Source organism: Lagenorhynchus albirostris, chromosome 15 (genome assembly GCF_949774975.1).
Source record: "Lagenorhynchus albirostris chromosome 15, mLagAlb1.1, whole genome shotgun sequence".
Lineage (NCBI taxonomy): Eukaryota > Metazoa > Chordata > Mammalia > Artiodactyla > Delphinidae > Lagenorhynchus > Lagenorhynchus albirostris.
Genome location: NC_083109.1, coordinates 28,011,499 through 28,130,043, shown reverse-complemented (window position 1 = coordinate 28,130,043; position 118,545 = coordinate 28,011,499). Strand labels below are relative to the sequence as shown.

Here is a 118,545-nt window from a genome sequence, read left to right as displayed (position 1 = left end):
GAGTGGAGTCTCTGTTTCCCCCAGTCCTGTCGAAGTCCTGCAATCAATTCCCACTAGCCTTCAAAGTCTGATTCTCTAGGAATTCATCCTCCTGTTGCTGGACCTCCAGGTTGGGAAGCCTGACGTGGGGCTCAGAACCTTCACTCCAGTGGGTGAACTTCTGTGGTATAAGTGTTCTCCAGTCTGTGAGTCACCAACCCAGCAGTTATGGGACTTGATTTTACTGTGGTTGTGCCCCTCCTACTGTCTCACTGTGGTTTCTCCTTTGTCCTTGGACGTGGGGTATCGTTTTTGGTGAGTTCCAGTGTCTTCCTGTTGATGATTGTCCAGCATCTAGTTGTGATCCTGGTGCTCTTGCAAGAGGGAGCGAGAACACATCCTTCTACTCCACCATCTTGGTTCCAATCACGTTTTGCATGTATTAACTCATTGTTCTTCACATCATCCTCAGGAGGTAGGTACATTATTATTCCCATTCTATAGATGGTGAAACTGAGGCACAGAGAGTTTAATGACTTGCCCAAGCCCACACAATGAGTAAATGGTAGAGCTAGGATTCAAAGACTGGCAGTGAGGCTACAGGCTGTACTTACAGTGACTACACTATCCTGAGCTTTAAAATGGTAGCTGTTATTATTAATTATAATAGCTAAGATTGATGTGCCAGGACCATGTTGACTCACTGCATTTGCTCAATAGCTGTATGAGGTAATTTCTGTTGTATCCCTGCTTTATGGAGGAGCAAAGAGAGGCAAGAAAATTTATGTTATTTGCTTAACGTCACAGAGCTAATAAGTAGCAGAACTGGGATTCAAACCCAGACAGCCTGGTGTCAAGGCCCTCACTCTTAATCATTGCATTGTATTACCTGTGTATTGACGATGATGATGAAGGAGAAGAGGTAGAAGAAGAGGAGGGGGAGGAGAAAACAAACCTACCTTATACCAACCACCTATGATGTGTTCAGATGTCAAAGGCTGAGCTGATCCATCAGATTCCCTCTCTCTAAACTTTTTTTTTGAATTTTATTTTATTTATTTTTTATACAGCAGGTTCTTATTAGTCATCAATTTTATACACATCAGTGTTTACATGTCAATCCCAATTGCCCAATTCATCACACCACCACAACCACCACCCCGCCGCTTACCCCTCTTGGTGTCCATACATTTGTTCTCTACATCTGTGTCTCTATTTCTGCCCTGCAAACCAGTTCATCTGTACCATTTTTCTAGGTTCCACATATATGTGTTCCATATATATATATATATATATATATATGGAACATATATCTAGGTTCCACATATATATGATATTTGTTTTTCTCTTTCTAACTTACTTCACTCTGTATGAGTCTATAGATTCATCCACATCTCTACAAATGACCCATTTTCATTCCTTTTTATGGCTGAGTAATATTCCATTGTATTTACGTACCACATCTTCCTTATCCATTCATCTGTCAATGGGCATTTAGGTTGCTTCCATAACCTAGCTATTGTAAATAGTGCTGCAGTGAAATTTGGGGTTCATGTGTCTTTTTGAATTATGGTTTTCTCTGGGTATATGCCCAGTAGTGGGATTGCTGGATCATATGGTAATTCTATTTTTAGTTTTGTAAGGAACCTCCATACTGTTCTCCATAGTGGCTGTATCAATTTACATTCCCACCAACAGTGCAAGAGGGTTCCCTTTCCTCCACACCCTCTCCAGCATTTGTTGTTTTTAGACCTCTCTCTAGACTTTGACAGAGAGAAATTACAGGAGAGTGCTATCTTTAGCAGTGGGAGTGGACAATGAAAATATGCAGAAAGAAGACAAAGTAAAGCCCAGACATAGTTAAAGGAAACTGAAGCTAGGAGCTAGGACAGATGGCAGAACAGCCCCCAGCCCCGGTTCTCAGACTTCCCTTGGGGGAGTGGGGGCTGTGGAAACTCAATCTCCCGACCCCAATTCAGAGGCTCTGGTTCAGCAGGCATGGGTGGGCCTGGGGGTCCGCACTCTTAGTGTGCACAGTGGTGGAGACTGATGAGGACCCACTCTGACACGCTGAGGAAGCTGGTCTGTTGAGAGAGAATGGAGGATGTGTCTGACATGGGGGTGTTCACCAGACTCTCCATCCACTCCTCACATTTCCCAGCCCCCACGCTGGGACAGACCACGTGACTAACTCTAGCCAATGGGCTGTGGGCAGAAGGGACACATTTCACTGCCTGGCTAAAGTGTGGAAGAGACAGTGTGTGACTCTCCTTATGTATCTTCCCTGCTGTAGCATCTGGTGACAGCACAGATCGTGGCTGGGTCCCTGAGCAGGAGCCCCCCCCCCCCCATAATAGAGCCATAGGACATGTAGTGTGAGCCAGGAATGGACCTTGGTCGTGTTGAGGCCTTGAGTTCGTTTGTCACAGCAGCAGAGCTGAGCCCACCTCTCAGTAGCACACTGAAACACAGTGATGCTGGAGTGATGGAGTGAACTCTTGTAGATCTAGACCTACCCTTCACCTCCTGGAGTTCCTGCCCGTGGATTTTGATGAGATTCTGTCTTATCACTCTGCCTGAGGTTACAAAGTGTCGATGCCTATTCCTTGCAGCTGATGTGCCACACTGGAAACCCATCCAGTCTTACATGGTGTGGTGGCTTTAAAACATGTCTACAAGTTCTTTGATGCTCCTCCCATCAAGAGGTGGTCTAATTCTCTTCCCCTTGAATGTGAGCTGGCCTTGGTGCCTGGCTTCTGCTGCATAAGATGCAATGGATGTGACACTGTGTGACCTCCAAGACTGAGTCATAAAGGCTATACAGCTTCCTCTTGGCTCTCTTCAGATGCTTGTTCTTGGCACCAGCCACTATGCTATGAGGTAGCCTAGGTCACAGGGAGGAGTCATGGGTAGGTGTTTCAGGTGACATCATCAGCTAAGGTCCCAGGTAACAGCCCGCGTCCACTGCCAGACATGTGAATAAGCCTTTGAGATGAATCAAGCTGGACACCATCTGACTGCAGCCACTTGAGAGACCAAAAGCAAGAACCACCCAGCTGAACCCAGTCAATCCCCAGAACTGTGGGAAGTGTGATTTTACTGCAATGATGAATGGTTGTTGCAATAATGAAGTGACTGTTTTTGTTTTAAGTTTGGGAGCATTTTGTTACACACCTGCCAGAACACTTGGGCACTCACTGTAAGGCATCAAGCCTGGCCCAGGGCTGGACGCTGGCCCCAGGTAAAAGTGAGCCTCTGATCCTTTCTGGTTAGTCACAGGGTGAGTCCTGAACTGCCGGCCCTGACAATAGGTATCACATCTTGAACTGTTCTTCTTCTGCTCCTAATTTTTTAGCTTCTGACCCCCATCCGTCCTTTCCCCACCTGTGTCCCCTTCTCTCCTCACCCTTGGATGGGAGGCTTGGGTGTACAGTCCTGTTTTTGCTGCCTCAGCAGAGAAAACCCCAGATTTTCCTTTGTGACCATGATCCACAGGCTCCCTCTAGTGCTCACTTGCTCTCGTGGATGAACATGATCTATAACCCAGCCCTCGAGGAACCGACACTGAGGATGTCATTGCCACTCCAACCCCCTTGTCCCCCAGCATCTGGGCTCAGACTGAGCTTGTTCTGACCTGGGATCAGGAACTGAACATTGGTTCCAGAGGTGGGGTCTGGGGAACAACACATACCCAAGCAGAGGGTCAGGTTTATCTTTGCAGATTGGTAGAGGGGGGACTGGCAGATGTTTTTGGTCTGGGGGCCCAGCTGTGGGAAGCTGGGAGAGGCAGAGGGTGCAGGTTGTTGGCATTGGGCATGGAAAACCAATGTCATTGTTACTTTGCATGGCCAGGCAGATATCTCTCCTAATGATGGTTGCTAGCAAGCTTGTCTACTTGTAATAGTCATAGTTTCAGAAATCATTATATTTGTGATTACACAGCAATAATAACAAGCTGTCATTTATTAGCCTTTACAATGCTCAGTGCTGTGTAAAGTGAGTTATATGCATTCTCCTATACAATATAAATAATAATCCTATGAGGTAGATATTATTATCCCTTCTTTTACAGACGAGGCTCAGAGAGGTTGAGTAATTCATCTAAGATCAAAAAGTAAGTAAATGGTGGAGGTGGAATTAAAACTCAGGCTAACCACCACATTTGTAGGAATATGCAAGTTAAGATCACAGTGTAATACCATTTTGCACTCATTATATTGGCAAAAATTAAGAAGACTGATAATACCAAGTGTTGGCGAGAATGTTGAGCAACAGGAACTCTTGGACACGGCTTGTGGGAGTTTAAGTGAATACCCCACTTTGGAAAACACGCTTCTTGTAAACTTGAGTATTCACACACATACTTCCAGTTCAACTCTTTGCTCTACAGGTATCCGTTGTTTTTCGAAAGCTCACTTTATGCCACTTTGCTTTCATGAAAGAGCTACATTAGTACCTGTTTTCATGAACTGAAAGAAAGCCAAAGATGATTTTCACTTTTACAAAAACAGGTGAAAAGTGAAAATGGTGTTCAGCGTTTGATCTGGGGTGAGCCGTTACAGAGGCAGCAAACACCCTGGGGGGGAGTGGCACCGCCAAGCTACTTCCCCAGGAACGGCACTCAGCATTTCTGCACGAAGCCACCATAGCTTTGACCTGGCTTTGACCTGTGTCTATGAGCATCTGTACTTTATCTCAATTTATTTTGGGCGTCTTTTAGCAAGCTGTGTCCTAAGGTAATTGCTTCTTCACTATACCCAATTTTGGCTTGTGAAAGGTTCCATAGGAATGCTTTACTTTCAGTTAGTGGGAGAAAACCTGTATATCCTAGGGGCACTGGGCTTGTGTACCGGGGCACATGAACAAAAGTGATCACAGCAGCATTGGTAATTATAGCCAAAAACTGATTATTTTAACAGAGAGAATTTAATATAAAGAATTGCTAACTAGGTATAAAGTTGTTAACTGGATGACCGAAAGGTTATAAAAAGAACTCTTAGAATGAAGGTAGCACTTGCAGGAAGCATCTACCACTCCCAGGGCTGAGGGAGCAAAGAGAGGAGACTGAAATTATTAAAGCTTTCAGCCTTGCAGAGCTCCACTTCAGGCATCTGAGAAGGGAGCTCTGCTCAGCTGGGCTCAAGTCTCAGAGAGCAGAGAGGAGCCAGGGAGGACAGGAACTGAGACTTCAGGGGAGGGGATGCTGGCCATCTGGAGCTGGTGTCTCTGAGGTTGCGGGAAGGGCCCCCCAGGGCTGGCGCCTACAGCCTTGAGAAGGGGGTTCTTGCTGGTGCCACAGGGAGGAATTGCTGCTTTGAGGTGAAGGAGCATTGCTGGGTGATGTTCATGAGAGTAGGAAGGCCACAGGAAGCTACAAAGAACAAAGATGAAGAAGCAAGTCTTTTCTTGCTCCTCCAGCCCTGTGGTGTCCCTCTAGCCCCACCCTGCTTATTGGCAAAGTCTAACCTGGAGCAGCTAGTAATGCAGAAATAGGGTTTGTGGGACTCCAGCCCTAGCATCACAGAGCAGGTAATTTAAAATTTTAAAGTATTTATTTTTAATTGTGGTAAAATATAACATATGATAAATATTACCATTTTAACCATTTTAAAGTATATAGTGCATCAAGTACATTCACGTTACTATACTACCATCACCACCATCCATCCACAGAACTTTTGCCATCTTGCAACACTGAAACTCTGCACCCCTTAAATGACCCCCCAACCCCCTGCCCCCAAACTCCTGACAACCAGAACTACTTTCTGTCTCCATGAATTTGACTCCTCTAAGTATCTCGTATGAGTGGAATCATATTTGTCCTTTTGTGACTGGCTTACTCCACTTAGCACAATGTGTTCAAAGTCCACCCATCTTGTGGCATGTGCCGGGATTAACTTCCTTTTCAAGGCTGAATGATATTCCATTTCATGTATATATCACATTTTGTTTATCCATTCAGCCATTGATGGAGAACTATTTTTTTGTATTATCAAATATTATATAGAAACCCCAGATTAGTCTGACCATAACCATAGTACATATAATGCAGCCCTCCCACCCTTTGCCTCTGTATGCAATGGATTTACTTTTTCAAGGCCATTAAAAGCAATATCCTAGCAACATGCAAGAAGATTTTCAAAAATAAAAAGGCCTGACGATAATCGGACCATGTTAACACCAGGACTTTATTTTTACCTGTTCCATTTATATCTTTCTTATAGGCAGATATAATTTTTCAAAGTTATGACTCCTGCACCCCAAAGAATTGAGGGTTCTGCCACAACATACACCTTGTTGCCTGCCTGCCAAACTCGGTTGTCAGAAATGCCATTTTTTTTCATGATTTCTCTTCTTTGCTTCTTTGACCATCCGGACTATTTTGGTTGCAAATAAGGGAAACCTTATTCAAATCAGCTTAAGCAAAAACAAACTGGTGTGTGCCTTTGTGGGTGGTGGTGGTAGAATCTACTGGCTTCTGCTCTGGAAAGACAGCAGGAGTAACTCACAGAATTAGGGTCTGAAACCAGGGACTAAAAGAGCCAGCACCCTTCCTCTCTGCCCATCTCTTGTGTGGTCCTCTCTCTGCTTCTCTTTGAAGATTAGCCTCTTTCTTTCCTACTGCCAGCAGGTCTCCCTCACCTGACAGGAGTCATGGCCACTGGCAGCCCCAGGTTTGCAACCGCAGTAGAACAAGAATCAAGAGGGCAATCCCAGAGAAGGGCTGTGATTGGCTCTGTTGAGCCACATGCCCACTCATTGGGCCAATCATGTTGTTAGGATGACCATGAATTGTAATTGGCCAGGCCTGGTTACATGCCCATCCTTATGGACAGGCTGGTTGTAGGGCCTGTTTCTTTCAGATAAAGGGGAATAAGAAGGCCTGCCGGGAAGACAGAAAACAACCATCAAGTCACTGCACGGGGTTCTGTATTTTTGCCATGGCAACACTAGATAAACATCCGGGCATATTGAGCTCTTTCTTTGTTTTAACAATCACCTTGTGGGAAATTCCTAAGAATAGGATTACCACCGTGGTGCTTGCCAGAAGCCATGTAACATGTTTGCGTTTTCCAAATGTGTTCACATCTGATACTTCATTTGTGCAAAAACCCTGAGAAGTGACAGGAGAGGAAAGAGTGACACAGAGAAGCTGAGTGACAGGTCCAGGGACACACAGTGAATGAGGGCAGGGGTGAACCCAGAGACCAGCCTTCCTGACTCCCATTCCAGTGCTCTCTCTCATCACAATCAACGTTTAGACTAGTGGGGGGAGGGTTTAAAGTCAGGGTCATCTCTGGCCTGTTAAGGGAGGGAGCTTCGTCTGCTGTCTGCCCCTTGGAGGAGCTGGGCCAGGCCCCTGGAGGAAAAGGGCTGGTGGCCCCTGCCTTCAGAGCCCGCCCGAGGTCTGATGGGGGAGGCTCCGCCACTGGATCTGGCATCCTCCCAGTGGGCACTCTCCGCACGCAGCTCCTGCAGGACACTGTGAAGATGCTTCAGCGTGAGCAGAAGTCTCTGGTCTTGGACCTGCATCTCAGCCTAGGAGAAAGAAGGAGTCTGTGAGGGGGCGGCCAGAGTGCTGGATGTTCCCCCAGAAAGCCTGCTCCTATCATTGTCTCATTGGAGACAAGCCCACAGCCTCATAGAAGCCATGTCCACCGAAGCCTCAGTTTCTTCATTTGCAAACTAGAAAGCAAATTACTTGCCTTTCAAGGCTCTCTCCCTGTTTTAGATCCCACCAGGACTTTGGGGGCTTATATAATCCCAGGAAAGGAGGGAGAGCACCAGACTTTCATCAGTGCTCATCAGTGGTAGCTGCTGGTGTTACTGACTTGTTCCTTCTGCTGCATAAAGTGACTGACATACTTCACTGATGGTCAAGCGGGGCTTCTTGGCTGGGCTGCACAGGGGAGCCCTTGTGATGTCATGTAAATTCCCTGTGATGGAGGTTAAAAACACACTTGACTGAGAAATTTGCAAGTCAGGGACCAGCAAGTGGAGACTCAAGGCGCATCTCTTGTCATATGTGGAGGCAGAGGCCATTTGGCCCCAGGAGGCTGTGCCCTGGGTAGGCTTCCCCCCACCCCTACCTGTTCTCCCTCCTCATGGGTAGGAGAGAAGAGAGGTAATTTATCAAGTGGAAGCTGGTACTTTGGGTTCAGGTACTAAGCAGTCTCAGCGTATGCCTAGTGTTTAGGGGGAGCATGGGGTGGGATTGCCACCCAGCCTCTAGATCCCTGAGGACTGTAGGTGGCTGCAGTTCCTGCTGCTGGAGTCCCCTGGGCCCATGAGAAGCCCTACTGGGTCAGCCCCTCCCACCGAGGTGAGGACAGGGTTGGTTCCCAGCTAGTCCGTTGCCTGGCAACCCAGACAGGTCATTTTTGGACAATCCTCTCTGTCCCTCCCCAGAAGAAGAAGCTGGCGTTATTGGAATACAAACTTTGGGTGCCTTCTGTGGTTCCCCAGACCACCTCCTTCTCTCTCTGGGCTGGTGTCCCCACATACTTTGGGGCTCCCTTCTGTTTTTGGACTTGGAGAAAACATCACAAGGAGAGACATAAGGCCTGGCTTCCTGAGCGGCCACTGAGGGGCCAAGTGACACAGCTCACAAGTTCAGGTGAGTTAGTGCCCCATGGGGTGGAGCCTTACAGACAGGAAATGGGAGACAGGAGTGAGCTGGGCAGATAAACTTCCTCTTCTTCTCTCCCCCAGGGTGCAGCTCCTCCTTCAACCCCTGCAGAGAATCCCGCAGCCAGGTAAACCGGCTGCTGAGAGGGCCTCTGGGCCTCCTTAGGGCTCCTTTCTAAGTGGCAGCCAGCTTGGTAACGCAAGGCATCTCCTCAAATAGCATTGGCCTTTGCCTCCACTCCCTATTTCCCTCACTCTCACCACTCTGGGCTTGTACCTCCAAATAAACGGTTAATACCCCAATCCTTGCAAGCCTCTGCTTTCTAGAAGACCCAGGCTAAGACAGCTGATGTACTCCATATCCAGCTGGGTCAGGATTGTAACAGCCAACGCAGGCACTAAGCGAATTACACCATCTCCTCACCAAATTCTTACCATAACCCTTGTGGTGCTGGTACTATGGTTATCCGCATTTTACAATAAGGAGACTGAAGTTCAAAGAGGTAAAGCCACTTGCTAGAGGTCACACAGCTGCAGAGCTGGGCACATACCAGGACTCAGTGTTATTCTAAAACCAGTCAGGCAAGTACCGTACCCAGAGCCTCCTATGTAGGCCACGACCTACTTATCCCAGCACCTGAGGTGGTGATTGTGCACTGTGTGGCTGGTCCCAGAGGGGTGCCTGCAGGGCCTATACCCCAGCCTGAAGCTCTGCCCCAGCCTAGGGGGCACCTGGGAGTGGGGAACCAGGGAGCCTTGGAATATATGGTGTGAAAGCACCAGGTAAAAAGAAATGTAAAGACTTACCAGCTCCTTTCTCAGCCACTCCAGGGTCTGCCCAAGACTTGAGGTTGGCTCTTCTGCTGTTTTCATCTCAGCGTCCTTGGGAGAGACCTTGATGCTGACCTGGTCACGGGCCTGAGGGACCTTTGATTTGGACAGTCTGCTCTCTGCTTCAGGCCAGGAGCAGAGTCTGGCTAAGTCACTGAGGATGGAGTTAATGAGAGCAGGAAGTAGCTGACATTGGAAAATGTAGTGTGTGTTTTTTTTTAAAGGGCTTCAGTACTCTGAATAGAACAAGGGGCGGGGGGAGGGAGATCACTGGGGTATGGGTGCCTCAGAGCCTGTGGGCTCCAGAATCCAAATCGGATGCCAACAGGATCACAGAGACTATCAAGCTTTAAATGATAAAATTAATAATTATTATGGAAATAGGTGTCCGCTTTCTGAGGGCTTGTTCTGCTCTCAGTGCTTTGTTATACACACACACACACACACAGATAAAAGCTCATCTGGGGCAGATGGCACACCTGTGTCCCCAGTCCTCTCCCTCCCTCCCTCACCTACCTATGGAGTCTATAGATAAGGGAAATGCTCACTTTCCAAGTCCCCTTTCTTCTGGATGCCCATGCGCCCCATTTCTAGCAATGAGACCAAAGCAGAAATTTGCTGTTAGACTTCTAGGAAAATGTTACCTACACGATAAGGAAAAATGTCAGGGATGTTCCCCCTTTACTCTTACTTTCTTCTACTTCCTTCTGCCTTGAATGTGGATGTGATGCCTGGAGCTACAGTAACCATCTTGCAACCCTAAGACAAAGGCCAAGAAAATTGCAGAGTCATTGAAATCACTCAGTCACAGAACCCCCAACATCATCTGCCTGTTATATGAGACAAGAAACCCACTTTTTAATTGGGCAAACACAGTTCTAACTGAAACCCCATTTATTCTTCACAACACACTGTGAAGTGGGCATCCTTTAATTCTCTCTTTCAACAAATACTTTCTGAGTGACTACTGTGTTTAAAATTCTGCTGTAGGCAGATAGAGGAGTAGAGCCCAAAATCAGAGAGACAAAGGCTGGAGCTGACATCCTAGTGGGTGGAAACAAACTATAATCAAGTTAATATTATGACGCCAATAAATAGGATCTAGTCTCATGCGGGCTTTAAAAAAATGTATTCTATCCACTTGAACTAGGAACCCCAAACTAAGAATTAACATAGTGATCCTAGGTAAGGAGCTGAGGTGACCGGCAAAGCAAACGTAACCTGTTTTGGAGGTACTTGCCCTCAACTGGGCTACACAAGCTGTCCACAGATAAAGGTCCACTGAAGGTGAACGCTTAGCCCCAAATTACAAACTGTACAAGGAAACCATCCACTATAAGTGAGAGTCAGCAGACACCAGCAATAGCAGGATTAGACCCACTTCCCCTAAGAACTTCAGATGAGATTAAAAAAAAAAAAGTATTTTGAAAAGAATTAAAGTCATACAAAAGAATTCAAAAACATAAGAAAAAAGACACTATTTAAAAAGGCAGATATGAAAAATAACTAAATAGAACTTATAGAAGTAAAATTTATAGTAAATGTTTATAAATCAAAGAAAAAAGAGTGTACATTTAAGTGTAGTGCCAGAAGACAGAGTTAGGGCAGGTGATACAGGACGTAGGGAGGCAGATTACGACTCAGTAGGAGGAAAGTGTTGCTTAGAATTCTTCCAGGCAGTGGGCACTCAGCCAGTGGAGTGGGGAAGCACAGCCCAGACGATCAGGGAGGCTGGAGAAGGGGCTCCACTGGCTCAGAGATGGCACCTGCAGCATCCTTCCAAGTGTGAGACTGACTGCGCAGGGAAGGGGGCCAGGACACTGTACAGGAAGCCAGGACAACTGGGTTCTGACCCGGTTGTACCAAATTTTCTATGTGAGCTTGAGCCTCATCCTTTCCATCTTAAGCATAATGAGGCTCAAAATAGTTACAGAAATGAGTTGTAAGAAAAATCACATTTCTTATATCCTGGATTTTACAGCTTAAGTTGCATCCTGACTGCCACATGCAGAGAAAATTTTATGTGCAATTTCTCCTAGTTTAGCTGTTACTCTTTAGAACCAAAGAGGATCCAAGAATCTCCTGCTTACCACACTCACACCCCTTCTGAACACAGCGGCCAGAAATGATTGCTTCCAGGCAGGTCACCAGGCTTTGTGTCACTTGACCATGTAATTATGGGACAACTGCTTGGGTCAGAAATGGGTGTCCCAGCCCAAGGCAGCCACCTGCAGGCTGGACAGGAGGCAGACCCTCGGCTCGTGGGTGATGGTGTGAAAGCAGCTATGTTCTGGGTGGTGAGCAAATGATCCAATCAGACCTTCTCTCAGAGAATTTGAATTTGCCACAGTCAGAGGAGTTGGATTGTCCCAAGACTACTGTGTAATGAAACTCTCCAAAATTCCATACCTTCAAACAACAACTGTTTATTTTTGCTCTTGAGTTTGTGGTTTGGCTAAGGTGGTCTGCATCGGTCTTCAGGTCTGCAGATTTGTGCCTTCGCCATGGGTCTCTTGTCCTCCTCCTAGAATCACTGGGCTACTGGGGCAAGTTCTTCTCTTGGCAATGGCAGAGGATAGAGAGCAAGTGGAACCATGTGAGGCCTCTTTTTTTTGCGGTACGCGGGCCTCTCACTGCTGTGGCCTCTCCCATTGCGGAGCACAGGCTCCGGATGCGCAGGCTCAGGGGCCATGGCTCACCGGCTCAGCCCCTCGGCGGCATGTGGGATCTTCCAGGACCGGGGCACGAACCCGTGTCCCCTGCATCAGCAGGCGGACTCTCAACCACTGCGCCACCAGGGAAGCCCCAAGCTGTCACTTTTGCCATGTAAGCAAAGTGAGTCACACAGCCAAGCCCCAAATTAAGAGGCCAGAATGTATACTCCACCTATGAAGAGACTGTGCCACGTGTGGAGTTAGGGAGGAATGAAGAAGGGGGGCTGGCGATTCTATACTAGAAGGAAGTTAGTTCAGAAGCAGGGCCACAGACCCCGAGGGGTCCAGACGGAAGGCGGCAAGCAGAAACCATGAGATGGCAGGAGCTGGAGTCAGGAAGAGTTGCTGGGTGGCAGCGGCAGGAGACACAGAAAGGACTAGAGAGACTGGAGGATGATTTAGGACAATTAACATTTACTGCTCTCTGACTCCAGACCAGGCATCGTGATAAGCCCTTGACAACACAACCTCATCTCATCCTCAAAACCTTGTGACTGCAGTTCCCAAACTGAGCGCCAAGGCACCCAGAGGCACTTCAGAAAACTCACAGGGGCACTGCAAAATATTTTTAAAATTTGAGGGAAATACAATAATATCTGTTGAATACTGTACAAACTACCATTAAGTTGTTTGAACCTAATTTAACAAACAACTGTTAGACATTTCTTCGGGCCTGGTGCACTGTGAAAAAATTACAGAGATGATAAGGATGCCATGAACTGAGAACATTTGGGAACGTCTGCCTACGAGGTAGGCACCATTGTTATCTGCATGTTATAGCTGATGAAGAGCCTATTATTAACCCTTTTTTACAGGTGAGGAAACTGAGGCTCAAAGAGGCATAGATTTTCCTAGGATCACCCCAGCAGGTAAGCAACAGGGTTGGAATTAGAACCTGTTCTCCCTGACCTGTGTGGGAGGGTCTTGCCTGTTGTCTTGCAGGGGTGGAGGGTCAAGCGGGGGCTCAGGCTAGGCCATCTGCTGCCATCCTGGGCAGCCCAGCAGGTTCTCTGCCCAACAGAGGAGTGGTGTTGATAGGAGTGCTTGGCTATTAGAGTCTGATGCTCTGTCCTTGGCCTCCAGTGCCAACACTGAATTATCCTGGGAAGACATTTCTTGTGGTTAACTTGTTTTGACACACTTTCATTTATTTTTAATCCTACTCTCACGATCCTGGCTCAGAGAACGTTTTATTTCATAGGCTTGGAAAGCCTTGGCACATGGGGAGAAGGGGAGGTGGAACCAGGAGGCCTAGGAAAGGAAAGAACTTGAACTCCTCAGCGAGGAAAAATGTCCTCACCAATTATCAAAGCCAGAATGGCCATCCATGCCTCATCCATGGGCAGCTGGCCTCCATGTGCCAGACGAGACTCTGCCCTGGATGCCAGAGGTATGGCGCTGAGTAAAAAGACCTCACACCTGACCTCACAGGGCTTATGGTCCAGCTAGTAGGAGAATTCATTAGCCATCAAGTGGTTCAAAAATCATACTTTATATCACAAACCCGGAATATATATATGAATGCATGAATATATGAATGAATGGATGAATGAATAAATGTGCAAATGAAGAAACCATGGCTCAGATGGTGATGTGAGTTGCCCAAACAAGTCAGCAGCTGTGGCAAAAATTGCAGGTTGTTCCTCAATATCCCTTCTCCCATTCACACATGGCAAAAGACTGTCCCTAGACTCCCCAGCAGGGAAGTGTGGTCAGATGATTAAATCCTGGTCAGTGGGATATGAATGGATGTGATGTGCGCAATTTCTGGGCTGTGCCTTTAAAAGGAGGGAGGAGGATTCCTGCCCCTCCCCCTGCTTCTCTTCTGCTGACTGGAATATACTCACAAGGGCTGGAGGTGGAGCAGCCATCTTGGGCCACCAGGTGGAGGATGGCAGAGCAACAAGATAGAAAGAACTGAGGTCTCCTGCGACTTGTGAAGCCACCGTATCAGCCTTAACTGCTGTGTATGCTTTTACATGAAAGAGATATGAATTCTGTTTTATTACAGGCACTATCATTTTGGGCCTCTTTATTACAGGAGTCAAACCAATATCCTAAAACTATAGCAGCAGAGCTAGAGGGAGAAGCCAGGTTCCTTGACTGCCCCCACTCAGGCCCTTCCATAATCCCCCCACCTATACATTTTATTCTCTTCCAAGTGTCTTCTTGTTTGTGACCTGATCTGCTCCTCACAACAGCGCTGTGAAGTCCATAGCAGGGAGAGGACTTCCGTGATGCTCACTGGACAGACAGGGAACCCAAGGTGTAAGAGTCGTAGGTGACCTGCCCTGAGACACATGGGCAGAGTTATTTCCATCTCTTGGATGCAGCAGGTGGGCTCAGTGATCTCACTGAGCTCTGCCTCTGTGTCTGACTCCTAATCTAGGGCCCTACCCAGCCTTGAGGGCGGTCCCTCTTTTATCCTGGGCATCTTCGCCCTCATCCCCACTTTGTAAAATACAAATAAGGTGGAAGTTTAGCAGAGAGAAGCTTCCACATTGTGAGAGCCCTTAAGCCCACCTTTCTTACCACGCAAGCTCGTGCCATCACAGCACGAGCTGGATGCACACGGATGGAGCACACGGATGGAGGACCAGTTGACTTGGGGGTCCCAACACTGTCTCTTCTTCTGTGCTATTTCCCCCCTCCCAGCAGGCCCTCGCTTCACCCCAGACAGCAAGGCTGGTAATCTGATCATTTGTCTTCTGCCTGTGCTCTTTATCTGTGTACTCATGGGTCCTGAACATGCCCTGCACCTCTGTGTCCTGTAGCAAATGCTTCCAGAGCTCCACCCACATCCCCCTGACATTCCCCTTCCCCATATGTGCCCAGGGCTTCCTACTGCAAAGTACATCTGACTCTCTGCTTAAGGAACGTGCTTGACCTGTGCAGAGGACAGGCTGGACGTGCTGGCAAAAAGGAGTTGGTAGATAAATACCTCCCTTCCCTCAGCTCTCTGGTGGGACAATACTCAGTCCAGCAGGACTGAGTCCCAGTTGCCTGCAGCAGCCATGGGCTTGCCCACTGGTACATCGGAAGCCTTCCCTTCCGTTCCGTGTCGAACTTCCCCACTCCTCTGCAGTGCTTCCTGGAACCACCTCCCAGATAAACCACTTGCCCTCAAATTCTTGTCTCGGGTTTGCTTCTGGGGGAACTCAACCTATGACACATCCTATCCCTGTGTGCCCTGTACACATGAGTCCCTTGCACCTCTTCTGTGCATGAGTGTCCTGTATACGGGTATTCTAGCCCTTCTGCTCTGTACACAGGCACCCTGTGTACGTGTATCCTATACACACCTGTCCCATGCCCAGGCACCCAGTACACAACCCTATGTCCTTATGTCAGGGAAGCACAGCCTCTGACCCTGACGAGGTGGTGGAGACTCTGGAAGCAGAGTCTGTGGGAAAAGTGTTTCTTGGCCGCAACTAGCCTTGGGTGTGACTCTGAGGCAAGCTGCCCAGTTGATGTGAGTCCCAATTCCCTCGCCAGGTGAATGAGTGGGAGATAAAACTGAATGGGGTAGGGAGAGTAGGCATGCGGCCAATCAGCCCTGGGGCCTTAGGTCTATCTGAGGTTCCCCAATCCATCTGGAAGTCCAGGCCCTTGGTCCTGGTTGTGCTTCTACTACCCCTCAGTGCGGCTACAGAGCTATCCCCTCTCTTTGGCATTCAATTTTCCTAAATGTAAGAAAGGGGATTAGGAATTCCCTGGCAGTCCAGTGGTTAAGACTCGGCGCTTTCACTGCGGTGGCCTGGGTTCAATCCCTGGTTGGGGAACTAAGATCCTGCAAGCCTTGTGGCTCGGCCAAAAAAAAAAAAGTGGGGGGGAGTGGGGAGAATAACATTAACAGCTCAGGAAGTTTGCACATGCTTTGAAAATTATGATGGAACTCAGCATAGTGGCTATCAGCACTTAGTTGGGGTCTGGATTTGAATCCCAGAAATGTCGTAAACCGGCTGTGTGACCTTGGGCAAGTTATTAACCACTCTTGCCTCCACTTCCTCATCTTAAAATGGAGATAATCATAGCACCTGCATGACAGGTGGTTACGATAATTAAGTGAGTTAATGTTTGTACAGCACTTAGAATATTGCCTGGCATTTGGAGAGGGCTACATAAGTGTTTGTCAATTAAAATAAACACACAAGTAATTCATTACTATTACTTCATCCTTGAGCCTGTTAAGAGTTATTCCCTCCTCCAGTAATACTTTTCCTTTCTTCTCCTTTCTTCCCCTAGTGAAACTTTAAGTTTGCCTGGGTTATTCTTTCATATGACCCTTTTGAACACACTGAAGGCTGTATTCAGAGTTTTCTCACCTGGAACACAGGAGGTCAGATTGGATCTGTATTTTTCAAACTTCAGCTACTCACATACCTCCTTCTCGGTTTTGCCTACCACCTCTACTTTGACTTACTTGTATTTGTCTTTAAACTGATCATATTAGATAGGAAAACTCTTCTGAGTGACAGAAAATTCCAGGTAATAGTAGCTTATACAAGAGTTTATTTCTCTAACAAATAAAAGTGTGGGAAGGGCTTCCCTGGTGGCGCAGTGGTTGGGGGTCCACCTGCCGATGCAGGGGACATGGGTTCGTGCCCCGGTCCGGGAGGATCCCACATGCCGTGGAGGGGCTGGGCCCGTGAGCCATGGCCACTGAGCCTGCGTGTCCAGAGCCTGTGCTCCGCAACGGGAGAGGCCGCAGCAGTGAGAGGCCCGCGTACCGCAAAAAAAAAAAAAAAAGTGTGGGAAACTATCCCAGGCTGGTGTTTCCATGGTCATCTGGGATCTAGATTCCTTCAATTTTTTTGCTCCCCCATCCTAACATGCTTCCAGCTCATGGTCCAAGACTACTGCTCCAGCTCCAGCCATCAGGTCTGCATCCTGGCAGCAGGAATGACAAAAGGGGAGAAGGAGGGCATATCCCCTTCCTTTAAGAAAACTTAATACATTTTGCCCACACCTTCTCCTCTGATGATGAATAATGGCTCATTGCCTACTTGTTCATACATAACTGCAAGGGAGGCTGGGAAATGGAATCCTTATTCTGATTGCACTGTGCTAGCTATCGGTCAACAAGTCTATCCCAGTGGAAGAAAAGGAGAGTGTATAGTGGGGGAAACCAGCAGAATATGTTGCTCCAACTTCATATAGACGCATATATTTTTCTGTCCTCATTCTAAGCAATATTATCCATGATATCTTTAGTTTCCTGAGCTAGTTATCTATTTTTCTAAAACACATTAGAATAAAATAAATACCTAGCCATTAAAATGAATACATATACATATGGGGGTGTGTGTATACAGATACAGGATAGATGGTGGGAGACTGTTACTGCCTCCAGTGATCCATGCCTCTCAGTATTCATACACATATGTAGACCCCTCCCCTTGACTCTGGGCTGGCCTGTGACATTCACTAAAGCAATAGAATGCAGCAGAAGTGACATTGTGACTGTTCCCTCAGCTTTAGGAAGCTCCAACAGCTTCTGCTTTTGTACTCTGGGAAAGTTGAGTGCCATAAAAACTCTGACTACCTTGAGACCACCATTGTATAAGGAAGCCCACGCTAGCCACCTGGAGAGTGTGGTAGATAATGGAAGAACCCACAGCCAGTTCCCAGCTGTTTGTATCACCCTAGCTGACACCATGTAGAGAGGAATTGAGCTGTCCCCACCAAATCCAGCCCAAACTGCAAAACTGAGCAAATAAATAATTTTCTTTTAAGCTGATAAATTTTGGGGTGCAGCCATAGATAACCAAACACATTTATCTATATAACACCAAGAAATCATGTCATGTACCATACCCTTCGGAAAATTCTGGATTAAGTGATATTCTAATGTTCTACAAGAACATTCTCTCACAGACCCACACGTCTCATAGATACATAACTGCAGTGAATTGATTGAGGACTTATCACATGCCAACATGACCACAATAACCTCCTGATGGTCTCTGCTTTCTCTCTTGTCCCCTTGCACCTGGGAGCAGCCAGAGGGAGAAGGTTTGCAAAATGCAAATCTGATCACGTCATTCTCCTGCTTATCACCCACTGCAATGTCCACAAGGAGTCTTCTTAGGTTCAACTACACACTCAGACTCAACAGATGACCACAAGCCATACTTGGCATTGACATACTCTGATGGATGGAAGACAGGAACCTCAGCTTGCTAGAATGGCACTCAATGTCAGCACCAGCACTCAACTCTCCCTCTCAGCGGGGGAGTCCTTGCTGCACGTGTACCAGAGCAGTACAGCACAGGTTCAAGGAGATGAATCCCCATCTGGTGGGTGCAGGAGTCATCGTGGCTTAAAAGCTTCATGTCCCCTGGGAGCCGATACCTTTGTACCTGCCCAGTTACAGGAGTCACCATGCTCATGAAGCCCAAAATATGATTTCCCACCAGGTATTTATAGTTCCTCTCATCCCAGATGCAATTTACCAATCAGGGGTCTTTAAGAAAAAAAAAAAACCTTTAGTTTTTAGAACAGTTTTAGATTTACAGAAAAATTGGGAAGATAGCACAAAGAGTTCCCATACCCAATTTCTTCTATTATTAACACCTTATATTAGAATGATAAATTTGTTATAATTAATGAACCAATATTGATCCATTATTATTAGCTAAAGTCCACACTTTGTTCAGATTTCCTTAGTATTTACCTAATGTCCTTTTTTCCTATTCCAGGATCTCATCCAGGACACCACACTACATTTAGCTGTCATGCATCTTTAAGGCTCCTCTTGGCTGTGACAGTTTCTCAGACTTTCCTTGTTTCGACAGTTCTGAGGTCAGGTATTCTGTAAAATGTCCCTCAGCTGGGATTTGTGTGATGTTTATCTCCTGGTTAGACTGGGGTTATGGGTTTTGTGAGAGAGATCACAGGGGTAAAGTGCCAGTCCCATCACACCATATCAAGGATACATACTATTAACATAATTTGACTGTTGATGTTGACTTTGATCCCCTGGCTGAGGTAATCAGGTTTGTCAGTTTCTCCACTATAAAATTATCTCCACCCCTACTCCCATACTGTACTCTCTGAAAGGCACTATGCTCCGCCCACACTTAAGAATTGGGGAGTTATGCACAAATAATAGAGAATAAACTAGTGGTTACCAGTGGGGAGAGGGGAGGGACGATACAGAGGTGGAGGGGTGGGAGGTACAAACTATTGTGTGTAAGATAGGCTACAAGAATGTATTGTACAACCCGGGGGAATATAGCCAATATTTTGTAATAACTGTAAATGGAATGTAACATTTAAAAATTGTATAAAAAATCTCTACACAGGAGTCTAAAAAAAAAAAGAATTGGGGCGTTATGTTGCTTCCTTGAGGATGGAATATTTGGAATTCAGCATCAGAGATTTCTCTTTTCCCCCCATTTTTTCATTTATCATATTTTAGGTTACAATCCAATATTTATTTTTTTGATCAAATTTTTCTAACTTTGGCTCTTAGGAGCTCTTTTAGTCAGCCCCTATGTCCTTTGACATACCCCCATCATTGTGTGTGTGTGCGTGTGTGTGTGTGTGTGTGTGTGTGTGTGTGTGCGTGTGGTTTGTTCCTTCCTTACTTTCTGGCACTATCAGATGCTCCAGGCTTGTCTTGTACATTTCCTGCTCCAGTCCTAGCATCAGCCATTTCTCCCTGGTTCCTTTTATTGGAGAGTGGTATTAGAAACCAAGATATGGGAACCAGGTGCGCTTGTTGCTATGCAGTGTCATGCAGCTAGGTTCTCTCAGCTGACAGAGAAAGGAAATATAGTGTATACTGACTTGTGTATATATACATTTATAGTTATCTATCACATGTATCATAAATACGTACTCTTCTGCATCAATATTATGTTAAACATGAGTTCATACTGATATCTCCAATTCTAATCCATTACCACATGGATCATTCTAGGCTCCTCCTTGGGGTCATTTTTATCACAGCAATGTTGCCTAGTAACAGAGTGATATATGTTTATCTGTTTCCAAGGAAACAGAGCTAGACAGTTAACCAAAGGTCAAATTCTCATGCAGAAGAGGAAAAGTTTGTTAACTCTTTACTCACACTGGTCGATGACTCCCCACTGCTCTGGGGATAAAGAACCAACTGCTCGGCTTACAAGGATTCTCAGTGACCTGGCTCACTGACAGTCCAGCCTCATCTCCAACGTTCCTTATTGAGCCCTTCAGGGCAACCACCTTGGTCTCCGTCAAGCCTCACACTCACCATACTCTCTTCTACCCCAGGGCCCTTGCCCATGCCTGTCCCTCTGCTGGGCCTCTCTTCCTGCTGTCTTTACCTAGTTGCCTCCTATTCATCCTTTCAATCTCGGCTCAGTCCTCACTTCTGCAGTGGAGCCAGGAGCCATCCCCATCTCCCAGACTAGGTCAGCACCTTGCTGAAAGCTTGAACAGCACTATGTACCTTTGCTCTGTGGCAGTGTTACATTTACTTATCCTTTTCTCCCACTGGAATACAAACTTCTAGAGGGTAGGGATGAAGTCTACCTAATTAATCAGTATATAATAGGAGCTCAATAAATATTTGCTCATTTTCTCCATTCTTTATTCAATAAATATTTATCAAGGGCCTCCTATGTGTTGGCTCCTTTTCTAGTGTCTGGGGATACAGGAGGGAGGGAAACAGGCAAAGCTTCTGCCTCTTGACACGTATTTTAGTGGTCGTGACAATAAAGAAAGAAATAAGCAACTGTCAGGAGTTGATAAATGCTATGGAGAAAAATTCAGAGTTAAGGAGTAAAGGGTGCTGGGGCACTGCTAGTTTTAAAAGGATGATGTAGGAAGGTGTCTCTGAGAAGGTGACATTTGAGCAAAGACGTGAAGGAAGTGAGGGCGAGCTCTGGGGGTCTCAGGAAGAAGGAACAGCAAAGGCAAAGGCTCTGAGGCAGGGCTGAGGGAGGCAACTGTGCACGCTTTACAGGGAGTATCTCATCTAATCCCTATAACCCTTGCTAAGTCCATTAAACAGATGAGGAAACTGAGCTCTGAGAGGGGACGAGGCCACACAGCCATGAATGGTGGAGCTGGGATTCTCTCGGGAGTCTGGTGCCACAGCCAGCTCCTTTTGAGGTCCCTGACAATAGGCTTCTGGAAGGCAGGAGGAGACTGAAGCCCTCCCATCCCCGGAGGTCCTGCCCAGGTCTCTGTCACACTGGCCTCAAAGGCCTGGGCACCTGGCCTCCAGGGTGGCCTCCACTGTCCTGCTTGTCAAGGATGGCACAGGCCTTTGGAGCAGGACATGTCAGGTTTTCACATGAGGTGGCTGAGGAGCCAGGACAGGGCATCCCCATCTGCCTGTCCTTCCAGATGGCTGACCTCTGCTGACCCTTCCAAAGCTCCTGGAGTCTGCATTTTCATGATTCCATTGGCAGAGGCGAACACTGAGGCTCAGAGAGGCGGGAGGACTTACCAGAGGCCACGAGAGTGAGCTGGCCACGGAGACTTCCGGAAACCCCGTGATCTTCACACGGACCTCCTCTCTGGGCTTCACCTGGGCCCCCAAAGAGGGAGAGTCTCCTTAACTTTTGTGCTCTAGGCATCTCACTGATTCACCTTAATCTGAGCCTTTTAAGGGAGAGAAATAGTGGAATCTGCCCTATTCACCACCTGCTCACCCAAACCCACCGCTGGGCTCTGGGGGGATCAGACAGGGGCCCTGTTCTCCAGGAGGTGCCAGTCTGATGAGGGATGCTGGCACTCGCTGAAAATCACAACTCTCAGAAATAAGGACAATAACGCAGGCAAAGAGCACAGCTGTAGGGGCCCCTGGGGCGAGGGAGTGTGTGGGGCAGCGAGCTAGGCTTCCCAGGGGAGGGGGCACTACAGCTGGGCCTTGGAGGAAGAAGGTGTGTGTGGCCATTGGTAATCCTCCAAGATAACACCCGTCTTGGGCTGTGTACCTCAGTGTCCCACAAAAAAAGAAGAGCAGGGGAAAAGGAGGAGTGCGCGCGCGCGCGCGCGCGCGTGTGTGTTTGGGGGTGAGGGGTGGTCTTCAGAGGCTTCTTTTCAGCCTTCAGGTGGCGCCCTTGAGCCACGGAGCCACAAACGCCAGAGAAGACTATCCCGACCTAAGGACCTCGGAGAGGACTCTGGGTCCTACCTGAGGGCTGTGTGTGTGTGAGGGGGTGAGGAGCGGAGGAAGAGTGGGGGCTTGGCGCAGTACGGGCTCCCCAGCCGAGGGGCGAGGCCGGCGGCCGAGGGAGGGGTCTCTTTCAGCACTCACCCCCGCGCCTCGCCGCTGCGCCCAGGCACCACGAGATGAAGGTTCCAGTTCCCTAAGCCCAGGTGCTGGCGAAACAGATCTGCCCCAAGGGGTGGGGAGGGCAGGAGGATGGATACGTGTCCCCCCACTCTCACCCTAGTCCGTTACCCTCCTCCCAGTGCCTCCCCGCGATAACTCTCCCGGCGCCCTCGCCGGCCGCGGGCGGAGCCCGATCCGCTGCGCTCGGCGATCCCCGGCTCCCGCCCCTTCCCCGTCCTCCCTCCCCGGAGCCCTCAGAGGCCGTGGCCGCCTCGGTACAGCCCCGCGCGGAGCGAGCAGGTAAGTGCGCCGCGGCAGCGTCTCCGGGCCGGGCCCGGCCGTGAAGGGGGCGGGAGCCGGGGAGGGCGAGGAGGAGGCGGCGGCCGGGCCCGCTTTCTCCTGGGCTGCGCCGCAGCACAGACACCGGCGGGCGGGCACCGGCTGCGGGGAGGCGCACTGGGAGGACGCGCCCTCGCCGTTGCCCGGCGCCCTCGCCTCCCGCGTGGGGAGGCAGTGAGGGAGGCCCGGCACAGGTACGCACGCGAAAAGGGGACTGCGAGGGGCGGCGGGAGACCGAGGGCCCGAGGCGGGGAGGGGCGGCCAAGGAGAGCTAGCCTGACCTCGCGGCCCGGCCGAAGGACACGAGGCGAGGGGACCCGGGCGCACGCCTGTCCTCGCAGATCCTGGCCTTCGTGGGTCGCCTGGCCGCCTGGCTACCGGCGCCGCTCTTCCCGGTCCGGCCTGGCCCGGCCCAGTGGCGTTTGTGGTCAAGGGCAGGAGCAGGGGGTGTGAGCTGCGGGCTGGCGGGCGCGCGGGTGCGGCGGGCAGTCGGGGTGCTGGGGCTTTCTGCGTGGAACTTTGGGTATAACAGCGTGGACATATCTGAGAGCCCGAGGCTTTGTGTACAACTCGTGCGTGTGTCTATCGATTGGGTTTTGTGAAGCTTACCCACTCCTGCTGTGCGTCTGTCTCCCCGCGTGTTAGTGCACACCAGTGGGTGGGGTGCTGGGCCTGGGGGGATCTTGGTGGGTCTTAGCAGTCCTGAGGGTAGTAAACTCTGTGTGTGTGTGTGTGTGTGTGTGTGTGTGTGTGTGTGTGTGTGTGTAACCAGCTCTGTCCCTTGCTGGGGTGTGGGTACCAATGTGGTCTACGGATCTGTGGCTCACACTGCGTGGCTTCCCATGTCTGTGAATGTTGCATGTGGAAAAGGCCCCTGGGGGTATGAGTGTGGAACTGGGGTGTGCTTTTCAGGTCCTGTTGGACTGCATATGAAACTGGAGTGTTACTGGTACAGTTGTGGGGTGTGAGCAGTGGACACCAGCATCATTGTCAGCTTGTCTGTTTCTGCTTATGTTTTGGATAATTTACTGGGCATGTCCTTGTAAGTGGTGGGCATCTCTGAACCTGTGTGTCAGATACATAGCAACTCTAGGTAAGAGGGAACCTCCTTTTCCTCCACCCTCTTCCTAACTCTGCTGGCATCCTAAGGAAAAAGTTTTGGGTTCCTGCCAAGTGAAAGAGCCCTGCTCCAAGAATTTGGGTGTCCTGGGTTTTTTCTGGGATATGGAAGCATCAATGTGTTGGTCTGGGAAGGGGGTTCCTGGGCCACTCCAGGGGCTGAGTTCTGTGGAGGATGCTTAAGACATGGGTGGGGGACCACATCTGGACACCAACTGGGCAGGAGTGGTCACTGCCAGTCCCTGTTACTGGCTGGGCACTCAGGAAAATGCTTTTGGTGCCAAAAGTAAAAAAAGCCAATGAACACACCTCTCCTCTTGGTTTACTGGAAAGTGGGAGCAGTCTGGGCAGAGCCTGGCCCTGAGTAGGCACTCCCCACCCTGTGTGTGGGAAGGATTGTCTGCCTGGGCAGGTTGCCAAACCATTCCTGAGGGCTGGCTGTGTTCCAAGCCCTGTGCAGGGGGCTGCGGACCCAGACATATCCCTGCCCTCAAGCTGCTCGTGGTTGATGTTAAACAGTGGGATAAAGTAGAGAATCTACAGATGAGGCCTGGAAGACCAGGGAAGGAGGGCGGAATGATGCCACTGGTACAAGAGCGTGTGGGTTTGCAGGCTTTTAAGTGATAACAATTCTTGGGGAACCTGCTTTCAACTCCTGGCCCCCACATGCATGCCATGGGATCTTGGCCACATTTTGTAAAATGGAGATAGTAATAACTGCTCGTGGGGCTCGTGGGGCTCGTGGGGGTTCTACACAATACTCCTGAGCGAAGTGCCCGCAGTAGGGCCCAGCAGGGAGTGTAGGTGCTCAGTAAACATTTATTAAATTGGAACTCAGGAAAAAGGGACATGGTCATAGAGATGGGTTGTAAGTGGAAACAGGCTTTGTACTCACATGAAAGGCCCTGTGTGTGCTAAGAGGAGGTGTCTGATGCAGGCCCATGTTGGAAGGAAGATCAGAAAGATCGAGCCTTCCTGCCCTGAGGCTCTTTAAATTTCATTCATTCCATTCATTTTCACTTCATTCATTTGCTTATATCCTCTCTCTCTCTCTCTCTCTGTCTCTCTCTCTCTCTCTCACACACACACACACACACACACACACACACACACACACACACACACACACACTGAAGCACAGAGAACTGGAGAATAAATTCAGGCCCACGAATGCAGAGAAAGGTCTAGAATCCTGTGTACATGTGTGTAGACACACTAGGGCATATGAGCCACTCTGCACCTGGGGGTCTCTGTGCAGTGTGGGGACTTGGGTCTGTGGTGTATGTACCCACAGTACATCAGTGTGCAGGGGGAATGGGGTAGTTCTGCTGTGGGATCAGGAGTTCTACGTGCCAGTTGGGGCGTGTCGGGGGAGCACCAGATCTGCCTGAGGGAGGACTCCATCATCAGCTCCAGCTGAGTGTGGCTGTGAGGGAATGGGGGCTAGGGTGGTGAGATTCTTTCCTTTTGCAAGAGAAGCCAGGCATCCAAGGTGTGAAGTGTAAAATGTTCACTGCAGCACTATTTACAATAGCCAGGATATGGGACCAACCTAAATGTCCATTGACAGATGAATGGATAAAGATGTGGCACATATATACAATGGAATATTACTCAGCCATAAAAAGAAATGAAATTGAGTTATTTGTAGTGAGGTGCATGGACCTAGAGTCTGTCATACAGAGTGAAGTAAGTCAGAAAGAGAAAAACAAATACCGTATGCTGACGCATATATATGGAATCTAAAAAAAGAAAAAGGGTGGTGGGCTTTCCTGGTGGTGCAGTGGTTAAGAATCCGCCTGCCAATGCAGGGGACATGGGGTTCGAGCCCTGGTCCAGGAAGATCCCACATGCCACGGAGCAACTAAGCCCATGCGCCATAACTACTGAGCCTGTACTCTAGAGCCCGTGCTCTGCAACGAGACGCCACTGCAATGAGCAGCCTGCGCACCACAACAAAGAGTAGCCCCTGCTCACTGCAACTAGAGAAAGCCCACACACAGCAGTGAAGTCTCAACGCAGCCAAAAATAAATAAATTTATAAAAAAAAAAGGGGGGGTACTGATGAACCTAGTTGCGGGGCAGGAATAAAGAGGTAGACATAGAGAATGGACTTGAGGACATGGGGTAGGAGGGCGAAGCTGGGGCGAAGTGAGAGTAGCATCGACATACATACACTAAATGTAAAATAGTTGGCTGGTGGGAAGCAGCAGCATAGCACAGGGAGATCAGGTCGGTGCTTTGCGATGACCTACAGAGGTAGCATAGGGAGGATGGGAGGGAGGCTCAAGACGGAGGGGATATGGGGCATGGGTAGGCATATGGCTGATTCGCTTTGTGGTGCAACAGAAACTAACACAGTATAGTAAAGCAATTATACTCCAATAAAGATCTATTTAAAAAAATAAATTAAAAAATAAAGTGTAAAATCTTTTGCTTTTTATATATTGGCAACTGCTTCACCAAAAACCAGATGAACAGACCAGAAACAAAAGAAAGCAAAACTTCTATGAGCCAAATATGGCCCATGGGCTGTAAGCTGGTATCCTTTGGCACATGTGCTGTCTGTCTGTGTGGGTGTGTATTCAGGTACTTGGGTAGGGTGTCTCCTCTTTGAGCAAAGAGTACCCCCTTACCCGCTCCTCTCCCAGCTCCCCTTCTGTGGTCTGCATCCAGGTCCTCCCATCTTCCATTTACATAAAGGCATTTGGCCTTGACCTCAGTCATGGCTCTCAGATATGCTCCTTTCTCTTTGCCCTCTCAGCTTCCATGTCTCCCCTGACCACAATGGGTTCCTCCCTGGACCCCTGGCCTCCACTCTCCTCCTTCCCCATCCTGTCTGTCCTCCATGCAGCAGCCAGAGAGAGCTTTCCAAAACCTAGGCGATGTTAGCCCTCCCATCCCCAACGCCTCGCCTCCCTGGCTCCTTGGCCTGGTTTTCAGAGTCCCTAGCGAGCTGGTCCCAGCTGACCTCAAGGCACCCCTTCTCCCTCTCCAGAATGCCCTTGTCCCCTCTCAGTGCTGGGGGGTTTCCCACTCATACTCCGAGGTTTGGCTCAAATGCCACCAACTCCTAGAAGCTTCCCTAACTTTCTCCTTTTGTTCTTACGACCACCTTCATCTCTACCCCTTCCTCTGCCCCCAGTCATTCTCACTTCATCACAACAGTGTCCATTAATTGAACTGGCAGGGGCCTTAAATGCCTTATTTTATGAAATCCTCACATCATCCCTATGAGGGAGACATTTGGCTTATTCACATTTAACAGATGAGAAAATTGAGTCTGGAAAGGTCACCTCACTTGCCAAAGCTCAAGTGGTGACGCTGGGATTAGAACCTATCTACTGTATTTAAATTCCCTCCACCATAATAGCTCATTGCTGATACTTACTGAGTCCTTACTGTTCTGAGCACTTTATATGGATTAACTCAATCCCTATATCAGCCCTGTTAAATACGGAGTGGTAGTATTACTGTCATTTAATATAGAGGGAAACAGGCCCAGAGACGATACGGGAATTGCCCAAAGCCACATGCCCGCCAGTGGTGAAGCAGGATCCTAGCACGGATTGGGTCTCACTGCTCTGTCATTATCTTATCCCCTGCCTCCCCCTCTGGCTGGCGGGCTCCCCCTCCTCCCCGGTGGAGACTCGGCCGGACTCACCTTCACATCTCTCGGGGCCTTCTGTGATGTCTGGCACCAGCAGGCTCTCAGTAGAGGTTCGCTAAATTCCACTGACTTTCTGTTTTCTCTTCTAGCTGCCCAGCGGCCAAGGGATGAGCTGGGGCCCGCCTTCCCAATGGCATCTCCCCCTGGTCTGGAACTGAAGACACTGAGCAATGGTCCCCAGGCCCCAAGGAGACCAGCTCCTCTGGGTCCAGCGGCCCCACGCAGGGAGGGTGTGGAGAATGCCTGCTTCTTTTCGGAGGAGCACGAGACTCATTTCCAGAACCCTAGGGATGCCAGACTGGGCAGCTCCCCCAGCCCCCCTGAGGGCGTCCCCTCATGGCCCCGATCCCAGAGGGACGACCTGTCCCTGCGTTCAGAAGAGGGGCCAGGCCTGGAGCCTGTGAGCCGCCCGGTGGATTACGGCTTCGTTTCCGCTCTGGTTTTCCTGGTGAGCGGGATCCTCCTGGTGGTGACTGCGTACACCATCCCCCGAGAGGCCCGTGTCAACCCGGACACAGTGTCAGCACGGGAGATGGAACGACTAGAAATGTACTATGCGCGCCTGGGCTCACACCTGGACAAGTGCATCATTGCAGGCCTGGGGCTGCTCACAGTGGGCGGCATGCTCTTGTCCGTGCTGCTGATGGTCTCCCTGTGCAAGGGAGAGCTGTACCGCCGGCCGAACTTCGTCCCTGGCAGGGGCTCCAGGAAGACCTACGGCTCCATTAACCTGCGCATGAGACAGCTCAGTGGGGATGGGAGCCAGGCCCTGGTGGAGAACGAAGTCGTCCAGGTCTCGGAGACCAGCCGCACCCTCCAGGGGTCTTAAGTAAGAGCCCACCCTATCTGGCTGCTTCAGCTTCAGGGCTACAAGGCCTCCGAGTCTGGGGTTTCGGACTGAGCTCCACATAGGGCCCCGTGGAAGGAGTCCTGGGTGCTGGAGGGGGAGCTTGGGGCCTGGCCCAGGCTTCGCTTGGGAGAGCTGCCCCCGATCTGTTTTGTAGCTTGAGGTTTTGCATAAGGTTTTGTTTGAAGGATGGCTTCTGCTGCTAAAAATACAGAAGTTTGGAAACTGCTGCCCTTGGAGGATGAGTTTCTTGGCCTGCCCGAGGGTCGAGAGCTGTCTGAAAGGCTGCCCATCCTGTTCCCCATGCCTTGGGGAATTCCGGGTTCTCTGCTGTCCTCATCAGCCATGGATGGGTGTTGGGCAAACTTGGCTTTGAGCCCTGACTGTCTAAGGTGGGAGGTGGCTTCACGATGAGGGGAGAAGTCAGCCCTGGGACGACCTCCCCACTCCAGGCCTCAGTCCCCCTGACTGTGAGGTGAGAGGGATGGCCCCTCCAGTTCTGCCCTAGGAATTCCTATACGGAATGGGAGCCCAGTTTCTGCATCTGGCCGTTCCTTCAGGGGACGAGAGTGTCTGGCAGGTGCTGACCATTCCTGTGCCATTTTCTGACCCAGTGTTGGTGGCCACCACTGTCACACAGCCAGCATCTCACTCGGTCCTGTTAAAGGACCCCCTAAGTCCTCAGGTTAGACTGGGCTAAATCCAGAGTTTGCTACAGCCTGGTCTTGGTCTTGGGATTGAATTACCTGCTGTGACTAGATCTTAGCACACATTTTACAAAGTCACGTGCACAGTTTTCACTAACTCCCTGGACAAGGGCGGGGGGATCTTTTAAACAGGAAAGGGTAGGGGCTTTGTTGTATTTCTGTGGACACAGTGTGGGCCTTCATTACCTCCCCTTCCTCAATAATATGTCTCTTAGGCCTGACCTTATTCTGGTAACAGAAAAAACATTTTTTTTTAATGCTGAATTTGTAACTTCCTTCCCCAACTCCCGTAGCTGTAAAGTGCAGCCCCAATTTATTGGGGGAGAAATCAGGCACATTCTGGTGGCCTGAAAGTTCTAGCCACATTGATCACATTTGTTCTGTTTCTCTTGTCGAGTGTTTCCAGGCTCTGTCCCGATTCTCTTTAAACTACTGACAAAGAGGGCTTCCCTGGTGGCGCAGTGGTTGAGAGTCCGCCTGCCGATGCAGGGGACACGGGTTCGTGCCCCGGTCCGGGAAGATCCCACATGCCGCGGAGCGGCTGGGCCCGTGAGCCATGGTCGCTGAGCCTGCGCGTCCGGAGCCTGTGCTCCGCAACGGGAGAGGCCACAACAGTGAGAGGCCCGTGTACCGTAAAAAAAGAAAACAACTACTGACAAAGAAAGGAAGTGGGCCCTAGCGGGCAAGGAGATAAAGGTGTTTGAGGACTGGGGGAGGGCATCGTCCATTCTGAAAGGCCCTAGAGGGCTTTGAGAGTATGTGCCTTCTAGGCCACTAGTGTGAAGACTCTAAAGGGGTCAATTCTGTGAGCCTCCGACCCATGCAGGTCCTACATACTCCATCTCAGTTGACCATGTGGGACATTGATCCTAACTGACTCTTCAGGGTGGGAGGATAGGGTGGGCATGGGGTCTGTAGGCTAGAGCAGCCCTGATTATCCGTAACCTGAGCCTTCAGTCCGGTGAGTTGAACATCTGGGCAGTGTAACATCATAGCTTCTATGACGGATCAAATATCTGCCCCTGCTGGCAGGTTTTGCCTGGAGTAGGGGGCTGGGGGAAGGCTGGAGGGGACAAAGCCTATTCAGCTTGGCCTGTCAGGTTCTGTTCCTGGTGTTTAAGAGGTGTGGTTTGAAAAGGACAAAGCCTCAAGATGGTGAAAGACTCACAAGTCAAGGCTCCAAGCGAGGAGTGGAGGCAGAAAGTGGCATGAGCCATTCTAGGTAGTAGAATTGAACATCCCAAATGATGGGCCTTTCATATCCATAATGATAATAATAAAAATATCAATCCAAGCCATTGGATTATTGTGAGATATTGTCAGTTTAAATGCCATGGATTGTTTTTAGGGGCTAAATCTGTTAGAAGATTAAATCTAGATGAAACCAGGAATCCCAGGTTTTCTCTAAGTCAGAGAAACCAGCTTTGCATCCTAATACAGAAACTCCTTTAGGAAATGTATAAAATGGAGGGAGGCAGTCATTACTTGGTCAATGTGTTAAGAAAACTTGAGCGATGCCGAAAACACTTCCCCAAGATTGCAGCTGAGACCTCCCAGCCAGTGGATCAGAAACAGGGTCAGGAGGGAGCACGGCGTAGGGTGCCGAGAGCTTTCTTTGCAGGTTTTTTGGGGGTAGGTGTGAAGTGGTCCGAGGGACCCTGTGGTAGCTGAATTGTGCCTCATCTGCAGGAACTCCCTCTCCCACCCGACAGTCTACTAGGGTCGCCGAACCTTGCTTTTCCTGGTGTATGAGAACAGATAACTGGTTTTGGAGCTGGTAGAACCTGGGTTTGAGTCCAGGGTCTGCCATTTATTGGCTGTGTGGCCTTGGGCAAGGTGCTCTGTCTCTCTGAGTATTGTTTTCTTTGTGAAGTGGGAGGAATGAAACTTCGGCCTCAGCCTCCTTGCGGGGAGAGGGGCGTTGGTGAAAATCATAGAGAAGTTAGAGGCCTGAGTGTATGAGGTCCAGTTACCATGATGACGCTTCTTCCCCGCCCCAGTTGGAGATAACTGGATTAGGCCTAAAACCTCAGGGTCAACCCTTCTGACTTCTCTCGAGCCTCCCATTCTACCCATCAGAAGATCTTGTTGGTTCCACATTTGGAATCTGACCCCTGCCCGCCCCTCAGCCATAACCACCTGGTTCAGGTTGCTCATTAGTGTCCTAATTCCTCTACTCTGCCCCAGTTCATGTTCCACTTGGCAGCCAGGCAGATCCTATTCAAAGGTTAATTCGGTCAGGCAGCTCCTCTGCTCGAAACTGTCCTATGGCTCCCTCTCATTCCAGGCAAAAGCCACCTTTCTCACCAGTCAAGGGTAGATTTACCATCCAGGCCCCTCACTTGCCCAGGCTCCTTCCAAGGCCCTGAGTCAAACTTTTATTTGTAATTTTGATATTTTAAAAAAGGACAGCACCTTAAATTGCATAAGCTTCAGGTCCGTCCCTCACAGTGGCCTATAAAAGGCCTACACAATCTGGGCCCTGTGCCTCTCTGAACTTATCCCCCACCCTAGCCTCTGCTCACTCCATGGCAGCCATGCTTGCCTCCTTGCAGGCACACTCAACATGCCAGGCACACTCCCACCTCAGGGCCTTTGCACTTGCTGCTCCTGGAAGGCACCCCTTCGCTGTGGGCCTTTGGGCAAACTATTCTACCTCTCTGGTCTTCCAGAGTGAGACTAGAAACCTTCCCACTCTGCCTTCTCTAGGGACTGAGGGGATCAGGAAACACAAGAAGAGGGCTTTCCTAAGTTAAGACCATGGTACCATGTCTGGAGAGCTTTGGAAGGGCAAGAGGAGAGGGAGGAAATAAGGCATTATGAAGAAGCCACAGGAGGCAGAGTTCTAAGGGTTCTGTCTGGAAGGAAAGGGGAGGATCAGTGGCACTGACAAGAGTCAGGGAGGTGCCCTCCAGTTGGGTCCGTTGGTTTCTCCCGAGAGAGTGGGCTCCTCTTGATGTCCCCAAGGAGGTGAGTTTCAGCTAAGGGAAGGAGAAGCTTGCTGAGGTCTTGCCTGGGTTGGGGTGATAGGGAGGTCCTGTCAGTGGAGGTACGTTAGCATTTACTGGTCAGATGTTGGGTGTCTTCAGGGAGAAGGCATAGTGGAGTTGGGTAGGATTTAGTCACGAGGTTCCCCAGGGTCCCAACCTCCCTCCTTAGAGGAGAGCCTGTGCCCCAATGGCCAGAGCCTGGCTAAAGACAGTAGCAACCCTGGCCCTCGGTATCTTCTTTTCTTTGGCCCCAACACCCTCTTCCCAAGATCAAGCCTCTTCCTGGGTCGGGTTGTCCTTGAGCAAATGGGCAGGCCCAGGGGATCTGAATGGTGCAGAGGGCGGCAGGATTACTGCCTTCCTCCTCCAAGGGGACCAAGCGCTTCTGAGCTTTCTCCCTACTCCAGTCTCAGAGGGGTGGGGGCAGAGCCCCTTACGGAGAGAGTCCAGTGAGGAGCGCCCACACGTAATAGTATAAGGGTACTGGCTCTGGGGTCAGATTGCCTGGATGCTTGGTGGATGTCCAATTCCTCTGAGCTGCTGTTTCTTCATCTGGTGAATGATAGCACCTTCCCCATAAGGCATAGTGAGCAGTAAATGAAATACCTGTAAAGCACTTAGCATAGTGCCTGGCACTTCATAATTCACTCAATAATGTTAACTATTCATTTGTTCGTTCATTCACACCTATCTGTATTCTTCCCTGGGTGGGGCACTACAGGGACACATGGGCCCTGCCCCTGGGGAAACAGGACAGTGCCCAGAGGACTGTGTATGTGTGGCCAGGTTGGGGGGTGTTGGCACAGAGGGGTATCTGATTAAGTTGGGGTCCGAAAAGGCTTTCCTGGAAGGGGTGATGTCTAATAGGATTCTTAAACAATGAGGCAGTATCCAATGTGGGTTGAGAATGGGGAGCAGGAAAGGTATTCCGGGCAGAGAGGAAGAGCATGAGCAGAGGCTCAGAGGCATAAAACAGCCTGGTGTGTACTGGGGAGGGGCAGGGGTGGGCGGGAGGTCTGCAGGTTCTGGGCTGGAGTGTTGGGATGAGGCCTGCTAAAGAGCAGGGGCGTCATAGTGGGGGCTTGCCTTTCATCATCTACAGACTGGCGGCAACCACAGCCCTTAAGTCACAGGGTTGTTATGAGGACTCGGAGTTCACACTGGTATAGCGCATACCTAGGGGCCTGGTACATGGGGAGAACTCACTGTCAGCCATATGATTGCTTACAGGTGTGTGTGGCAGGAAGACTCTTCTTTTTTTTTAAATTTATTTATTTTATTTATTTTTGGCTGCGTTGGGTCTTCGTTGCTGCGTGCGGGCTTCCTCTAGTTGCGGTGAGCAGGGGCTACTCTTTGTTGCGGTGAGAGGGCTTCTCACTGCGGTGGCTTCTCTTGTTGCGGAGCACGGGCTCTAGGCGCCTGGGCTTCAGTAGTTGTGGCACATGGGCTCAGTAGTTGTGGCTCGCGGGCTCTAGAGTGCAGGCTCAGTAGTTGCAGCGCATGGGCTTAGTTACTCCACGGCATGTGGGATCTTCCTGGACCAGGGCTCGAATCTGTGTCCCCTGCATTGGCAGGCGGATTCTTAACTACTGCACCACCAGGGAAGCCCCAGGAAGACTCTTCTGAGGGCAGGTGCATTGTAGGGGTGATGCTGGCATTGGGGAGGCCAGTCCATGGGACTGTCCAACTGCAGCCAGAGGACATAACCTTGAACTCCAGGCCTCCATCTCTGCAGCCTGTCCCTTCTCAGCCTCTGAGCTGCCAAGGTCGAGGTGGAGGCTGCTGTTCTCCTGGGCCTGGGGGAAGGTTAGTGAGTGGAAGGATCTTCTGGCAGGAAAGCTGGCCCCAGGGGAGCAGGGAGGACAGCGGAACAAGGCGGCTGCCATGCCAACCTTTTCCCGGGTGGCAGGGCATCGGAGCCAACAATGACTTAGGGTAAAGGGCATTCAGAAAAGGCCATCTCTCTCCCTCTCCTAATTCTTCCCTTCAACCAGTCCCTCCCTAACCTCTTTTTTATTTCTCTGTGTCTGCATCTCCTTTCACTAAAGCCACTCCTGGGGGTTAGGCACCCACAGGTGAGTTGCTACTATTGCTGACTCACCTGCCAGCCATCTGGTTCTCCTCCTGGGAGTCTCCACCCTCCCCCGCCAAAGGTGAAAGAAGGGGCCCAAATGCAAATGCCTGTACAGCTTGGCAGGTGACATTCCTGAGTGAAGCAGGTGGAGGTGAACAGCAGTGGCAGGATTAAAGGGGTGCTGCTTCAGCTGGCTGGCTGTTGCCCTGGTGGACAGGCTCAGGGTTGCCAGAGCTCCTGATTTTTCAAGAGCAGCTGGACATCTGGACCTTTGTGTGGGTAAAAGGATGCTGAAAGGGATTGTCCCACTGCCTGAGAGTTGCGACAGGCCAGAACTGAGGACAAGGGAGTGTCCAATGAGATGCCACCTGCTGGGGCCAGACATCCACCCCCTCCCTGGCCCAGGGCTTACTGAGTCACTCATAGAGATGGGGGCATCCTCAAGAAGTGGACTAGAGTGCCTCCCAGCTGGAGGCTCACTGAGCTACAAGTGTCACTTGAGTGTTTCCCATCCAAGATCCTTCATTCTTTCAACAAAGACTTAAGCACCATTCTGTGCTAGGTTTTGAGGTATAGCACCAAACAGATGAAAAAGGTTAGGGAAGTATTCTTTTTTGTTTGTTTGGTTTGTTTCTTCTTTTTTTTTTTGATCGGAAGCTAAGTTTGCCATCAGCTTTATTTTCTTTTCCCCATCTTTGGCTTGATTGTGTCTTTTGGCTGGATACCCACCAAGAGGCAAACCCAGTTTACAGGTGACAAAATTAATTTCATATATATTTTTTTACTGTTATAATGTGGCTACTAGAAAAAATTTAATTATATATGTGGTTGTCATTGTATGCCTATTGGACAGCACTGCTGTATATGTTTCAGCCAAGTATTATATGTATATACATGTATGTGCACATAATATATCTATAATATGGCTTATAATATATCATCGTTCCATAGCATCTATCACCCTCTTATTACCAAACACTTAGAGAGAACTGTTCAATGTCAAAATGAGTGCCAGCCTTTCAGCGTCAGCTGAAAGGGCTGCCTCCATCATCTGAAGTATCCACTTCCAAAGCAGAGAGTACCTGTTGACTCAGTCTGACTCATCTGCCTGACTGACCTTAGTCTGATGTTGCAGAGCCTTGGCAGAGACGACAAACCTCTTGGGAATGTTTTTATTTTTTTCTCTTAACCTTATTAGTTCAGAAAGGATTATAACCATCCTGCCGACGGGTATGCACTCCCAATGGCCACACATCCTGGATTAGGCAGGAAATGACTAGGAAAGTATTCTTGAGAGGCCTTGACAGGTATCTTCTGGAGCTCGTGAATTAGTGTGAACATGGAGATGAGGTCTATTTCTGACCTGGAGAATTTCTGACGTGGGAGGCCCGTGCAAACAGCCCACACTGGCTTGAAGGGATGACGGTGCTGGGAATCAGGGAGGAATAAGGGCAGTCCTGCATCCCCTCCCAGTGTTCTGAGGCCCTTGAAGGTAGGTGGAGGACCCCGGTGTTCCAGGGCTCCGAGTGTTGATGTAGGCAGGTGAGGGGAGGCTGGAGCTGTGGGGTGGCACAGGTGGCTATGCAGCCCAGCATACTACTTCAAGAAGCAGAGGGGCTAAGAACCTCTTATGGACTGACACAGACCCTCACTACTCTCTGAGAGTCCAGGATAAAGCTCTCAACACCCCCCCCCCAATTTGGCATGTTGTCTACTGAAGACTCCAGCATCAAAAGTAAACAAAACCCCAGCATGAGTTAGAGTAAGAGCACCTCCCCCGGCCCATCATCACGGCTAGTGAAGAGACACTTCATTTTTCTCCCTTCTTCCTCCCCATCCCACCACAGTGGAGGAGCAAGGGTTCAAAAGGGGTCAGAGGAGACCTCTTGGAACTGGATATAAGTTGGAAAGTTTTAAACTGGACTGGACTGAATTTGAAAATCAAAGTGACCAGTTAGTTATTGGTTGGGCCCTAGATGCTGAGATGAGAAAGGGGGATTTGATAGAGGTTAGTTGGATAAAAGAAAACACTTCATGTTTCTACATTTCAATGAACCCGTTATGCATTATACACATTAGACCAAATATAGTGCTCTTTCTGTGCCAGGCAATCTTCTAAGTCTTTACATCTACTAGCTCAGTTAAACCTCACAACCATCTCGGAGAGTGGGTGCTCTCATTACTTCCATTTTACAGATGAGGAAGCTGAGGCACAGTCAGGCTACGTGACTTTCCCAAGGTCACACAGCTGGTAAATAGCAGAGTCAAGACTCAAATTTCATAGCATGCAGGCCAGTCAGAGCATGTTTGTGGATCTGGGCTGTGGGCTGCCACTTTGAGGCTCGTGGTTTAGACATGAATTGGGAAGCTCTGTAGGGGGGAGGAGAGGACAGTTGGGGGAGCACTGAACTCGAGCAGGCCCATGGCCTACTTAAATCATGGAAGCAGGAGCAGGATCTTGGAGGCAGTCAAGCCCACCTTTATCCCCATTTTACTACTGGGGAAAACCAAAAAGGGGGGTGGAACTTGCCCAGGGGCCCCATGGCTCAGGCCGCCTCTCTTCTTCCTAGGCTTCTCATGTGAATTTATATCCTAGGAATCAAGAAGCCTACAGGATGAAACTGTGCTCCTGTGGCTCTAATTTGAAGGAGAGAGGGAAGGCGGGGCTCTGTCTTGGAGGCAGAATACCTAGGTTCAGGTCTCCTTCTCTTAGGGATGCCTGCCTGTCCCCAGGGGAGGGCCATCCTGGATTGGGGAGCAGCAGACACAAGCTTATCCTGGCCCAAAGGCCACCTCTTGCGGCTGTGCATAGTTGGGTGCTGACCAGGGTGCTGAACCTGTATGGCCCCTTCCTCTTACAGCCTCGCTGAGGGGAGAAAAGGGAGAGAGAGGGAAGGGGATTCTCACATTTTTGTCCCTCAGAGACCAACATGACTGTTTTGGGTAGTGTTTAGTAGGAAAGCCTTGGGCTAGGATTTCTGTGGTCTTTGTGGCATAGGGAAGGTCACTCAACTGCTCTGGACCTGCTTTTTAATATGTTCAATGGGGAGAGTAGCTCCCATCCTACCAAACTCAGAAGGCTGGGGCGAGCATCACTTGCGGTCAGAGCACAGAGTCCGAGGCCATTTCTGGGGCCCAGTGAAGCCTCTCAGGAGGTCACCCTTCCAGAGAGGCTTTGTGGGCCTGTTTCTTCCTCTGTGGGATAGGGGTTGGGCTGGGTGTTTTCAGATGCCCCTAACCTGGGTGCTTGGGTGCTGTGGCTGTAGGTGGAAGTGCTCAGAAACATGAGATACACTTTGCAAACAGGACTGACTTAGGACTCTTAGACCATCTTGGGAATTATGCAGCATCGTTCCTTTTTCATATAAGACCTGACTTGTTTTCCAGCTTCAGGAGTGGGTTTTGCCCATACTCCTCGTCTGGACAAGATGTGAGGTCTAGGTACAGCAGTTTTACTAAAAAGAGCACTGGTTTTAGAACCAGCTGACTCAGGTCCCCATCATGGTTCTGCCACCCCTAAAAGAGCAAACCCAGCACCACTTCAACTAATGCTGCTAACAGTGTTTACTTTGGGAGTAGCCAGGTGTACTACATGAGACAAGGAAAGGCCTAGCACACTGGGGGCACCAGATACAAGCTTGTTTTCTTTGTTGGATAGCAGCCTAAGACAGTCTTATCTACCCATGTGGCTTCAGTAATGATAGCTGCTGGCCACTGAGCTCCTGCTATCTATTTATAAGACACATTATTTGGCTGGACCCTGCAACAATCCTGAAGGTAGACGTGACGCTCATTTTGCAGATAAAGCCACATACCAGCAAAGGGAGCGCTGGAAGTCGCACCCACTCCTGCTTGATTCTGAGAGCCCTGCTTGGCTTTGAGCAAATTACTAGACCTTTCCAAACCCTCTTTTTCTGGCCTAGAAAATGGGGATAGTATTTCATTACAGTTGTTATGATTTGAAGATATAATGTATGCTATTTTACAAGGGTACATGCATATTTTAAAACATATATGAAACACATCTGAGTGATATGGGAGAAAAGAATAGAGAGGTTACAGGGGGTAAAACGGAAAAGACTTAAAATGAGGAGGTTCTTGCAAGCGTCAGTCATAGTATGCCATGAATCGAGAAGACTGACTTGATTCTTTTCACCTGATATCCAGGTAAAGGAAAAAGATACAAGGTTTGTACACTAGAGAGTTTCAAACTTTAAAGTGCACACGAATCATCTGGGCAACTTGTTAAAATGCAGATTCTCATTTAATAAGCCTGGGTGGGGCCTGAGATGCCACATTTCTAGCAAGTTTGTAGGTGATACTGTTGGTGCTGCTGGTTTGAGTAGCAAGGATGTAGCCTTCCCTTCTCAGGAATTCTCAAACTGGTCTCGTCACATGAATCACCTGAGGAACTTGTAAAAAATGGACTTAAAGGCCCTTGCCTAGTGATTTGGATCCAGGTCTGGGTTGGGGTCCAGGATGTACTGTGTCCTTCAAGCATCTTAGGAGACTGGTAGGCCTGGGCAAGCTGGAGAAGCATGGCTGTGGTGCTCATCTCTATCAAGGCCCATGTTGTAGACAGAAATGAGAGACTGGCTCATCAGACCTCTGTTCCAAATGTGCCTTCCTGAAGGGACAGGGAGGAAAAGGAAACAAGAACATTTTCCCAGGCTCCCTTGCAGCTATGGTTTGAGAGGTGATGTCGGTTCCAACTATCAGATGCATGCAGTTGAGCCTTGCACTTGGAACTGAGCTGAGAGTGAGGGCGGTCAAGGTGGCAGTATGAGGGGATTTACTTTCGGGCACAGATCTAGGCAGCTGCTGTGAGGCTCTGGAGTTTCCTGATCCCCAGATCAAGGCAATGATGATGTGATCTTGCTGATGTCTGCATCCGAATCTTCTTGTTTAAAAAAGCTAAAGTAGTTTGTCTCCTGCAGCCCTCCCACTGTCTCCTCTCTCAGAACCCGTCATACTCACAACACTCACCTTATGTGGCTAATAGGGAACACGGCCTATCCAATCTCCTCTATTAGACTGCACTATCAGCCTAAGCAGAGACAGGCCCTGCCACGAGTGAGGTGTTCCAACCTCGTGTCATTGCTGCTCTCTGCACTCTAGGCTCTATCTTTAGTCACCTGGGTCTTGCCACTCCTCTCTGGCCACCACACTCACCGCCTGCCACTTCTACTTGTGACACACCCTCTGGGTCAGGTTCAGGGTCCAGCACAGCTGGAGTGACTTAGTGTGTGCCTTGTGGTATCCCAAGGACAAACAAGAGCTGGGGGCTTGGATGCCTGCCTTTGCATCTCTCTTTTGGTGCAAAACGTCAATAGTGGTCCATAAGCATGTTAAGTTTTATAAAAGACAAAGCTGAGGATACGCATGTGAGGGGTCTTTCCTCTCCTTGGTGGTGGGACCTGTCTCATTGGAACTGCCCAAAGTAGACAAGATTAGAAGGTGACAGATATTCACTGCTCCACAGATTCTAATTTTTCTTCTGTGAAGAGGCATGGATCAGTAACAGAATGTCATTAATGAGAGTAGAGGGAGGCCATGAAGGAAGCTGGATTCCAAAGAATGAGGTTGTTACGGGGCTTGCTACCCACTTTCTAACTACATGTCAACAGGTACTGACCATCCAGCACAGGAATATAAAATCTGTTTTGAACATAACACATTCTTAGTCAGGGTCTTGAGACCAATGATTTCACCATGGAGGCTGACAGAAGCTCATGACTAAGTAGATAAATGCAATGCAATGAAAAACACAGCCAGCTCTAACAATCAGGAAAGAGACAAGGCAAGGAAGAGAAGGTGGGAAGGTAGGGGCTGCCAGAGATGGTACACGTGGTCTATGGCACTTCACTGAAAGACAAAGATTTAGAACCAGACCTTTATTTTACTTGTAAGCCACTGGATCAACAAAGAAATTTCAAACCAAGCAAAAGTGATGCCATGAATCACGCTAGACCCAGAAAGGTCATGGCAACTTCCCTACAGACAGGACCTTTTCTATATCACATCCAGCCCTGAAACTTCCCCAAAAGTCAAACCCAAACTCCTCTGTGGCTCACCAGCCGTGGTCATCCCAAGGTGGCTATTACCAAAGCCATAGTCTGCTCCCCAGGGGTGACTGCCTCTGGTCTCTGTTTTGCGTGATCTAGGTCAAAATTCTTTGTTTAAAAAAGCTGAAGTAGTTTCTGTGGAGAAACCAGAACCCTCACACTCTGCTGGTGGGAATGTAAAATGGTGCAGTCACTTTGGGAAACAGTCTGGCAGTTCCTCAAAACAATTAGTTATCATATGATCCGGCAACTCCACTCCTAGGTGATATACCCAAGAGAACCAAAAACATATGACCACACAAAAACTTGTACATAAATGTTCATAGAAGCCTTATTCATAATAGCCAAAAAGCAGGAACCACCTTAACTGTCCATCAGCTGATAAATGGATAAAGAAAATGTGGAATATTATTTAGCCATTAAAAGGAATGAATTACTGATACATGCTACAACATGGATGAACCCTGAAAACATTAAGTGAAAGAAGCCAGACATGAAAGACCACACATTGTGTGATTTCCACGTGTAAGAACTGTCCAAAATAGGCACATGTTTAGAGACAGAATATAGACTAGTGGTTACGTGGGGCTGGGAGGAGGGAATGGGGAGTGACTGTTAATGGATGGGTTTTCTTTCTGGGGTGATGAAAATGTTCAGGAATCAGATATGGTGATGGATGCACAACACTGTGAATATACTAAAAACACTGAATTGCACACTTTAAAAAACGTGAACTTTATGGGTATGTGAATTATTCTCTCAATAAAGCTGTATTTTTAAAAAAGAGGAACAGGTTATTAAGTGCTGATAATTATTGCTAAGGCTCCAACCTTTTGGGTTCCACAAAACATATACCTGAACCATTCCCTTTGGCTGCTTGGCTGGAAGGAGGGAAGTGGCCCAGACATACAACACATACCGACAGCCTGACTTGGAAGTTCCTGAAGGCCCTATTCACCTTCCCCCACATAACTAAGACATAGTCTGTGTTCCTCACTGTCCCTGATGCAAGGAGACCCACTCAAAAAACCTGCTGATTCTGCAGGTGGATCACTAGTGTTTCTATTTTCAGAAAACAGAATTATATTTATGGCTATCCTTTCCACTTTTGCTATTAGAAAATCTAAGTGGCAAATTTATTGTTTCAATCTTGTCCTTTCCTTGAATCAGGGTCCTAAAAGTTATCTACCTCTCCCACTTGTCTGATGTTCCTTTAAATGCTTCGTTTTATAATAAAAGATGCTTTTATGAGCAAATTGCCCCAAGTCCTTCTGGTTGAAGGTATGATCCAGTTTCAAAACAAAAACGTTCCACCCATTAGCTGGCTCTTGAGGAAGACGACTATTAATGACTGCATTTGTAGCTCTGCCTGACCTCTGGGTCTTTCTCCAGAGCAGAGCTGTTCTAAAAGCTTCAAGGTGGTCTTTTACTAAATCAGTGCTTGAAATGGGGTCTGCCAGAAATGCTCAGGAAGCCAGCTCATGCGAGCCTCCCCTAGTCCCAGCCTCCATCTTGGATTGCCCCTGGGCACATATGCCTGTTTAGTTTACTCCTAACCCACTCTCAGACACAACAGACAGGCAATTCAGGCTACAGCATATTAGCAGATGCCTCAGGAAGGCTCTGGTGGCCCTCTGCCCACAGATAAATAATACATCCTAATTTAGGGGAAGGAATCCAAGGACCTGAAAAGTTTAAGGACCCACCCGTGGCTGAAATGCTAGTTAGGGAGTGAAAGTGACTAGTGCCTTGATCTCTTGCCTCTGAGTCTGGTGCTCTAGAGTGCTCTTTCCACTCCAGCACAGGGGTTCATCCCTGACCGCATCTGTCAGGCCTCAGGCTGAAAAGACTTCCTGGGTTGTTTCTTGCATCACTAGCTCCTTCATTCACCCCTATCACACACTCCTCCCAACCCACCCCCTGCCACTGGCTTTCAGAGACCAGGCTCCCTGCTTGTCCTGAAGTTCAGCACCACGCTGCTATGCTTGTGTCTGAGCCGCAAGAGGGGTGAGAGGCACACAGTTGCGGACTCTGTAGGTAAGTACCACACAAAGCCTTGAACCTTTATTCTTTCCCTTTTGCCCCAGTTCCCAGGGGTCATCAGACATAGAAGCAGACACCAGAATGCTTTAGAGCAAGAAAGGCACACCTCAGATTTCGTAGGTAGACACGATGGCCCTGGGAGGAAGGGACCTGCTTAGGGTCACTCAGTAAGTTAGTGGCAAAAAGAGATTAGCCTTCAGGTCTGTTCTGTTTATTCCTCTGTTCATAGGCTGCCATTGCCCAGGCACAGAGGGACCCAGAGGACTGGCTCAGACAAGCAGAACTGGAAGATTTTGCCCTTTTCAGAATGATGCAATCTTTCCACAATCTGCCTGTCCTTGAGAAAGTCATCCTTGTGGCCTATGGGGTTTCCAGTCACTCATTTTCATCCATGAAGCCAGACTGGGACCCATTCTTAGTGGTGTCAGGAGCAAGAGCGATTTATGAAAGGAAGGTGCCTGAGAAGCAAGAACAGGCCCTGGGTAGGAAAAAAGAGTCATTTAGCCCCTCAAACATTCAAACTCTCAAGTCTCATAAATGGAAGGAACTGAGCAGCAAAGAAGAGTGGGATACTGGCAACATGATTTTTGTATTGACATTTGGTTCTTAATAATAACATCCAAAATGTGTTCTGTTCTTACAGTGCTGCAACTGGGACTGCATCGGGTCGAGGGTATATGTTGCCGGAGTCTTCCCTGGGAAGTGGGGAGGAGCTGGTGGTGAGAGACACTGATTTCTCTTTGGGACCTATATGCAGCCAGGTGGACAGCTACAGCAGGTACCTTGGCCCTGGCAGCGGGTGGGGAGGCAATCCCAGCTGGCCTGCAAACACATGGGCAGAGTCCCTTGCCCCCAGCCCACAAGAAAACGGTTGCTGATGGGGCTAGCAGTGGCAGCTCCAGGAGAGTAGAGGGAAGGATGGTATGTTACATTCTTGAGGCCTTCACAGGTACATGTCATCGTAGCCCGGCGGGCGGAGATGGTCTGGGTTCGGTCTGGAATGGAAAGAGGGGCTGGTGAGTTGGGGCGATGGAGAGCCAGCGGCACACGGGCACACAGGGTCCTGAATGGAGAGAGCCTGCCTCAGAATGATGTGGTGGTTTGTGCAGTTCAAGAGCATGCACTCTAGAGTTGGGTCTGAATTCTTATTCTCCCACCTTGGATAAGTTACTCCACCTTTCAGGGCCTTGATTTCTGCATCTGTGAAATGTGGACAGTAATATCTACCCACAAGTGTTGACATAAGGATCCAGTGAGTTCCTGACACATACAAAAAGTCCATTAAGTGTGAGTAGCAACCCCTCCTCTGAGTCCTCCGTGACGGGAGCTGGGGAAGGGAGGCACTGAGGAATGGGAAGCTCCTGGAAGGCTCCAGGGAGGCATCAGGCAGGTGCCTGGAGGAGGCTCCACTCTCTTGGCAGCAGGGGACAGAGGTAGTGGTGACTCTGCGCCTGGCGGCAGACGCCTTCATCCCTGCAATGCTGAGCTGAGCTGCCATCACGTCCTACTTCTCAGCATACCTGAGTGAATACCTACCCAGGTGGGCTGGTCCCAATGGGTCCAAAGGGGTCAAAGCGTGCTCCTGGAGGCACAGCGCCTGGAGGAAGCCGGTTTGGGAGGCCCGATGATGGGTCAATAAGTGCTCTTGGGAAGCCGGATCTCAGGGGATCCACGATCATGCCACCTCTCCGACACCTGAGGCAAGAAGGAACGATGGGTAAGCAAATGTGGCAAGCAGCTGTTGGAGAAGGAGTGAAGGTGGTGAGAATGGACTAAAAATGACTGGGACATCAACGCTGGACGGTTCAAGCAGACACACACGGATGGCTGCCTGAGTGCCAGCAGGAAGTGGGCAAGAGCAACAACACAAAGAGCACACCTTCTCTGGCCACCAGGGCCTGTACTTTCAGCTCTACAGGCTCCCTGAACCCACAAAATTGAGGTCCCTGCCATCTCCTGCACCCAAGGGGGACAATTCGATAAAGAACGTGCCAGAACTTGTCAAGGTCAATGCAGAACCATCACAAGGCTCTGCAGGCTACTACTTTAGGTCTAAGGACTAATGAATTGAGATAATTCATGATGCTAGCTTTTTGGCTGTTTCCCTAAAGGTCTCAGTGCAATCCATAATTTGGTTGTCCAAGTCTGGCTCTTGACAGCATCTGTCCCTCATTGAATTCCATGGATCCGACCTCATGGCTCAAACTAGGATGAATAAGCTGATGTTCCCCAAACTTTGAAGTCACTGTTCAAGCTTAACTGCAGACTTATATGATTTCCCCATGGTCTAAAGGTGAGACACTCAAGCTGGGGACACTTTGCAGCAGAGGTTAAAATCTAAAAGCATTCAGAGAAGACAGTGCCTAGCTGAGGCTGAAATAACTTTGTTGGGGACTTGACAAGAACCACACCAGAGTCTAATGGGGATCAGAGACTCCCCTTACCAAGTGAGGTGACCTCTGAATAGCCCTGAACTGCCCTCAGGTCTGTAGCCCACTGTGTGCTCTTCAGTCTGCACCTGATAGATCCCCATGGTATCCTTCCATCCAAGGGACAGCTGCTGTCTTCCACCAAAACAAGCAGGGCCAGAAAACAACAGAGGAGCTGCCCACTGGGCTTGCTCAGCCACTCCCCAACACTCAGAGCCCTCCTGCACTGCTCCAGGTACGGCAGAGCAGAGCAGCGGCAATGCTTTCTCAGCCACTCAGCAACAACTGCTTCCTTCACCCCAAAGGAAGACTGATGAAAAGCTCTAAAATTAGAAGATGAGCTTCGGCTGAAAGGCCATAAGAGCAAGTCGTGTTGCTGTCACCTCCCCAGCAGTACTCACCCAAAGGGGTCTAGGTCCTCTCCCCCGACAGCAAATGGGCCCAGGGGATCACACCTGAAACAAACAAGGGACAATTACTGAAAGTCCCAGAGCAGCCTGGGCTCCCAGAGGTCCAAACCTGATGCCTTTGGGGACACAAATGTACTCCCAGGCATGGGGGACAGGGGAAGCCCCTGCGTGAGACCAGAACACAAGGGATATTTCAAAGTGATCCTCGGCACAGACTAACACTGAAATTATTACAATGGCAATTACGCGAAAAGAGCTGGACATAAAACTAGAAACATGGAGGATCCCAATAATGTAGAAAGATAAAAATATGAACAGTGGCAACCAGATAAATTTTATTTTATTCATACCTTTCCCAGGCTCCTAAAGTTTGTACAAAGAACCAAGAACATTTAGATCAGAAAAATACTATTCTAAAACCCCAAACCAAAAGCTCAGATTTAACAGCTTCGAAGGGTGGAGTGAGACGGGTGCTCATATACAACTAGAACTGTGCTTCTCAACCTTTTTCTCATTATGGCCCCTGCATGAAATGCTAATATCACAGATACTGCACTGGATAGCCACAAACCATTGTAATTTCTAAGATTATTTTCACCCCCCAACCAAGAACCAATTTTTGCCCACACTGAGACTGCAGGAGCCAGGAGAATAAATCAGTGTGTGCTTTGTGGAGACCAAGTCTATACTAATATATATATATATACACGCAAAATATATCTCTCTCAAAAGCCTTCTGTATCTTTACATTCTGTGATCTGATACTTTTATGCCTAGGTATCCATCTTAAAAAAATAATACATAATTCAAATGAAAATATCATCATAAAAACTTTAACCAAGGGAACAGGATTGGCTGTAAATGGGGACCAGTTAGGCAGATCATGGTAATGCAGCCATGGAAACAATGTTCTTAGAATGTTTTAAAATGATGTGGAAAAATGTTTATGCTCCAGTGTTAACTGTGGGAGAAAAGGGGATTATCAATAGCCTAGGAAATCAACTATGAAAAATGTGTGTGTGTGTGTATAAATAAAACTAGAAAGAAGCATAACTGAAAATATAAACAGTGACAGTTAAACCTGGGAGAAGTTTCTTCTTTATACTTTCCTATTTTTTCTATATAGGATATGGCTATGGATATAATAAAACAAAGAAGATTTGGTATTTGAAAAAGTGTGCTTTGGAATCTGCTTAGAGCCCCAGTGAGCAATACAAACCTGACAGTTCTGGGGCATGGGAGACCTCAGAAAAGCCTGGTAAATAGCAGCTAATCAAAGCTTACAGGTAAGAAGCCATTAATTAAGCAACTAGGAAAATAATCCCAAAGTAGGTGCTTCTCCAGGTAGTTCTACCTTATGAGCTGGAAAGGACACCATGATTTAGATGGACATGGCTTCCAAGGGAAGCAATTTTTCCCGACCTAGGTTATTGTTTCCAAGCCATGGTTCATGGAGCTGGCAGTTCAAACTTTCTGGTGGCCTCCCAACAACCTGCCTCACTGGACAGACCAAGTGGTGCAGAGGGCAGCAAGCATTTTACACTTGTCTCCACAAACTGCCCCCTACAGAGCAGCAAGCAGGAGGAGCTTCTAGTGGCTATAAAAATGACTTGGAAAACAGAGCCCTGATGGCTCCTGAAACATGGAGCCATCTCTGTTTTTCTCTCCTAGGCCACAGAGCGTGGGGAGGAAAGAAGAGATAAAGAACAATGGAGGCTAGAAAGGCAGCTGCCAGGCCCACCCCAACAATCTGCTTTCTTGCAATTGTCACGGCATATCCTTTACGCTCACACTCAACACAGTCTAACTGCAACACATGCACGCTTCTGTGAGCTCATTATATACACGCCCAGATCTATTATAAAACAGTCTCAGTACTGGATATGATAATTGAGGCTCTCGGGATTAAAAAAAAAAAAGAAGCTAATTTTTGTAAATGGTCTCTAGAATCAAGCCCCTAAAACTTCATCTAGTAATCAGCTGAAAGAGAGTGCTGTACACTAAATGCTGTAGGCGCAACTGCCTAGCTGGGCCCACTGGACAGTAAGGCCTAGCTTCAAAACGGGCCCTTTGGGATTGGGGCCCTTTGAAGGCCCTTTGGGATTTGGGGGTGATCCTGACCGCACACAATTCCTCCTTATGTGCTCTCCTCTCCTCTTAGATTAAGAATAACACGCCTCTCTTGGGCACACAAATCCTGTTGACGCCATTCTTATGGCTGAGGTGGTCTGGTGAACAGGAAAAACCTCAGGACTCTGGGTGGGGGACTATCTGGCTGGTTGGCAGGGGTCTGGCTGGTTTGCACCTCAGTCTTCTACGATGGAAAATCTAAGTAGTAACACTCAGAGTCTGCTGTCATGGTGAAACATAGTATTGGACATGAACAGATTTGTTGACAGGAAAGGCCTGGAAGAATGGAATAATAGCAGCTGCCGATACTTACTGACAGCTTGCTTTGTGTCAGGCACCATGCTAAATTTAGTTTTTAAAATTTAATTTTCTGAATAGGTAATGCCTTCACCAGTTTCAAAATTCAAAACAATACACAGATTGAATTCAAAATTCAAAGGATACACAGATCCATAATCTTAGGCTGGATGTGTTTTGGAATTCACAATTTTTCATGTTTCAGAAAGGTCAGATGAATATACCTAACATATTATTGTGTAGTACCCTATAACCAATACCTTAATATTTCTGCAAAATGAATGAGAATTCACACAAAATGAACATATAAGGAGCTTAATGCCACTTCAGTTCAGGTTCTGCTACCAAACAAGGTGTGGCATCAATCTTATGAAAAAAACAAAACAAAACAAAACAAAAAAATCAACAACACCGGGTTTTCAGAGCTCTTCTGATTTCAGAGTTGTAAGATAAGAGATTGTGGACCCCTACAAGTAAAAAAAATCTCCCTCTTAGCCCTGTCCTCCAGGCTACCCACAGACAACTAATGACATCAGTTTCATGTATGTTCTTCCAAAGATACTCTGCATATATGAGCAAATATGCATTTCCCCTACTTTTTAAACAGACGGATATGCTGAGCTCCTTATAAATATTACCTTATTTTATATTTGCAGTAGCCCTCTAAGGAAGTACAATTTTTTTCCTATTTTACAAGTGAGGAAACTGAGGCTCAGAGAAGCAAGTGTTCTTACACAAGGCCAGATGGGTAGTAAGTGGCCAAGAATGAATTCACACTAGGTTTACCCAACTTCAAAAGCCATGACCTTTTAGTTGGTGTGTTGAGACCATTTACATTTAATGTGATATGTTTAGATTTAGATCTGCCATTTTACTATTGCTTTTCCAATTGTTCTTTTTCTTTCCTCTATTTTCTCTCTTTTTAATTCAACTTCAGAGTTTTTGACTAGATCTCTTTGTAGTTTTTTCAGTGGTTGATTGAGGGATTACAATAAACAGATGTAACTTTTCACAGTCTACTGAGAAATAGTATATTACCCTTTCAAGTAGAAGGTAAAAACCTTATCAGCATAAGTAAGTCCTTTCATTCACCTTCCTTGTCTTATATAACATACAATATTGTCATATTATATGACATATATATTATAACTACAATGAATTTGTTCTAATTTTTGCTTTCAATTATAAAACATGTTTTAGAGAATTCAAGAGAACAGTCTATTATGTTTATCTAGATATTTACCATTCTTATTGCTCTTCCTTTATTCCTGATGTTCCAAGTGTCTATCTGGTATCCCTTCCCTTCTGTCTGAAGAACTTTCATTAGCAATTCCTTCTAAGAAGATCTGTTGACTATGAATTCTCTTCGTATTCTTTTACTAAGAATATCTTAAAATCCTTCAGAAATAAAGATGATGTATTTGCTGGACACAGAATTCTGGGTCTGACAATCTTTTTTTCTCCATACTTTGAGAATGGTGGTCTACTTATTTCTGGTTTCCATGTATTCTGATGAGAAATCCATAATCATTCAAATTCTTATTCCTCTATAAGCAATGTGTTTTTTTCTCTAGTTGCTTTCATGACTTTCATTTTTAGCAATTTGATTATATTTGAGCATGGACTTCTTTGGGTTTATCCTACTTAGGATTTGCTGAACTTTTTAAATCTGTAGGTTTATGTCTTTTGCCAAATCTGAGAAGTTTTTAGCCATTATTTTCTTCAAATAATTTTTCTGTACTTCACTCTTTCTCCTCTCCTCCTAAGACTTTCATGACCGCAGTGTCAGCTCTTTTATAATTGTCCCACAGGTTCCTGAAACTTTATTTTAAAGTATTTTTTCTCTCTATTGTTCAGATGATTTCTACTGATTTATTTCAAGTATTTAATCTCTCCTCTGTTATCTCTATTCTGCTACTGATTCATCCAGTGAAATTATTTTGACTACTGCATTATTATTTTTCAGTTCTAAAATTTCCATTGGGTTCTTTTTTGTACCTTGTTTCTTTGCTGAGATTTTCTATCATTCCATTTGTTTCTAGACTGCCCTCACTTCTCTAAGCATTTTTATAATAGCTGCTTTATATCTCTGTCACATAATTATTCCAACATTTGCATCACATTGGAATATTGGCATCTGTTGATTGTCTTTTTGTGAGCTGAAATTTTCTTGATTCTTTGTATGCCCAATAATTTTGAACATTTTGTCATGAGGTTTGGGGAGAATCCTGGTATTTTTGTCTTAGCAGGCAATCGACCCAGCTGGGTTTGGGATCCAAGTTCAGGTTTCAATGTCAGTTCTGTTTGGAAAGCCTTTGCAGTGCTATCCAGTTGTGTACCATGTATGTGCTAACCAGTGGTCAGTCTGAGACCTGGCAGTGGGCTATCCTGTAGTTCTGTTCTCAAAGTCTTTGGTGTGCTATTTACAATCAGATCCACTTATGTACAGTTTGCAGGTAAGGCCTGGAGTCCATAAGTTTATGGAGTTGCTTTCTGAACTCTTCCGTTTCTGTGATCTATCTCCTTGATACCTTCCAGTTCCCTGGGGCTCCTCTTTTGGTCCTCTGGCCAGAAAGCTGGGACATTGCTTACCTTGCTCTGCCATGTACTTCCCCTGACAGTGCCTGTGTCCACATGCCTGTATCAAATGGAGGGAGAACAAAGAAAGAAAAAAAAGCAACAGTGGTTCACTCCATACTCTTGACACAAGTCTTATTGGAAAGGAAGGGTCTTCTCCCTCAGTTTTAAGTTTGTGGACTGTCACATGCTGGGGTATAAAACAATGGAGAAAAGGAAGAAGAAACACGGGAGATTTTCCTCATTCTCTCTTGAGCACTAGACCCCATTCCCACTCCTTTAGCCAGAATGGAGGGCTGTCCTGGAGTGCTCTCTTTCCATGCCAATATCTAATTCCTTGTTTTGGGCTTCCTTGAGTTCATACTGGAGGCCAGTATGGTGGTATTTCAACCTCTGGTCTTCTTTCCCAATCTATCTGCTACTACTTTTCAGCATCCTCAAATAATTGCTCCGTGCATTCTATATAGCTGCAGTCAATGGGAAAGTCAGGAAGGAGTGTGCTTATTCCAGAACCAGAGTCTTCCAAACCTAGGCTCTTAACCAGTACAGAACATCAATATGGCTGCTTTCAACACAGCTGCTGGTCTGCACCCACTGGTGATCACCAGGCATGAACGCAAAGCTCTCCATATGCACATCAGAATTCTTTAGGAGTGCCAGCTGTGCTTTCACAGTGCATCCAGCAGCAATTACCTGAAGATTTCTAGACCCTGATCCCTGAGTCAGTTTTCATGGCATTGTTTGAACCACCTAGGCCAGTTCTGTTCAAGTTGTAATGTGCACATGAATCAGTGGGAGAATCTTGCTAAAATGTAGGTTTTAATTCAGAAGATCAGGGATGGGACCTGAGATCCTTCATTTTCTGAAAGCTCCCACATGATCTGGCATTGCTGGTCTGGAGACCACCAATGGCTAGGCTGCATCCCAGCGAGGGTACAAGCTGGGGAATTTTTGTGGTCTGGGTTTATTTGCTTTGTCCTGCCAAGTGTGGAAACTTAGGACTGGGAAAATGGAAATGCTGATAGCTATAGACAACAGTGTGTGCACATAAACAAGGAGAGCACCAGTTATGTGCTCTGAGCAAGCAGGGCACTACACCTTTCCTTTTCCCCACCCCTCGATGAACTCATAGGATAGGATATCCTATGAGTTCAAAGGTGAACTGGGGACTGAGAATGGTTGGAAAATAAATACTACATTTAGGCTAACTGAACAAAGATTTTCAAAAGAGAAAGAAAATATATGCATATACTAAAAAATTATAAGAAAAATGTCACCCATCATCTGACTCTAACACCATGACTATTTTTGCTATTCTTTCCTAGTCTTTTTAGAAGCATATTTTTAGACAATTATAATAAATATAATTTTAGATCTCACTGTTTTCCTCCACTTGTGTCCTATATTTCTCATGTTGTTTGTCTTTGCTATTAACATTTTTAATGGCCAAATAATAGTCACTCAAGTGAAGCAAATTTTTTAAATTTACTTAATTTTCTACTGTAGGTATTGGGGTATTGCTTCTGGTGTGTGTTAACTATAAATAATGCTGTAATGAATAACTTTCATGCTCATATTTTTCTCCAGGTTAGAAATCGATAACTGTTATTCTTTGCCCATCCAACCACTGTATGATGGGAACAGACAACCTATTTCTCTGGTCAAGAGACAGAAAGCAGTTGTACTCAGGAGCTTCAACTGCACCTGATTTAGATGATTTACAAGGTTAGATTTAGGTCCTTTAAGCTGATGAGATTTAGATAAGATTTTAGGCTGAGCTGATACAGTAACGGCAAAAGCCTCCTCAGAACGCTGGGGGAGGGGAAATGTATTTTGCCTTTGGTAGAAATGTCCCCCTCTCAAGATTCCACACCCTTTAATCCCCAGAATCTGTGAGTGTGATGAGAAATCACTCCTGCATTTATGTTTTATGGCACAGTTGACCTCAGGAAGGGGGGATTGGGTTTCCCTGGTGGTGCAGTGGTTGAGAGTCCGCCTGCCGATGCAGGGGACATGGGTTCGTGCCCCGGTCCGGGAAGATCCCACATGCTGCGGAGCGGCTAGGCCCGTGAGCCATGGCTGCTGAGCCTGCACGTCCGGAGCCTGTGCTCCACAACGGGAGAGGCCACAACAGTGACAGGCCCGCGTACCGGAAAAAAAAAAAAAAAAAGGTGGGGGGGCTATCTGGGTGAGCTAATCTAATCATATGGACCTTTAAAAGCAGAGAACTTTCTCTAGCTGGTGGCAGAAGTAAAGGTGGAAGGGAAGATTTGAAGCATGAGAAGAACCTGACACACTGCTGTTGGCTTTAAATATGGAGGCAGCCACGTGAGAAGAAATGCAAGAGGTTTAAGGAGGTAAGAGAGAGGCCTCCAGCCAATAGCCAGTGAGGAAACTGAATTTGGGTTCAGTTAGCTTACAAATGTTATGTGGATGATGCCTTTCTAAATAATTTGAAAGAAAAAGACTAACTCCAGCAGTGAAAAGAATGTGGAAATGACACCAAAATATAGGGGGAATGCGAATTAATACTACTGTTTAGGGAGGCAACTGGGCAATACGTATCAAAATCTTTAAAAAGAGGCTTAGTCCTTAATATATTAATTCTACTGTCAGGAATGCATGCTAAGGAAATATTCAGATGTGTTCTAAGTTGCACGAAAAGTATGTTCCCTGAAGCATTACCTATGGTAGCCCCAAATTAGAAATGACTTGGGCTAAAAAAAAAAAAAAAACTCCTTGCATCATCCTTGCTTTTTCTTCCCATCATCAGGCCAACCCATAAGCAAGTCCCGTATAGTATACTTCCAAATATATCCCAGATCATCTACATATCTGCCACCACCTACCACCTACCACCTACCATCATTATTTCTTGCCTGGATGCCTGTGTCAGCCCCTTATCTGGTCTTTCTGTTTCTACTCTTGTCCCTCTCTAATCCATTCTCTACAAAGGAGCCAGAAGAATTTAAAAAAAAAAAAAAAAGGTAAATAATATCAAGTCCCTCTCTTGCTAAATACACCTAGTGGCTTCCCTGCTCCTGACAATGACCCAGGCTCTACACAAACTGTCCTTTGCTTACCCCTACAGTGTCATCTCCCATCACTCTTCTGCACCATGCTCCAACCATACTAGCTTTCTCTTTGTTCTTGGAATAATCCAAGCCAAGACAGTTTCTTTTGAAGCAACTGCTGATACAGGTGCCAAAAGGAAAAAATATCCCTTTGAATCCCACACCAATGTTTATGAGCTGTGTTTCTCTGGGCAAGCTGATTAACCTCTCTGTGTCTCAGTTTTCTTTTCTATAAAATGGGGATAACACTAGCACCTATCTCTCATTCTCTTGTTAATGAAGGTTAAAAGAGATTATACTTTATACTTAACGTAATAGCTCAGCACACAGTAAAGGCTCAATAAATATTACCTATGTTAGTTGCCAGAATCTAAGTGGGATCCCTTAAAAAAAAAAAAAAAGTCAATGGTTAAAGGGGTCCCAAATGGATCACTTGCTAACCAAAACATTTTGATGGCTTCCATTACCCCAGGATCAAACCCAGCTCCTTAGCACATAAGGCCCCTTGTGATGTGGCCCCCATGTTCACCTATTCTCCCTTCACATGCCAGCACAAGTAATATATAACCCTCTGATCCCTCCCCTGCCTACAAACACACACAAACAAACACACACACACACACACACACACACACACACACGATGATAAGATGATTTCATAGCCCCATTTGTACCCACTGTTCCCTTGGCCACAAATGCCAATTACTCCCAATACTACAGATTTTTTATTAGTCCTTTAAAATTTAGTTCATCATGCATTATCTCAGTGAAGCCCTTCCTTCTATATCCTATCTCAACTCAGTCCTTCATAATAATCAACCTTTTCTGAGCAGAAGACCTCAGACATACTTCTTTCACAATTTTAAAAAGAGTTAACGGTCTGGAATAAAAGGGGCAATCAGCCCTAATCGACTGTGAACTCCTTGAAAGTTAGGTCCATACCTCATCATGTATTCCCAGTGCCTAGCACAGTATCTGACACATAATTGACACTTAGACCCACTTGGGGCTCAGAAATTGTGTAAAGGATAAAAGCAAAGGTTTCAGAGTTTGACCCAAGTTCAAATTCTGGCTTCACCATTTAACAGCTGTCTGACCTAGGGCAAATCATGAAATCTCTAAGCCTTAGTTTTCTCCCCTGTAAAATACAGACAATAGTATCTATTTCTCAGGGTTGTTATAAGGATTAAATGAGAATGTTTATAAAAGCTTAGCACCTGGTATACAATAAAGAGTTTAATAAGTACTATCCAATATTCTATTATTATAACACAACTTCTGCTCCTTAATGGTTGTGGTCAAATTACTTACACATGAACCTCAGTTTCATGTAAACTGTAAAAGGGGGATAGCCCTTACTGATCTCATGGGGTTGAGAGGATTAAATAAAAGCATGAGGATGAAATAACTAGTATGTTGTCTGCAATAGTTGGCATTCAATAAAAAGTAGCCATATTAAATATTACTGAACTAGCTTTGCCATCCATGGGAAAAAGATCAAAGGGATAAAGATTTCGTCCATTCTAAGGAAAAGAATGAGGGCAACTATTATTGTTTCACAAGTAATGAAAAATGAAAATTATTAAGGTGGCACAGGTAGAGGATAATTCTTTTCAAAATTTGGTGCTAGATCAAAGCTAAAATATGAATCTATCTCACAACACATAAAAATTAATTTCAAACGGATTATCTTAATATAAAAGGTGAAACAACAAAGCTTCTAGAAAATATGAGAAATTCTACATGACCTTGGGGTAGGGCAAAAATTTCTCAAACAGATCAAAAAAGCATCACATATAAAGGGAAAGTATTGATAAGCCAAACTACATAAAATATTAAGAATGTTTTAATTTAAAAAACACCATTAACAGAGTGAAAAGACAAACTATAAGAGGGAAAAAAAAAAGATTCAAAATGTGGTCCATGGACCCCTGGGGGGTTCCTGAGACTCTCATTTCAGGGGGGGTCCATGAGGTCAAAACTATTTCATCTTAGAAGCTATCTGCTTTTTCACCGTGTTGATATTTGCACTGATGGTGCAAAAGCAATGGTGGGTAAAACAGTTGATGACTTAGCATGAATCAAAGCAGAAGCATTCAACTAGCAGTCACTGTAACCTCCCTCACCAGCCACTCCCACTCCCACCCCCATCCAGTTTTCCTTCAGAATGTCCTTAAAGAATCGTTAAAAATTACCAAGTATTCTAAACTCTCAATCTTTGAGTACACCTCTTTTTAATAGTCTGTGTGATGAAATGGGAAATATGCATAAAGTACTTCTGTGCATGTAGAAATACAACGGTTGTCTCAAAGAGAAGTACTCGTGCAGTTGTTTAAGTTGCTAGCTGAAGTAGCCGTTTTTTTCATGGAAAACCATTTTTATACAAAACAATGACAGACAAACAAAACATGGTTATTCAGACTGGGCTACACAGTTGATACTTTCTTGAAAACCATGTGAACCTGTTACTGCAAGGAAAATAACTGACAGTATATGTTGCCAATGATAAAATTCAAGCTTTCAAGTGAAAATTAGCAATTTGGAAATTTGTATTCACCACTAGCTTGACGGCTCTCCCATACTGATGCTGATGAGATCAGTAATATTGATGAATGTGATTTTTAAAATATTGTGTAATAAATGTGTCAACGTTTAGCAAATCTGCACATCTCAGTGGACCAACAGTTTCCAAATAACCAATTCATGATCTCCCAATAGCATGCACTGGTAAAAGATCCATTAAAAGGGCATGATAGAGCAATGGATTTTAATGTAATAATGTACAAAAAGTTCACTGATATAGATTCAGATTCTACATTGCAACTAACCCTTTGTGAAAATTAATAAAGGGAAACTAACTAAAATGGAATCAAGAGGCCAGAAGGGAGAGCAGAGCCTTCATGCACGAATCACTTGACCTCAACACAGACCCCAGAAGGAAGAGAGTACCTTACATCTCCCACAGGAAGCGATACTACTTTACTACTGCCAGGAAGAGGAAGAAAGGTTTTCTCCTTGTCCGGCAACAGCTCAGCCAATGAAAGAATCTCACAACTCAGCCAATGAAAAGCCATTATACTGCAAACTCCCAGTTTTCTCCAATGGACTTTAGGTTTATAACAGCCCCTCCCAACTTCCCCTTATTCTCTATAAAAGAACTTCTTCTTTGCTTTACCAGACTTGCATGTGGTGAACCACAGCTGCATGCCCCAAACTGCAATTCTTTGCTGCTCCTGGATAAACCTGTTTTGTTGGTAATAACTGGCTATTTTATTGTTTTACCTTAACACCTTAAAGAAACTATCACTTATAAAGTTTTGGTGTAATGCAAAGAATATCCACAATTACTACTACTCTCTTTTCCAACAACCTATGTTAAGGCTTAAACAAAAACATTATCACCTACAGACTAAATGCAGAAGCAGAAATGAAAATCTAGCTGTCTTCTATGCCAGTATTAAAGATATCTGCAACAATGAAAACAATGTCACTCTTCTCATTAAGTTTTTGATTTGGAAAATAGTTATTTTCATAAAATTTGTTATTTAGGTTAACACACAACAGGTTTATTATTATGTTTAAATGAATGAATAAATGTATATTTAAATTTAAAATTTAATTTTTTAATTCAAAATTTCAGCTATAATTTATAATATGGTAAATATTGATAGATGCAACTCAAACAAACAAGAGCTCTTTTGGGGTCCTAAATAATTTGGGGGAATGCAAAAGAGTTCCTGAGACAAAAAAGCTTGAGATCTGCCAGCACAGAAAATATAACTCCAGGAAACAAAAGAAAAAATTTATATACAGATGTTCACAGTGTACTGTTTAAAATGAAAAATTGGACATTCTTGAAATTCCCTGTGGAGGTTAGGCAAACTACAGCATATATTAGTAGAATAAAATATCAGATAGTAAAAAATATATGTTAAAGGAACATATGTATATGTACAACTGATTCACTTTGTTATAAAGCAGAAACTAACCCACCATTGTAAAGCAATTATACTCCAATAAAGATGTAAAAAAAAAATTATCAGGCGGACAAAGAAGCAGACAATATGACATGATTATAATAATAATAATAAAATATATATATATGTTTACCACCTTAGTAAACAAAATACAAAATTTTAAAAAGAAAATGTGGAGGACTTCCGGGAAGATGGCGGAAGAGTAAGATGCGGGCATCACCTTCCTCCCCACACATACACCAGAAATACATCTACACGTGGAACAACTCCTACAGAACACCTACTGAACTCTGGCAGAAGACCTCAGACCTCCCAAAAGGCAAGAAACCCCCCACGTACCTGGTTAGGGCAAAAGAAAAAAAAAAACAGAGACAAAAGGATAGGGACGGGTCCTGCACCAGCGGGAGGGAGCTGTGAAGGAGGAAAAGTGTCCACACACTAGGAAGCCCCTTCGCGGGCGGAGACTGCGGGTGGCGTAGTGGGGGAGCTTCGGAGCCGCGGAGGAGAGCACAGCAACAGGGGTGCGGGGGGCAAAGCACAGAGATTCCCGCACAGAGGATCAGGACCGAACGGCACTCCTCCGGGGCGGGCGGGGCTGGGAGCTGAGGCTCCGGCCTCAGTCGGAGCGCTGGGAGAGGACTGGGGTTGGCGGTGTGAACACAGCCTGCAGGGCGTTAGTGCACCGCGGCTAGCCGGGAGGGAGTCCGGGGAAAAGTCTGGACCTGCCGAAGAGGCAAGAGACTTTTTCTTCCCTCTTTATTTCCTGGTGCGCGAGGAGAGGGGATTAAGAACGCTGCTTAAAGGAGCTCCAGAGACGGGCGCGAGCCACGGCTAAAAGTGCGGACCCCAGAGACAGACATGAGACACTAAGGCCGCTGCTGCCGCCACCAAGAAGCCTGTGTGCGAACACAGGTCACTATCCACACCCCCCTTCCGTGGAGCCTGTGCAGCCCGCCACTGCCAGGGTCCCGGGATCCAGGGACAACTCCCCCGGGAGAACGCACGGCGCACCTCAGGCTGGCAACGTCACGCCGGCCTCTGCCGCCGCAGGCACGCCCCGCACTCCGTGACCCTCCCTACCCCCCCGGCCTGAGTGAGCCAGAGCCTCCGAATCAGTGGCTCCTTTAACCCCGTCCTGTCTGAGCAAAGAACAGACGCCCTCCGGGGACCTACACGCACAGGCGGGGCCAAATCCAAAGCTGAGCCCCTGGGAGCTGTGAGAACAAAGAAGAGAAAGGGAAATCTCTCCCAGCAGCCTCAGAAGCAGCGGATTAAAGCTCCACAATCAACTTGATGTACCCTGCATCTGTGGAATACCTGAATAGACAACGAATCATCCCAAATTAAGGAGCCGTGTGGATGAAAGGCTCTTGGTGCTGCAGCCAGGAGTTAGTGCTGTGCCTCTGAGGTGGGAGAGCCAACTTCAGGACACTGGTCCACAAGAGGCCTCCCAGCTGCACGTTTGATAATATCAAACGGCGAAAATCTCCCAGAGATCTCCATCTCAACGCCAGCACCTAGCTTCACTCAACGACCAGCAAGCTACAGTGCTGGACACCCTATGCCAAACAACTAGCAAGACAGGAACACAACCCCACCCATTAGCAGAGAGGCTGCCCCAAATCATAATAAGTCTACAGACACCCCAAAACACACCACCAGACGTGGACCTGCCCACCAGAAAGACAAGATCCAGCCTCATCCACCAGAACACAGGCACTAGTACCCTCCACCAGGAGGCCTACACAACCCACTGAACTAACCTTAGCCACTGGGGACAGACACTAAAAACAACAGGAACTACAAACCTTCAGCCTGCAAAAAGGAGACCCCAAACACAGTAAGATAAGCAAAATGAAAAGACAGAAAAACACACAGCAGATGAAGGAGCAAGATAAAAACCCACCAGACCTAACAAATGAAGAGGAAATAGGCAGTCTACCTGAAAAAGAATTCAGAATAATGATAGTAAAGATGATGCAAAATCTTGGAAATAGAATAAACAAAATGCAAGAAACATTTAACAAGGACCTAGAAGAACTAAAGATGAAACAAACAATGATGAACAACACAATAAATGAAATGAAAAATACTCTAGATGGGATCAATAGCAGAATAACTGAGGCAGAAGAACGGATAAGTGACCTGGAAGATAAAATAGTGGAAATAACTACTGCAGAGCAGAATAAAGAAAAAAGAATGAAAAGAACTGAGGACAGTCTCAGAGACCTCTGGGACAACATTAAATGCACCAACATTCGAATTATAGGGGTTCCAGAAGAAGAAGAGAAAAAGAAAGGGACTGAGAAAATATCTGAAGAGATTATAGTTGAAAACTTCCCTAATATGGGAAAGGAAATAGTTAATCAAGTCCAGGAAGCACAGAGAGTCCCATACAGGATAAATCCAAGGAGAAATACGCCAAGACACATATTAATCAAACTGTCAAAAATTAAATACAAATAAAGCATATTAAAAGCAGCAAGGGAAAAACAACAAATAACACACAAGGGAATCCCCATAAGGTTAACAGCCGATCTTTCAGCAGAAACTCTGCAAGCCAGAAGGGAGTGGCAGGACATATTGAAAGTGATGAAGGAGAAAAACCTGCAACCAAGATTACTCTACCCAGCAAGGATCTCATTCAGATTTGATGGAGAAATTAAAACCTGTACAGACAAGCAAAAGCTGAGAGAGTTCAGCACCACCAAACCAGCTCTACAACAACTGCTAAAGGAACTTCTCTAGGCAAGAAACACAAAAGAAGGAAAAGACCTACAATAACGAACCCAAAACAATTAAGAAAATGGGAATGGGAACATACATATTGATAATTACCTTAAATGTAAATGGACTAAATACTCCCACCAAAAGACACAGATTGGCTGAATGGATACAAAAACAAGACGCATATATTTGCTGTCTACAAGAGACCCACTTCAGACCTAGAGACACATACAGACTGAAAGTAAGGGGATGGAAAAAGGTATTTCATGCAAATGGAAACCAAAAGAAAGCTGGAGTAGCAATTCTCATATCAGACAAAATAGACTTTAAAATAAAGACTATTACAAGAGACAAAGAAGGCCACTACATAATGATCAAGGGATCGATCCAAGAAGAAGATATAACAATTGTAAATATTTATGCACCCAACATAGGAGCACCTCAATACATAAGGCAAATACTAACAGCCATAAAAGGGGAAATCGACAGTAACACATTCATAGTAGGGGACTTTAACATCCCACTTTCACCAATGGACAGATCATCCAAAATGAAAATAAATAAGGAAACACAAGCTTTAAATGATACATTAAACAAGATGGACTTAATTGATATTTATAGGACATTCCACCCAAAAACAACAGAATACACATTTTTCTCAAGTGCTCATGGAACATTCTCCAGGATAGATCATATCTTGAGTCACAAATCAAGCCTTGGTAAATTTAAGAAAACTGAAATTGTATCAAGTATCTTTTCCGACCACAATGCTATGAGACTAGATATCAATTACAGGAAAAGATCTGTAAAAAATACAAACACATGGAGGCTAAACAATACACTACTTAATAATGAAGTGATCACTGAAGAAATCAAAGAGGAAATCAAAAACTACCTAGAAACAAATGACAATGAAGACACGACGACTCAAAATCTATGGGATGCAGCAAAAGTAGTTCTAAGAGGGAAGTTTATAGCAATACAATCCTACCTTAAGAAACAGGAAACATCTCGAATAAACAACCTAACCTTGCACCTAAAGCAATTAGAGAAAGAAGAACAAAAAAACCCCAAAGTTAGCAGAAGGAAAGAAATCATAAAAATCAGATCAGAAATAAATGAAAAAGAAATGAAGGAAACAATAGCAAAGATCAATAAAACTAAAAGCTGGTTCTTTGAAAGGATAAACAAAATTTATAAACCATTAGCCAGACTCATCAAGAAAAAAAGGGAGAAGACTGAAATCAATAGAATTAGAAATGAAAAAGGAGAAGTAACAACTGACACGGCAGAAATACAAAAGATCATGAGAGATTACTACAAGCAACTCTATGCCAATAAAATGGACAGCCTGTATGAAATTCTTAGAAAGGTATAACCTCCCAAGACTGAGCCAGGAAGAAATAGAAAATATGAACAGACCAATCACAAGCACTGAAATTGAAACTGTGATTAAAAATCTTCCAACAAGCAAAAGCCCAGGACCAGATGGCTTCACAGGCGAATTCTATCAAACATTTAGAGAAGAGGTAACACCTATCCTTCTCAAACTCTTCCAAAATATAGCAGAGGGAGGAACACTCCCCAACTCATTCTACAAAGCCACCATCACCCTGATACCAAAACCAGACAAGGATGTCACAAAGAAAGAAAACTACAGGCCAATATCACTGATGAACATAGATGCAAAAATCCTCAACAAAATACTAGCAAACAGAATCCAACAGCACATTAAACGGATCATACACCATGATCAAGTGGGGTTTATTCCAGGAATGCAAGGATTCTTCAATATACGCAAATCAATCAACGTGATAAACCATATTAACAAATTGAAGGAGAAAAACCATATGATCATCTCAATAGATGCAGAGAAAGCTTTTGACAAAATTCAACACCCATTTATGATTAAAAAAAACCCTGCAGAAAGTAGGCATAGAGGGAACTTTCCTCAACATAATAAAGGCCATATATGACAAACCCACAGCCAACATCGTCCTCAATGGTGAAAAACTGAAAGCATTTCCACTAAGATCAGGAACAAGACAAGGTTGCCCACTGTCACCACTCTTATTCAACATAGTTTTGGAAGTTTTAGCCACAGCAATCAGAGAAGAAAAGGAAATAAAAGGAATCCAAATCAGAAAAGAAGTAGTAAAGCTGTCACTCTTTGCAGATGACATGATACTATACATAGAGAATCCTAAAGATGCTACCAGAAAACTACTAGAGCTAATCAATGAATTTGGTAAAGTAGCAGGATACAAAATTAATGCACAGAAATCTCTGGCATTCCTATACACTAAGGATGAAAAATCTTAAAGTGAAATCAAGAAAACACTCCCATTTACCACTGCAACAAAAAGAATAAAATATCTAGGAAGAAACCTACCTAAGGAGACAAAAGACCTGTATGCAGAAAATTATAAGACGCTGATGAAAGAAATTAAAGATGATACAAATAGATGGAAAGATATACCATGTTCTTGGATTGGAAGAATCAACATTGTGAAAATAACTCTACTACCCAAAGCAATCTACAGATTCAATGCAACCCCTATCAAACTACCACTGGCATTTTTCACAGAACTAGAACAAAAAATTTCACAATTTGTATGGAAACACAAAAGACCCCGAATAGCCAAAGCAATCTTGAGAATAAAAAATGGAGCTGGAGGAATCAGGCTTCCTGACTTCAGACTATACTACAAAGCTACAGTAATCAAGACAGTATGGTACTGGCACAAAAACAGAAAGATGGATCAATGGAACAGGATAGAAAGCCCAGAGATAAACCCACGTACATATGGTCACCTTATCTTTGATAAAGGAGGCAAGAATGTACAGTGGAGAAAGGACAGCCTCTTCAATAAGTGGTGCTGGGAAAACTGGACAGCTATATGTAAAAGTATGAGATTAGATCACTCCCTAACACCATACACAAAAATAAGCTCAAAATGGATTAAAGACCTAAATGTAAGGCCAGACACTATAATACTCTTAGAGGAAATATAGGCAGAACACTCTATGACATAAATCACAGCAAGGTCCTTTTTGACCCACCTCCTAGAGAAATGGAAATAAAAACAAAAATGAACAAATGGGACCTAATGAAACTTAAAGGCTTTTGCGCGGCAAAGGAAACCATAAACAAGACCAAAAGACAACCCTCAGAATGGGAGAAAATATTTGCAAATGAAGCAACTGACAAAGGATTAATCTCCAAAATTTATAAGCAGCTCATGCAGCTTAATAACAAAAAAACAAACAACCCAATCCAAAAATGGGCAGAAGACCTAAATAGACATTTCTCCAAAGAAGATATACAGACTGCCAACAAACACATGAAAGAATGCTCACCATCATTAATCATTAGAGAAATGCAAATCAAAACTACAATGAGATATCATCTCACACCAGTCAGAATGGCCATCATCAAAAAATCTAGAAACAATAAATGCTGGAGAGGGTGTGGAGAAGAGGGAACCCTCTTAACACTGTTGGTGGCAATGTAAATTGATACAGCCACTGTGGAGAACAGTATGGAGGTTCCTTAAAAAACTACAAATATAACTACCATATGACCCAGCAATCCCACTACTGGGCATATACCCTGAGAAAACCATAATTCAAAAAGAGTCATGTACCAAAATGTTCATTGCAGCTCTATTTACAATAGCCCGGAGATGGAAACAACCTAAGTGTCCATCATCGGATGAATGGATAAAGAAGATGTGGCACATATATACAATGGAATATTACTCAGCCATAAAAAGAAACGAAATTGAGCTATTTGTAATGAGGTGGATAGACCTAGAGTCTGTCATACAGAGTGAAGTCAGAAAGAGAGAGACAAATACCGTATGCTAACACATATATATGGAATTTAAGAAAAAAAATGTCATGAAAAACCTAGGGGTGAAACAGGAATAAAGACACAGACTTACTACAGAATGGACTTGAGGCTATGGGGAGGGGGAAGGGTAAACTGTGATAAAGCGAGAGAGAGGCATGGACATATATACACTACCAAACGTAAGGTAGATAGCTAGTGGGAAGCAGCCGCATAGCATGGGGAGATCAGCTCGGTGCTTTGTGACCGCCTGGAGGGGTGGGATAGGGAGGGTGGGAGGGAGGGAGACACAAGCGGGAAGAGATATGGGAACATATGTATATATATAACTGATTCATTTTGTTGTGAAGCTGAAACTAGCATACCATTGTAAAGCAATTATACTCCAATAAAGATGTTAAAATGAAAAAAAACAAAAACAAAAAAGAAAATGTGGAACACAAATATTGGGAACATTTAGAAAATATGTAAAGATAAAGAGTGAATGGGATTAAAAATGAATTCTGAATGACATAAATAAGAGCTTTATATTTAAGGATTAGTTTTAGCAAAGCTGGTTAAGCATAGGAAATTTTGATTTTTCAAAACAAAGAACAAGATTTGGGGCATACAGTCTCCTGACTGAGGACAGATGGAGCAAAGGGAAATGGGTTAGAATTGTAATGACAACAACAACAAAAAGTTAGGCTTAGATGAAAAAAACTTCCCTTAGAGATGGCTTGTTTTCAGTATTTCTTCCCTAGAGATCTCAGGAGTAGAACAGACCTAATTTTCACCCTCAATTCTCTATCACAATGGAATATCCTCTCCATCTATACCAGCATCACACCAGTAGCCTCTGACAAGGTCTGGACACACATCACCACACACTTAGTGAAGCAAGACATCCCAACTTCAGTTAGCATCTGGAGGTTTCCAGGTGTGGGATAGGCAATATGGTGTGGAAAGTGAGGGGTGAGACACAGAACTGTATCCTATGGGAAGGGGCAGAGGCTGTTGTTTCCTACTCAGAATATAAACTAAGGCTGTTCAGTGATAGGGTAATTAACAACCTGCAGCAGCCAGATGGGCCCTCTGCTCTCCTTTCCCTTCTTCCTGCCCTAAGGCCCCACCCTTAAATCTGGCATTTGTGGGAAAAACAAAAAGGTGAAAGTATGAGTGGCTGGTTGCCCAGCAACATGGTAGTGATGGGGCTCTCACAAAGAAGTCGTCATTATAGGCATCTGTGCTGACAGAGGAAGGGGGCTGGCAATGGGTGGGGGTGGCGAGTGAAGGGGACTACAGAGGCAAGACCTGTCAATTCGCTAGTGGCTGACAAAAAGCCTCCTAAACATTCCGCCTCATCTTCTAGTTCAGTGTTCCAGTCCCGGGAGATAAGCTTGCCTAAGAAAGATCAAACTGAGGGGGGTTAGGGGATGGATTTTTCTCCATCATCAGTGTGCACTCACTACACTGAACTTGTATACAAATTGATTACATGAACTAACACTGAAGGGTGCAATGGGGAAAGCATAAGCTTCTGAGTCCCATGTAGGGGCAAACCCCAGTCTTCACCCCCTCAGTTAGATAATTCTGGGAAGTTATGCTACCTCCCTTATCCACTGTATACCCCTCTGTAAAAGTAGGGATGCTGCTGATTTCCGTGTAGGACCGCCTGGAAGATGAGCAACCATAAATGGAAACACTTGGTATGGCGGTCAACACATGGTGGACAGCCAAGAAATGGCAGTTTCTCCTATCCTCGATAAGTGGTGGCCAACGTGATGACAGAGGAAACAATGTCCATAAAGGTCCTGGGCCTAAATGTAGTTGCCCAGCACACCCTCTGGGTCGATACTCTCACATCTAAGTGGTTCCACAGCATCAAATCCTTTTCTAGGAGGAACAGACTATGTATTTTAAAAAAATAAAAGAGGTTCTCTCTTTCGGGAAACCCTCTAGTCATTATACCTTCAGTCTTGTTCTCATCTCTGCTTGCTACCTGAATAGGATCCATGGAGTATTTCTTAAGCATCTACTATATTTTGAGCCATGAGCTCAATACGTGACATCATCATATTCCATGCGAAGAAACCTGAGACAGGTATAATAATTCCCAAGGTGCAGATGAGAAAACCAAGGCTAACTGTGCTCACTGAGAGACAGGCAAAGCTACAAGGCCAGGGTTTGAACCCAGCTGATCAACCTCCAAAGCCTGTGCTGCTAACTGCCATATAATACTCTCTTCTTGACATGGGAGGTGAGTGAGGTAGCAGAAAGAAAGGAACAAGTCCCATCTGCTAAGAGTGGTATACAGGAGTGATGAGGCTTGGCCCTCTGCCTCACTCCCTCCAATCCACCAGGATCCTGAGCCAAAGACACTAACACCCTCTCTCATCAGCATCCTTCAATGGTTTCCAACTGCCCATGGGGGAAGATTCATGTACCTGGCATCAGGGTCCTTTCCTTCACAGCTGTTATATCCTAGGATTCTGACATGAATTCTTTCTCTAGACAAAATTCAGGGACAGTCCCACGCTTTCAGACCTTGATGCCTCTGGCCTGCTGGTCTCAACCTGGAACAACCTCCCCACGAAAGGAATCTTAGGAAATAATTCAGACACATGAAAAAGAAAAAAGAAAAGGAGCTTAAGGAATAGTTCTCCTCTTCCCCGTGAAGACACAGCTCAGGCAGCACCTCCCCCAAGAAGCCTTTCCTAGGTTACCTATGAAGGATCTCTGTGCTAACCTCTGCAATGGCACTCTTATTTACTCACCTGTCTCCCACGTCAGAAGGAGAGCACATGCCTCAAGAGTAGAAGCCCAGGCCCAGGGATCGCTGAACCCAGAGGGGAACAGTTGCTGAACACAGAATTCACCAAAAATGTGCAAGGCATAGGTCTGGGTGATGCAGATAACAAAGAGGTGAAAAAGTAGAGCAAAGGGGATATGCACTTGGAAAAAGCCAATAATCTTGCAATTAGACAAAAAATAACTGAGTGGTAGTATTGTCAAAGATGGGGTGAATGCCAGGGCTAGGGGGCCAGGAGTTTTAGCCAACCAAAGGAACACCACCACTGTACCCCTGCCCGGCTCTAACCACACCACCTGTCCTTCCAGGGCTCTGCACAGGACAGGCTTTCAGGCTGGAGCACCCATTCTACCCTACTCTTTGCCTGGCTAACATCTCCTCCTGCTTGGAGGTGAGTCCCTTCTTAGGGAAGCCTTCCCTGAACACCAAGTGTCGTTCAGGTTCCTCTTCCTACGCGCTCCCAAGTATCCTGTTCATCCCCATGAGATGAGGTAAGAGCAGGAGCATGAATGGCATCATTGGCCTTTGTGAAGCACCCAGCGGGAGATCTAGTGCCCCGCATATAGTGAGCTCAGTAAATACGGTGGACTTAAGAACCTACGTGACTCCTCAGCATCTAAACTTTAAAATAAACGTTTTTACCTTGAAATAGAAGTTGGAAAAGTAGTACAGAGAAATCCTGTGTACCCTCACCCAGTTTTCCCCAATAGTTACAACACCACAAAGATCTCCCTAATGCTATCCCCTCTTATTAACACACCCACAGCCCTGTCCCATCCATAACCTCTGGTAACACTAGTCTGTTTAGTACCTCTATAATTTTGTTATTGCAAAAAATATTATATAAATGGAATCATACAGTGCGTGACCTTTTGGAATTGGCTTTTTTCACTCAGCCTGATGACCTTGAGATCCATGTAACTGTTTTGTGTATCAACAATTCATCCCTTTATATTGCTGAGTAGTATTCCGTGGAATGGATGTGTGTTTAATCATTCACCAATTGAAGGACATCCAGGTTGTTTCCAGTTTTTGGCTATTACAAATAAAGCTATTTATGAACATTTGTGGATAGGTTTTTGTGTGGCATAATTTTCATATCTGATAAATGCCCAGGAGTGTGATTCCTGGGTCTTACCATTAAGTGTATGTTTAGTTTAAAAAACTGCCAAACAGTTTTCCAGGGTAGCTGTACCATTTTATGTTCCACCAGCAATGTATGAGAGATCCCAGTTCTCTGCACCCTCTCCAGCATTTGGTATCATTACTTTCATTTCAGCTTTTCTAACAGGTGTGAAGTATCTCACTGTGGTTTAATTTGCATTTCCCCAATGGCCAGTAATGCTGAACACATTTTCCTGTGCTTATTTGCCATCTGTATATCCTTTTCAGTGTAACATCTCTTCATATCCTTTGCTCATTTTCTAATTGGATTGTTCATTTTTTTAACCTGTTGAGTTCTAAGATTATCTTTCTAGATACAATTCCTTTGCCAGATATGTGGTTTGCAAACATTCTTTCCCAATCTGTAGGTTATGTTTTTATTCTAACAGGGTCTTTCACAGAACAAAAGTTTTTAATTTTGATAAAGTCCAATTTATCGATTTGTTTTTCTGTTATAGATTGTGCTTTTATAGTCATATCTAAGAACTCTTCACCAAGCCTTGGATCCTTAAGATTTTCTCCTTTGAGTTCTTCTAAAAGTGTTGTAATATTAAGTTTTACATTTAAATCTATGATCCAATTTGAGTTAACCTGGATTTAAGGTGTGAGGTTTAGGTCAAGGCTCTTATTTTTGCTTGTGACTATCCAATTGCTCCATTGATTTGCTTGTGCACCCCAGTCAAAAGTCAACTGGCTGTATGTCTGTGGGCCTATTTCTGGGTTCTCTATTCTGTTCTATTGATCTATGAGTCCATCCATCTAATGTAGCTATATAATAAGCCTGAACATTGGGTAGAGTGATTTCTCCCTCTTTATTCATTTTCAAAATTGTTTTAGCTACTCCAAATCCCTTTGCCTTTCCAGATAACTTCTGGAATAATCTTGCTCTATCTACAGAAATTTTTGTTGGGTTTTTTTATAGGAATTCAATTAAACTAGTAAGCTAATTTGTGGAGTATTTGACATCTTTACTATGTTGAGTCTTCCGTCCTTGAACATGTTATGTCTCTCCACTTATTTAGGTCTTCTTTGATTACAGTTTTCAGCATAAAAGTCTTAAACATGTTTTGTTAGATTTATACCCAAGTATTTTTTTCAGTGATTGTAAATGGTATTGTATCTTAAATGTCTGTTTCCACGTGTTTACTGAAATATAGTGAAATATAATTGACTTCTGAATGTTGAACTGGCATCCTGCAACTTTGCTATTATTTTTTGGGGTAGATTCCTTGAGATTTTCCATATAGAGCATTATGTCATCTGTGAATATAAACTTTTACTTGTTCCTTTCTTACCTATATGCCTTTTCATTTTCTTGCCTTAAGAAAGACAAATGCAAAACTTTCAGTACTATGCTTAATAAGACTGGTGAGAGTGGATATCCTTGCCTTGTTTTTTTAGGGGGCAAGAATCCTTTTGCTAGTATAATGTTGGTCCCATAAAATATTTTTTAGGTATTACCAAACCACCCTCTAGTTGAAGGAAAAATACAAAAGTCTCAATCATGGGCGATTATTATCAGTTCTCTTATAGTTTGATCCTGAGAGCCTCATTTCTATTGTTATATAGTCACATTTCCAATTAAGCCAAGATTAGGACCTTTTAATTTTTTTTTACATCTTTATTGGGATATTTCATGTATCATAAAATTCAGCCACTTAACAATGGTTTTTAGATGTTCACAGTGTTCTAATGTTCTAACTTTAGAACATTTTCTGCACCCTAAAAAGACACCTTGTACCCATTAGGCATTCCCCATTCATGCTCGCTAATCCTTCCACCTCAGCTCCTGGCAACCACTAATCTACTTTCTGTTTCTATGGATCTGCCTATTCTGGACATTTCACATAAATGGCTTTTTTCACTTAGCATAATGTTTCCAAGGTTCACACATGTTGTGACGTGTATCAGTATCAGTACTTCATCCTTTTTTATTGCTGAAATATTCCATCGTATGCATATATCACATTTCTTTATCCATTCATCAGTTGATGGACATTTAGGTTGTTTCCACTTTTTGGCTATTATGAATAATGCTGCTATGAACATTCATGCACAAAAGTTGTACATGAATATGTGCACAAACAAGTAGTATATCATTGTAGTCTGGATTTCCACTTCCTTAATGATTAATGATGAACATCTTTTCACATGTTTATGGGCCACCTGTACATATTAGTTGGAGAAATGTCTATTCAAATCCTTTAACCTTTTTAAAATTGGGTTGTCTTTTCATTACTGAGATGCAAGAGTTCTCTATGTATTCTGGATACAAGTCTCTTGTCAGATATATGATTTGTAAATGCTTTCTCCTATTCTGTGGGCCGTCTTTTCACTTTCTTGATACTGTTCTTTGATGCAACAAAAGGTTTTATTTTTGTTGAAGTCCAATTCATCTATATTTTCTTTTGTAGCTTGTGCTTTTGGTGTTGTATCTAAGAAACCACCTCTAATACAAGGTCATGAAGATTTATTCTTAAGTTTTCTTCTAGGAGTTTTATAGTTCTATCTAGCTCTTACACTTAGGTCTATGATCCATTTTGAGTCAATTTTTGTGTATAGTTTGAAGAATGGGTCCAACTTCATTCTTTTTCATGTGGATATCCAGTGTCCCAGCACCATTTGAAAAGACTACTGTTTCCCCTATGAACTGTCTTGGCACCCTTGTTGAAATCAATTGCCCATGAATGTACGGGTTATTTCTGGACTCTCAATTCTACTCCCTTGCTTTACATATCCTTAGGCCAATAGCACACTGTCTTAATTACTGTAGCTTTGTAATAAGTTTTGAAGTTGGGAACTGTGAGTCCTCCAACTTTGTTTTTTTAAGATTGTTTTAGTTATTTTGGTTCCCTTGCATTTCCATATGAATTTTGGGATCAGCCTGCCAATTTCTACCAGAAAAACCCACACGCACAAGCCTCCCCCAACCCCCTACCCCATACCAAACAAAAAAACTCTGGGATTTTGATGGGGATTGCACTGAGTATGCAGATCAATTTGGGGAGTATTGCCAAATACTGTTTCCCTATCTATGAAACACTGGATATCTTTTTCTTTAAATCTTCCTACTTCTTTCAGCAACATTTTGTAGTTTTCAGTATATAAGTCTTGTACTTCTTTTGTTAAGTTTATTCTTAAGTGTTTTATACCTTTGGGGGTTATTACAAATGAGATTATTTCCTTAATTTCATTTTCAGATTGTTCACTACTGGTGTATAGAAAATGCAATTGATTTTTGTTTACTGATCTTATATCATGTCACACTGCTGAACTCATTCATTAGCTCTAGAAGGTTTTTAAAAAGGATTCCTTAGGATTTTCTATATACAGGATCCCATGTCATTGGCAAATAAAGATTGCTTTCCTTCTAACTTTCTAATCAGGATACCTTTAATTTCTTTTTCTTGAGTGATTATGCTGGCTAGAATTTCAAGTACCATGTTGTAGAAAAGTAGCAATAGCAGATATCCTTATCTTGTTCCTGACCTTACGGGGAAAGCATTCCATCTTTCTCCATTAAGTAGGATGTTAGCTGTGTGCTTTGGGAGTTGAGAAAGTCTCCTTCTATTGTTGAATGCTTTTATTATGAAAGGGTGTTGGATTTTGTCAAATGCTTTTTCTCTATTGAGATGAACATGTATTTTTTGTCTACTGTTATATTAATACGGTATATTACACGCATGTATTTTAAGATGTTAAACCAAACATTCCTGGAATAAGTTTCATTTGGTCATGGTGTATAACCCTTTTTATATGTTGCTGGATTTCTTTTGCTAGTATTTTGTTGAGGATTTTTACATTTATATTCATAAGGGCTACTTGTTTGTACTTTTCTTGTGATGTCTTTGGTTTTGGTATCAGGGTAATACTGGCCTCACAGAATGAGTTGGGAAGTGTTCTTCCCTCTTCTATTTTTTTTTTTTTTTTTTTTTCGGTACGCGGGCCTCTCACTGTTGGGGCCTCTCCCGTTGTGGAGCATAGGCTCCGGACGCGCAGGCTCAGCGGCCATGGCTCACGGGCCTAGCTGCTCCACGGCATGTGGGATCTTCCCGGACCGGGGCATGAACCCGTGTCCCCTGCATCAGCAGGCGGACTCTCAACCACCGCGCCACCAGAGAAGCCCCCTCTTCTATTTTTTGGAAGAATTTTTGAAGGATTGGTATCAATAAAAGACTCATTATTAAGGAAATTTTCAAAGGGACCAAAAAATAGTACAAAGTCTAATTTATGAACACCAATGTACCTTTCCAATCAGTTTCAATAATTATCAGTATTCTACCATTCTGGGCTTCCCTGGTGGCACTGCACAGTGGTTAAGAATCCACCTGCCAATGCAGGGGACACAGGTTCGAGCCCTGGCCCAGGAAGATCCCACGTGCTGTGAAGCAACTAAGCCCGTGCACCACAACTACTGAGCCTGTGCTCCAGAGCCCGCGAGCCACAACTACTGAGCCCACGAGCCACAATTATTGAGCCTGTGTGCCAGAACTACTGAAGCCCACGTGCCTAGAGACTGTACTCCGCAACAACAGAAGCCACCATGATGAGAAGCCCATGCACCGCACCAAAGAGTAGCCCCCGCTTGCTGCAACTAGAGAAAGCTACGCACAGCAAAGAAGAACCAAAGCAGCCAAAAATAAATAAATAAAATAAATAAATTAAAAAACAAAATATTCTACCATTCTTATTTCCCCTACACTCATTTCCCAATGTCTCACCCTTTTAGGGGGTGAAATTATTTTAAAGCAAATCCCAGACACATCATTTCACTCTTAAATATTTCACTTAATAAAATTATATATATACAATAGACAAAGACTTCTTTTTTTTTAACATAACCAGAATTTAATTATGTCACCTAAGAAAATTAGCAGTAACATTATCAAATACCTGGTCCCTGTTCAAATTTCCCCAAATATCTCAAAAATAATTTTAGAATTAGTTTATTTGAAAAAAGATCAATACAAAGTCCAACACTGGATTTAGTTGATAAGACTCTAATTAACAAGCCCCCTCTCCCTTTTCTCCCCATGCCATTATTTGATGGAAAAAAACAAGATCAATTAATCCTGTAAAAATTTTTCATGTTCCATACATTGGCTGGAACCCATGTATCCTCATGTGTCTTTTTAACTCATTCTTCTACCTCTCATGCTTCTTTTAAACTGGGAGTTCAATCTAGATTCATGTTGTTGTGAACCTACTATTGCATTATATTAGAATTCACAAAGTCTGGCTGTCCCACTTTTAGTGTTAAGATTGACCTTTGGGTTCAGGTGCTGTCAGTCTGATTCATCCATTATAAAGTTGCTCATCAACCTTTTACCTAATGGTTTTAGCAACCATTGACAATTTGTGCCTAGTCACTACATTATTTCAGTAGAAGCTGCAATATGGTGATTTTCTCATTCTTTCTGTTCTTCCAAGGCTAGGATTTCTTACCTTCATAATTCCAGATTCAGGTCTATGATTCCCAATTAGGATGGCAGAGTCTCCAGGTGCCCTGGAGGTGTTTTTGTGTAAGCCCCGGGGGTGTTTTTGTTTGTCACAGTGATTGGAGAGTGCTTATAGCATTTATAGGCAAAGACCAAAGATGCTTCATGCTCTATAATCCACAGTAGAGCTCCACATAATGAATAATCTACATCCTACACAACTTGCCAAAGTCTTGTTAGACATTCATAGAGATGTAAAGCCTACATAAAATTACCTACCATAAGTTAGTCTAAGGCCATTTTATATGTGAACACCAAGTATTTTTATACTGTTTCAATAAAAATTTTTCCAGAAATGTAACTATAACATAGCACGTGCCTGCTTTTGTTACTGTCGAATTCAAAATAATTCCATATACGAGTGCAAATGCCTATCTTTTCCAGTGTAATCATGCTCAGGCATCTACACAATGAAACACACATTATCTTATTAATTACTCACTTTTTATTTCTCATTTATATTATAGTCAGAACTTTCTACTGATCCTTTTTGAAACTGTCCATTTGGTACAGTTTCATAGATCATCTATGAATTCCATTTTGAGACAGTGAAGGAGACTTCAGAGAATATTTGTTTTGAAATAGGAAGTGAATCTGAGAGACCTGAGAATTACTATCTACTTAAGGTCTAAAAGTCTCCCCCAATTTGATTGCTGTCCAGGGCTTACCCTTAAATCTTCCCACCATATTCTGGTTGCATCACAACAGAGCACTGTGCTGGAGTGAGGACACCTGGACCCCCAGCCCTGGCTCTGTCTCTTTATTAGTGGCTAGTGACCTTAGGCAGGTCATCTTAAATAAAGAGGTTAAATCAGACAAGCTGTTCCCAACCTTTCAACCACTTTTTATTATCCTCCACTCTCCCCACAGAACCCAATATTTCCAAAGGTTGCCAGAGACTTGCCAATTATTACTTATTATGGTAATTAAACAAATTTCCTATTTATTTAATTAACCAAAGGTATATAATTGCAAAACAGAGTCATTTTTAACAATGGCAGCTAACCCTTATTGAGTGCTTACTATGGCCGCACAGTGAGCCCTCCCCCACAACCCCACCATTACTACCACACTGTGGACTCCAAACTGGAACATGCCATCTCAACCAGAGACTAAGGTGTCCCTGGTCCTTGTCTTCTCCCTCAGAGCAGAAGTCTCCAGTCCTAAGTGCTGCCATCCTAATCTGCAAAGACCTTGTATGTGACCTGCTCATACCTCATGCTGTTTTGGCAAAGTTTTCAAGTTGTAGAAGAGATCAGGGGACTATAATGAAGTGAAAGGCAAAGAAAGGGAACATTGGGAACATATTCCCTCCAGGAACTTCCAGTATTTCTACATTTTCCCCAAAAGCCTGGTCCAGGGTCCTGCACATACAAAGAGCTCTGGAATAAAAAACTGAACTACCTGGGCAGCAACTCTGGAGGACTGCACACACGCCTCAGAGGCGCTGACCCTTGGGCAGACTCAGAGGCTGTGTGTGGCCTCTAGAAAGGAGGCAGGCAGTCTTAGGATGCTGGGTTATTGGGGTGACTAGTAGCAGTACAAGAACTCACTGCTCCACTTACATCTCCACTTTCTATCTCCATATACCAAGACTCTGACAATTCTGTTGAAGACACATGGGGGCCAGAGGGGGGTCAAGTGGCAAGATGGTCATGGCTGGACTCCTTCTTCAGAGGCATGGGCTGCCACTGTGGGCTCTGTACTCACCAGGGAGGCTGCCGGCTGGTATGTGGGTGGTGTGGGTGAATCCGGAGTGGGTCAATCTCTCTGGCAGTGGCAGGGGGAAACTCCTGTTGGGGACTTTCGCTAGCCTTGACCCAATGTTCATGGATAGGTGTGATGATCCCAGACACAAGACGAGACCGAAGTTCCTCACTCTTCTTGTAGACCCTGCAGGAAGGACACGAGGTGTCAACTGCTTGCAGCTGGTTGGCAACCCTGCGTATAGTATTTCGGCGGCGGCGGCGGCGGCGGCGCTGATAGCTCTTGGCGTCACGCTTGGACTGTTTGCAAGGGTGGGAACGGGCTGCCCGGCGGACCTGGGTGAGGGGAGTAACAGCCTGGCGTTGTCTCCGAGATTTGGGCCTAAGCTTCTTAGGCATCTGAGTTGCCCCTTCTTGTTTACCACCCCATTAGAAAGCAGTGAGGGTGTAGGGGCACAGGGCCTAGACTGGCTACTCCTCTGTATCCTGCCCACCCCACCCCACCCCACCCTCAGCCTCATTGTGTGTTCATCACATGTCATGGGAGGGGTCATGGAAGGCAAGTCTCCATGGGGATGATGAACCAGGTTCCTAGTCCAAGTAGGCAGGGCTCTCAGGGCTTAATGTCCAATTCTGTCACTAACTCAGGGGCCCTTGGAAGGCTGCTCTAGGCCTTTTTTCTCTGCTGGTGAGAGACAAGCAATGTGAGCTATAGCTGAAGTGTTGAGGCAGACTGAGGTAACAGGGAGTGGGCAGGACTCCACAGAGTTCCTAAAAATCTGGTGTTTTAAAATGAGCCATATCCGGGGTCAAAAAGCAAACCATATAAATCAGGGACATAGATTGGTGGTTGCCAAGGGGGAGGGGGGGTGGGAGAGGGTTGGATTGGGAGTTTGGATTAACAGATGCAAACTAGTATATATAAAATGAATAAACAAGGTCCTACTGTATAGCACAGGGAACTACATTCAATATCCTGTGATAAACCATAATGGAAAAGAATATGACAAAGAATGTATATACATGTATAACTGAATCACTTTACTGTACAGCAGTAATTAACACAACATTGTAATTCAACTATATTTCAATAAAAAATAAGTTAAAAAAAGCAAACCTCATAAATGTCAAAAAAAAAACTGAAATCATACAGAGTATGTTCCTCGACCACATGGAATCATACTAAGCATCAAAACTGGAAGGAAGTCTCTAAATACATGGTGTTAAGCAATACAATTCTAGATAATCCATGGATCAGAGAGGAAGTCTTGAAAAAAATACAAAGTACTGAATAATAATAAAAGTACAACATATTAAATTATGTGAGATTATAGCTAAATGAGATTATAGCTAAACAGTGTTGAGAGGAAACTTTATAGCTCTAAATGTTTACATTGGAAAAGAGGAAAGAAATCAACAATTTAAATTCTAACGTCAAGAACCTAGAAAAAGAAGAGCAAATTAAACCAAAAGCAAGCAGAAATAAGGAAATAATAAAGAATAAAAATAAATAAATTAGAAAACAGAAAAACAAGAGAAAATTAAAAAGACAAAAAACTGGTTCTTCCAAAAAATGAACAAAACTGATAAACTTCCAGCAAGAGCAGCAAACATAAAAAGAGAGAAGACACAAATCACCAATATCAAGAATGCAATGGGATATTATAACAAATTTGTTGCCACTGATAGGATAAGAGAATACTAATAACAACATAATTGAACAACTTAGAATAGACTAATTCTTCAAAAACCACGAACTGTAACAACTTAGGCAAAATGAAATAGATAATCTGAATAGTTCTATTAAAGTAACACAATTCCTACTTAAGCACCCCCCAAAAGAAATATCCAGGTCCACATGATTTCAGTGGAGAAGCCTACCAAACATTTAAAGAATTAACACCAATTTACAGTCACTTTCAGAAAATACAAGAGAAGGGAACATTTCCCAATTCATTTTTATGAGGCCAGTATTATGCTGATATCAAATCCAGACAAAGACAGTACCAAAAAAAGAAAACTACAGGGCTTCCCTGGTAGCGCAGTGGTTGAGAATCTGCCTGCCAATGCAGGGGACACGGGTTCGAGCCCTGGTCTGGGAAGATCCCACATGCCGCGGAGCAACTAGGCCCGTGAGCCACAACTACTGAGCCTGCGCGCCTGGAGCTTGTGCTCCGCAACAAGAGAGGCCACGACAGTGAGAGGCCTGTGCACCGCAAAGAAGAGTGGCCCCCGCTTGCCCCAACTAGAGAAAGCCCACACACAGAAATGAAGACCCAACACAGCCAAAAATAAATAAATTAATAAAATTTTTAAAAAAACAAACAAAAAACTACAGACCACTATTTCTCATGAACTTGGATGCAAAAATGCTCAATAAAATATTAACAAATTAAATTCAAAAATATATAAAAGACTTAATACCATAGGATTTATTGTATGTACGCAAGGCTAGTTCAATAGTTACAAATCCCTACATATCAATAAGCTAAGAAAAATGATATGGTTATATCAATTGATACAGAAAAGGTATTTGACAAAATCCAACACGATAAATCCATTCATGATAAAAACTGTCAACAAACCAGGAATAGAAGAGAACTTCCTCAACATGATACAGAGCATCTACAAAAAAACTACAGCTAAAAATATACTTAGTAATGAAAGACTGAGTACTTTGTCTTTAAGACTGGGAACAAGGTAAGGATGTTCTCTCTAACCACTCTTATTTAACATAATACTGGAAGTTCCAGCCACTTCAGTAAGGCAAGACAAAGAAAATGCACACAGATTAGAAAACAAGGAATGAAACTGCTCCTATTTGCAGATGACATGCCAGTCTACCTTGAAATTCCCAAGGAATTTACCAAAAAAACCCCTCCAAGAACACTACGAATTCAGCAAGGTGACAGGATAAAAGATCAACACACAAAAATAAACTGCATTTCTATATACTAACAGTGGACATTTGAAAATCAAAACCAAGGACAGAACACCGTTTATAATCACCTCTCACACCCGAAAAGAACAAAACACATGTCCAGGACCTATATGCTAAAAATTATAAAATGATGATGAAAGAAACAGAGCAAGACCTAAATAAATGGAGAGACATACCACATTCATAGTAAAAATGTCAACTTTTTCCATTTTAGGTTTAATGATCTGTAAGTTTAATGCAAATCCTATCAAAATCCCAGCAAGGTTTTTTATGGACAAAGAGAAGTTTACTCTAAAGTTTATACAGAAAGGCACAGACTCAAGAATAGTGAAAACTATCTTGACAAAGAAGAATTGGGCGATCTTGAATGGCTCTACTCAATATTCAGGTATACTACTGATACATAGTTAAAATAATAGATACTGTGTGACACTGGCAGAAGAACAGACACAAAGATCAATGGAAAAAAAAAGAGAACCCAGAAATAAACCAACACAAGTACAGACAACTGATTTTTGACACAGTTGCAAAAGCAATTCAATGACAAATGGTGTTGGAGCAACTGGATATCCACAGGCAAGAAAATGAACCTCTCCCTAAAGCACACAACTTATACAAAAATTACTTTAAAATAGACCACAGGCTTAAATGTAAAACATAAAACTATAAAATGTTTAGAAAAAGAAAACAGGAGAATAGCTTTGAGATCTAGAACAAGGCAAAGAGTTCTTACACTTGACGCCAAAAGCTTGATCCATAAAAGCAAAAATTTATCAAATAGCTATTATCAATTAAAAACTTATGCTTTGCAAAAGACCTTGTTAAGTGAATGAAAAAACAAACTACAGGCTGGGAGAAAACATTTATAAACCAACATCCAACAAAGGAATTGCATCTGAAATATACAAGGGACTGTCATTAGCCATCAGGGAAATGCAAATTTGAAACCACAATGCAATACTACTATACATCAGAATAACTAAAATGAAAAATAGCGATAACACCAGAAACTGGTGAAGATACAGAGAAACTAGCACTCATACACTGGTGGTGGATATGTAAAATGGTACAGACACTATGGAAAACTGTTTGGCAGTTTCTTAAAAAACTAAACATGCAATTACCTTTGAACTCTTGGCATTTATTGTAGAGAAATAAATATGTCCACACAAAAGCCTGTACATGTATGTTCATAGCACTTTTATTCGTAATAGCAAAAAATGAAACAACTCAGATGTCCTTCAACTAGTGAATGGTTAAACAAACTGTGAAATGCCATGCCTACCATACCATGAAATACTACTCATCAAGACAAAGGGACAAACTATTGATGCATGCAACAACTCAGATGGATCACAAGGGTATTATGCTGAGTGAGAAAGGCCAATCCCGAAAGTTACATACTGTATGATTCCATTTATATAACATTTTTGAACACTCCCTAACACCATACACGAAAACAAACTCAAAATGGAATAAAGACCTAAATGTAAGGCCAGATACTATAAAACGCTTAGAGGAAAACACAGGCAGAACACATTCTGACATAAATTGCAGCAAGATCTTTTTTGATCCGTCTCCTAGTGTAATAAAAATAAAAACAAAAATAAACAAGTAGGACCTAATTAAACTTAAAAGCTTTTCCACAGCAAAGGAATCATAAACAAAACAAAAAGACAACCCTCAGAATGGGAGAAAATATTTGCAAATGACTAGACGACCAAGGGTTTAATCTCCAAAGTATACAAACAGCTCATGCAGTTCAATATCAAAAAAAAACCTCAATCAAAAAACGGGTGGAAGATCTAAACAGACATTTCTCCAAAGAAGACATACAGATGGCTAAAAAGCACATGAAGAGATGCTCAGCATCACTAATCATTACAGAAACAAAAATCAAAAGTACAATGAGGTTATCACCTCACACGGGTCAGAATGGCCATTATCAAAAAATCTACAAACAATAAATGCTGGAAAGGGTGTGGAGAAAAGGGAACCCTCCTACGCTGTTGGTGGGAATGTAAATTGGTTTAGCCACTATGGAGAACAGTATGGAACTTCCTTAAAAAACTAAAAATAGAGCTACCATATGATCCAGCAATCCCTCTGTGGGTATCTATCCAGAGAAAACCATAACTCAAAAAGATACATGCTCCCCTATGTTCACTGCAGCCCTATTTACAATAGCCAGGACATGGCAGCAACCTAAATGTCCATCGACAGAGGAATGGATAAAGAAGATGTGGCACACATATACAATAGAATATTACTCAGCTGTAAAAAAGAACGAAATAATGCCATTTGCAGCAACATGGATGGACCCAGAGATTGTCATACTGAGTGAAGTAAGTCAGACAAAGACAAATATCATATGATATCACTTAGATGTGGAATCTAAAAAAATGGTACAAATGAACTTATCTACAAAACAGAAGTAGAGTCACACATGTAGAAAACAAACATGGTTATCGGCGGGGTGAGGGATAAATTGGGAGACTGGGATTGACATACACACACTACTACATATAAAATAGATAACTAATAAGGACCTAATATATATAGCACAGGGAACTCTACTCAATACTCTGTAATGACCTATATGGAAAAGAATCTAAAAAAGAGTGGTATATATATATATATGTATAACTGATTCACTTTGCTGTACACTTAAAACTAAAACAACATTGTAAATCAACTATACTCCAATAAAAATTTAAAAAAACAGACAAAATTTTAGAAATGGAGAATAAATGATGGTTGCCAGGGGGTGAGGGGTGGGGAGGGGGAGTGGGTGTGGCTATAAAAAAGCATCAGGAAGGATACTTGTGGTGATAGAAATACTTACTGTCAGTGTATCAATGTCAATATCCTTACTATTAATATTTAAGGTAGTTTTATACAATGTTATAATTGAGGTGAAATGTATAAAGGTAAAATGTATAAAGGATACAAATCTCTCTGTATTATACCTTACAACTTACAACTGCATGTAAGTCTACAGTTATCTCAAAATAAAAAGTTTAATTAAAAAAATCACTTATTACATAACCATAAAATCACTGAGGTTAGACTAGATCAGTGGTTTCAGGGCTTCTCTGGCATGGAAGGGGGCCCAGGAAGGGCAATGGAGAAAGCCAAGTGGATAGGGCACAAGGACCTCCATTTGCTGTCCCTACTCTTTCCTCCAGAATCCTAAAGAACATGAAGAGATAATTGTACACCCATGTTCAAAGAAGCATTATTCAAAGTAGCCAAAAGGTGGAAGCAATGTAAGTGGCCATGAATACCTAGGACAGATGAACGGATAAACAAAATATGGTCAATACAGACAATGGAATATTATGCGTGCTTGAATAAAGAGTTCCATGACTAAAAAGTGTAATACCTGCAATGGTTTAGAAGTTCTAAGGGCCTGTGGTCCATACATCCCTACAAAGATCGGGTTCCTACTTAGAACACAGAACTTTGTACACCATGCTGCTTCCCTGACCAAGTTGGGTAGCGGGGATATATCTAACTCCTCTTTCCTTTCAGTCAGATGAACTGTGTGTGATACAGGTGGAAGCCCTCTGATCTCCCTATGCAAAAGGTTTACCTGTAGAACTCAGGTCTGATTAAAAAACTACTAAGTCCTGAAGGAGAAGTTCTCGCATGATTTCTAAGCCTTAGGAGAACTGCCATTTTGGTAGTAGCAAAAGACAGCCTGTCATCCTAACATAGTAGAGGCATGACAGAAAGGAACAGGTTTATACTCCTTAGCAAATCAGTTTGCTCAACTAGGGGCACAGATTTCTACCTAGAACAGACACGACATGCCATGACGACCTAACAAGGAGGGCCAGATGGTGGAAGGGGGCCAGAAGCAGGCAGCTCAGTGCTGCTGCCAGGAAGGCAGAGGAGAGGGAGGGCCTTATGATCAGGAGAGAGATCCATACGCCAGCTCTCTGAGCCTCAGTTTCCACGGAGATGATTCCTTGTGATCAGATTTCTTTCCGTTTGCATATTCATGAAGGGCGGGGCCCAGCACTAAGCACTCTGCTGACATCTCATCTCATTCTCAGAACACTCTGAGGTAGTCCTACTATGTCATTTTACAGCAATCAAAACACACCCCCCCCAAGCACACACAAAACAACAACAAATGTTAATTAAAAAAAAAAATGGAGATATTATCACCGTTTCTCTCTCAGTATTGCTGAGGGGACTAAATGCTCTCAGGAGCATGACCAGCCTGGTGTACAGGCCTGGGTTTTTCCAGAGGTTTTGTCAATTGCTCTCCCAATGGAATTCCAGAATGAAAAAGTCAAGAGAGAGACCACACTCTCAGTGTCCTTCCCTTTACCCTCTTAAGGGGTGAGGTAGGGTCATGGTGTGGACAGCACCCAGAAAAGCAGCTCTGCCAAGGCCAGGCCTGGCCTCACTTCACTCCTTCATTCCTTTGTCTACTGTGTGAAAAAGACCCAGATCCTGCCCTCAAGGAGATCACAGGCTAGTAGGCAGTTAATCATAAAATACCCACTTATTAAATGCTTAAAAGGTTCAAACATGGGGGGAGCAGGGGAGGCTTCTCTGAGGAGCTGATGTTTAAATGGAAACTGAAGGAAGAAGAGTAGTTGGCTGTGGGAAGAGGCTGGGGAGAGCACTCTCGGCCAAGGGGAGAGCGCTGAAGAGGGAGGAGGCACACGGCACCACAGCTGAGACACCGGAACTAAGTGGGAAGTGGCAAACGATGAGGTTAGAGGGGCTGGGCCCTAGGCTTTAGGCCTCATCAAGGATTTTGTTCTTCATCCCTGGAGAAATGAACACTCACTGAAGGGTTTGGGGTTTCTTTTTTAGATTTAATTTGTAAGAAATTTACCAACTCTGTAACCAGTTTAAGTGTACGGTTCAGTAGTATTAAGTATATTCACGTTGTTGTGCTATCACCACCACCACCTATCTTCAAAACGCTTCCTCTTACAAAACTGAAACTCTGTACCCATTCAACAATAATTCCCTATTCTCCCCTCTTCCAGTCCCTGGCAACCACTATTTTACTTCCTGTCTCTATGAGTCTGACTATTCTAGGTACTTCATATACGTATTACCATATAGAATTTGTCTTGTGATTGGCTTATTTTGTTTAGCACAATGTCCTCAAGGTTTATCCATGCTGAAGCATTTGTTAGCATTTCCTTCCTTTTTAAAGCTGAGTAATATTCCATTGTCTGTATATACCACATTTTGTTTATCCGTTCATCTGTCCTAGGTATTCATGGGCACTTACACTGCTTCCACCTTTTGGCTACTATGAAAAATGCTTCTATGAACGTGGGTGCACAATTATCTCTTTGAGACCCTGCTTTCAGTTCTACTGGGTTTATGTCTAGAAGTGGAATTGCTGGATCATATGGTAATTAATTTTCTGAGAAACCACCACACCATTTTTCATAGTTGCTGTACCATTTTACATTTTCACCAACAGTGTACAAGGGTTCCAATTTCTCCACATCCTTACTAATTGTTATTTTGTTTTTTTGATAGTAGCCTTCCTAACATGTGTGAGGTGGTATCACTGAGGGATTTCAAGCAAGACTTTTGTTTTGTTTTGTTTTGTTTTTTTGCGGTACGCGGGCCTCTCACTGTTGTGGTCTCTCCCGTTGCGGAGCACAGGCTCCGGACGCGCAGGCTCAGTGGCCATGGCTCACAGGCCCAGCCGCTCCACAGCATGTGGGATCCTCCCGGACCGGGGCACAAACCTGCGTCCCCTGCATCGGCAGGCGGACTCTCAACCACTGCGCCACCAGGGAAGCCCCCAAGCAAGACTTTTAATCATAACCTGATCAGTGTTTTAAAAACGCTGGTCCAACTGCTGTGTGGGAAACTGACTGGAGGGTGATGACCAGGAGTGGAAGTTGGGGTCTCCTCACACAGAGGATGCATGAAAGAAGGATGGAGACAAAGAGGGGTGGCCAGAATGATGCGGGCAGGTTGTCCGAAGTCTGAGAGAAGTGGAGAGGGTTAAAGATGGTTATCGCTGATTAGATGCAATTAAATCCAACAGGGTTTCCAGGCAGTTCTCACGACTGAATTTATAGTGATGCCAGGCTTCAAATGGGCCCAACTATCTATCAAACAGATAATTTCATTACACTGATGAACCAACAAGCATTAAATCTAAGTACATTTTGAACACAATACTCTGACAATATATATGCTCAGTGGGACACAGTCAAAGGACAAAAAGAACTGGAAAGAAATTGTATTTGTGACTTTACTTAGTAGATCTGTTCTTGGTCGGCACTGATGTAGCAGTTCAAAAACTATCTGTGTGTATTTTAGAATCAAACAAATGAGTAAGTATTTTGAGGCTGTTGGGCATCAGGGTTCTCAACACAGAAGGGAGTTACAAGTACAGAATAAGAGAATACAAATTCTGCAGTGTTAGATTAAAAATAAAAGTATCAGTTTGAAATGTTAAGAAAAAAAAAAAACTCCAGGAAAGTTTCCTAGCTCTGTTCTCTGAAAAAGCCTGAAAGCAATGACATCCTTCATATTAATGAGCACACTCAGGGCCCAGATTTTGGAAACTATTACCCACCAACAGAAATCATGTTTCCTTAGAAAAATCCCTGGTTTCAAGGCAGGGGCAAGTAAAGTACAAGGTGAGGGCAGAACACCTTATTGTGCCAGGAAGTGTGAAAACGCTCTGACATGGTGACATGTCAAAAAGACAGGTGAGGTAGCCTGAGAGAATTCCTACTGGTCAACTCTGGAACAAGCTGAGCATTCAAAGAATGACAGAAATGGAATGTAACTTTGAATAAAAAATAACCCAGGAGTCTATTTTGATATTTTAAAAATTAAAAATAGGGACTTCCCTGGTGGCGCAGTGGTTAAGAATCCACCTGCCAATGCAAGTGACGTGGGTTCGAGCTTGGTCCGGGAAGATCCCACATGCCGCGGAGCAGCTAAGCCCGTGCGCCACAACTACAGAAGCCCACGTGCCTAGAGCCTGTGCTCTGCAACAAGAGAAGCCACCACAGTGAGAAGCCCGCACACCGCAACGAAGAGTAGCCCCTGCTCGCCTCAACTAGAGAAAGCTCACGTGCAGCAGTGAAGACCCAACGCAGCCAAAAATCAATTTAAAAATTTAAAAAATTAAAAATAAGGGGGACAGAGAATAGAAAGCTTTTAATTAAAAACTCTAACTAATAAATGTAGAAAGAATTATAAACATAGAAAATTACTGTTTTATAATCATCACAGTAATAGCTGATTCATGCAAGAATCATCAACAGATGCTAAAACCACTGGGTAAAAGACTGTTGGGAGGCAGAAAATTCAGTCTGCTAATATAATACCACAGATCACTTATTAAACACAAAGGAAAACAGATGCCTTTAATGGAGAGAAAGGTGGCAGATACTGTCATAACCAAATGATCAAACTGAACAAAATCAACAATAAGACAGATGTCACGTGCCTGATGTAAAACACTTAGGAGAACACAGCCTCCCTTACATAGTGTTCTTGTTGAAAATGTTCAACCTGAATCAAATGATGAGGAAACAATGTGAATGTTCTACACAACAACTGACCTCAAGTCTTCAAAAATACCAATGCTAAGAACAACAAAAGTCTAGGAAACTGTTCTAGATGAAAGGTAATTGAAAAGACGTGAAAATAAATGCAATGTGTGGTATTTGGTTGGATAAGAAAAAAAATACCTCAAACCTAAAACCAAAAGACTAGCTAAAAAGGACATTGCTGGGATGACTACAGAAATCTGAACATGGACTGTGTATTAAATGACATTAATGCATCAATCCTACATTTCCTAATTGTGGTAACAGGAGGATGTCTGTGTAAGAACAAGGAGATACATGATGAAATATTTAGGGGTTAAGATTTATAAAGTCTGGAAATAATTCTCAGATGGTTCAAGAACAAAAAAGCATACAGAAAAACTAAGCAAAAGAGGCAAAATGTTAAAAATTGGTGAACCTAGGTGATGGGTATATGGGTGTTCATTGTAATATTTTTGCCAACCCTCTTTTCTGTGGGGTTGCAAATTTCAAAATAAAAAGTCAAGACAAGTCAGACTCGAAGAAAATACTTACAAAACACATATATGATTAATGACTGTTACCCAAAATATACAAAGAACTCCTAAAACTCAACCATAAGAAAACTCGATTAAAAAATGGGCCAAACACCTGGACACCTCACCAAAGAAGATACACAGATGGCAAATAAGCATATGAAAAGATGCTCAACATCATATGTCATCAGGGAACTGCAAATTAAAACAAAAATGAGATACCACTACACACCTATTAGAATGGCCAAAATCTGAAACACTGACAAGGATGTGGAGCAACAGGGAATTCTCATTCACTGCCGGTGGGAAGGCAAAATGGTACAGCCACTTTGGAAGACAGTTTGGCAGTTTCTTACAAAAGTAAACACATTCCAACACCACCAAGAATGGAATCTGGTGATAATGTGTGCCAGCGTAGGTTCATCAACTGTAACAAATGCACTGTTCTGGGCAGGACTGTGAGAGTGCGGGGCAGGGGGGAGGTTCAAGGAAACTCTCTGCACTTACCACTCAATTTTGCTGTGAACCTAACTGCTGTAAAAAATGAAGTCTATTTTAAAAATTGGGGGATGGAGTGTACCAGATTAGGTACACTTTTTCCTCCTAGGAACTCACTCCGACTGACTCCACTGGCTAGGCCCCATCTCTACCCTGTAGACTTGTGGACTCTTGACTGCATCATTTTATTTCAAGTGGCATTTCCCACGTGAATATTCTCTTCAAATAAACAGAAAAGAGAAATGAGAAGTGACCGTGCCCAAGAGAGAAAGATCCTTCTGTTAACCCTCCTCCATTCTCTGACACCTCAAGTCCATTCCTTATATCTGACCACTGGTTCTCTCTTCTTTTTCCCAGGGAAAGGCCAACCCTTAGAAATACCTGTGGAAGTCAACCAGGTGATCTGAATCGATATAATCATTCAAGTTCAGGGTCAAGTCTGACACTTGCTGTGAGCCATGTTCCTAGAAAAATGAAAATAGAAAATGAGAGACTGGGGTATTTCTGGTCTAATGAGTAAGTGGCGGGGCGGTGGGGGGAGAGGAACAATTTAATACTCAACCTAAAGAAATACAAAGAGACATATATAAGGACTGTTCGTAATAGATGAAGTGCATGTCTCATGCTTGGGGACTTCTCTGATCTAGGAATAATGCCTTTCTGAGGCAGAGCCCAGAAAAACCTACTTCCCAGGCTCTTTTGCAGCTTGGACACAGGCATGTAACTGAGGTGCCAAATGGATGCACAACTTCAACTTGGAGGTGAGCACCATGGATAAACAGGCTGAGTAAGGGGCAAACGTCTTGCTATCAAGCAGCAGAGGCAGCAGGGGTCACAACATCAGTGGCTCCTGAGAAGGGGCACCTGGGTTGGCAGTCAGCCAGTACCTAATGCCCTGGGGTGGTGGCAGCAGCAGTGGTTTCCATGGCATGGTTTGGAGCAATGCCCTGGAAGCCCAGCCTTGAAACTGTTTCTCCAGCCCTCCCAACAATTCAGTGAGTTATCCCAGTTCTTTTAATAAACCTGACTGTTTAAACAAACCTGAGGGGATTCTGTCGTTTATAACTACGAACCCTGTGTGATACAAAATCTAAACATTCATCAAAAGGGAGACGGATAAACAAATTATGGTATTATGGAATACTACATAGTGGCTAAAATGAATAAGATATAGCTATATGCATTCCCATGTAAAGACCTCCAAAACATACTGAGGGAAAAAAAGCAAAGTGCAGCACAATACAGACTGCATGATACTTTTGTACAAATACAGACAACCAGGCCAAACTTAAAAAAAAAGTCACTGCCCTCAGGGTGCTTATAGTCTATATTACATAGACTACAGAATATTCTGCTATAGTGGTAGAATACAAATATTACACCAAAGCATAAATAAGCACACTAATTACAAACTGTGTTAAGTACCAAGCAGGAGAATAAAATGATGAAGCAGAGGCATAATTTAGATTTTTCTGGCAGATGAGAGTAAGTAGTCAGGACTGAACTTTTTGAGTAAGTGAAAAACAAGAGGGAGTCAGTCAGGCTAAAGGAAGGGTGGAGGGTGTGTATCTGTGTGAGGCGGCAATGGTACAGAGGAAGAGCTTTCCAGCATAGGAAACATGAAGTATACAGGCTCCAAGGTGGCAGAAAGCTAAGCTTATCTAAAGAACTAAAAGTAGCCCCCGAGGCTACAATAAGCTTTTTTCTCCCAAGCTGTCCCTGAATGGATTTACCTTAATTTACTTAACTATTCCTCTGTGAAGGAAAGTCCCTCCTCTTACAGTAACAGGCAGGGAACATCTCTGAACACAAAGCATTTCTACATTTAGGGTCCTGGCCTCAGAATAAAGTTCTGGAAGTAGGATCACTGAGTAAAGTCTTCACAAACATTGAGGGTTCTTAAATGGGTTTCAAAAAGGCAATCCCAAGGTCTACTCCCATCAGCAGAGCCCTCTGTGTCCTAGGGACTCACCAGCACATTGATGATCATGCTGTTCTCCACAGTGACAGCCTTCACAAGGAGCTTTCTGGACCCATCCTTTGACTCATACCGGAGGACATACAGGTCTTTATTGTTGTTCCATTCCGCTGGCAGCAGTTCTGATTTCTTATCATTGGGACCCGGCTGAGAAGACACCAGAGATGAGAGGTGAAAGATCATGACCTCAGATCTAAAAAGGACCTTACAGATAATCTAATCCCACTCCCGCACTTCACTGATGAACACATGGAGGTCAGGAGAAGTAAAATGTCCAAGGTCCTACAGCAAGTCAGAGGTCTGGGGTCTCTGGACTCCTGCTCTAGTGATCCTCCCTCATATCTGACTGCCTTTGTGACAGAGCACTGGAACCTGTCAAGAATCTGTAGCCTTAGTTTAAAAATCTCTTCTCTATCCCCCTGTCAAGAATAAGGCCAGTCACCTAAAGGGATACTGTGAAATTCTAAGACAGTGTTTCTCGAAGTTTGGAATTGAGACCATCTGCAAAGGGATCACAAAAGTGTTGAGTAAAACTACAGATTCTAATGTACACCTCTCCAGACTACTGTAGTGCCTTAATAAAAATTATGAACAACTTTCATACAAACAAAATATAGCACACGTACAAGATAAAAAAAGAATTATAAAATGGACACCTATGTACGTACCTACAGCCAGCTTAAGAAACAGAATGTGGCCAATCCTGTTCAAGCCTTGAGTAGCCTATCCCCAATGAATCTCCCTCCTCCTTCCTCATGGGTAATCACTAAGCTGTTTTAAAAATTTCTTTACTGTTACTTATAGTTGTGTTACTATACACAAACCCTAAAAATACACTGTTTCAAATGTTTTTGAATTTTATATAAACAGCATCACTTTTATCTGCTGTTTTCAATCAATATTGTTTTGAGATTCATCCATGTCAATGCACTTAACTATAGCTGACTCACTGTACAGTTTTTGCTATATAGTTCACAGCCATATAGCCCATCATTGCATGAATATGCTGCAAGTTACAAACTCACTTGTTGATGGATATTTGGAGTGCTTCCAGTTTATTTGTTTTGCTATTATAAACAATGCTGCTATGAACATTCTTGTACACATCTCCTAGTACACATATGGATGAACTCCTACAGAGTATCTCTAGGAGAAGAACTTTTAATTTATAAGATAAAGTCAAATTGTTTTCAAAAGAAGTATGGATTTACACTCCCATGAGCAATGTATGTATGAGAGTTCTTGTTCCACGAGGTCAGCAACATTGCTATTGTCCAATTTAAAAATTTTTGCCAACCTAATGGGAGTAAAAATGCATCACTGTGAGTTGTGATGGCCTCATCTCTTTAAAAAAAAAAACCTAGGACTTTCTTTTTACATACTAACGTTTGAGAAATAGTTCTGAAACTACCTCGATAGTAAAAACTAATACAGTGTTTCCAGGTGGGGAAAGATTTCTTAAATGAGTCCACAAAAAAAAAAGTGCTGTCTTTGACACTGCTCGTAATTTAAAGCTCCAGATCAACAACAGATACTACAGACAAAGTTAACAGGCAGTCACGGGCTAGGATGAGCTATGTCCCAGCCTAGCTGGCACAACACAAATTAATAACTAGTACAAAAAGGGAATGCCTGGAAAACGAACAATAAAAATTGGGAGCCCACTTGAAAAAGGTATGAACAAGCAAAAGATAAGAGCAGCTAACAGTGTATAAAGGATCATTCAACTTTACTAGCACTCAGACACACACAGGCTAAAATATGAGATACCAGGATCCACCCATCAGACTGCTGTTATCTATTTTTCTATTTTTTTGCCAGTGTTTGTGTGGGTGTGGGGAGAATGGTAACCTCCAGGCGCTGCTGGTGGCCGTTCACACTCTTACAACCCTTTTGGAGAGCAATCTGGTAGTATTCAGTGCAATTAGGTAAGCTGACACCCCATGACCCAAAACCTTCACTCCTGGAAGAAATTCTGTGCACAGAGGCACAGGGAATATGACAAGGGATCTTCATCACAACCCTGTTGGAGGAACCAAATGGGAGTTAAAATGCAAAATATGTTCACAGTGGAATACTGTATAGCAGTTAGAAGGAACAAACTAGATCTAACTGCAGTATTATAGATAAAAGTAAACAATGTGACAAAGAAAAATTTTTTAAAAATGAGATTTATAGCCAGGTACCATTTATGTAAAAAATTTTAAAACACACAAAAAATCTATATATTGTTTTCATAGAAGCATAGTTCTACAGCTAAACACGCACCAAGTGGACTGGGAAGATCTGTATTCATGAGACTACGGCGGGAGGGAGTGCGACCAAAGATGAAAAACAACAACAAAAGACAAAGATCCAGCAACACAGACCTCACACCTCACCAAGGACAACGGAAGGCCAAGAACGGAGATCGTGGGCCGCTTTGGTCACCTCTGGGGCTCAGGAATCAAACTGGGAAAGTGGTCCCAAATAAAATTCAAGACATTGCAACTGGCATGGTTTCAAACCTGGCTAAATGACAAGGAAACTCAGGCCTGAAGCAGAGAAATGAGAGTGACAGAAAACAAAAGTGAAACTAATCAGCCCACTCTGCTAAAAGAAAGAGAAACTATCCCCTCACCCTCAACTGGGTAAATTTCCTATAACCATGTTTAGTGTCCTGGATTTAAGGTTTACTTTGGAAGCCAAGAATTTGATGACATGCCTTGTCTTTGTTCTATCAAGGGCCTTTGAATTTATATTTATACCCTCCATTACAGCATTCAACCCACCAGAATTTCTTCTTGGAGTATAAATAATTCAGCCTGCTCACTCTCCCATAACCTCAGGCTTCCAGAGCAAGAGAGAATCCTAGGGCCTAGTGAGACTGATACCTCTCACTGCAGTGGAACCAATGTTCCCCAGCTCAAGGGCTGCCCTGATATGGGAAAACAGGTGGGACTGAAAGAGACTGGCCTTGGTGATATCAAGCCAAACATGGCATTCAACTGCCCTCTAGAGCGGGACATCAAATATCAGACCTCCCAAAGAGCTACGATTGGAAAGCAGCCAAAGTACATGGTTGTGCTGTTTAACTCGTTCGGATGAAAAAAAATCTAAGGGGGGCTGAAAACTGCCTAAGGTCATGGTAAGTCAAGTGCAGAGCTCAGTTTGGCATTCAGAGCTCCTGATTGCCCACGCTATGGCTGGAGATTTTCCCAGCCAAGTCCCCCAGATGGGCCCCCCAAAAGTAAAGATAGTTGTCCCCTTAGGCAAAATCCTGGGGCTGGAAGCATTCTTTAATGGCCATGAGTTCATTCCAGTGTCCCTGGGCTAAAATGCACCCAAAGAAGATCATTTGGGGCATCTTCTCTCTTTTGTCATAATCTTTAGATTCCTACAACAGAAAACAATATTCTCAAAATTAAGTCTACGGCCATCTCTATTCCCTTGCTACTTAAACCACCTGACACAGCTGTAAAGCTCTTATGAGGAGTGGTGCTGACTTCAAGAAAGAAATCGAAATTCAAATATTGAATTTTTTATTGAAGCTGTATTGCTCTTCTAATCAAGTTTTATGTACACAATTCCCCTGTACCAGAGGACACAAAACCAAAGAGAAAAGCAGACAATTTAGCTTTCTATTTAACTGTCAACATATTAAATGATCAAGTACACAATTTAAGGACCTTCCTCTCTCTCTTATCACCCCCAGAAGGGTGGGAAGCAGGAGACGGCTGGAGAGGCAACATAAACATCCTCTGAACTTGGCAAATACTACTGGTCTCAGCTGAGACTGCTGGCCCCACACTGGAAAACTAAAACCTCTCTTAAATAAACTAATAGGAAAGATGCGCCTCCAAAAGGTTTCTACTCTGAATGAAAGTAAACTCAGCAGAAGTGAGAGGAGGACAAGTGCAACCTGAAGTCCAGTGGCACTTAAGGGGCAGAGAGAAGCAAAAACACACCATGCTCTGGTGCGCAGAACAAATGCCCATCCCCCACCATGGGGGAACATGCTTGATTCAGCACTGGGGTGGACAGATGGACAGTGGGCAATGCCTTCTAAACCACCATCCGCACTCCCCCGGGCCTCCCCTAGGATGTCTGGAGCCAGAATCTTTTTCTGGCTTGCATGAACTCGACATGTGGCATCATAAACAGAGTGGAATTAGATGGACCTTTGGGATTCAGTTAAGGATCTCTTATTCATTTTTTTAGACCAGTATTGAAATGAGATTGTGTTCTTTCTGAAAATTTGGAAGCCTGGAGTACATGGCAAGGGGATGGTGCCAGTTAGGAGGAGGCAATGACCTACATGAACTGATGTCCCTAAGCTGTCGAAGTGACTCAGACAGAGTTGCTGACAGGATTTGTGAGGGGACGAGTGGTGGGAGCAGATCTGCAGTGCTGAAGGGGAAGAAGAGAAGGGAGTCACACAGGCTCTCTGTAACAAGTTCCTGTTGCTGGGGGGAGAGATTCTAACAGTGTGTCAGGAAAGCAGTAGCTAGCTGAGAGTAAAATACAGAGAGTGAGGTATATGAGGAGGGGAGAAAGCAGGGCAAACCTGTTAGATCTGAAGGACAGGGCAAGGGGCAGGGAGGGGTGGGGGGGCAGCGCTGAGAGTCGAAAGGGGAGCCCGAAGGTCAGGAACAAGTCTTACCCCCTCTCCAATTCCACTGTCCCCTGCACCATCCTACACATCAGCTTTCTGGGAGAATGTCCCAGGAAAAGGTGAAATGAAATGCCTGGGGCAAGTGAAAGAGCTGATAAAGATTAGAAAGCTGGAATGAGGCAAGCGAGGAGACATAAGGTTTCTTTTGGGGTGATTACATACTGAAAGTGGAAACCTGACACTCAGGATTCTGGGCCCTGCCTCTACCTGATCCCAAGGTCTGAAATGTTGAAAGGCAAGGTAAGTGGAAGGAAGCAAAAGGTGAACAGAAAGGCCAGGAACAAAGGCATCTGGGAGGGAGAATGGTTCCTGCTTCCAGGGTGTGTGGGTGGGTGAGTGTGTGTGTCTGTGTGTCTGTGTGTAAGGCTGGTCCTTCTTTTCCCGTAAGCCTGGAGGTGGTGGTGGAGAAGTTTACTGTGTGTATCTGGGGTCCCACTGAGACACTTGAGGTCTGAGGGGGGGGAAAAAAAGAGCCAGAAATCCATGACAGTTCTTGTGTTTCTTATTCCTGTTGGTGAGGGTAAAGCATGAGGGGGTGTGATAGTCTTGGTCACGAGTTTTAAGGGACAGAGAAATGGAGCAGTGGGGGTGGGGGGGCGAACCTGGCTCTAGGAGCCCAGGATGTGTAAACTCTGTCTGAGGAGGGATCCCTAAAGCCCTGTGTCAGAAGAGGAAAGATTAAGACGCTGGATGTATATCTGAGAAACTAAAAAAAGGATTAGGGTATTTGAGAACTAAAGCAGTTAGAAATGAGAGTGAGGTTAAAATCTCACTGTAAGACGAAAGGAGTGAAGCGCCCTGCTCCCCAGAGCTGGTCTCGGTTCTGAGAGTGAGAAGAGAGTGACAGTGAGGGGCAGGCAGTGAGTCCTGAGCGTGTGTATGGGAGGATATTTCCTCGGATGGAGCAGAAGGGAAATGAAGGGGCAGTAAGGGGCCCAGGCCCCGTTCTCACAGGAAGCTGGTGTGTACAATGACGTATAGGGGGAGAGTCACAGGGAAGCGGCAGGGAAGATGGGAGAATGCTACGGCAAAGAATCAGTGAGGTCGGCCGGGCGCGCCAGTCCTGGGGCTCTGTGGGGATGACCACAGGGGCCCCTGCTCTAAGAGGCAGAGCCTGAGGATGGGACAGCTGTTGGGGAGGAAACTTAGTTGGCCCTACACCGAGGGTGCATGTCTGTACGTGTGTGGGAGGTGGTGTTCCCCCGGAGCCTGAGTGAAGACCATAACGGTGAGTGGGCTGCACCAGGCCCTTCAGTAAAGCGTGAAGGGTTGTCTGAGCTCTAAGGGCCCTTGACTGGAGCTGAGTCGGCCCAACCTCCCCCCATACCTGTGCCTGGATCCAGATGTCTGGTGGGCGCTCGACTACAGTATGAGGAGGGTAGTACTGGGCACAGCCCCACCCCACCCAGCAGCGTGGGAAGGAGCTTGGAGTTCGGGTAGGTGAGGAGTACTCAGGAGAGGAACCCGTCTCGCTGCCAGACCCGCACAATCCCGGCCTCGGAGGCTGCCAGCCTGCGCTGCAGCGAGTTTTGTCCTTGGGTTTTCAAATCGTGTTGTGCCAGCTAGGCTAGGACAACAGAGCGCCTCCCCGACCCGTAGACTACAGGCACCCACGGTGTCATGACTCCTAGGACCCAGACCTGGGAGGAGGGAAGGTCAGGCACTTTGGACCGAGCCTCCGGTCCTCTGGGTTTGGGCAGAAGACACCTTACCCCCTCCACACTGGCCCCGGGGCGGCTCCGTGGCGTACCTGGTCGCCGGCACCCAAGCCGTAGTAGCCATGCGTGACCACCTCCCAGTGCAGGAAGCAGATGAGCGCGTCCTGCGCGCAGGTGATGGCCGGCGCCGCCGACGCGAACAGTACCTCCAAGCCCGCCATGAGAGCCCCCGGCTTCTGCGGGCGGAGGAAGAAAGGGAGAAAGTGCGGTGAGCCGATTCGGCCCTCACAGTTCTGCTGACTCCACTCCGCTACTCCGCTGGTTCTCGTCGAGTCTCCACCTGCGCGGCCAAAATGGAGACGCTCTGCGTTGGGGTGTGGCCGCCGGAAGTAGCTTCCCGCTCCGGCGCTGCTGCGCCAGCGCGCCCGGCTGCAAACAGAAGGGAGACGCTAAAGGGTTCCGACAGGCAGCGCGTGGGCGGGACAGGACCCCTGGGGACAAGGTCCCTCAAAGCTGGAATCTCCTTCTTCCCCGCAGCGGGCAGATCCGCTACACGTAGGTTGTGGCATCGTTTGAAGAGAGGTTACCTTGTTCTGAGCCACAGACCTCCCATCTGCAGAATGGGGTGGACGTATGCTGGTGGGAGAAGAGGTAATGAAATAGGGCTATAATATATTCAGAATAATAATTGACACATGCGGTGCTTGCTCCATGGAACATTATTCTAAATGCTTTACTTGTATTCATTTATTTAATCCTCACCACCCAACCCCATAAAGTTGGTATTTGATAGCTCCATTTTACTGATGGGTAAACAGACACACAGAGGGGTAAATGTCACAAAGATGAGTGAGTGGCAGAGATGGTACTGCAATCTAGCAGTCTGGCTCCTTGGACAACATTTATTAAATGTTTCCTGTGTGCTAGATCCTGTGTCAAAACATTCACATCACCCTATCAAAAACTCCACGAGGTATGTTCCATTATCATTCCCATTTTGCAGATTTGTCACCAGCTTGGAGAATGGAAGCCGCTTCCCCCAAGAAGACGCAGCTGCTGACTGGAGAGCTGGCGCTCCTGATCCACTACCAAATGTCAGTCATTTATTTGTCTGTCTCCTTCATGATTTTTACCACTTACTGTTTTTACTCAAATAAATTTAGTTTTCCCATCCCAGTCAGCACCCTGCAAGCCATCATCATCTCTCGCTTGGATGTCTGCACCAGCCTCTAAACTGCCATACTCCATCTCTGTCTCCCTAAAGTCTGTTCTACACTCTGCAACTAGAGATACTGTTAGAACACATGCCAGATCACATCGCTTCTCTACTCAAAACCCTCCCAGGGCTTCCATCACACTCAAAAGAAAAGTAAGTCCTTCCCATGGTCTGCAGGAACCTTCCTGTGGTCTGTGCTCCCCACCCCAATGTCTCTCTCTAACATTACTCCCTCCAATTTCCCTGCACTCTTGACTGCAATAACTCTGACTCCCCTCTTCTTTCACACCCACATCTGATCCAACAGCAAAGCTAGTCAACTTAACCCTCAAAATATATTCTGAATCAGACCACTTCCACCCACCTCCACTGCCTCCACCCTGGTCTGAGCCTCTGGCATCTCATACTTGGACTATTGCAGAAGCTTCCTAACCAGTCTCCCTCTTCCACATGTTCTATTCTCTAGGCCTTTGCATATACTCCCTCTGCCTGGATTGCTCTTTCCCCAAACATCTGCATGGTTTGCTCTTTCATTTTAAATGACTCCTTCCCTCACCTCCTATCAGTCTCAGCAGAGGGCTTCCCTGACATCCCATCTAAAATAACCTTCTATTCTTAACCCCTTACCTTGCTTTCTTTCTTGCAAAGCATTACTCATAAGCTGACACTATATTAGATATTTATTTGCTTAATTATTTAATGACTGTCTTCCCACTAAACTGTGACAAGGGAGAAGGGACCATGTCTGTCTTGTGCACAGGTATATACCTGAATGCCTTCCTGGCTCAATGTATACTTATTGAATGAATGAATGATGAATGAATGAATTATTGGCCTGGGCTCAGGCCAACTGGGCCAGTCTCACCGCTTTGCAGTCCACCACTCACTTTGTTAGCTGGCCCTGTACTTTTCCAAATTTTGTGTTCTTGGGGTTCCCCTGGGATGCCCAAATTCTTGAACCCCATCTGCAGAGATTCTGGCTGAGCATTTCTGAGGTGGAGTGCAGGTATGTTGACGACACTCTGGGTGATGCTAGAGCTGGTGGCTATGGAACTCCTGAGATGTACTGCCTGTGACATAAAGCTATTTGCCCTTTCCACTAAGAAGCTTTGCACTTACAAGCTTCCTACTTTTGCTTGCTCTGTCTCTTCCGCTTGCAATGTCTTTCCCCACTTATTGGAAGTTCTCACCAATTCATTCATTCATTCATTCACTAATTCACTAAACCTCCATAGGCCGGGTTGCCATGGATAGTGATGCAGGCTGTGCACTGCACAAAAGTACCCACCCAGTAGCAGCCCCATTCCTAAGTGTCTACTATGAGCAAGTCCCAGATGACCAAGCCGTAGTTCCTGCCTCTATGGAGCTCACTGTCTAGTGGTTAAAAAAAATTACAGATAGAGGTAACCTAGTGAAAACTGCCATGGCAGAGGGGCACTTGGAGGACTGTACCAAGCAGCTGGTACTGGGTGTTTAGAAGGTCACTGCTACAAACTGAGGCCTTCCCCCATCTCCTCTGCCCACAGTGACTCTCTCCTCAGTGCAGCTGGCCTCAGTGGAGTGCCAAGGAGCAGGCATGGGACAGTGAGATCTATCAGCTTCAGTGGGGAGGGGAATTTTATCACTGAAGTTGGTTAGAATGACTGGTTCATGGTGATAATAAAAAGTAGACTGGCTGTTGGTCCATGTTATTACTGCTTTTAAGTTTTTAAAGACAATGTCCCCCCTACCACTATTGCCTGCCCTGGGCAGACAGCTCCCTTTGGTTCAGCCACTGCTTTGCGTGCAATCGGTTAGAGCTCGCATCTCACAGAACTTTGGTTCCTTGTTATACATCATCCCTGTTAGCTTGGGTTCCCTCAGAAGCTAATTTGAGATGAGGATTTGAGTGGTTTATTGGGGAGCTGATTCCAGGAGATAGCAATAAGGGAGTAGAGAAGTGACACGGGATGAAAGGCAGCCAATGTATGTTATGTGCTCAAGCCAGGAGCTCTGGGCACCTGGAGCTCAGTCCTGCCAGGCAACTCTGGCAAACAGTGTAGGACATGTCTCAGAGTTGTTTCAATTGAAGGCAAGGGAACTGGTGTGTTTTGTTCACTGACTCCCATCTGCCACAGGTCAAGGGCTGCTTCTGGGGGCATGAAAAGCCCTCAGGCAGAGAATTGCAAAGTTTAAAGAAAGAAGCCTGTGGTTCTTAGAGGTGCCTGCTGAGGAGTGAGTGGGGCACCATGGAGTCTGCTTTGTGCCTCATCCCCCGCACCCTAGTCTGTGGGTCAGCAGCCAGCATGGAGTAGGCACTAGCATCTGGGTACTGAAAGAATGAAGTGAGCTCTGTCTCTTGCACTAGGCTGTGAGTCCCTTGAGATCAGGACTGTGTTCCATCCACACTGGACCCCAGGGTCCTCCATGGATGGAAGCAAATGGGAGAATCCTGTGGGGCTGGAGGTTGTCTGTGTCCTGACCCCAGTCCATCTAGCATTTTCTGTGGACTTACAAGAGTCTCAGTTGTCCCTGTGAGGCCTGTGAGTGGCTGAGAGGAAAGCAGGTGGAAGGTGCCTCCCTAGCTGGGCCCCCAGTGCCTGGGCTGTACAGAGCCCATGCCAGAGATGAGGGCCCAGGATGATGGAAAGAACGTGGCAGGTTGCTGCAGCTACCAGTTCTTGGTTGCCAAGTGACAGCAACATGGGTATTCCAAGTTCTCTGGAAACTGTCTCCATGGAAACTGTGAAGCAGTGAGCTGAGAAGCAGGATCCAGATGAACACTGAGGTGGAATCATTCACCACTGGAATCCTGCCCCTTTGGCCTAGCATCAGCCCAACCACTACACCTCCTCCGAGAAGCCCTCCGTGATTAATACTGTTCAATAGTATCTGAACTTCCCATTCCCCTTGTCGATGGGGTGCCCAGCATATTTGACACCTGGAGGAGATAACTCTTTAAAAAAATTATATATATGTATATATATAATTTTAATATAACTTAGTTTTTTGAAAGTCTTTTATTGTGGTAAAATACACATGACAAAATTTAACTATCTTAATTATTTAGAAGTGTACAGTTCAGTGATATTAAGTACATACATATTGTTGTGCAGTCTCCAACATTCATCTTCAGAACTCATTTTATCTTGCAAAACTGAAACTTTGTATCCATTAAACCTTAACTCCCCATTCCTGTCTCTTCCCAATCCCTGACGATCATCATTCTGCTTTCTGTAGAATCATGTCTCTAAAGATCTGACTACTCTAGATCCCTCATTTAAGTGGAATCATACCGTATTGTCTTTTTGTAACTGGCTTATTTCACAGCTTAATGTCTTCAAGTTTCATCCATGTTGTAGCATGTCTCAGAATTTCTTTCCTTTTTAAGGCTGAATAATATTCCATGTATATATCTGTATCATAGATATATATTTATATATATATTTATATATCTATCTATCTAATGGAATATCTATACCTATCACATTTTGCTTATCCACTCATCGGTTGGTGGACACTTAGGTTGCTTCCATCTTTTGGCTATTATGAATAATGCTTCTGTGAACATGTGTGTACAAATATTTCTTTAAGACTTTGATTTCAGTCGTTTTGAATATATACCTAGGAGTAGAATTGCTGAACCAATGGTAATTCTATTTGTAATTTTATGAGGAATTGCCATACTGTTTTCCACTGAGGCTATAACATTTTACATTCCCAACAGTGCACAACGGTTCACATTTCTCTACATCATTGCCAGCGCTTGTTGTTTTTGGTTTTATTTTTTGATAGTGGCCATCCTAATGGGTATGAGGTGGTATCTCATTGTGGTTTTGATTTGCATTTCCCTAATGATTAGTGACGTTGAGCATCTATCCACGTGCTTATGGGCCATTTGTATATCTTCTTTGAAGAACTGTCTGTGCAAGTCCTTTGCCCATTTTTGAATTAGGTTGTTTTCAAATAGGCATTATTTTTAGAGCAGTTTCATATTCACAGCAAAAACTGGGAGGAAGGACAGAGATTTCCCACATACCCTCTCCCCCAACACATGCGCAGCCTCTCCCTTTATCAATATCCCCCACAGAGTACTACATTTTTTATAATTGGTGAACTTACATTGACACATCATTATTACCACAGTTCATAGTTTACATTAGGGTTCACTCTAGGTGTTGTACATTCTATGGGTTTGGACAAATGTATAATGACATGTTTCCACCATTATACTTTCATACAGAGAAATTTAATTTCACTGCCCTAAAAATCCTCTGCTCTCCACCTATTCATCTCTTCCTTCCTCTTAATCCTTGGTAAGCACCGTTCTTTTTAATCTTCATAGTTTTGCCTTTTCCAAATTATCATAGAGCTGGAATCATACAGTATGTAGTCTTTTCAGACTGGCTTCTTTCACTTAGTAATACGCATTTACGATTCTTCCATATGTTTCATGGCTTGATAGCTTTTTTTTTTTGGTCTGTTTTTTTGTTTTTAAGCATTGCATAACATTCCACTATCTGGATGTACCACAGTTTACCCATTCACCTACTGAAGGACATCTTGGTTGTTTCCAAGTTTTAGCAATTATAAGTAAAGCTGTTATAAACATACATGGGCAGGCGTTCGTGTGAATATAAGTTTTCAGTTCCTTTGGGTAAATACCAAGGAACATAATTCCTGAATAGTATGGTAAGAGTATGTTTAGTTTTGTAAGAAACTGCTTCCAAAGTTGCTGTACCATTTTGCATTCCCACAAGCAATGAGGTCCTGTTGCTTCATATTCTCACCAGCCTTTCATGTTGTCAGTGTTCAGAATTTTGGCCATTCTAATAGGTGTATAGTGGTATCTCATTGCTTTCATTTGCATTTCCCTGATGATATATGATGTGGGGCATCTTTTCATATGCTTATTTGCCATCTGTGTATCTTCTTTGATGAGGTGTCTGTTCAGGTCTTTGGCCCAATTTTTAATCAGGTTATTTTCTTATTGTTGAACAACTCTTATTGTTGTTAAGAATTCTTTGTACATTTTGGATTAAAGTCCTTTATCAGATATGACTTTTGCAAATATTTTCTCCGAGTCTGTGGCTTGTCTTTTATACTCTTGACAGTGTCTTTAGCAGAGGAGACTTTTTAAATTTTAATGGAATCCAGCTTATTGATTCTTTCTTTCATGAATTGTGCCTTTGGTATTGTATCTAAAAAGTTATTGCCAGACTGTAGGTCATCTAGATCAGGGGTTCCCAACCCCCAGGCCACAAACCGGTACCGGTCCGTGGCCTGCTAGGAACAGGCCCACACAGAAGGAGGTGAGTGGCAGGTGAGCCAGCAAAGCTTCATCTGTATTTACAGCCGCTCCCCATCGCTCGCATTACTTCCCGAGCTCTGCCTCCTGTCAGATCAGCAGCAGCATTAGATTCTCATAGGAGCGCGAACTCTACTGTGAACTGCGCATGCGAGGGATCTAGGTTGCGTGTTCCTTGTGAGAATCTAATGCCTGATGATCTGAGGTGGAGCTGAGGCGGTGATGCTAGTGCTGGGGAGCGGCTGCAAATACGGATTATCATTAGCAGAGAGGTGTGACTGCACAGAAACCATAATAAATCAGTTGCTTGCAGACTCATATCAAAACGCTATCAGTAAGTGACAAGCTGCATCTGGTGGCAGGCTTTAAAGTGGCAAGTGAGTTGATGTACTTCAGTCATACAGCTGCATCTGGTGGCAGGTTTTAAGACAGAATCCGACACTTATTTTAGTCTGCATGTGACCCCCCGCCCATTATTTTATTTACCAGTTCTGTCCGTGCCTCTTTCCCGCACTGCGTACTTGTCTCAGTCACAGTTTTGGTAAGACCACAAGCTAACTCTAGCCAAAATGAGTAAAACACAAGCATCGCTGGAGAGCTTCTTTGAAAAGGAGGAAAGACCCAATGGTGAGACAGCAGAAGACTCTAAGACTGCCAACAAAAAGAAAGCTGCATTTAAAAGAAAATACCAAGAGTCCTACTTAAATTATGGGTTCATTGCAACAGGTGATTCACATTCTCCAAGCCCGCTTTGTATAATATGTGGAGACCAGCTATCCAACGAAGCCATGAAACCTTCAGAACTGCTTCGCCACATGGAGACCAAGCACCCTGCGTTAAAAGACAAGCCTTTGGAGTTTTTCAAAAGAAAAAATGTGGACACGAGGAACAGAAGCAATTATTGAAGACCACCACTTCATCAAATGCGTCTGCACTGAGAGCATCATTCTTAGTGGCTAACTGCGTTGCTAAAGCTAAGAAGCCCTTTACTATTGGTGAAGAGTTGATCCTGCCGGCTGCTAAGGACATTTGTCGTGACCTATTAGGAGAGGCTGCAGTTCAATAGTGGCACGTGTTCCTCTTTCGGCTAGCACCAAAACTAAACGAATTGATGAAATAGCAGAGGATATTGAGGCACAATTGTTAGAGAGGATTAATGAGTCACCGTGGTACGCAATCCAGGTTGATGAGTCTACCGATGTTGACAACAAGGCAACAATGCTTGTTTTTGTGAGATACATTTTTCAGGAGGATATGCATGAGGCTATGTTATGTGCACTTTTGTTGCCAGGGAACACCACAGCTGCATAATTATTCAAGTATTTGAATGATTACATATCAGGAAAACGGAATTGGTCATTTTGTGCTGGTATATGTGTGACGGAGCGGCTGCCATGACTGCACGGTTTTCTGGTTTCACTACTCGGGTCAAAGAGGTCGAGTGAGTGAAGGTGAGTCTACGCACTGTGTCATCCAAAGAGAAATGCTGGCTAGCTGGAAAATGTCACCTGAACTTAACGTTTTGCAGGATGTGATTAAAATTATCACCCACGTTAAAGTACATGCCCTTAACTCACGTCTGTTCGCACAGCTCTGTGAGGAGATGGACCCAGAGCGCACGTCTTCTCTTATACACAGAAGTGAAATGGCTTTCTAAAGGTAGATCACTGACCAGAGTTTTTGAGTTAACGAGAGCCGCTCCAGCAATTTCTTTTAGAAAAACAGTCACCACTGGCAGCACATTTCAGGTCGCAAAACTTGCTTACTTGTGTGACATATTCAACCTGCTCAACGAACTCAGTCTGTCACTTCAGGGGGTAACGACAGCTGTGTTCAAGTCGGCAGATAAAGGGGCTGCATTCAAAGCCAAACTGGAATTATGGGAGCGATGAGTGAGCATTGGGACTTTGGACATGTTTCAAACATTAGCAGAGATTTTGAAAGAGACTGAGCCAGGGCCTTCTTTCTCCCAGCTGGTGCATGATCACCTATCTCAGCTTTCAAAAGAGTTTGAGCATCACTTCCCAACCACAAAAGACCCCCGAAGTGGGAAGGAATGGATCCGCGACCCATTTGTGGATAAGCCAGGTGAATCGGTTGAAAGTTTTGTCTGTGCTAGAAGAGGATCAACTGCTTGAGATCTCAAATGACGGTGGCCTTAAAAGTATGCTTGAGACAACTTCAAATCTCCGTATGTTCTGGATTAAAGGCAAGGCAGAATATCCTGAGATTGCCACAAAAGCGCTGAAAAGCCTGCTTCCATTTCCAGCATCCTATCTTTGTGAAGCAGGGTTTTCTGCAGCGACAGCAACCAAAATGAGCATACAGAGTAGACTGGACATAAGCAACACACTTCGGGTGTCACTGTCTCCCATCACCCCGAGATGGGACCGTCTAGTTGCAGGAAAACAAGCTCAGGGCTCCCACTGCTTCTGCATTATGGTGAGTTGTATAATTATTTCATTATATATTACAATGTAATAATAATAGAAATAAAGTGCACAATAAATTTAATGCATTTGAATCATCCCCAAACCATCCCCCCCACCCCCAGTCCGTGGAAAGATTTTCTTCCACGAAACCTGTCCCTGGTGCTAAAAATAGGTTGGGGACCGCTGATCTAGATAACATCTCCTATGTTATCTTCTAGGAGTTTTATAGTTTTGCATTTTAGATTTAGGTCTGTGATTCATTTTGAGTTAATGTTTGTGAAGGATGTAAGGTCAGTGCCCAGATTCTTTTGTTTGTTTGCATGTAGATGTCCAGCTGTTCCAGGACCATTTGTTGAAAAGGCTATCATTTTTCCATTTTATTGCCTTTACTCCTTTGTGAAAGATCGGTTGACTATATCTATTTGGGTCTATTTCTAAGCTCTCTGTTATGTTCCACTGATCTATTTATTTGTCTGTTCTTTCACCAATACCACACTGTCTTGATTACTGTAGCTTTATAGTAAGTCTTGAAGTCGGGTAATTGTTCTCCTTCAATATAGTGTTTGCTATGCTGGGATTTTTGCCTCTCTACATAAACTTTAGAATAAGTTGATATCCACAAAGTAGCTTGTTGGGGTTTTGATTGGGACTGCATTGAATCTATAGATAAAGTTTGAAAGACCTGACGTCTTAATAATATTGAGTCTTCCTATCTGTGAACATGGAATATCTCTCTATTTAGTTCTTCTTTGATTTGTTTCATCAGAGTTGTTTGTAGTTTCCCTGATACAGATCTTGAATTGGGATTTTGTATGTGTGGGGGTAGAATTTTAAAAACTCTTTATATATTCTGGATATTATCCCTTATCAGATATATAATTTGCAAATATCTTTCATTCTGTGGGTTGCTTTTTACTCTGTTGAGAGTGTCTTTGAATATACAAAAGTTTAAAATTTTCATAAGTCCAGTTTGCTTATTTTTGTTGTTGTTGCCTGTGTTTTTGGTATCAGATCCAGGAAATCATTGCCAAATCCAATATCATGAAGCTTTTACCCTGTTCTCTTCTAAGAGTTTTATAGTCTTAGGTCTTACATTTAGGACTTTGATCCATTCTGAGTTAATTTTTGTGTATAGTGTGAGGTAGGGACTCATCTTCATTCTTTTGCATATGGATATCCAGTTTTCCTAGCACCATTTGTTAGAAAGACTGTTCTTCCCCTGTGAATGGTCTTGGCACCCTTGTCAAAAATCATTTGACCAGGGCTTCCCTGGTGGCGCAGTGGTTGAGAGTCCGCCTGCCGATGCAGGGGACACGGGTTCGTGCCCCAGTCCGGGAAGATCCCACATGCCGTGGAGCGGCTGGGCCCGTGAGCCATGGCCGCTGAGCCTGCGCGTCCGGAGCCTGCGCGTCTGGAGCCTGCGCGTCCGGAGCCTGTGCTCCGCAACGGGAGAGGCCACAAGAGTGAGAGGCCCGTGCACTGCAAAAAAAAAAAAAAAAATCATTTGACCATATATGCAAGGGTTTATTTCTGGGCTCTCTATTCTGTTCTGTTGGGCTATATGTCTGTCTTTATGCCTGTACTAGACTCTTGATTACTGTAGATTTGTAGTAATTTTTGAAATCAGGAAGTGTGATTCCTCCAATGGAGCATCCCCTGCCCCATACATATCATCACTTGAGATAATCAGTAAAAATTATTTTCCTGATTCATTCTTTTTTTCATGAAAGTATAACTCATACATAATACAAATCCTCCTTTTTAGTGTACAAGTCTATGTTTTGACAAGTGTGCACAGTCCTATAACTACCACGCACACTCTAGATATTTCTCGAAAGCAGAGATTTAAAAAAAATCCTTATTGAAGTATAATTTGTATACAGTAAAATCACTGATTTAATTGTACACTTCAGTGAGTTTTGACAAATGTATACACCAGTGTATCCACCATGATAATCAAGATATACAACATTTACATTACTCCAAAAAGTTTCCTCATGCCCCTCTGCAGTCCGTCTCTCCAACCTCTGGCTCAGGCAACTACCGATCTGCTTTCTGTCTCTACAGATTAATTTGACCCCTCTTAAAATTTCATAAAAAAGAATGTCAGTTTGGGGTCCTGGGAAGCAGATGTCAGAATGGAGTTAGCGGTTCTAGAGATTTACTGCAGATAGCGCTTGTGAAATAAAAAGGAGAACAGGGGCTTCCCTGGTGGCACAGTGGTTGGGAATCCGCCTGCCGATGCAGGGGACACGGGTTCGTGCCCCGGTCCGGGAAGATCCCACATGCCGCGGAGCGGCTGGGCCCGTGAGCCATGGCCGCTGAGCCTGCGCGTCCGGAGCCTGTGCTCCGCAACGGAAGAGGCCACAGCAGTTAGAGGCCCGCGTACCGCAAAAAAAAAAAAAAGAAAAAAGAAAAAGGAGAACAGGAAGAATTTTCATACTACGATGCAGGTCTAACACCTGTGAAAGAAGAGGGGGAAGAAATGAAAACTGGAGAGGAGGAGCCTCAGGCTTCGGTGCAGTTCTTAGAAAATCTCAACCAGCCCAGAACGAAGATTCCCATAGAGTCCCATGTTGGGCTGAAACAGCCGGGCATCCCTCTGTACTCCCTCTGTGACCTGTCACTGGGTGAGCTGCCGTGAAGAGCGTGGCCTCGGCATTATCAAAGTTGCTACAGCTGTGGGCTATTGGAGACCTTCACTCCTCACAGCTGACTGGCAGTTTCTTTCTCGAAGAGAGACTGGCACACGTCCATGGCTGACACATAAAATATACACTCTTTTGTGCCTGGCTTTTCTTCACTCGTCATGTCTGAGGTTCATCCATGTTGTTCTGTGTATCAGTTCCTTCCTTTTTATTTCTGAATAATATTCTGCTCTATGGCTGTACCACAGTTTATCTTGTTGATGGATGTTTTGATTATTTCCATGTTGAAGTAATTATGAATAATGCTACTATTAACATTCACGCACAGGTCTTGGTGTGGACGTATGTTTTCATTAGTCTTGGGTATATTCCTAGAGCGGGATTGCTGGGTCATGTGGTAGTAGTGTATGTTATAAGAAACCGTCAAATGGATTTCCACGGTGGGTGTGCCACGCTGTACTTCCAGAACAATGAGTGAGAGCCCTAGTTGCTCTGCATCCAGCAGGAATGGATTTAATATGAAAAACTGGGAGCTTACAAAACCATTAGATGGCTTAAAATATAAAGATTAGGCTGGAGACAGCTTTCAAAGAGTCTGGAAGTTGTAGGAACTGCAGGAAACCACTGGCAATGATCACAGCTGCCTCCTATCCTGAGGCTGTGTTCAGGGAAAAGCCTGCGGAGGTGTCTGTAAAACTGAATCCCGAAACTAGAGATTCTCCTACTGCTGTTGGAGAAGCAATAATGTGCCTTTGCTGCCTCCCATTGGCTGAATCTAACCTGGAACTCTGATGGCAAGTCAGGCTTCAGGCCCCTGCAATATAGGGGAGAGGCACAGCATTTGTTTGTGTGTGTGTGTGTGTGTGTGTGTGTGTGTGTGTGTGTGTGTGTGTGTGTAGAACAGGAATGGTACTGTGGCTTTAACAGATAAATTGGCCAATGAGTATTATTGCATTTAATTCTCATAGCTCTTTAAGGTAGAAACTATTATGATCTTCATTTTTAAAATGAGAAAAGTAAGGCCCAGCAAGGCTGTACAATTGCTCCTAAGTGATGGATACAGTCAGGATTTGAACCAAATGGTGTGCCTATGTGCTACACCACCACATGGCTGTGCCTGCTGATAGCATCAAAGGGCTTGCAGGCGCCCAATTTTGTGTTCCAAGGTCTACGCAGTAAAAGATGACAAAACTGAGTAAGTTTTTCAGGCCTCAGCTGGAGGCAGGAAAAGCTGGGAATAAGGGAAAGGGTCCAGGCTGGAAACAGAGAAATGGTCTAGGCACAGGCAGCCCCTCCAACCACAGGGACACATGAAGGGTCCATGCATAGACAAGGGAAGCCACAAGAGGGCGCCGGGGCCCACCCAAATATCCACCGAAGGCAGCCGTGCCGAGTGAGGTGTATGTATCAACTTCATCCTGATTCTTTCTACCTGGAGGTTCGGGGAGCCCTAGATTGGGGGCCCCAAAGCAGGCTCTGCCCACAGTGTAGTCAGAGTCTTCATGCATGGAAATACCTGCTTTTAGCTCTGGGCATTGTTGACCTCAGAGAAAAAACAGTCCTCAGGGAATCCAAGTCCCAGGGGCACTGAGGTTCTGCTCTGTTGTTTCTGAGGCCATTCCCCACTTCTCTCAGCAGACAGCTTTGTATTCATCTTTTCACAGTTTTGGTCCTGATCCTTTCCCCTGCCCACTACCCTAGCCATGTCCAGCTCCAACTCCAATGTCCCATCAGGTACTTGCCCCGCCTTGGTCAAGCAGGTGGGATGGGTGACCAGCCTCACCTTGAAAGGCCAGAAGCTTTTCTTGATGCTCCTGTAACTAGAACGTCGGTTTCACGAGCACAGGGATTTGTGTCTGTTTGGTTCACTGCTGTATCTCTACCTCCTAGAACGCTGCCTTGCATACATAGTAGATGCCCAATAAATACTGGTTGAATCAAATGAATTAATGAATGCATAGAGTGGAAAAGTGTCTAGGTCTTGGAGTCAGGCAACCTGGTTTATATCGCAACCTTATTGCTTACTCTCTGTGTAACTTTGGGCAAATGGCATCAAATTGTCAAATAGGGATCACCATAGTCTCTCCCCAAGGGTTGTTGGGACGATTCCTGGAGATGATGTCACCAAAGCACCTCCCACAGTGCCTGGCAGATGGCAGGGGTCCTAAGTGGTGGCTCATTATTTGAGATAATGAGGCCTTGGGAAATAGCACTATTTATTGAGGATTTACCATGTTTCTGGCACTTGGCTTACATTATCTAATTCAATTATCTTAACTACTTCATGAGAGGTTAAGTAGCTCAGAGAGGTTAAATAACTTGCCCAGGGTCACACACTGTTGAGAAGAAAAACCTTGGACTTAAGTCCAGGTCTTAAAGACTGCAGCATGCAAGGTTGGACTTCCTGGGTTCAAGTCTAGGCTCCAACATTTACGAACTGTTTGACCTCGGGCAACCTTCTCAGTGGGGAGATACAGGAAGGGACAGAGGGGGCCACCGCATAGGCCTGGACTATCCTTCAGGATTTGGAGGGGGTCAAAGGCACGGCCAACTGTAACACTGCAGCCTCACTCCCTTGAGACTGAGCGACCTGCCAAGGCCTCTGGAAGCTGCTATTTAACGGTATCCCCTGGCCCCCATCACGCACCACACCATTTCCAAATGTATTCTTTGGACTCCACCTGGAGCTGGATTCACAATCTAGTCAAGGAGGCAGGACACACACGCACACACACATACACACACACCCACACACAGCTCCAGAAGGAGAAATTGCTGGCTTTAGCTGTGTAACCTTGGCTAAGTTGCTTTGCCTCTCTGAGCCCTAATTTCCTCATTTGTAAACTGAAGGGTGATAAGTAGCATCCTATATGAGGATTATCTAGAAAATACACATGAAAGGGCTGAGTCTGGAGCACTGGAGGTGAGCAAGGGAGGACAGGAGAGTTGATTTCCAGGACTGTTGCCATAAGGATCAGGCCCTGATTTCTTAGGCCTTGTTAAAAGATAACCTTCAGAAAAAGGTAAAATCATGACTCTCATACAAATCTAAAAAGGATGTGTTGAAGGTTTTATTTTACTTGTTAAACAGTAAAAGAACCAGATAAATGTTATAACTGGCCCAAAGGAAAAGTCAAAAAAGCACAAACTTATATGGAGTGAAGGAATTGAGTTATAAATAGAGGCAATGCTAGTTTTTCCACAAAGGGGATGGAAGTCAATTCTACCAGACAAGACAGAGTTTGCACATTCATCAGTTACCTACGGTTTACAAAGGTGCAAAATAGCTCAAAGACAATGAACACGGCTAGAATCAGACAGCAAGGGTGTGCTGTGGTTTCCAAGATGGGGTACATCTTGGCAGGAACAATCCAGGCTTCTCATCCTGGGGAAGTGTAGCACATCTCAACTTTTTGGGGTTTCAGTTTCCTCACCTGTAAAATGGGGTTACTAATTGTATTACGTCCCAGGACTGTTGTGAAGGTGAAATGAGCTGGTGGAGTAGTGCATTTAGGATGGGGCCTCCTCTTTTTGGGGCTCTAGAGCTATTCTTAGGGGGGAGTCACCACCTGCTGATGGACTGTGGGGGTCAGGCCCCTGCTGTTTGTGTAGATGCCTCATTTCATCCTGCTCACAACCCAATACAAGAGAGACTGTTCTGACCTTTGATTAGGGAACCGAGGCTCACAAAGGTGGTGGAACTTGCCCAAAGCCACTCTGAAATTAAGCGAAGACTGGGTTAAAACCCAGGTTGGTCTGGTCTCACAAGCCCTGGGCTTTTGTTGAACGTCTGTGTGACCCTGGGCGGGTCTCCTCCCCTCACTGGCCTCAGTCTGCCCATCTCTCCAGGAGGGTTGCATCAGCTGGCTTCTGAATGACATCTCACATTCTCTCCACTCTCTGGGGCACTCCACAGCTGCTGAGCTGGCCAGGCCAGAGCAACTCTGGGAATGGCCTGGTGGGTAGGTGGCGTGGGTGTGCAGGGTCAGGGAGACTGGTTGTCAGGGACATGGCAGGGATCAGGTCCAGCCTCTAGCCACAAACCTCAGCCTGCCCAGAAGCACCATAGTTTCAACCTTGCTCACAAGGCCCGGTGGAAAGGGCTGGCCCTGGCTGGCCCTTAACAAGGAAAAAAGAAAAGGTATTTCCCAATCACTGGGTTAAACCCTAGGTTGGCAAGGATGGGAAAGATGGGGCACAGGCCAGTTCCATCTGAATGAATGTGTTTCCTCTGCCTTATCCATGGCCCAGCTGTCATCCTACACACATCTGTTATCTTAGAGCATCTTTGTGCCAACTGCAGCCACGAGGCAGGTTGTCCTGCTTTGGGTCATGGCCTCTGATGTACCCGACTCTATGCCAAGTGCTTTGGTGAGGCTAAGGGAGGGGCCCTTTTCTTTGGAGGGGTCAGCTGTCAAGTCTTCATCAAGGGCTGTAATGTTTAGGAATGCCTAGTTTGCACAGGAAGGAAAATTCAAATTAGTTGGGACAAAACCCACAATTTTTTGGCTTATGTAACAAAACTGTCTGTCCCAAGGAAAAAATGAAATGGGGACGGGAAAGGGTGGATAAGAGTAAGGCGGGCATATTTTAACTAGGGAGGACAGGGAAGGGTCTCACTGACAAGGGACATTTGAGCACAGACCTGAAGGAGGTGGAAATCCCAGACAGATAGAACAGCAAGTACAAAGACCCTGAGATCTTTGTGTCTGAGGCACGTGTGTCCAGAGCCCAGGGAGGGAGGGAGAGGTGGGAGATGAGGTCAGAGGCATCACCTAAAGCCAAATATTAGGAAAAGACTTGGAAAATTTTTTTTTGAAAAGCAAGTTCTTTATTCCATGGCCTAACAGAAGAGTCAGGTTCCTGTAGGCTTTGGTGTAGAGGGCAGTTGACATAGGGAGAAGTGGGGGGAGAATAAGATGAAGCAAGTACCACCCCTTCCAAGCTTGGCCCTCCTTGGTCTTCGGAGGACCAGACTAGGTACCAGAAGGGGAATCAGTGGCCTGGGCCCCATGGCACAGCTGATAAGGGACCCTGTCATTAGTGACAGCCCCATCAGGCAAAAACTTCCCCTAAAGCCTCTGGACAACTAGGCTGGGCCAGAGAAGTCTGTGACAGCTGCCACCAACTCTCTATAGCAGGAGCATCCAGGCCTGCCCCCCATCTGTGGGTCATAACTTCATCTGAGTGTCTGATGGGCACTCCAGGCTTGGGGAAAACCCAAAATCTTGGGGGAGAATAGGAGATAATCAGCCAACCACTTCATTTTATCCATGGAGAAACTAAGACACACAGAGAGAAACTGGTGCATCCAGGGTCACACAATAGAATAGAAGCAAACTTAGGACTCAAATTCAGACTTCCTGACTCCAGAGCCAGTGCTCCTTTCTCAATCCTGGGGAGACAAAAGAGCCTAGTGAGGGCATATACTCTGAGAAAACCATAATTTTTTTCCCTCCCTCCCTCTCTCTCTCTCTCTCTCTTTCTCTTCCTTCCTTCCTTTCCTTCTTTCCTTCTTTCTTTTTCTTTCTTTCTTTCTTTCTTTTTCTTTCTTTCTTTCTTTCTTTCTTTCTTTCTTTCTTTCTTTCTTTCTTTCTTTCTTTCTTTCTTTCTTTCTTTTTCTTTCTTTCTTTCTTTCTCTCTCTCTCTCTCTCTCTCTCACACACACACACACTGTATTTTATTTTTACAAGAGATAAATAAACTGATACCAAGCATTGTAAATGGATGACCACAACCAAAGCAACAATGATTGCAATTACCAAACACGAAACACACTCATACTATGTCATAATATTGACATTCAGTCCAGGAATCCTCCACTGTAACAGCTCCTTTACTTTGCAGTGAAAATCGATTTGTATATTTTTTACCTCTGAGTCCTTGTGGGATTTTTCTTTTTATTCAAACAGAAAGTCACAAAAATTATAATCATCCTCATCAGTTCAAAAAGAGACATGTACCACAATGTTCGTTGCAGCACTATTTCCAATAGGCAGGACATGGAAGCAATCTAAGTGTCCATTGACAGATAAATGGATAAAGAATATGTGGTACATATATACAATGGAATATTACTCAGCCATGAAAAGAAACGAAATTGAGTTATTTGTAGTGAGGTGGATGGACCTAGAGTCTGTCATTCAGTGCGAAGTAAGTGAGAAAGAGAGAAACAAGTACTGTATGCTAACACATATATATGGAATCTAAAAAAAAAAGGTTTTGGCAAACCTAGGGGCAGGACAGGAATAAAGATGCAGAAGTAGAGAATGGACTTGAGGACATGGGGAGGGAGAAGGGTAAGCTGAGATGAAGTGAGAGAGTGGCCTTGACATATATACACTACCAAATGTAAAATAGATAGCTAGTGGGAAGCAGCTGCATAGTACAGGGAGATCACCTCGGTGCTTTGTGACCACCTAGAGGTGTGGGAGGAAGACGCAAGAGGGAGGGGATATGGGGATATATGTATATGTATAGCTGATTCACTTTGTTACACAGCAGAAACTAACACACCATTGTAAAGCAATTATACTCCAATAAAGATGTTAAAAAAAATAAAAAGAGCCTAGTGAGGTTGCCAGCCCTAGAGTTAACCTCTGCATTTGAATCCTGTTTCCAGCAGTTGTTGTCTGTGTGGCCTGGGGCTGTTCACTTTACCTCTCTGCCTCAGATTCCTCATTTGTTAAATAGAGGTAACGACAATAACAATACCTACCTCATAGAGTTGTGACAAAAAATAAGGTGGTATCTGTGAAATGTTTAGAAAAGTGAAAATGGTGGAGTGGGGCTTCCAAAAATTCTTTCTTCTATAAAAGCAATGACAAAATGGGCAAAAATTGTCAGAATCAATGGTTTTCAGAACTCTTGAAACTAAAGGCTTGCAGTAATCAAAGAAGTATTTATTTTACAAAGGGTTAAATCTTGGTAAGAATACTGACATTTGTGGCATTTTAACTTGCCCTATTCCCATCTTCCCACCCCCAATTCCGTGGTAGACTTGAAATCCAGCAGCCTAGCAGCCACCAAAGGTGACAGAATAGCGGTGAACCTCTTTCAAAGCCTCATTCCCAGACTATTGTCATTAGTTGGCCTGTCTGGTGGTTCCCTGGAAGACCCCACTTGTAAGACTGTTTTTATTTGAACTGACTAGGAGCTTACCCAGCACAAAAAGCCTTTTCCCTGAGGGCATTTTGCAAAAATACTTAGAGGCAATTGTTTAACTTTGGGGATGCCTAGGCAGTGGATAATATTTGGGGAAAACAATCAGCTAACCAAAAGGCTTTAAAGGAAAAGCTGGAGAATGAGATGTCCATAGGGGCTGTGGAAAGCTCTGACATATTCCTGGGAATCTAGAAGGCCATGTGCAAGTATAGGACTGTGTGTATGCCCAGAGCTGTGCAGGTGCACAGGAAAGATCTGAGAAGATCCTGAGCTTTTACCTCTGGCTAACCTTAAGGCTCTGCACAAGTAGGAAGTGAAGGCTAAGACAGAGTTATCAGCTGCCTGGCTGAGTGTTGAGAGTGCGACCCATCTTGCACAGAGAGCACCTCAGCAAAGACTGGGAGACCTACTAGTTCTAGGAATGTAAGGAAATCTCTGCCCAGCCATTTGCTGACCAGAAAGGTAACTGAACAGAGATTTCAGTGCCACACACACAAAAAAGAGTACAAACTTTACAGAATTAGTTCAGAATCATTACTAAAACAAATAACAACAACAAACAGCAATAACAACAAACCCTGGAGATAAGGGAGAATCTGATTTACAGAGTCACTACATTATATTATGTAAAATGTCCACTTTTCAACAACAAAAATTATGAGACATGAAAAGAAGTAAGAAATTATAGTCCCTGCACAAGAGAAAAGCAATCAATAGAAACTGTTCCTGAGGAAGTCCAGACGTTAGACCCAGTAGAAAAAGACTTTAAATATTTTATTTTAAATACATTCAAAGAACTAAAGGAAACCATGTCTAAAGAAGTAAAGGAAAGTGAGAATGATGTCTCACCAAATAGAGAATTACAGTAGAGACAGAAATTACATAAAAAGAACCAAATGGAAATTTCAAAGTTGAAGAGTACAACTAAAATGAAAAATTCACTAGAGGGACTCAGCAAATTGCAGCAAGCTGATAAAGAATCAGTGAACTTGAAGTTAGGTCAAAGGCTTGTGGGATGTCATCAAGCATAACACTGTTTACGTAATGAGAGCCCAAGAAAGAAAAGAGAAAATCAGAACATTTGAAGAAATGATTTGATGAAAAACTTTAATCTACACATCCAAGCAGCCAAATGAACTCTAGACAAAGAGTTCATTTGTCTCCTTGGATCCATACCTAGACACACCATAATCAAACTGTTGAAAGTCAAAGACAAAGAAAGAATCCTGAAAACAGCAAGAGAGAAGTGACTCCTTGAATGCAAGTGATCCTCAGATTAATAGCTGATTTCTCACTAGAAACCATGAGGCTGGAAGGCAGTGAGATGACATAGTCAAAGCTCATAAAGAAAAAGACAGTCATTGAAAGAGTCTACATTCCACAAAACTATCTTTAAGAATGAAAGAGAGGGCTTCCCTGGTGGCGCAGTGGTCGAGAGTCCGCCTGCCCATGTGGGGGACGCAGGTTCGTGCCCCAGTCTGGGAAGATCCTACATGCTGCAGAGCGGCTGGGCCCATGAGCCATGGCCGCTGAGCCTGCGCGTCCAGAGCTCCGCAACGGGAGAGGCCACAGCAGTGAGAGGCCCGCGTACTGCAAAAAAAAAAAGAGAGAGAGAAACTAAGACATTCTCAGATAAATAAAAACTGACATAATTTGTTGTTAGCAAACCTGCCCTTCAAGAAATATTTGTACACTGAAAACTATAAGACTTCATTGAAAGAAATTTAAAAAGATCTAAGTAAATGGAAGGACAGCCTGTGTTCATATATAAGACATAATATTAGCAATACTGATCAAATTGATCTACAGATTAATTGTAATCCCTATCAAAATTCCAGCTGATGATTTTGAAGATATTGATAAGCTGATCCTAAATTTCATATGGAAATGCCAGGGACCCAAAATAATCTTAAAAAGAAGGACAATATTGGATGACCCACACTTTCCTATTTCAAAATCTACTACAATGCTACAACAATCAAGACTGTGGTACTAGCATAGGATAGATGTATAGATCATTGGAATAGAAAGTCCAGAAATAAATCCATGCATTTATGGACAATTGATTTTTTTGGCCACACTGTGCGGCCTAAGCACAGAGTCCTAACCACTGAACTGCCGGGGAATTACCATGGACAATTGATTTTTGACAAAGGTGCCAAGATAACTCAATGAGGGAAGGAATAGTCTTTTCAACAAATGGTTCTGGGACAATTGAATATCCACATGCAAAAGAATGAAGGTAGACCTCTATCTCAATATATATACATAAATTAACTAAAAATGAAAGACATATCTAAGAGCTAGCTTAGAATAAAACTTAGAAATAGTTGGATTAGGCAATGATTTCTTAGATATGACACCTAAAGCACAAGCAACCAAAGAAAAAAAATTAAAACTTCTGTAATTCGAAGAACAGTCAAGAAAGTGAAGAAAACTCACAAAATAGGCGAAATATTTGCAAATCATTTATCTAGTAAGGGTATAGTATCCAGAACATATACAAGACTCTGACAATTCAACAATAAACAATAAAAAAAAAGCCCAATTTTAAAATGGGCAAGGGATTTAAACATTTTTCAAAAGAAGATATACAAATGGCCAATAAAAACATGAAAATATTCCTAATATCATTAATCATCAAGGCATTGCAAATCAACACCACAGTTAAGTGCTAACTTAACATCCACTAGAATGGGTAAAATAAAAAAAGATGTACGATAACAACTATTGGCAAGAATGTGGAGAAACTGGAACTCTCCTATGTTGCTGGTGGAAATGTAAAGTGATGCAGCTCCTTTGGAAAATGATTTGGCAGTTTTTCAAAAAGTTAAATTTAGAGTTACCATATAACACATGAATTCCTATCCTGGGTATGTTCTCAAAAGAACCAAACATATATTCGATTGAAAACTTGTACATGAATGTCCATAGCAACTGATAAATGGCTAAATAAATGTGTGATGTCTATACAATAGAATATTATTCAATCATCGCAGAATGAAGTGCTGATACATGCTGCAACATGGATGAACCTTGAAAACATTGAGCTAAGTGAAAGAAGCCAGTTTGAAAAAGCCACATACTGTGTGATTCTACTTATAAGAAATACCCAAAATAGTCAAAGCCTTAGAAACAGAAAGCAGGTTAGTGATTGCCAGGGGCTGAGAAGAGAGGGACTGGGGAATGACTGCTAATGAGTATGGAGTGTCTTTCTTTTTCCTTTTTTGAAATAGACTGTATTTTTAGAGCAGTTTTAGGTTCACAGCAAAATTGAACAGAAGGTACAGAGATTTCCCGTATACCACATGCCCCCACATACACACAGCCTTGCTCACCATCAAAATCCCACACTAGACTGGTACACGTGTTACAATTAAAGAACCTACACTGACACATCATCATCACCCAAAGGCCATAGCTTACGTCAGGGTTCACCCTTGGTGGAGGGTTTCTTTTTAGGATGATTTTCTGTAATTAGATAGTGGCAATGGTTGTATAAACCACAGAACTGTACACTTTAAAAAGAGTGAATTTTATGATATGTGAATTATCTGTTAATTAAGAAGTTTTAGAACAGTGCCAGACACAAGGTAAGCTCATTAAATATTAGCTGTAATTATTTAAAAAAATTGTACTAGGCTTAGTTGGATGGGGGAATAAATTAACTATAATTTGTCCTATATTGACTTCTACTTATTAGAGAAGAAAAAGCAGGGGGAAAGAAGCAGAATAAAAATGACTCTCAAGTGTGTGCAGCCCTTTTACAAAGTATTCCCAAATCCTTTTCCAAAGAGGCTGTCCCACCCACCACAAGGCAGTCATGACCCTTGGCCATTACTGTGATTATTTATTCATCATCTCTTTATTTTTGTCTCTTTCCCTCTCTAGGTGAGCAGATACTTTGTCTAGTTCATCTGGTACTTACTGTCACACTCAATACCTGTTTGTTGTGTGAATGGATGAATGAATGGATGAATGAATGAAAGAATACCCCCAGGATCTCACTTGAAAGGGAAACCAACACTGTAAAGTTAGTCTAGGTTTATTAGCTCCACAGAGTTAGGAAACTGAGGCTCCGTGAGGGCAGGTGATGAGTCTAAAGCACTTCTGCTCTGCCGAGGTATAGGTACATGAAAAGTTCCTCTCCCTCCGCCCTCAGTGGTACTTCCTCTGGCCAAGGACATTTCTCTTCCCAAACTGACAGAGTGTAAGACTCCTTTTGCCTAGTTCTCAGCCCTTCCAGTGATCCCCAAGGAGTTAGTCCTGATAGTGTGTCCCCTCAGGTGTTTGTGATCCTCCTGTTTCAGAGACGACTGGGTCACACCTCTCCATTCTGGACCTGAAATTCCATTTTCTCACCTCTAAAATAGGTATAATACATGTTCATGTTTGTTCATTGCAATGATATCAATTCTCCCTGATTTGATCTACAAATTCGATGTAATCTCAATCAAAATTCCAGGAAATTTTTCTTTCTTTCTTCATTCCATTCTCTCTTTCTCTCCCCTCCCCTTTCATTTGTGAAAAAAGTCAAGCTGATTCTAAAATTTACATGAAAATCCAAAACAACTGAGAGTTACCACTAAAATCTTGAAGAAGTTTTTACTTCATGTGACAAGATTTACCCTAGCAAATATCAGGATATATTATTAAACCAGTAATTAAGATGATGTAGTATTAGCAAAAGACACAAATGGAATGGACAGAGAGGCTGGAGTCAGACCCAAATGTTTGTGATACTTGATTTAGGACAGAATTGACAATGTAGTACAGTGAGGACAGGATACAGTTTCCCATAAATGGTGGTAGGACAATTGGATATCCAGTTGGGGGAAAAAAAATGAATCTTGATTCCCTACCTCACACACACAAAGAAAAAAATCCAAGTGGTTTGTGAAATTAAATTTGAAATTTAAATGTGAGAATTAAATGTGAAAATTAAAACTAAATACTAAAACAATAGGTAAATATCTTCATGGCCTTGGGTTAAGCAAAGATTCCTTAAACAGTTCAGCAAAACATTAACCATAAAGGAAAAGATTGATAAATTGAATTTACTAAAATTAGTAAT

The 118,545-nt window shown here is 44.4% G+C and overlaps 3 protein-coding genes across 4 annotated transcripts; 1 reads left to right on the top strand and 2 right to left on the bottom strand.

Moving 5' to 3' along the window:
* Positions 1 to 7,284: 7,284 nt before the first annotated feature.
* Positions 7,285 to 9,536, bottom strand: C15H20orf202 (chromosome 15 C20orf202 homolog). The gene is made up of 2 exons (XM_060125176.1): positions 9,415 to 9,536; positions 7,285 to 7,518 (listed from the first exon to the last, which is right to left on the bottom strand). Exons 1-2 carry the CDS (start codon positions 9,478 to 9,480, stop codon positions 7,285 to 7,287), a joined length of 300 nt encoding a protein of 99 aa, XP_059981159.1. The 5' UTR covers positions 9,481 to 9,536.
* Positions 9,537 to 22,875: 13,339 nt separating this feature from the next.
* TMEM74B (transmembrane protein 74B) lies at positions 22,876 to 28,382 on the top strand. Its single transcript, XM_060124692.1, has 2 exons — positions 22,876 to 22,958; positions 27,643 to 28,382. Exon 2 carries the CDS (start codon positions 27,684 to 27,686, stop codon positions 28,380 to 28,382), a length of 699 nt encoding a protein of 232 aa, XP_059980675.1. The 5' UTR covers positions 22,876 to 22,958; positions 27,643 to 27,683.
* Positions 28,383 to 42,273: 13,891 nt separating this feature from the next.
* On the bottom strand, positions 42,274 to 95,101 carry PSMF1 (proteasome inhibitor subunit 1). Of its 2 annotated transcripts, none has more exons than XM_060122664.1 (7): positions 94,817 to 95,101; positions 88,407 to 88,559; positions 86,816 to 86,898; positions 74,917 to 75,099; positions 45,110 to 45,163; positions 43,816 to 43,974; positions 42,274 to 43,274 (listed from the first exon to the last, which is right to left on the bottom strand). In XM_060122664.1, exons 1-7 carry the CDS (start codon positions 94,943 to 94,945, stop codon positions 43,223 to 43,225), a joined length of 813 nt encoding a protein of 270 aa, XP_059978647.1. In that variant the 5' UTR covers positions 94,946 to 95,101; the 3' UTR covers positions 42,274 to 43,222. The 2 variants fall into 2 exon arrangements, 1 of the variants encoding a protein (XP_059978647.1); XR_009535159.1 differs by lacking the exon at positions 42,274 to 43,274 and adding an exon at positions 48,789 to 50,183 and having other exon boundaries at positions 43,889 to 43,974.
* Between the last annotated feature and the right edge of the window lie 23,444 nt (positions 95,102 to 118,545).

Excerpts from the sequence above, each read along its gene's own strand:
- TMEM74B (XM_060124692.1), top strand. The coding sequence starts at position 27,684 with ATGGCATCTCCCCCTGGTCTGGAACTGAAGACACTGAGCAATGGTCCC.
- PSMF1 (XM_060122664.1), bottom strand. The coding sequence starts at position 94,945 with ATGGCGGGCTTGGAGGTACTGTTCGCGTCGGCGGCGCCGGCCATCACC. Across the intron at positions 88,560-94,816 it reads GCTTGGGTGCCGGCGACCAG|CCGGGTCCCAATGATAAGAA; the intron begins GTACGCCACGGA and ends GTGTCTTCTCAG. Across the intron at positions 75,100-86,815 it reads CACCTGGTTGACTTCCACAG|GGTCTACAAGAAGAGTGAGG; the intron begins GTATTTCTAAGG and ends TCCTTCCTGCAG.
- C15H20orf202 (XM_060125176.1), bottom strand. The coding sequence starts at position 9,480 with ATGAAAACAGCAGAAGAGCCAACCTCAAGTCTTGGGCAGACCCTGGAG. Across the intron at positions 7,519-9,414 it reads AGTGGCTGAGAAAGGAGCTG|GCTGAGATGCAGGTCCAAGA; the intron begins GTAAGTCTTTAC and ends TCTTTCTCCTAG.